Source organism: Hyaena hyaena, unplaced genomic scaffold (assembly GCF_003009895.1).
Source record: "Hyaena hyaena isolate Hyena2069 unplaced genomic scaffold, ASM300989v1 scaffold_119, whole genome shotgun sequence".
NCBI lineage: Eukaryota > Metazoa > Chordata > Mammalia > Carnivora > Hyaenidae > Hyaena > Hyaena hyaena.
In genome coordinates this window covers 1,919,446-2,061,214 of record NW_024080750.1, presented here as the reverse complement: position 1 = coordinate 2,061,214, position 141,769 = coordinate 1,919,446, and the positions used below count along the sequence as shown (strand labels likewise).

The 141,769-nt window shown below is 55.2% G+C and overlaps 1 protein-coding gene across 2 annotated transcripts; it reads right to left on the bottom strand.

Moving 5' to 3' along the window:
* Positions 1–37,384: 37,384 nt before the first annotated feature.
* Positions 37,385–129,453, bottom strand: BMP7 (bone morphogenetic protein 7). Of its 2 annotated transcripts, XM_039236906.1 has the most exons (7): positions 128,505–129,453; positions 94,974–95,166; positions 67,454–67,602; positions 52,832–53,029; positions 44,165–44,241; positions 42,655–42,765; positions 37,385–39,399 (listed from the first exon to the last, which is right to left on the bottom strand). In XM_039236906.1, the coding sequence occupies exons 1-7, from the start codon at positions 128,920–128,922 to the stop codon at positions 39,250–39,252; spliced, it is 1,296 nt and encodes a 431-aa protein (XP_039092837.1). In that variant the 5' UTR covers positions 128,923–129,453; the 3' UTR covers positions 37,385–39,249. The 2 variants fall into 2 exon arrangements, with proteins under 2 accessions (XP_039092837.1, XP_039092838.1); XM_039236907.1 differs by lacking the exon at positions 52,832–53,029.
* Positions 129,454–141,769: the final 12,316 nt, after the last annotated feature.

Genomic DNA, 141,769 nt, shown 5'->3' with positions numbered 1-141,769 from the left:
TACATTCTCCTGGTTTCTAGTCCTATCTTCCTTTTACCAATTACCATCTGAGGTTGGAGACTGGAAGGTTCTCCAGAGCAATTCCAAATGCGCATCCGCACTCCGCTCGAAGAGAAATCGCTGTCCTTCCAAGAAAAGCCGTTTCACGTTTCCTTGATCTGCAGTCAAGTCTGCGCATGGCAGTGAGAAGATAGGGGTTTTTGATTTTGGTGGTCAACCTGCGCTCCCCTGCGCAATGGTAGGAGTGACCCTGTGGGCTGCTGGAAAGATATTCCCCAGACCACGGTGGCTAAACCCGTATGACAGGCTAAAGGAAGACCCCCTGAAAGATGACCACTCCCTAACTTCCAGGACCTGTGAGTATGCTATTTTACATGGCAAAAAGGATTTTTGGCGATGTGATTAAAGTAAAAATCTTGGGATGGGGAGATTACCCTAGACTATCCAGGTGAGCCCAATGGCCCTCATAAGGGGGAGGCATGAGGGTCAGAGTCAAAGAAGATAAGACAATGAGAGGAGAGAGCTTTGAAGATGCTGTATTTTTGGCTTTCCTGGTGGAGGAAGGAGCCAAGGAATGAGAGCGAATCTAGAAACTGGAAAAGGCACAGAAGGAGGTTTCCTCCTAGAGCTTCCAGAAGGAATGCAGACCAACCAACACCTTGATTTTACCACTTTTTTAAAATGTTTATTTATTTTAGAGAGACTGAGACAGGGCGCGAATGAAGGAGAAGCAGAGAGAGAGGGAGACACGGAATCCAAAGCAGCTCCAGGCTCTGAGCTGTCAGCACAGAGCCCAATGAGGGGCTTGAACTCACGAACCGAAAGATCATGACCTGAGCTGAAGTCGGAAGCTTAACTGAACCTCCCAGGCGCCTCTAGAACTTTTGACCTCCAGAACTGTAAGATAATAAATTTGTGTTGTTTTAAGCCATTGCGTTTCTGGTAATTTGTTACAGCAGCCGTTGGGAATGAATCCACACAGTGGTTTCCTTCTTGTCCGTATCTGAATGTATAAAGGGCCATCTTTCGAGGTGGCTCACCCCCAAGTCGTGATCAGGTCTCCAGGACCCTCCGGTCGTGAGGCCCTGTGGCTCCCAGGCCAAAGTGCCGAGAGAGAGGGTGAGGACACATGTGCTCCATGAGCTCCTGGGTGCCTCCACCTGCTTCAGGCAAACCAGCACCTCAGGGCACCAAGCTGCCCGTGCCCCACGGGAGTCTGCGAGGAAGATCAAGCGGGTTTGATGACCATGTGGCACTGCCTCTGTGCCCACCCATCTCCCTCCCCCTCCTTGCAGATGCTCCTCCCCTAACTCTTTAGGTCTTGGAGAGTCTAGCAAATCTGGCTCTTGTCCCAGCTTGCCGCTCAGTGACTGTGAGCAAGTCATTGGGCCTCTCTGACCCACTGTACCCTCCTCCATAAAATGGCGGTTGTGGGGGGTGGAGCGGGGTGGGCACAATTATTATCGCCATGGTGAATATATAATTATTATCGGCATAGTAGTACACAGGTCTAAATGTTAAATTTGATGATGGGGTACAAAATAAAAATTTTTTCCAGAGGCCCTGAGTCTGAGGGCATTGCCAGACATACATGTGGATAAAAACCATGGGGTGGAATTTTAAAACCTCCACAGGGGAGGGTTCCACAGCTGGATTCTCAATGCTCAGTTCAGATCAGAAGATGTGTCAGGGGGCACCTGGGTGGCTCAGTCGGTTAAGCGTCCAACTTCAGTTCAGGTCATGATCTCACAGTTCGTGGGTTCGGGCCCCACATCGGGCTCTGTGCTGACAGCTCAGAGCCTGGAGCCTGCTTCAGATTCTGTGTCTCCCTCTCTCTCTGACCCTCCCCTGCTCACACTGTCTCTGTCTCTCTCTCAAAAATAAATAAAACATTTTAAAAATTAAAAAAAAAAAAGAAAACGTGTTGGGAACTTCATACCCGCTCTCAAGAAAGGACTCGGTATCAGTCAGTCGTGCAAGACGCTGCCTCGCCTTCCCAGGAGCAGCTATGTTGTAAATCTGAGCTCGAGCCTTGAAAACATCGTGCTCGGTGACAGAAGCCAGACACACGGGGCCACACGGCGGAGGATTCCGTTCGCATGAGCTGTGCAGGACAGGGAACCTACAGAGACAGAAAGACTTTGAGGGGCTCCGACCACCCCTTCTCCAGAGTAGAGGGAAGCCGGCTGCTCCGGGCCGTGCAGAGGGGTGGGGGGAGGCCAGGGGGCAGGGGAGAGGGCTTCGTGCCGGGGAAGGTTCAAGGCCGCGCACTCGCGGGGCGTGTTTTCACAGCGAGATGGCAGCGCCCCTGCCCGTGACCAGTCTCTTGATGCCGCTGCGGGAAGTCCAGCTTTGCGCTGACCTGTGACCTCGGGGGTGTTTCTGTTTCTCTCACACACTCTCTTTTGATCACCTCCCTACGTGATCCAAGGCCTGAAGGTAAACTGTTATTTTTATGGGGTCAGTTTTCTTCCCGCCAGAGGATAAAACAAACGCACGGTGACATTGTGTTTGGGGGAATCTGTGCTTCTCGGACGGTCACCCCCTTGTTCCTGCGGATGCCGCTTCTTGTCTGTGAGGGTTTACCCGCCCTTCCTGGCCCCACACGGGCTTCGGCCCCTGGCCTCGGGGGCACTGTTTGCACCCAGGAGTGACTCACGGGGACAGAGAGGAGCAAGCCGGGGGGGTGCGCTCCCCGAGACCCACACGTGGGGGAAGGAGAGAACGTTGCCGTTTGGACAGACGAGAAGCTTTCAGAAGCCTCTAAGATGTGGCTCTCGGAACAGCTATACCAAGAGGGCACCAAACATCGAATGTCAAGGCGCTGCCACCTTTACGAGGCCACACTCGGCGGCCATGGCCACGGATGTGGAGAAAGGGCCTTCGTCGACCCGGGAAGACGTTTGTTTTATGTCCAAAGAGGTGGCGGAGCGATTAATGAAGAAGATTCTAGCAAATGCTGCTGCCCGTCCCCCTCCCCCGCCATATCCCCTCAGCCTTCACGCTTCCTGGGCGTGTGATCCCACCAGCTTCAGGGGCTAACAGCTCCCGCAAAGCACTCGCACAATCACGCTCGGGCGATGACGGACGGGGGTCCTCACAGAGAACTCTCCGGCATGTCCGACATGGTCTCCCAGAGGCGCTACACTGCCCCCCACACAGACGCCCCCAGCTACCCAGCCGCTCCGTCCTGGGCTCAGCCCCCAGCTCAGTCACTTGCCAGCCAGGGCCCAGAGGCCAGGGCAGGGGGGCTGTAGCTGGAAGGTGTGTGGGCTCCCCCGGCACAGGGACGGCGAATGCAGAGGGGCTGTGGGTCGCCCGCACGTCTCCCTCCAGGGACAAGTTAGGAGGCGGTGCCCTGGGCCCAGGAATCTGGGTTTCAGACGGGCGCCCCTGCCCCTGGTGGTGTCAGGGCTCAGCCGGGGTGGTGTCCCTGCCAGCGAGCTACTGAGGGCACGGAGCGCGGCCGCGGTCTGCCTCCGAGTCCCGGGAGCGAGTGACCCAGATGACACGGGCCCCGCCCCTGTCAGGTGTGCGGCAGGCTCAGGAATCAGTTTGCCACACCAGCATCCCAAGCGCTTCTGAGTTAGGCGTGCAGGGGTTACATCCTGGAAAATGCTGGGCGGCAGGGGCGCCTGGGGGGCTCAGTCGGTTCAGCGTCCGACTTCGGCTCAGGTCATGATCTCACAGTTCGTGGGTTCGAGGCCCGCGTCGGGCTCTGTGCTGACAGCTCAGAGCCTGGATCCTGCTTCGGATTCTGTGTCTCCCTCTCTCTCTGCCCCTCCCCTGCTCACATACACTCTCTCTCTCTCTCTCTTTCTCTCTCTCTCAAAACTGAATAAACATTAAAAATATTTTTAATGATGGGCCGCAGAGACGCTCCCACTGAACAGAGGCCGCCCTCTAAGAGAACGTGCCCGCATGTCCCCACTCACAAGACCCAAGGACCAGCCTGTAGCCTCCCCTCGGCCAGCTGGGACACGGGAAGGAGAAACGCCCATCACACTGGTCTCTTATTGCTCCCGAAGCCCCTGCACCTCATCAGTGGTTAAAACAACACTAATTCATGGTGGACAAGCTGCTGGCCCTCCGGCAGGTTGGACGTCCTCTGCTCGGGGCCACAGGCTGCGATCCGGCTGCCGCAGGGCTGCGCTCTGCTCTAGGGGCTCCTTCCCGGGAGGAATCGGCCTCCAGCCTCCTTTGCGTTCATCGCGACCGCAGGGCTGAGGTCCCCGGTCCCCGCTGGCCGACAGCTAGGGACAGGTCCGCGCTCCTAGCCGCCACCCATGTTCCTTCTCGTGCCTTTCATGGGGTCCCCTTCTTGCCACAGTGGCTCGAGCCCCTCCTGCTTCAGATCTGTCTTCCCGTCCGCCACATCTGCGACTCCAGCCAGAGAAAACTCTCTGCTTTTAGGGGCTCACGGGATCCGAGTAAGCATCCCTGGAAAACCCGGGATAACCCCCCTCTCCTAGCATCTGTAACCTGAACCATCGGGTCTGCAAAGTCCAGTTGGCCAGGTTCCACACCACACTCACGGCTTCCAGGGGCTCAGATAAGGGCATCTCTGGGGAGGGGGCCCTTCTGCCCCCGAAGGTGCTGTGTCCTTTCTTGTTTCAAGTGATTCTTGCCTCAGACACTCTGTGCTTATAGACCCGAGACAAAAGACCTCAGGGAGCAGAGGAGTCCGGCTTGCAAGGACTTGACAGCGACGACCTTCCTCCCTGACAAGAGCGAGGGTGGGAGCTCCCGCCGGGAGTGCCACCGGGAGACAGCCACCGGGAGACAGGGCGGGGACGGAGGCCAGCAGGCGCTCAGGAGGCCATCGCTGGCGGTAAGTTAAGGCATTGAAGCAGCGCTGGGGCCATCTGTCCCCAGATGGCTGGCGGCTTTACCAAGTCTATGACTTAGGCACCTTCAGGTGAGCCTTCTGCTCTTTGCCGAGTGATCACTGGTGGACTCTTGTCCAGCAGACAGTCGGCCCCTCCCCGCTTCACACCACAGGCACTACATCCCTCCCCACCCTGTCGACTGTGGACTCGGCTGTGGCTGTGGCTTCCTTACCAGTGAACATTAGCGGACGTGGCCTTCAAAGCGCTTGCACGCTGTGGCTTGGCCCTTGTGCTCAGGGATCCAACGTAAGAAGAATCCGCCCAGGACCACCTGGAGGCCCTTCAGCCGGGGGCTCGGAGTAAACACGCCCGGGGGCCAAGTGGCGCAACCAACGCTTGTGCCGTAAGCCAGCGCCGCAGACCTCCGGCCTGAAGCACAGACGCCGGCAGGGTCCGACCTGCGTCAGCCAAACCCCAATCAGCCCCTCTGGCGCAAGCCACGGTGAGTGATGTGGCACTATCGTGTCGATTGCGACTGACATGGTGAAGCACGTGCCGGAGGTCTGCGCCCGTCCCTTCCCCCAGGACTCCCGAAGTTGGGTAGAGGTGGGTGACAGAACCTGCTTCGGGCATCCGGGCGTATAGAAAACCCACGCCGACCACTCGTCGAAGAGGATCCAGGGGACCAGCTCCGGGCACCTTCCCTAGACGCACGAAGGGGCAGCTGCAGAAGGACTGTGTGTCCCGTGTGTCTGAAAGGCTCCTCGGGTTTCTTCAGCGCAGAGCTCCACAGTATCCAGGGAGCCCCTGGGGGCCCTGCAGGCCGTGACCCCGGGACCCAGCACCCTTGGAGAGGCTTTGCTCCCAAGGGTGCAGGGGGCGCTGGTGGAGTAGGTGAGCCCTGAGGACAGTGCAGAGGGGGAGGAGGCAGGTTTGGGGGGGGGGCACTGGGGACAGCCTGGACCCGATACCACGTGCGCGTCCAGGGCCGTGTGGCCTCCCTAAGCGGCCCTCCAGGGGAAGGAGCCCAAATCCCTAAAATTAGGTCTCTGCCACCTGCCACAGGGGCTTGAAAGAGGAAGTGGCTTCAGTTGGAGTCAGTCCCTCCTTACCAGAGACCGAAGACAGACGTTCACACCTAGACAACCGATTTCGTCCCTGGGGGGGTGTCCACTCGCTTCAATCCCGTGACTCCGTTCCCAGGGCTACACCAGGGCTGGCAAACGAGGGCCCGAGGGCCGAATCCAACCTCCTGCCTGTGTTTGTAAATAAAGTTTTATTGAACAGCCATTTGTTTCCAAACTGTCCAGGTCTACGAAGGCAAGACGGGGTAGAGGCAGGAGAGACGGTCTGGCCCGCAAAGCTGGAAGTATTCATCATCCGCCCTTTGCGGAGAAGGGTAGTGAACCCCTGCCTGGAAATGCGCTGCCTCACATTCTAAATCCCCACGTCCCGAACCCCTCTTCCATTAACAGTAACCCAGCAGGGGCTTGGGAGCGAGGCACGGCATTAACGAGAATACAACTGGCTTTACAAAAGGAAACCAAACCCCTGAGTGGGCCAGGGAGCTGTTTCCCACATGCCGCAGAGTTCCTCAGACCTCCCGCTCCAATTAGCCACCGGGATGCGTCAGGGGCCTGCCTGGGTCCCGGGGAGAGCGTGCCCGTTCCTGTCCAAGAAAAACGACTTTTCCTCTTACCGTTCGTACCCCACCCTCTGGCCAGCACTCCTCACAGCCCTCCCTCACCCCAGTGCTCCCCGGGAGAGGCCGCAGCGAGCGGTCCCCGGGCTTGAACTACTCGGGCCGGGCTCCACCCAGCACCGTGGATGCCAGCAGAAATGCGATGTTCGTCTCTATTCATCACAGGCAGGATCTGCAATTTGAGCCCCGTGCACCAGAAATGAATGGAAAAAGTGCAACCTGACCACAAAAGTATTATTTTATAAATAAGGCCCTTCAGTAGTGGTTAATTGGATACACATTTTGTAAGATTTGGGGAACATTAAAACTATCATACTCAAATTGACTGGCTGGGTTCGTGTTACAGCAGTGGCTATTTTCTGTGCAATGTCAGGCCCCAGGTTGCAAATTCTAGCTCAGAGACTTTATTTTCCTCTGAAGGATGGTGCTTCTCCACCTCCACTCTTAAGAAAAAAAAAAAAAAAAAGATTGATTTAGTGTGTATTTAACAGCTCCATAAATCACTCAACATGCTTGAATCTCATCAAAATTCTGCCAGCAGTGATTTTCCCCGAAGCAGATGGCCTGTTTGGGGAACTAATTTGGCGTGCTTTATTTCCACCAAATTTCGATGAGCTCCTACTGGGTGTCAGCCTACATCTCAGCGCTGGACGGAGCCCGGGGGAGCCATGTCCTATGTGTGACGCCACAGCCCAGAGGAAGCAAACACATGTACTGGGGACAGAGGGTGTTCGGGGATACGGGCACCAAGCTACGAAGATCGTGAGATGCAAGTCATGCTTCTGTTTGTTCTGAGGTAGTTTAAGATGCACCCGTTTCTCAGGGCGCCGGGGTGCTCCGTCGGTCAGGTGCTCGACTCTGGATTTCGGCTCAGGTCATGATCTCAGGATTCATGAGATAGAGGCCCGCATCGGGCTCTGCTCTGACAACTCAGACCCTGACTTGGATTCTCTGTCTCCCTCTCTCCCTGCCCCTCCTCAGCTGGTGTTCTCCCCAGCTCTCTCTCAAAAATAAATAAACTTAAAAAAAAAAAAAAGATTTGCCCATTTCTCATGAGGACAGAAGATCAAATCCAAGACAGGCTCTGAGAGTCGACTGCCCTGGGCTAGTGCTCTGAGGGTAACAAGGGGACAGGGAAGGGACCCAGGCCCACTTACAGAGGGGAGGCCAGAAACGGCACCCGAGTTATCTTGTTGATGCCCCAAAATGATTCCACAAGGTAGGCACAGTTATGATACCCAGTTCACAGATGAGAAGACCAAGTCTCTCATGTTTCTCAGCATTTGTGTCAAAATGCTCCTGATTGTGAAGGAAGAGGAACATAGAGGCTGGGGAGCTGCAGGGGGTAATCCCCAAATCTACCTACTGCAAAAGCAGCGTTTCTCTGAAGTTCCGTGTGTGTGTGTGTGTGTGTGTGTGAATTTGACTTTTACACTCTGCTCCATAATACATTTTTTTTTTTCAGTATAAAAATGATGTTTTGGGGGACCTGGGGGGCTCAGCTGGTTGAGGTCCAACTCTTGGTTTTGGCTCAGGTCATGATCTTATGATTCCTGGGTTTGAGCCCCAAGTCAGGCTCTGTGCCAAAGGTGTGGAGCCTGCTTAGGATTCTCTCTCTCTCGGGCGCCTGGGTGGCTCAGTTGGTTAAGTGTCCGACTTAGCTCAGGTCATGATCTCACAGCTCGTGGGTTCGATCCCCGCGTCAGGCTCTGTGCTGACAGCTCAGAGCCTGGAGCCTGTTTCTGATTCTGAGTCTCCCTCTCCCTCTGAGCCTCCCCTGCTCATGCTGTCTCTCTCTCTCTCAGAAATAAGTAAAAACCATGAAAAAAAATTAAAAAATAAAAAAAGGATTCTCTTTCTCTCTCTCTCTCTCTCCATCCCTCTCTCTCACCCTCTCTCTCTCAAAGTAAATAAACTTTAAACAAAAAATAAATAAAAATAAAAATGATGTTTAGTGGTCTATCAGTGAAACCTCACGAATGTCTTCTCAAAAGAACTTTTTTTTTTATTTTTATTTATTTCTAGGAGAGAGAGAGAGAGAGACAGCGTGAGCAGGGGAGGGTCAGAGAGAGGGAGTCACAGACTCTGAAAAATAGTCTCCAGGCTCTGAGCTGGCAGTCAGCACAGAGCCCGACGTGGGGCTCGAACCCACGAACCGCGAGATCATGACCTAAGCGAAAGTCGGATGCTAAACCGACTACGCCACCCAGGCGCCCCCTCAAAAGAACTTCTAACGCAGTACCCTTTCCCAGAGGACATACTTCATTTCTTCTGAGCCTTTCTGACTCCTTTACCCCCTGACTGTGCCCGGAGGCTAAAATGCTCCAGTTTAAGATGCTCCGCTGGACCACAGGACCCGTAAACCAGTGGCCTTTGGGCCCTTTGGTTTTGTTTGGCTTCTGTAGTATTTTTTTTTTTAATGTAATTTTTTTATGGCTTCTGTAGTATTTTTAAGTTTTCACCAAAATAAGTAAACAATCCAGATTCCCCTCGTTCTCTTGAAAAATGGCTCCCCGAAGAGCCATCACATGGCCCTGAGTAGCAGCAGCCCCTTCTGGCTGGGCTTCTGCCGTGCGCTACAGTCCCCACCGCTCCCTAGAGTCTTACACCTAGGCTATGTGCTCAGTTGGACCCTGGAGGCCCTGAGTATGTGTTCTTGCCTTGGAATGACGAGTATGTGGGGTACAAAGTGCTGAAAGGCGGTGGGGTCCTCCCTGGGAAGGCCGCGTGGGCCACAAAAGGAAGAAAGTGAAGTCCGTTCACAAAAAGCCCAGCAGAGTCATATCAACATGGAGGGAAAAGCCCAAATGATGCTCCACGAAGCCTTTTTATTTTCCACTGTACCTCTGCTGCTGCTCTGAGTGATGGCTCACAGAAGCTCACTTCCTTTGGTTGAAAAGAAAAAAAAACAGAAAAGAAAAGAAGAAAACAGAAAAGGAAAGAAAAAGAAAACCAGAATGCAGAAGAAAAAAGGCAGTGTTTAATAAAGCACGGGGCAATGACGTAATGGTGCTCGGAACCCTCGGGTGGAGCTGTTAATTGCTTCCTTCCCCGGGATGCTGGTTAGCCCTTCTCTGGTGGACTTGGATGTGTTTGTCAAAGAAAGTATCAACCCCCCATAACTCTCCGAAATGATACAATACATCACTTGGAAGTAAGCTAGGATCAACACATTGTTAACTGTTTGATCTCCCAAGTCAGAATTAATGATAGGTATTTTGCACAAAGAGAAAAAACTGAAGCTAAAAGCCTATTTATGTTAACTAAAGACATCCCTGCAGCATCGGGGTTGAGCTGGGGGCGATTTCCTGCGGCACAGCTGTTCCACGTTTGTTAGTCTGCGGGTGGGTGGCAGCAACCCGTAATCAGAGCCAGACTGAGGGTGCGGGGCTGAGATGATGGGGGACAGGGATCTCCAAACAGAGAATCCCAGTGGCCGCCTGGAAGAGGGGGGTCCCACATTAGAATTCACGGCAAACTCCTTCAGACTTCGGGGAGAGTCGGGGATCAATTTCTTCACCTGACAAGCAGACCCCATTCATTCATTCATTCATTCTGAAAACAGTTAAAGAGCCAGGGCCGGACACTGGGATCCAGTGGGGCGCACACCAGGTCCCTATCCTTGCTGACCTTACAATTTGGACAAAACCACTTTCCTTAACTAATAAGGAAACAAACAGATGAACAAATAAACAAAGTCCAGGTCAGGATGAACAAACAGAGTAAGATGTGTCCAAAAGGGACCAAGATGAGTGGTCAGGGAAGGCCTCTCTGAAGAGGTGACAGTGGAGCAGAGCCCTGAATGACATGAAGATGGGCTGAGTGAGGCGAACAGTCTAGGACAGAATGTTCCAGGAGCACCCGGAGCCCGTGCAAAGACTGGGAGGCAGGAAGAGGCATCTGAGTGTCCAGGCTACTGCCAAGTGGCTCATGTGCTAGAGCTAAGGGACAGAGGTGGCAGATGGGAGAAGGGGCTGGAGAAGCAGGGACAGGAACGTGTGAGGCTCTGGGGGCAGAGTCTAGCTGCCGTTCTGAGTGTGAAGGCTCGGCTAGAAGAGTCTGACTAGGAGACGAATAAGGTCCGATTTTCATTTAATTGTTTTCTTTCCCTTTCTTTCTTTCTTTCTTTCTTTCCTTTTTTTTTTTTTTGAGAGAGAGAGAGAGAGAGAGTGCACAAGCCCAATCAGGGGAGAGGGGCAGAGGGAGAGGGAGGCAGAGAATCTTAAGCAGCCTGCATGGTCAGTACAGAGCTCAATGCAAGGCTCAAACGCACAAACCATGAGATCATGACCTGAGCTGAAATCAGGAGCTTGACGCTCAACCTACTGAGCCACACAGGTGCCCCCCGATTTTCATTTAAAGAAATCTCTGTGGCTCTGGTTAGAGAATGGGTGGCCAGGACCAGTGGGGGTGCAATCAGGGAGACCCCAAAGGTGGTGGAGTTGCCCAGCCAGGGGGAACTTCATGACCTTGAGGTGGCCAGCCCCCAGCCATCACACACCATGCGGGCTGGAACAAGGGGGAGACGTGTGAGGCAGTCACCTCAAGGGCCAAGTTTAAGATGGGGGAGAGGGACTGCCCCTCCCCCGTCTGAGGAATCAAAACGAATAAAGACAGCTTGGGCTTTATTGATTTTTGCTTCTGCCTTCATTCTGGTGTGGGTTGGCACAGCCCCTTGACTCATCCCGTCTTTAGAGTTTTGACAGTTTGTTCATCATGGATTATTTTATGTTGCTTTTGATTTTTTTAAACACCGCATGAAAATATTGCTTGCCTGGAGGACTGAAGTTCTGGTGCCCCCTCCACCCTAACTGCACCCCTGAGCTCAGCAGGGGACAAAGTGAGCCAAGGCCATCGCTGCTGTGGTCACTTGGCTCACCAGCGCGTATGCAAAATCGTACCCGGCTACCAGGGGGGGCAGGTGCACGGTGGCGTCTGGAAGCTTCCCATGCTCCCCAGCCCACCCAAGTTTAGCACTGAGCTAGAACCTCGTTAATCAGGAGCCACCTGGGGCTATGAGCGCGGAATCCGTGCTCCCAGAGCTCAGGCGGCGGGGCCTGTGCTGGCTGGGCCTGCGTCCTCACCTGGGGACCTTCTCAGTCCTTCCGATGCTCGGGCCGCACCCCAGGCCAATCACTGGAAAGCCCGGGATCTGGCCTCGGGAGCCCCTGCTAATTCCAACTTCCAACCAGCTGGAGAAGCGGAGACTGAGCAGTCGGACGTCTGCGAGGGGTCTGGAGACCTCCATTCTTCTACTTCCATTCAGCAAAGACTCAAGAGATGTCTTCGGGGTGCCAGGGCCTTGCCCAGGCTTGGGGGAGGGGGTGGACACAACCAGAAAAGTCAGGAGCCCCAGGCGGTTTTCAGCACTAGCCACCGCCCTTCCTCAATTTAAACTCCAGAGGGCGAGCCTCTGATTGGACCACTGTGGGTCACGTGCTGCCCCTGAGCCAATCAGCTGCGGCCTCCCAGGCAGGGCCTGCGGCGCAAACATGGCTGCGGAGGGGTCACGCAGGCGGGTGGGCGGTTCCCCGAGAAGAGCGCCGCGGGCTGCGATGGGGCCGGGGTGCTCCAAATGTCTGCTTTTACAGCAGCACTCCCTGCCCCCCAGGGAGCTGAGGTTAGGGGCTAGGAAAGGCCGGGGAAGTTTAGAAAAAGCCATGCCTGAGGGGTGAAGGGGGCGTCGAAGGCGCTCTGAGCAGTCGCAGCCCCAGAGAGACGCCTTCCGGGGTGAGCGAGTCCGCTTCTCCCGGGCGCCCGCCTCCCTCTGACCGGGAGGGCCCTTCCTGGGGCTCCGGGAACGTCTGGGACTCCTCAGGTGTGCCGTGCCTGCCAGACAGAGGAGGCCTTTCTGGAGAGCCCGGGAGACCAGCGGGCTTCCCAGCCGGCGCCCCCTGCCCCCGCCCCCGACAGCCCCCGGCGCTGAGGTTGGGGGCCGCCACCGTCGCCCCTCCGCGTCCCGGGGACACAGGAGGTGAGCGAGCAGCCAGTCTCGCCCACAGTGCTGCAGGTCTGGTCTGGTGTCGAAGATTGGTTCGAATTCAGTCTGCGCCGTGTGTTGCGTTCATAGTAATGTTTTTATACCGCAAAGGAGTGTCGCCTGCGTGTGTTTGTTTCAATGTTCGTAGAGGCTATTCTGGGCACCGCGGTTGCGCCCGCGATGTTTCGAGTAGCACCCAGACCACTCTTTTTCCCTTACCTGTTTACTTTGAGCTGTATTCGGAAAACCCAACCAGCACATCAGACGCATGACTTAGAGATGATGGCTCACGTGGAGGCTAAACTGGGTATTTAAATGAGAGAAAAGGGGAGCCTGATGGTTCCACTAGTTGAGGCTTGAGCATCAGACTGGTGACTTCGGCTCAGGTCATAATCTCAAGGTTGGTGAGGTCAATCCACTTGGGATTCTCTCTCTTTGTCTCTCTCTCTCTCTCTGCCCCACCCCCGCTCATGCTCTCTCTCAAAATAAATAAACTAAAAAAAGAAAAGATGTCAGGGTGGGTGTTGTTATATAAAACGTCGAATGACAGTATGGTTATTTTATGCGAACAGGTAAGAGTGAGGGCAGTTTGGGGCGCCTCTGTTCAATGGCTGGCCACAAAGTCTGGGGACTGCATTTGATGGGCACCACCTCGAGAGAGAGACAGAGCACAAGCTGGGGAAGTTGCAGAGAGAGAGAGAGAGTGGGAGACACAGAATCCGAAGCAGGCCCCAGGCTCCAAGCTGTCAGAGCAGAGCCTGATGCGGGGCTCGAACCCACAAACTGCAGATTGATGACCTGAGCTGAAGTCGGACGCTTCACCAATGGGTCTCCCAGGCACCCCATGCAGCTCTCACTTCGGGGCTTCTTTCCACTATCAGTAAATGCAGTGACAGAATAGTGTGCCAACACAACACTCAGGTTTGACCATTGTAACCTCTGGGAAGGAGGGATTGGTCCTCAGTGGCCCAGGGCTGTGCCGTTCCCATAGTCGTGAGCGATGGGGACCCTCAGGGCCCGAGCTGAGCCATCCGGAGAGGTTCTGGGCCCCCTGCAGCCACCGAGACCCGGCCAACAGTCCTGGCCACCTGGCGCCAAGAGCAGTAGCTCCCAGGTTAGGGCAACGCCGTCTGACTTACGTCTAATTCTCAGGAAAACGGCTCTTTCCCCATCGCAGTGAAACTGAACCTCACACAGGTGATCTGCCCTGCTGAGAAGCATGGAGGGGGCTGGCTAACCGGGGAGTCCAATCCAGCTCTTTCTGACCTTGAAGCCAGAGAGCTGTATTGTCTCTATACCTGCTGCCTTTATACCATTAGCACATTTGATTCGGAACAAATATAAGATACTAAATAGGGGGCGTCTGGGGGGCTCAGTCAGTTTAGTGTTCAACTTCGGCTCAGGTCATGATCTCAAGGTTCGTGAGTTCCAGCCCTGCTTTGGCCTCTGTGCTGACAGCTCGGAGCCTGGTTCAGATTCTGTCTTCCTCCTCTCTGCCCCTCTCCCGCTCGTGCTCTCTCTCTCTCTCAAGAATAAACATTAAAAAAAAATTTTTTTTAAAGATACTAAATACATAAAAGATACTCTTACTATGCCTATTTTGTAGACAGGGAATGATTTAACTGAGATTATTTGGTTCGAGATAGAGCTGGACTTGAATTCTGATGCCACACCTGAGTCTCTTTTTATGACAGGAAAGCATTTTCTCGCCATCCAGGTGCTAGTGAAATGCCTCTTTGGCTTCCATCTCAGGGATTACAGCTTCTAGGTTTCTGTGATTAGCTAGATGGGCTCTGGTGCCACACAGCTAGGGCTTGGTTTTGAATTTCAGCTGTGGGCAAGTTGCTTAATGAGAAGTCAGACTAAGGAAGTTGAGGCATACATATTCCATGGAGGAATAATAAATAACAACTTGTCCAAAGAGCTTATTTTGTGCCAGAAAATGGCCAAAAGCCCTTCCTTTGTTTTAATCAACTTAACTCACACAGTAATCCTTTGACCGAGGTTCTGATTTTGTTCCCATTTCCTAGATGTGGAAGCTGAGGCACAGAGAGGTCAAGTGACTCACCTGAGGTCACCCAGCTCCCAACTGCCAAGGCGGGAATTTGCGATCCAAGCAATTTGGCTCCAAAGCCTGGGCTGTCAGCCACCAGGGCTTAAAATCTTGCTGGGAAACTGCATCCACCAGTACGGAAAACTCCAGGAGTTCAGCTTAAAAAGTAGGTCACAAATCAGCACGGATGGTCGTGTTTATTTTGAATTCATGTGTAACACTGTGTTTTCTGAGTGCTGGCTCTGTGTTGGGGGCTGAGACAGGCTCTCAGCGTGTGTTGTTTAGCTTAATCTCCAGGCAGCCCTTCGAGAAGGGCACTACTCTGTACACATTCAGATGCAGAAGTGAAGACTCAGAGGGGTTTAGTCGCTCAGCTGTGGTCACACAGCCCTGTGCGTAGAAGCTGGGATTCAAACGCAGACACTCAGGCCCCCAGAAGGCACTGACAGGCCTGCGCTCACCGACTGCCAGTCGCCTCGGGCCTGTGGCCGGCAGCTGCGATCTGGGGGTGCTCGGTGTGGCCCTGTGTTATCCTACAGATGCTCACCCCCACTTTGCAAGGTGCATTGCCGAATACTTGACAACACAGGTTGGAGGATGTGCTGGCCTCCCCCTCCCCCACTGTGCAGATGGCAATTCTTTAGACAGTGAACTGGGTGGGGGGTGAGGGGGTCTAGGGTAAGGGGAGGGGCACACGGGGCTCAAACCAATGCTCTTTGCCAACGTGCAGCTTTTTGCTGCGGCCCCGTTCTTCTCCCCGAAGAGCAGGGTGGGTGCCCAGGGCTTCCCGTACCTTCCGGGAGCTGCCTGCAAACCCCGACCCCCGAGCCCCTCCCGAGGCAGAGCCCCGAGCCAGAATGCAGGATCTGGAAGACATTGGGATCATGAGCGGCTTTGGGGAAGTGGCAGAGAGGACACGGAACGGGGACAGGCTGGGCTGCCCGGCCCTCCATGTGCGGACCAGATGCAGGACGGGAAGCAGAAACCTCATCAAAGCGGCAGGCGCCCAGGCTGGAGTGGGAGGGACGAAGGAAGTGTACAGCATGGTGATAAAAACCCGAGCCCTCACGGCCGCCACCATCTGCAGGCCTGGAGCTGGGGCCAGCGGGGGAGGCCCAAGCCAGCCCTGGTCCAGGAGGACACTGAGAATTTGGGCGCCCTGCATCTTGGAGCTGAGAACATGGGTCTGTCCGCCAACCGGGCCGTGGCCAGCAGAGAGGTGGGGCCACGGCCAGCAGAGCTTTGGTGCACAGGCTGTGGACCCCGAGGGTGTGGGCAGGAATCCCAGCCTGACCCATCACTAAGATTATAACCTTGCAAAGCTATTTGGCCTCTCCAGGCCTCAGTTTTCCCATCTATAAAATGGGCAGAGGGGCGCCTGGGTGGCTTAGTCGGTTGAGCGTCCGACTTTCATTTAGGTCATGATCTCGCGGTCCGTGGGTTCGAGCCCCGCGTCGGGCTCTGTGCTGACTGCCAGCTCGGAGCCTGGAGCCTGTTTCAGTCTGTGACTCCCTCTCTCTCTGACCCTCCCCTGCTCACGCTGTGTCTCTCTCTCTCTCTCCTAGAAATAAATAAAAAACATTAAAAAAAAATTTAAAAAAAAAAATGGGCAGAATACCCTAGCTACCTTATGGGATTGTGGTGAGGATCAGGTGTGTTTAGCAAGGCACGTGGCGTGCAGGAAGCGCTTGGGGAGTCAGCGGCCCCCAGGGGAGCAGCCTTTAGCCACGATGGGTTGAGCTGGGAGATAAATGAGCCTCCCGGCTCTCAAGTCCATGCTCCACACTGTCCCCTGGAGGCCCGCAAGACAGAGGCTCGGCTGTGCCTTTGTTGGCTGCCCCCTCCCCACCTGACTTCCCTACTCCTGTGTGTCCCTCACGCACACTGCTCACCTCCTGTGGTCGCTGTGGTCACCGCCTCGGGGCGGGTTCTGGGAAGAACTGAGCCCACGGCTGACACCACCAGCTCTCGACACAGTGAGTCAGACCTCAGTGCACATCCTGCTCTGCCACTTGCCCGCTGAGACCTGGCACAAATGATGCAGGGTCTCTGAGCCTTCTTTTCTCATCTTTAAAATGCACGCAATAGGGGTGCCTGGGCGGCTCCGTCAGTTAGGCGGCCAGCTTCGGCTCAGGGCATGATCTCACGGCTCGTGAGTTCAAGCCCCTCGTCGGGCTCTGTGCTGACAGCTCAGAGCCTAGAGCCTGTATCGGATTCTGTGTCTCCCTCTCTCTCTTCCCCTCATGTTCTGTCTTTCTCTCTCTCAAAAATAAATAAACATTAAAATATATTTTTTTAATGCAGACAATAATGGCAGCCGCCCTCTGCATTAGTTTCAGGACTCAGTATGTTCTGTAGGTCCTGCGTCTCGCATAGATCCCAGCACATAGTAAACGCTCAACAAACATTAGCTGTGACTATTAACAGTCAGGTAGACACGGGGCAGCTTTCTGGGTGAGAGAGCCAAGCAGGTGTGAGGCCCCCCCGCCCGGCTCAGTGCTCTGCTGTCACTGCCTTCAAATTCACAATGAGTTTTGGACAAAGCGCCCCGCATTCCGCGTTGTTCACTGGACCCTGCAAACTGTGCAGTTGTCCCTGTGAGACCCCGCTGGGCATCAGCCTCCTGGTCTGTGAGATGCTTGACAACAGAGTAAACCCGACCCAGCAGCCGTGATGTGGGACACAGGTGTGGGTCTGTAGAGGTGCTCCGCCAATAACAGACAAATGACCTAATTTAAATGCTGGCCAAGGATCTGAATAGACACGTCTCCAAAGAAAAGGTATAAATGGTCGATAAGCACATGGAAAGATGCTCCACGCCATTAGACATCAGGGAAATGCAAATCAAACCACAGTGGGAGACCGCTTGGCCCCTCCACCGTGGCTAGAATCAAAAGTCAGACTGACACAAGCTTTGACAAGGATGTGGAAAAATCGGGACCCCGCTGTGCGCCCAGCCGGGGGGAAGGCACGATGGCGCGGCCGCCCTGCAGAACAGCCTGGCGGCTCCCCAAGAGTTAAAACAGAGACTTACTCTGCGACCCGGCGGTCCCGCTCAGGGTGCACCCAAGAGAAATGAAAAGATGTGTCCACCGAAAACCTTACACATGAATGTTGACAGCAGCATTTTTCACAAGAGCCAGAAGTGGAAACAACCCAGCGAGCCACTAACTGGTGAATAAATCGCGGTCTGTCCCACGACGGAATGTTATTCGGCCATAGAAATGAGGGAAGTGACGGTCCCCCTGCTACAGTGCGGCCGAATGGGGTGAAGGGAGCCAGACACAGACCATGCGCTGTCCCATTGCACTTAGAAGAAATGGCCAGGGGAGGGGACTCCAGACACTGAAATCAGTGATTGCTGGGGGTTGGGGGTGGAGTGTAAGGGGACAGAGCTGGGGGGGGCGCTGCTGGTGAGTCTGAGCTTCCTCTCAGGGGCAAGGATAACACTCTTAAGAGCCTGTGACGGGTGCGCAACCATGAATGCACTAGAAACCTGGGCCTCTGTGCACTTGAAGCGGCTGAGTGTCATGAATGGTGTGTTTCTGAAAGGTGCTTTGCAAGTGCCACAGCGTGGACAGCGGCTGTTCTGATGATCATGGCACGGTGGCCCTGCTTGTGCACATGTGCACGCCCACACGTGTACACACGCACACCCACACATGCACATGTGTGCACACAGCCACACGTGTACACACGCACACACGTGCACACATGCACACGCCCACACAACCACCTGTGTGCATGCGCATGCACAGCCACACGTGTACACATACATGTGCACACACGCACACACAGCCATATGTGTACACACACACAGCCACACACACACAACCACATGTGTACACATGCACGCACACACGCACGTGCAGACCCACATGCGCAGATCCACACTGGCATCTGCTCACACACCCCCGCACGCAAACATACATGCACACAGTTGCATATCCACACATGCATGTGTGCGCAGAAGCTCCCTGACTTCCTCCAGGATGGGGTCTGCAGGCCGCGTGTTCCTCAGACAAGTGAGGGGACGTAGGGACTGTGGTGCGGACAATACATCCAGGGACCCTGACGGGGAGGAGCCTGGCGGATCAGAAATCTCTGAGCCACGGGAGATGGAGAGAACAGGTATCTCTGGCCACCTCTGTGCTGTGACGCCCTGCTCGGCTCTCCTCCGTGGGGACCCACACGGCCGGAGCGGACTGCCCCTTTGGTGACTCTGCTCCTACAGAGCCCGGAGCCTCACCTCCAGGGACAGAGGCAGGTGGGGATGCTTCCAGGGGATCGGCTGGCCCCCGCCCCCTCCCAGGACCTGCTGAGCAGGTCCCCGCTTGTTCTTGTGGGGTGTAGACATGTCAGGGAGGCAAGATCTGGTTAAATGTGCAGCCGGCTTAGCTGAGTTCACATTAAATGGTGTCCCTTAGCTGCAGCTGGCCTACGGTCTGCTCCTGCCTGTGCCTTCCGTCTGGGGCGGAGGTCGTTTCCGCTGGCAGAGTCAGGTGGCTCCCTGGGACAATGGCCACGTAAGCCTGATAATTATGATGTGCACCTGTGATGGACCATATTATTGTCATATGCTGAGCACATGGGGTTGTTTTTCTTTTTAATCTTTACAACAGCTCTATGAAGTAGATGCTATAATTATACCCATTTTGCAGATAAGGAAACTGGGGCTCGAGGAAGCCAAATAACACAGCCAGTAAGCAGGTGGAACTGGGACTGAAAGGCAGGGGCGTCCACCATCAAGGCACACACCTTGGTCTTCCCTCCCCCCCAGCAGCCCCTCGGCTGCCACCCTCCTACTTGCCCTCTAGCAACTGCCTTGGATTGGGCTTCCTTCCGTCTTTGTGTAAATTAATTCAGTCTAAGGTGTGAGTGACTACTAAGCTCGACTCATCGTAGCAATACTTGCTTTTTTATTTTGAGTGCTAATTCTTCCAAATGCATGCTCGTTCAGAATTCAGAGAAGCATCAGCCAACTTCTAGGGCCCCTCCCACATGCCCGTTCCTGCGGACTAGGGGTGCTGAGGAAGACCTCTGCCTGCTTTCCATCTACACACCCTCTGGCAGCATAGGCGGTGAGCACATCACCTGCAGCCCTGCCCTTGGCCGTGAGTAAGTCTTTCCAGGCTCTTTCACAGCGGCTGTTAATCTCCAGCCCTAACGACCAGACTGTTCTCGGCACTTCCAGGTCTTGTTTGGACTGGAACAATTTAAAATGCTTTCTTATAATTACAGAGGTAGCGCGGGCGGGGGCCAGCCGGGCCGCCAGAAGGCCACTGGGCTTGCACGTCTCGGCTGCAGGCAGCAATTTCAGTAATGATAGTCATGCACGCCGGTTATCTTTGGGGTTTCCAGAAATACAGGGACTTTTCCAGACACTCTTGAGTGTCTGTGATATGACTGATTCGGTCTGCAGCCTTCTCTGAGGCTGCGAGGGCTCAGTCCCGGGATGAACAAGGGTGCCTGTGGTGGCTGTTGAGGGAGCACTGAACTCAGATGGGTCCAACAATCGGTGGGGCAGGGGGAGGCAGAAGACACGCAGAAGAGTAGTTTCCCAGGATGGAGGGACCTCCTGGGATGGGAGCTTTTGAGTTTTTTTTTTTTTTTTTTTTTAATATCTTTTACATCTCAGCTTTCTTATCAATAAAATGAAGTTATCACATGCTCTAGTATGAGTTTGGATGAAGGAGAAAAATACTGAAAGTATAAAAATCAACTGAAAGGAAAAGCAGAAAATAAACACAGGTATCATTGTAGATAATCCTTCAAAAGTGATACAGATATATTCCTGGAATTTTGACTACAGTAAGCAGATTCTGCATAGACAACTAGCTTTTCCTAACTTCTCATTTGAATACTGAAAATGCATTCTTCTGGAAAATGATTTCAGTATAGACTTTTGCAATAACTTCTTCATAGCCAACCTCTAAGTACCTCACCCACCATTCTAATCTGCTGTCCTAAGGTACACATAGCCATTCCTTTCCTCAAAACCTGATATTAGCCCTAATTCACTAAAAATGTGTACGATGGGGGCACTTGGGTGGCTCAGTTGGTTGAGCGTCAACTTTGGCTCAAGTCATGATCACGTGGTTCATGGGTTTGAGCACTGCGTCTGGCTCTGTGCTGAGAGAGCTCAGAGCCCGGAGCCTGCTGCGGATTCTGTGTCTCCCTCTCTCTTCCCCTCACCCCTCACACTGTCTCTCTCTCACTCTCTCTATGGTAAATAAACATTAAAACAAAAAAAGGGGGAGATAATAAAAATATATAAAATCTTGTAAAAATAACAAAAACAAAACACTTTTAATCCCCTTACCTTCCTTCCTACAAAAACTATTCTTCGATAGAGTTGCTAGGAAACAGTATACCTCCCTCTCCTTCTTACCCCCAGCTCTCTTGGTTTCTAACTTTTCGCTCAACACCCTGATTTCCAGAGCTCAAAGCCATATGTGGCTACCACTCATGGCTACCATTTTCAACAGCACACCTCTACAGACTCAAGCAGAGTCCTATTACTTATGTGCACTTGAGCCCAAGATCATAAATGACCGCCATGACCAGGAAATGTGGGATCTGGGTTAAGAGTTCACCTTTTGCTTCGCCTGAGACTTTTCTGGTATTGAAAACGGAGAGTCCCGCATCCTGGAAAACCGCCCGGTGCTGGACCAACCGTGAAGCCTGGTCACCCTAGGTGAGAAGGACGTTTGGGACTGCAAGGTCCAGGAAGCCAGAGCTTCCATTCCTAACCATGCAGAAGGGCAGAAGAGGCCCTCAGTAGATATTCTCAGAGGGACAGAACCCACGAACGTCCGCCGAACAAAGCCCGCCCTCCCTCTTGCCCCTTCCTCTGAACACTTGGGTGAAAGGCATGACCTAAATCCCAAGATACCAGTAGCCACCATGATGCTCGGGGCCTCTCTGGTCCACAAAGGAGTCTTTTTCCAACCGAAGTTACCTTTCCAGGACTCACAGGACACTTCCAGTTCTGGCCCGTCTTATAGCCAAAAGCAGAAGTCTCAGTACAGACACGGAGGCAAACCTGTCCCGCCTGCGGGTTCCCAGCCAGCTGCAGCGGAGGCTCATGGGAGCGGCACAACTTCCAAAATCCAACGTTAACAGGCTGTGAATTGCCACTTTCTCCGCTCATTGTCTGTGCTTCAGCAGCTGCTTTAACCCACTGTCATTCAACTTTGGGCCCTGTAATATCATTTGTTCCCTGCCAAACTGACTGCTTTTCCTGTCGCAAATATGATAAATCCTGCGTGGCGCTGCTCAATCATCTTTAAACCGATTCAAGTTGTTGCTGGGTTGGGATGAATGAATGAACGGGCTGAGTCATGAGGTGTCGTTCTCATGGACGGTTCTCTCCACTTGAAGATAATTTGGTCCTCAAGTAGTTTAGAATCTTCCTCCAGCTGGCGGCTGATGCTGTCTCCAAAGGGACAGAAACTGATGTTCACGATGATGGGTCCCGAGATACGAAGAAGCCTAGAAGCGATGAATTGTCAGAGACCAGAGTACAGTCTTAATTTTTTTGAAAATTCCTAAGTGGATTCATGACAGTGTCCATCTGTAACTCTTGATCAATGCCAATGTTAACATGCTCCAACAAGGCAACCGTCTGTCCATGCTGGGTAAGGAAAACATCCCTTTCTTTTGTAAATGCGTTTCGTTTCTCGGAAGGGATTCCATACCTGCCGCCCATTCCATTTTCACCAGTTCATGAGATAACGAGAAGAGATGGTGGGGGGTATATTTCTATTTCACAGGTTTAAAAGCACAGGTTGTACGGGCCTCCAGAGCCTCACAACTGGTTGGTGATACATGTGAGATGGGATCCGGGCGCCTGGCTGGTTCACGCCGTAGAGCATGCAACTCTTCATCTCAGGGTCTTGAGCTCGAGCCCTGTTTCTCTGCTTGGCTCCCAGAAGCGGAGGGCCCATGCCAATCAATCGTGCTTGTCTGATCCTGGCTCCTAGACTTCCCTTTGCTCTCTCTTCTCTCCAAGAGCAGCTCCAGTCACCTGGATGTCCTCTCTGCCTCGGGAGCTTTTGAGTTTTAAAGCCAAGAAAGTCCTGGGCAGATCAGGGAGAGTTGGTCACCCTATTCCCAGTGAACTCGGGGAATCAAACACGTGTGTTTTCCTCTGTCCCATCCAGAGCCCCTGCTAAAAAGGTAACAAAGAAATTTTTTTAAATAAAATTTTTTAATGTTTATTTTTGAGAGAGACGGAACATGAGCAGGGGAGGAGCAGACGGAGAGGGAGACAGAATCCGAAGCAGGCTGCAGGCTCTGAGCTGTCAGCACAGAGCCTGACGCGGGGCTTGAGCTCACGAACCGTGAGATCATGACCTGAGTGGAAGACAGACACTTAACAGACTGAGGTCCCCAGGCGCCCCACGGATCCACCATTCTGAACTTTATTGTGCTGGGCACCTGATGGGTCCTTTCAATGGGGAAGAAACCACTTTTTCCTTTTACTCTTTTAGCTCTTTCTTCTCATATACGTACACCTCTGTATTTCTAAAAAAATATGCCCATACTGTTCTTTCTTAACTTCCTATTTGATTATTTTTAAAATGCTTATTTATTTATTTTGAGAGAGAGAGTGTGTGTGCACACACATGTGGGAGAGGGGCAGAGAGAGAATCCCAAGCAGGCTCCACGCTCTCAGCGCAGAACCTGATACAGGGCTCAGTCTCACGAACCATGAGATCATGACCTGAGCCAAAATCAAGAGTCAACGCTTAAACAACTGAGCCACCCCAGGTGCCCCAGTTTCCTGTTTTAAACATTATTCATTGACCTCTCCTATGGAACATGAGGACTGAACACCTCACACTATCTGCATATACAGACTACTCTCTCACATTCTCTTGATCTGTTGATCCCAATTTTTGGTGGAATGCATGTTTAGCATTTATATAATTATGGCCATGGAAATACTGTTTAACCTCTATACTATGTAGTATATTATGGCATCGTTTCCTTTCCTGCACAGACTTTTGTTTTTCCTGAAGTTTATAATTGCCTTTAGAAAACAATCTCACTTTTGTTTGTGCCCTTAACTATGTCTTTCTCCAGCTTTCCAAAAGAATTCTAACATTTTTTCAACACAAACACATCAGGCAATCTATTGGGTGACTTTCTTTTTGTTTTGGTTTTTGAGTTATTCTTCCTGGTTCCCCGTCAGTGGCTTCCAGGCCTGTTGCACAGCTGGGATTTCCCCTCCTGCCACCCTGGGGTGAGTTTTCACCTCCCTCCTGCAGTGGATCCCCCCAGTTCCTGGATCCCTTGACTTCACGGTTTATGCTGTTGTATGATTGGAACAAAGTCCTCCAGGTGCTACTGTGATAAGATCTACGGGAGGCAACTTTTTGAAACTTCTAATATCTGAAAACGTCATTCTATCTCACACTTTGATTATTTAGCTCAGTAGAAAACTTCTCGTTTGGGAATAATTTTCCTCCAGACTTTTGAAGGCCTCATAAGGCTTGGCTCATGCTCCTCAGAGTTGCAACATTTCCAGGATTGCTGTTAAGAAGTTCAAGGCTGTTCGGATTCCTGTTCATTTGTATATGAACTTTCCCCTCTTTCTCTGGCAAAACTTAGAGTGGTGTTTTTGTCTCCAGTTTTCCAAGAACTGTTAATGCTACGATCCTGTCTCCCTCCATCCTATCTCCTCTTCTAGAACTCTTGCTGGTTGTGAGCCGGGTCCCAGCCTGGAGCTCCAACTTCTATTTTTCCATTGCCATGTTTTCATGCTAAGCTTTGGGATATTTCTTTGGATCTTTCTTTTTATATTTCTATAAATCCTTTGCTTTTATCTCTCAATTATCGTATTGACTCTCTCATTACAGTTTTACCAGAGGACATTCTTACTTCTCCAAAAGTTCTTTTTTTTTTAATCGGATTTCATTCTCGTATGAATTTTATCTCTGGAAGGATATCAACTGTGCATTTTGGTTTTCTTCTCGAGCCAACTTCTTCTCTCTACATCTCTTTGCTTCTTCCGTGTTTGGTCATTTTCTTTTTGTGCGTTTTGGTTTCCGGTTCCGATGTGGGGAGGCCTCCCCACCCCCCACGCTGACTTGCACTGAAGACCTGTTGTCACAACCAGGTTGCCTGTCTTCTCCCTGCTGGCATGCCCGCTGAGGGAGAGACCTGCGTCTCGTCTCTCTGCAGGGTCTATAGACCCCCCCCCCCCGCCATTTCCTTCCAGAAAGGGGCTAGAATGAGGAGCCTGGTTTTCCAGGTCTCTTACCGCCTCATCAGGCCCCCACCCCCACCCCAGCCCGAGCTTCTCAAACGGCAGCTTTTCCACTGGGCTGAGTGGGTTGTCTCTGTTCATTTGGTCTCCACTTCTGAGCACTTTGTGGGTGTCCTTCATCTGCTATTGTCTCCTCTTCTAGCCCTGCAGTTCTTTACGTTTATAGCTTTATTTAAAAATGTCTTTGTGTGGCTCAGTGGGTGAAGCATTAGACTTTGACTCAGGTCATCATCTCATGGTTCATGAGTTCAAGCCCCATGTCGAACTCATTAGATTCTGTGTCTCTCTGTCTCTCTCCTGCTTGCACTCTGTGTCTCTCCCCCTCTCAAAAATAAATAAACATTTTTAAAAAATTTTTAAAAAGAATGGTGGACCCTCACCTGTATCCCCACTGAAAGCAGGAGTCAGTGCTGGAGCAGGGGCTAGACCACAGCCACTCTTTCTTATAAACCTGTATTCAGTTTAAAATTTTATTAATCTCTGCATAAATAGAAATTAAATGTAAAAAGTAACAAAAGCACAGTTTTCTCTGGGAAGAAAAAGTAATTCAAGGAACTCATTGGTGTACACATCCACAGAGCGGGGGTGGGGGGTGGTTACTGGCTTTCAGGTACAGCTGGATCCAGCAGCTCACGTGATGTCACCAAGGGCAGGCAAAGAAGGACAGCTTGTGACCCCAGCAGGGGCCCGGGGTTTCTGTATTTCTGGTCTGCCTTCCACGGGGCCAATGTCACGCTCACATCCCACGGGGCAGCCCCTTGAACGTTTGTGTGGTCACCCCTCCCCCACGGCCAGGTGCCTGAGCCATTATCTCCACCGCTCCTTCTCACAAACTTTTACTCTGATTTTATTTTTCATCATCTTATTTTTCGTATGCTTAAGCTTTTTGTGAAGCCTCCCACAAAACCTCTTTCGGGAAGCAATCCATCTATAAATCCTAAATAAATAAACACATCACTCCCCTTTCCACAGCTGTCCTGGCCAGAGTGGCTTTTGCAGTGGACCCGCCAGGCTTCCCGTGGGTGGGGATGGTCAGAGCAAAGCGAATCCTCTAGCCCGAGTTATCAGGTTTGCTCATCCAGAAGTGGTCAGTGAGCAGGACTGCAGCCCCCTTCACGCTGTACTTGGTGGATGACCAGTGAGGTCACTTGTTTCTGTTATAATTCATCCGCACACAGCTTTGGGCAAGAAGCTGTTTCCCTGGATTTTGGTTCAAGCTCTCGGACGGTGGGCTCCTGCGTTAGCCAAGTTCAAGGCTGGGGCAGCGCTGGAGGTCAGAGCAGGGTTCGGAGAGGCTTGTTCTCTCTGGACCCAGACCCTTTCCTCCGAGGCCATCTCCAAGCCTGCTGAGTGCCTTTGTGTGAATAGGTGGCCTTCTTGGTAGAGGGGGCTCTCCACACAGTGTGGGGGCCAATCACAGCTTCTCCCTTACGGGCTGGGCGGGGGCAGCGGGTGGAAATTCCCAGACCGGCATCTGGCCACAGCATGCGTGTCGGCGACTGGTGGAGAGATCGTCCCCGTGCTGTCTCTGGTCCTGCCCCTAAAGGCTTTGGTGTGGTTGTGTGTCGCCCAGAAAAAAATAGACTCGAAAACAGAATATTCACAACTGAATGGCACAACTCACAGAGTGCAGAGTGCGAAAGGCAGACGTGTCAAGCGTTGGTGAGGGTGCTGAGCAAACAGAGCTCTCTTGGCTGCCTCTGAGGATTTAGTGTGCAGCCACCCTGGACAGCAGGTGGGCGGAATCGACTGGAGAGCACACGTCATAGGCCCTCCACCCAGCCGTGCTGACCCCTTCCCTGGAACAGGCTAACTGAGGTGTATGCACACGTCCACCAAAATGCAGATAGGCAAGGATGCTCGTAGCATCATCTCCTTCTTTTTTTTTTATTGTCTTTTTCTGTTTTATTTGAGAGAGAACACATGGGAGAGGGGCAGAGGGAGAGAGAGAATCAGCACAGAGTCCTATGCGGGGCTCCATCTCACGACCCTGATCGTGACCTAGGCTGAAATCCAGAGTTGCATGCTCAATTGACCGAGCCACTCAGGCGCCTGTATCTCCTCCTTAAACAGAAAAACGACCACAGGCCCATCGACAGAAGGATGGATGAACTGATCTGCTCCCTCCATAGAACGGAACACTGCAGAGCGGTGGGAATGGACAGACTACCAGTAAGCACAGCAAGATGGGCCAGTCTTACTAACACAATGTTCAGGAGAGGAGCCCAGAAGACACAAGAACGAGTTTCGATTTGGCTTCGTCTGCATCACTTTCTGTGACAGGCACACCAGTGTGGGCTGAGAATCTGGGCAGCAGTCGCCCAAGGAGTTGGGGCTATTCCCGGAAGAGACCTCGTGGGGGACGCGATGTAGTTCTCATTTCTTCCAGTGCAGAGCCCCTCGCTCTGGGTTCACTTTGTGAATATTCACGCTTCTGAGTTTGCACTCTTTCCTGCACGGGCGTCGCACTTCAGTAGGAAACCTCACATAAGCGCAATTACATAGCGCCGACTGGGTTTCCCTTTCCCCAGGGGTTGTGGGGGCCCCGGGCTGCTGGACACTCCCCTTGTCTTCCAGTCTCAGCTGAAATATCTCCGCACACCTGTCCTAATGTGGCCATGGGGCCGCCACGTCCCGGGTGGCTCTCCCTTTACCCCCAGCCCAGCCACTGTTTCTCCCGTGAGCCACTTTTCCGTGGCTGGTGGGCTGTCACTTGCTCCTTTGGGGAAGTAGTTGATTGTGTCTTATCTGCCCCTCCACCACCTGCAGAGGTCCTCCTCCCTGCTGCGAACGCCACGGCCACACAATCAGGCCTCCGGCCCACTGGGCTATTTCTCCCCCCGCGAGGTCCCCAGCAGGGAGGGGAAGCATTAAACCACAGCTGCCCGTCTCGGCCCCGGGGACCCGCCCCGCGTTATCGGCAGGCCCGCTCTGAAGATAAGCAGCCTGCGCTTGGCCCCACTAATGGAATTATTTTAGGGACCGCTCGAAGGACAGGGTGGGATGGGACCCAGCCATCGGTCATCCCTCTTTCATCAACAGGCTTCACAAGAGTCACAAAGACCAGCCCTTGTTTGGAGAAACCATCTGCCGCAAAGGCCTCCGGGCAAGAAATGTGCTCAGGGCGATTCTTTCCACCCCCACCCCCACACACCTCTGGGCAGCCACCCACCCGAGGCCAGGGCGCGGCACCTGGTGGGCTCAGCGCCTGCCCTGCAACCCAGGCTGGGCAGAATGCATACAATTACTTCTACTAAAACCTCCTAAAATAGAGAGATCCCGGATCTGGATTCGGTTAGAGAGGGTCAGAGCTCCACTATGTGATTTCTCTGCTGGCCTTGGCACTTGAAACCATTTTTATTCAGCATTTCGATAACGTAATTAAGTGGGGCGTGCGGCACTGAGGGTCAAGTGCAAAGGTACGGCCTCTGAGCAGATTGTGGGCCAGGTCTCCATCCCCCACACCCTTTCCAGCTCTGTCCCCGCTGGACACACGCACAAGCCGTTCTTGGGAATTATGTAATCTTACTCGGCGGCGTGCTGGCGGCATTAAATAGTGTCACAAGTTTGGGAGAACGACGTCAGAGGCATCGTTCCCAATGTCCCCGCCACTTCCTGTCACAGAGCAGGAAAAGCAAAGAAGACGGTCATGGGCTTCCGAGGAGCGTCAGTGAGAAGGGCCGCTGCTCCGTTGGCGTGCCTGGGCACACCTGGGAAGACTTCTCGCCGATGATTCCCAAAATGGTGCCAAAGGTGCCCATTGGCTGAGGCCGACCGAGAGAGCCCTGACCCTAGCCTTGATCTGAAAGAGAGGGATGCCAAAGGCCTCCTCAAGGTCATGCAGCTATGAGGGGCAGACCCCAAGTCTGATTCCAAGCCTGTTGATGACAACAATGACATTTATTCATCAAACGTGCAAGGGAAGCCATGGCCTGGGCACTGGGGACACCACAAGGACCGAAAGCAGACAAAAGTCCTCGCCATATGTAGGCCTCACACACAAGGTGACGTGGGGCAAAGATCTAATGAAGCTTAGGGAACAGCCCACAGCTATCTGGAGGAACAGCATTCCTGGCATAGGCTGGAGCCAGTGCAAAGGCCCTGTGGCAGGGCATGCCTGGGGTGTTGAGACCAGAAAGGAGGATGTGCAGCTATAGCAGAGCCTATAAAGGGAGAGGAGGTGGGGTGAGGTGGGGGAGGCTGAATGATGGCCCCTCAAAGATGTCCACATCCTAGTCCCTGGGCTCTGAATATGGTACCTTCCAGAGGTGACATGTCACTTAGTGTCAGCTATTTTCACCCACAACACTTCTGACACTGAATATGGTGGTGAAGTGAGGGGGGAGGGGGGAACCCTGGACCAGCCACTTCTTCAAATCTTCAGACACCAGCCAGATGTCCCACGATTCAATTGGATTCTGGCACTAAATTACCCAGAGTTTGTGGAGACCCACAGGTCGGGGGCCCCCGCGTCAGACACCCGTTGTGAGTCCCACATTATATCACCTGGACTTCTGACCCACTGGCTCTGAAGCGGGGGTCTCCACAAGCCCTCCTTGGTTTGAGGGTTCTGTTAAAACAGCTCACAGAACTCAAGAAGTTACTTTACTTACTACTACCGGTTTGTTGTAAAAGACACAAGTCAGGAACAGCCAAATGGAAGAGATGCCCAGGGCAAAGTATCGGGGGAGAGAGGGGCTCAGAGCTTCCACCTCTCCCCACACCCCCCATATATCACCAGGCAGGAAGCTCCCCAAACCCCGTTTATTCAGAGTTTTTTTTTTTTTTTTTAATGGATGTTCCATTAAGTAGGCAGGACTGAGTAAATCACTGGCCAGTGGTGATGAACTCTGTCTCCAGCCCCCGGAGGTCAGGGACTCAGGCTGGAAGCTCCAGCCCTCTAATAGGGGCCCGTCCCTCTGGTGGGAACGAGTCACCTCCTCAGCATAACCTCAGACGTGGCTGGAGGGAGCTCCTTATGGGAGCCGGCCGACACCTCGAGAACCCCTACTTCCCGTCCCCCAGGAAGTTCCCGGTGTGTTAGAAGCTCTGCGCCAGGAACCGGGGACAAAGACCAAATACTGTGTCTTTATTCAGTCCCACCTCTCACGAGGGACTCGGCAGGTGCGCTTAGGTTGAGGATCGTTGTGATGGGAGATTATCCTGGACCACGGGAACCTGGCTTCCCCACGAGGGTCCATGTGAGAGAGGAGGCGGGTCGCAGAAACATGTGGGGGGATTCGGAGACGCCCCGCTGCTGCCCTGGGGCTGGGGGCGGGGCCGCAGGCCCAGGGGCAACGGCGGAGGGGCCCAGGGACCTGGAAAAGGCGGGGGTCCCCCAGTCTCTGGAAGGAACCAGCCCTGAGTGGAGTTCTGACCCCCAGAGCTGTGAGGGGTAAGTCTGTGCTGCTGAGTGAGGGGTCATTTGTCACAGCAGCCCAGGAAACCACGGAAGGGACAGACGCAGTGGGGCCTTTGGGGCTATTTTACTGGAAGCAGGGCGGGGCTCAGGGACGGTTCCGGGCAGAGACGTCTTGTTCAACAGGATCGCTCTGGCTGCGGCCATCAGCCAGGTGCTTGAGCTAAGTGCTCTACTTACATCAGCTCATTTGATGCTCCCGAGGTCCCTGGGAGGTGGTGAGTACTGCGTCCGTTTTACAGAAGAGGAGGCTGGGGCCTCAGGGAGCCCTATGGTCACTGTGTGGTCTCGGGGTGCGATTCCTCCCCTGATAGGGAGTACGGGGCCCTTTGTCCAGCGACTACCCCCACTCTAGCAGATTTCCTTCAACTGTCCCCCAGAATAAAGGCCCAGCTGTCTACCCCCCCTTCCTGGCCTCTTGCAGGCGTCTGCGGCTCTCCCGAGGAGGCTGGCGCTGCCACACAGCGCATTCCATCTCCAATCCACCAGGTGGATGCCATGGGGGGAGCTCCAGAAGGCAGGAGTCCCCCCCCCCACATCTCCCCTGAGCTCCCAGGCTCCTGACTCAGTTTCTCCATTACTGGCTCTCAACCGAGAGCAACTGTATTCCCAGGGGACACGGGGCACTGTCTGGGGACATTAGTGGCTGTCACAACTTGAGGGACAGGACTGGCATCTAGAGGAAGGGGGGCCAGGGGTGTGCTAAACTTCCTACAGTGTCCAGGGTGCCCGGCAGCGGAGAATGACCTGCCCCCAAGTGGCAGCGGCTGAGGCCGAGAAGCTCCGTCCGCCCATCACCTCTGCTGTCTCACCTCGGCCTCGGGGTCCGCAGGCAGCGCCGGGGCCCTGGGGTCTCACGCGCGGGGTTTCTGCTCACTCTGCCTGCACAGCCTTGTCGCATCCCCTTTCTGACACCGTCCTCAACTGCTCCTGGCTCGAGTGCCTTCTGTCCCCACCCCCCACCCCCAGGGCCTGCACTGATCCTCACCCACCGCTCAGCCGTTGTCGGGACTTTTCCTTGGTGGTTTTCTTGTTCTGCTCTCTCTGCACCGCCGTCCACGAGCCTGGGGCCCTCATCTCCCTCTGGGTCCCCATGTGTCCTCAGTGCCCAGAACACTGTCACGGCTCGTCGGTGCTGAGTGGCGAATGTGGCAGATACAGAACTGGACTCTGGGCCTGACTCCTGAGTCTTTATTCACAAAGCACAGACAGCCCGGGCAGGACCCCGTGGGGCCCGCGCTTCACAGGCAGGAAGAATTTCAGGACGGTGACGACAGCACATTCAACCCAAACGGGGGCCGTTCCGAGCACAGAGTCCCGTGCGGCTGGCCCTGGCGTGGGGAGGGTTTTTACCATCTTGAAATGGTGGGATGAGACTTGTGGCCACACCTCAGTGTCACAGCACTCCGAGCAGGGCCAGCTCCGGGCCTTGTGCTGTGGGCCCCCCGAGCCACCTCCCGGGCCCGCCGACCGCCCAGTGTGAGAGACGGCAGGGGAAGGCGGGAGGACCGAGCGCCGGCGGAGAAGGGGCCACTCTCCCAGGCCACGTGGACTTTGCCTCTGGCCAAACAGCTGCTGCGAGAGGCTTTGGACGGTTCAGTGTTTTCCCTCTTCTATTTTTATTTTCTCAAATCTAAGACCAAGAGAGGCCCGTGCCAGAGCTCTGAAGTCGCCGGGGTGCGTTGATCCACAGGCGAAGGGAAGCGTGTCTGGAAGGGGTCACTGCGAGTATCCTTGGAAGGGACAGACCGACTTCAGGCTGAGCGCGGGGCCGGGCCCCAAGAAGGACTGGGTCCCCTGGGAGAGGGTCCATCCCGCCGTCAGATGCCCCCTGACTCAGAGCTGCCTCTGCCCTGCCCCACCCTGGAGGCACTGATTTCACCGACCCCTACTGGAAACAGCGCCCCCCGGAGGTGTGCAGGGCCCAGCTCGCCAACATCTGGCAAATGTGGGACGGTTTCCATGCCCCTGTGTGTTGGTCTGCATGGGGGGGGGGGTAGTCAGCATCCGCCACACTCAGGCTCATCCCCAGGACTTCATGAGCCCAAAGTGCTTCGTGTCCCCGGCCCAGAGGGAGCATCCAGAGCTCACGCTGTGGTTTGCAAAGGTCCAGACAGGCCACTGCGTCATCCTCCCCAGGCGCATATGAGAGAGTAGCCGAGCTGATGGGTGACTTTGCAGAGACTCTGGGACTACAGGTCATGATTCTGGACACTTGTCACAACCTAAATTGTTCAGCTCACTCGATGGGATCGGGGGGTGTTCTCAGGGGGAGGACCCTGTGTTCAGCTACAGCTGCTGCCATTCTCCCACGTGCCTGCCATTTGCCAGGGACTGTGTCCGTGGTACCTGTAACGTCCTCTGCAGCCCGAGGTGTGTAGTGAGCCCAGGTGTCTTGCGAGGGAAGAAGTCCGGAACAGCCCCCAGATTTCTGCCCAGCGTATAAAGTTGCAGGTGCAGTTAGGGCCCCTCACCCATGGACCTTGAGCTAATCAAAGGGAGGTGATCCTGGGTGGGTCTGACCTAATCAGATGAATCTTTAAAGAAGAGAGATCCTCCTGCTGGCTTTGAAAAATGAAGTGGCCGTGTTGTGAGAGGAGCACATGGACAGGAGCTGAGAGCGACCCCGGGCTGACCACCAGGGAGAAAACGGGGACCTCAGTCCTCCAGCTGCAAGGAACTGAATCTGGGCAGCTGGGATGACTTTGGAAGAGACCTCAGGCTCCAGGTAAGAAGGCAGCCACTGGGGGGCGCCTGGGGGGCTCGGTCAGCTAAGCGTCTGCCTCTTGATTCCGGCTCAGGTCAGGATCTCCAGGTTCATGAGATCGAGCTCCGCCTTGGGCTCTGGGCTGGCCGCGTGGTGCCTGCTTCGGATTCTCTCTCTCTGCCCCCCCCCCCCCCATGCTCACACTCTCCCACTCTCCCTCTCAAAATAAATTAACATTTAAAAAAAGAAGAATGCAACCATTGCTCACAGCCTCCTGAGGTCCTGAGCAGGGAACCTAGCTACACCGTGCCCACACTTCTGACCCCCAGAAGGTGTAAGATAATAAATGGGTGATGATTGAAGCCAACAGGTTTGGGTAATTGTTATGTAACAAGTGAAAACGAATACAAAGAGCTAGTTGCCAGTCTCCAGCATCCATAAAATTCTGATAGCAATGAAACACTGACTGCTGACTCTGAACGTTGCCACCTAGAATAAAAGACTATAGTTTCCAGTCTCCTCTACAGTGAGGTGTGGCCATCTGACTGTATTTTTGCTAATTGGCGGTGACCAGATGTTTTTGTCTACTCTTTAGGATGGCTACTTGAAGGGAGCAGATAGCCTAGAATACAGATGTAATGGCTGGTGCTCCAGCAACCATGTTGGACTATGAAGTGGATGGTGAGGATGGAAGCCATGAGTTAGGATGACAGAGCAGAGAGGCAGAAAGAGGCCAGGGTTCAAATGGTGCAGTGGAATTGCCAACCTGACCTTGGACAGCTGGCTTTCAGACTTCTTTTAAATGAGAAACTTTTATCTTATTTAAGCCTCTGTTATTTGGGGTTTGTTGTTGTTAAGTAAGCTTCTGCTCATCCTAAATTATCTAGGGGGGCACCATACCAGCTCACAGATGGGGAAGCTGCAGTCACAGAGAAGGTAGAGAGGTGCCCACAGTGTGGACCCCACAGCTAACAGTCCCGGGTCCCTCTGCCCAATACGCACTGCCTCTGACTCTGTGGCAGGAGAACTCTCCTCCATGTCAAACAGATGCTGGTAGGAAAGTGAGTGTCCTGTCCGTGGCCTCCACCGGTGAATTTGACTGGTGCCATTTCTCACCCCAAACACCTGGGGAAGGGCATCGGCGCTCCCCCCACCTCCAGCCTTGGCCGGTGAGGAGGCAGGAGAGGTTCCACTGGGGCCTCGGAGCCTTTGCACATGCTAATCCCAAGGCAGAAATGCTCTTCCCTACAGTCACTCCTCTGCTCTGTCCTTCCTTCAGGGAAGGGAGCTAAAAGGGAGCCCTTCCTTGACCACTCCGTCCAAGGAGCTGAGCCAAGACAACCCCTCACTTCCTCCCCCTGCTCACCGTTTCTTCCTGATACACATCATTACTCGCCCCTAAACTGCCAGCTTGTCCATCAGGCACCGTGTCCTCAAGTCTTTTGAAATCAGGAGGTAAATGAATGTGATTCAGCCTGACGTTTTGTGTTTATTCCAACCCAATCATAAAATAGGATCGGCCTCATTCTGCTTGAAGGAAAAGGTCTGTACGGCCGTGGGGTGGTGCCATTTTGCTTCTTGTGCTCCCGAATGTGAGGTTTGTGGTGGGGACGCTTCAACTCGTCCCCGAGTCTCTGGTGGCAGTGGCGCTGAAACACAGTGGACACTGAGCTGGTGACAAGTGACTGGATGCTTCTGGCCCAAGAGTAAGCTGTTTCCTCGGAGCGATCCCAGTTCCCATAAAGGGCATTGTGGTTCTGCTGCCGTTGGCCGTGGTCACCCATGTATGTGTGGTCTGCCCGCTCCACCAGGGTCGCCCTGGCCTGGATCCCTGTGCTGTGTTGGCCCCACGGGAGGACGGTGGCTCCCGTGGTGCACGGGCCGAGGGTGGGAAGAGGGGGAAGCCGGGGTTGGGCTCCCATGGCCCCTCCTCCAGCCGCGGGAGAGGGCTGAAAGCCACAGCGCTCAGCCACCAGCACATGTGGCACCAGGCAGGCTGTGAGGACCAACTGAGGCTGGCCGGAAGGTTCTGTTAGTTTCCGGAACTTTGTGGTGGGAGAAGAGGGCAAGGCCATGGGAAAAGGTCGAGAATGTCACCCTAATGGGTTGAATGGTGGCCTCAGAAATGGCTTGTGTACATCCTGATGCCTGGGACTTATGAATGTGACCTTATTTGGAGAAAAGATCTTTGCAGATGTGATTAAGGACCTTGAGATGAGATCCTCCTGGATTTCCCAGTGAATCCTAAACGCAGCGACAAATATCCTTGTAAGAGACAGGCAGGAAGATGCAGAGAACGGGGAGACGTGAAGATGGAGCCTCGGGCAGGTGGCCCAGCCACAGGCCCAGGAAGCCAGCAGCCCCAGAAGCTGGGAGACATGTGGAATGGCTGTCCCTGGAGCCCCTGCGGGGCCACAGCTCTGTAGACACCTCGGTCTTTGACTTCCAGCCTCGGAGCCGCGAGCACACATTTCTGCTGCTTTCAGCCCCCACTCTGGCATCATCCGGCGGCTCCGGGGGACGAATCCGAGATCCTTCTCCGAAGGATCTGAACAGAGGGAAGGACTCAAAACGTACCTGTGAGGGGTCTTCAGGCAGATGGCTTCAGTGACCCCCACCTCCAGCAGGACCCACACACTGTCTGTCACCGGCCGGCCAGCCGGGGAGGAAGCTTCATGCTCGTTACGTTCCGCGTCCTGTTCACGAAGGAAGGCCTTGGGCGGCTCGCAAACACCAGGCGGACCCAAGGCCTGCCCCTGTGGTCCAGGAAGTTGTCATGGATTCAGGGACTGACACACGGGGCCGGGGGACTCTGGGAGGTTGACAAGCACCCCGGGGGGGATTCCAGCTCCGGTGAGCGCGGTGGAGCCCAGGCTCTGGGGTTCAGGCTCCGATTCCGGCACTTGCCAGCTGCGGACCTGGGGTGATGCCTTCACCTCTCTGCGCCCACTCGGCAGGGCCAGTGGGGATGTGAGGCCTGGTGGCGGGAGCAGCAGTACCTGAGAGCAGGGGCGGGGGAGGCGGGTGAACAGCTGCTCCGAGGTGAGAATGAGCGAGAGGCAGAGGCCAGGAAGGCATGTGTGCCGCTTGCAGCCACACACACGTGCCCCCACGAGTCCAAACAGGGGCCGGGCGGGGGAGACGGGCCAGCGGGTGGCTCTGTGAGTGTCCTCTCTGCGTCTACCTGAGCGCGTGGCTTTTACTTTCCTGCTCTTAATAGACACGTGGGTACAAATGCAGGTGGGTAGCCACCTGCCATGATAGAAACAGCAACAGACACTCACCCCTGGTGACTATCACAATGCGAGGGACGACGGCGCAGTGAGGACTGAGGTTAACGAGCGCTGTCCGCCTCCGGCTGGGAGGCTCCGGGCAGCAACGGGGCCCACGGCAGCCAGATCTGCCCATTTCTCAAGAGGAGCCAGAACTGGGGAGTTTTTTTTTTTTTTTCACCCTTGACCTTCTGTTTCTCAAAACCATGTTGGCCATGAACTCCCTTTTTGAAGACGTATAAACACCGCGCTGGGGTGTGGGGGGACGGGGAGTCCGCGGGCCGCATCTGGGCCTCTGGGCTGTGGCTCCATCTCGGGCCTGGAAGGCTCTATGGCGCACGTGGACGGTGAAGAGGCTCTGGAAGCCCCGGGGCGGGAACGGGTTAGGAGCGGCTGCTTTGTTTGAGGCAACGGGGACGAGCGAGCCGTCTGGCCAAGTAACAGCCGGGCTCCTAACATCCGTCAGGTGACCTCGGGGCGCACTTGAAAGTGACAGAGGAGCTGGAGATGCTGTTCCACGCCGCGTGGCTGAGCGCTGCTGTGGGCGCCGCAAGGAGCTGGGCCCCTGGCTGCCTCCACCAGGCGCCCCTCTGGGCCCCCCAGGCTTGAGCCCGGAGCCAACGGACGCCCCCAAACCACTGAAACAATCTGCGCTGGTCAATGCTGTCTTGGGGGCCTGGGCTGGTTTGGTTTGGGGCGTCCGCTTCCCCTCCCCCTGCCCCCCAGCCCGCCTTTTTTGTCGTTGTTGTTTCTTTCTTGTGCCTCTATTTTATTGGGATGACTGCATCTCTAAAGTATGTTAGCAGTAAACACAGCTAATTTACCCCCTGCCTCGCTGAAACAGCTGTTGACAGCTGTACTGTAATTCAATCAAGGATCTTTGTAGTCGAGCCTCCCAAACTCACATTTGTGGTCCGGTTCCATCTCTCCTGCCGGGGGGCCCCACACAGCTGCACCAAATATTGACGAGCGCCCCGTTCTCCCCGAGGCCCACATGATAAACAGTGTGTTAGCGGTGGGGGCCCCGGCGGAGAGCTCTCAGCAAACCAAGAAAGCTCCGATGTCCAGGAGTCAGGAGGGGATAAAAAAAACCCCAACAAAACAACATACACAGCCCCAAGAATCAGAACCAAATGTCTCCTTTTATTGAAAAGTCAAAAAACCCTTTTTATTTTGTCTATTTATACAGAAAATTCGCTGAGGACCGCTCTATGCAACAGCTGAAGGTACAATGGTCCCACCGTTAATAAATAGTCTTAAATAAGAAAACAAACAGGCTGGAGGGAAGCGAGCTCTGGACAAGGGGCTGAAGAAGGGCATAAAGGGAGCTTCCGAGGGACATAAATAATCTCTTTGTTCTGAGACAAGTATTTACATGTTTCGATGTACAAGTGATGCGAGCCAGAAGCCAGCTGGGGTACAAGAGGCCAGAAACCTTGCCCCGAGAGGGAATCACACAAAAATCCCAGATCTGCCAACGGAACCAAATAAGGCAGAGCCAACAGCGACTCTTCTCTATTGACCAGGCCGAATGAAGGCTGCAGCCTAAGCTACTGAAGAAGAAAAAGAAAAGAAAACCGGGGGGCCCCGTGTTTCCAGGAGCCAACCTAATCAAGGTGGAGAAACAACTCCCTGCCTGTCGGGACTCCCTGGAGAGCCTTGCTCTGTGTCCATGGGCCGCCCAGGGCTCGCCATAGCCTGCGCTGCCGCTGGGCCCAGGCACACAGCATCTGGGGGACCCACCAGCCAAGGGAAGGGAGGCTCGCACCCACAGCCACATCAGAAAGGGCAACTTTGAGTTGAACACTCAATTAGGACATCACTCTCCAAGCGGCTTCTAGCTCCTTCCATTTAGATTGGTGTCCAGCACACGCTGCACCCAGCGGATCTCCACCATGTCATCTGCTCCAGACTTCAAGGAGCTGATGCTTTGCAGAGCCTTCAAACGGGACCCTGGTTGGAGCCCAGACTTCAGAAGGCTGATGTCCATAAATGAACAACGGGGGAGCCCGGCTGGGCAGGGGCCAGCACCCCCGCCCACCCCGCCCTAATCTAGAGCTAGGCTTCCTTTGGCACCTCTTTAAGTAGGGCCGTGTTGGCTCGAGTTCAGGGTCGAGCTGCAGGTTGTCTTGATCGCTATCCCTTCCGGTCTGGCATCCACATTGATTTTTCTATCACGAGGAGAGCTGGAAAACCAACTCCAAATGTTTCCCGGCCCTTCACATGCCGGCTTTAATTTCTGCCACACCCCCCCCTCCACACACACACACACACACACCCAGCTGAACGTGCTTTTCCCTCAAGGTCAACACACCCCCTCCTGCAAGCAGAAATGTGCCCTCTCTCCCTTCCCGGCTACATCATGGATTTGGGCAAGTCTCTGTAAACAGTGGGCCTGTGTAAGCCTCAGAATGAAACCGGAGCGTAATGGAGGAGTGGGGGGGGGGTCCCCCTTCCTCCCCCGGCCACAGCTTCCGTTTACGAAACCAGAGTAAACCCAGACATGGGGATAAACTGTTTAGGAAAATATATCTGTCACATCCTAACCATTTTCGTTCATTCGTTTTATTGTGACATTTATTACACGAACTTCCGCGTCAACTCTCCCTGCACGCAGACGTGACGTGCCCACCCCTCGCCGCACCCCTGCCTCCCGCTGCTGGTGGCCGCCGGGCTGAAGGGCACTCCTAGCTACCCCCGGGAACGAGTCAGTGCACGGCCCAGACGTCACAGCCTGTGATCGCGGCCTGGCAATTTTTCTTTATATGTATATTTTTTTCCTTCAGGCTTTGCCTGCAGCAGCTTGTAGGAACTTGTCCACAGGAGGCTGGTGAAAACCGGATCAAAAGGCATTCACCTCTCAAATTCCTTACCACTCCTCCGCCGTTAGGGTTGGGGACGGGGGTGGGACGGGCCTCTCGAAAGGCGGTGGGTCTGCTGGCACCTTGCCGAGGCGGAGGCGGCGAGGGCCCTGAGAACCGAGGCCCCAGAGGCTCTGTGCCCAGGAAGGGTTAGTGGCAGCCACAGGCGCGGACGACCATGTTTCGGTATTTCTTCAGGATGACGTTGGAGCTGTCGTCGAAGTAGAGGACGGAGATGGCGTTGAGCTGAGTGGGGGCACAGCAGGGCTTGGGCACCGTGTCCGGGTTGATGAAGTGAACCTAGAAGACACGACACGGAACGTGGCAGGTGAGGTGCGGCAGGTGGGACACACCAGGTCATTGCTGCTCCCGGCCTCCTCGTTTCTGCAAGGGACACGTACGTGCGGCTTGGGCAAAATGACCGCGCATGGGACACTCCCTCGGCGCTTCTGGGGCTGGCGCGGAGCTAACCGCGTCCTGCGTCTACACGGCACACGGCTGGGGAGTGAGTGGCCGGGGGTCCTCTGCTGCAGGGCTGGCCTGTGCGCTGCCCAGTGCTTACCGGGGTCTCTGGGAAGCCAGGGCCACTCAGCCCCCAACCGTGACCACCAAAACTGTCTGCAGACATTGTCCAATGTCCCCTGGGAGGCAAAACTGCCACAAGTGGAGACAGAGGGGCCTGCAGGCCGAATCCGGCCCCACCACCTGTGTGTGTGAATAAAGTTTTATTGGCACCCTGCCCCGCCCACTCCATCCCCGGCACCTAGGCCTGCACCTGCGCTACAACGGCAGACTTGAGTCACTGCAGCATAGGACGTAGGACTCAGGAGGCCAAAAATATTTACCATCTGGCCTTTTTCAGAAGAAGGTGGCTGGCCCCTGGGCTAGACTGGTCTTGTCCAAGAAAAACAGAGAGTGAGTCACACATGTAATTTCAAAGTTTCTAGTAGCCACATTTGAAAAGATGGAAAAGAAACTGGTACAATTAACTAATATATTTAATTTAACCCAGTATTTCAGAAATATTGTTTCAATACGTATTTACCGTAAAGAATCGTTAATGAGATATTTTACCTTTTTTTTTTTTTGGTACTAAGTCTTCAAAACCTAGTGTATGTTTTACTTTTTTAGGGATTTTAAATTTTTGAGATAGAGAGACAGGGAGAGAGAGAGAGGGAGAGAGAATGCGAGCAGGGGAGGGGTGGGGAGAGAGGGAGAGAGAATCCCAAGCAGGGTCCACACTCAGTGAGGAGCCAGACATGGGGCTGGATCCCAGAAACCGTGAGATCATGACCTGAGCCGAAACTAAGAGCTGGACGCTTAAACTGACCGGGTGCCCCCTGGTGTGGACTGTACTGTAATTTCTATTTATTTTTGAGGGGGGAGGGGCAGAGAAGGGGGATAGAGGACCCCAAAGGAGCCCCACGCTGATAGCAGAGAGCTCAATGTGGGGCTCGAACTCACAAGAGATCATGACCTGATCCGAAGTTGGGCACTTAATGGACGGAGCCGCCCAGGCACCCCTGTGTGTATCTTGGACTGACAGTGCCTCTTGGTCCAGACCAGCAGTGTGTCAAGGGCTCAAGAACCGCGTGTGAGGGGGTTAGCGGAGTGGACGGTGGGATCTAAATGCTACCGGACTGTTCTGCCTCTTGAGCAGTAACCGCAGGAGACAAAACGGGGCAAACACCGGGCTGGACGTCAACAGGAGAGAAGGGTCTAGAAGGGAGGGCTGTACACAGGAGCCGGCTGACTGCCCAGGTCCACGCTTCCTCCTGCTCACCAGAGTCTCCTCGCCTTACAGAGGCGAGGGCAGGAGGCCGCGCAGCGCCCGCAGCCGGAGCCAGAGCGGCTGGGCGGCCGAGTGCCCAGGACGGGCCAGGGGTCTGGTTCCTGCTTTGTTTCAGGTGAAACTTGCAGGTTTCCAAGGTGCCGCACGCACATGCCCAGGGAACGTGCCAGCCCGGGACCTCTGACATATGTTGTCACCGTTTGTGACGGACTGTTTCAAACCTTGCAAATCTAACCCTCCCCACCTCCTCCTCCCTGAGTCATTTGAAAGCAAATCCCAGACATCAGCTTGTCGCCTCTGTATTTCACTGGGACTCTCAGAAGGCAAGGATTCTTCCCTGGGCGGCCCCCCCCGCCCCCGCCTTTAAACATGAGCACACAGGACCATCTTTTCAGAGTAACTGGAAGGCTGGTTTGATCCCGGAGCTCCCTCAAGCCATGCGGACCGTGCGGGTGATCACAGGACAGCTTGGCTCCTACTGCATGAGCCATGAAGCAGGGGCTGGAGGGTAGAGGTTCACCCCCCGTGGCACCTCCCAGGGGCTTCGGGACAGGGTCTTAGGGGGCATGCGGGCACAGGGGAGCAGGCCCAGGCCAAGGAACAGGGTGGGGTCACTATTCATTTCCAGCCCGAGGACTTTCAGTCCTGAACACGGCTCCAGAGTTTACTGTTGGGGGAGGAAGAGCCTTGGAAAAGCACTGCTAAAAGAGAGGCCTTCTTTCCAAGAGCAGAGGCCATGGTCCAAAATAGAGGACCTTTTTCTCCAGGAAGTGATGCGTGGGGCAGGGACAAGGGAAGAGAGAGACCATTTACTACGGAACAAAAGAAGCGCAAGACTCCATAACAAAAAGAACTGTAGGACAGAGGGGACGGCTCTGGGTAGTGAGCTCTCTGGCACCAGGAGCATTTAAGCTGGGGAGGATGACCAGTTGACAGGAAAGGCTCTGAGGAGCTAGATAATCAAGGTCCCTGAACCTCAGAGTCTAAGCTGAAGAACCAAGTCCCTACTTTTTATCACTACTGCTGTTTTCAATAGAATAATAAAAATCACAGGTACTGGGGGGGGGGTGGTCCTCCAGTGCTGACACCCTGTTTGGAGCTTTTCTTATCACACTGAATCCTCCAACAACCGCAGGAAAGTTCAACCTAAACAGCCCCCCTCACCCATCCCCCCGCCCTAGCGCCCTGTCTGCCGCCTTCATGTCCCTCACTCCCCTCAGGTTTCCGCGTTTGCCTACTTGACCCTTTCCCTCCCTGGAAGCTGAGGTCCTGAAGGCAGGGACCACATCTGTGCCGTTGCCTGCAGTGTCCCCAGGTCCCAGGAGATGCTCAGGAAACGCCCTTGGATGGCCAAACCCCCAAAGTTCAAGGCTAGAAGGCAGAGAGGTGAGCTCAGGGAGGAGACAGGCTCTCAAGCTGGCCTGAAGCCGAGGAGGCTCGGATCTGGGGGGTCGGGGGACACCTGTGCATGTGGAGTAGACACGCGACAAGCAGGAACAGTGCCCCGGACAGAGGCAGGGCCAGGGCCGACGTCACCGCGCGGCACGGTGACCACTGTCCAAGATGCCTTAGGAGCCCATGAAACTGTTCTGACTTCTTTCAAAATCAGAAGAAATGCACGAACTTTAGGGTCGGATACGACACATTGCTTTGCTGATGCTGTTGTCAAAATCAAAAACATTTTTAATTTTTTCTTTTTACGGAGGAAGGGGCCCAGACAGGATGAGGGCCCCAGCTGGGGAGCGCGGGGTGGGCGCACTCACCAGCGTCTGCACGATGGCGTGGTTGGTGGCGTTCATGTAGGAGTTCAGCGGGAAGGCGCACTCGCCCTCGCAGTAGTAGGCGGCGTAGCCTTCAGGGGCGATGATCCAGTCCTGCGGGGAGAGGGCAAATCAGGGGGGTGAGCCCCGTCCGGCCCACTACCCTCCGCGCCCAAGGCCCCTCCGGCGGCCCACGCGCCGCGCTCCCAGACATCAGACACGGCTCCCGCCGTCCAGGGCAGCCGGGCGTCCAGGTGACTTGCTTTCACAGTCCCAGCTGAATGCAGAGAGAAGGAAAGGCCACCGGGGGCCGGGCTGAGCTGGGAACGGGTGCTTGCGCGGCTTTATTGGGAGGTGACACAGAGAAGCGCGACCAAGGTGACATGAACTTTGGTGCTACTAGCTGGTGACACGCTGGCGTTCTGCTTCCAACAAAATCTCCATTTCTCATCATCCATGTGGGGGAGGGACTGCGAACCCTCCACGGCGAGAATAGATAGATGACAGCGTGGCCGAGCCGGCCAGCCACCAGGCACACGCGAGCGGCTTGGTTAAGGTCGGGTTGGTGCAGCAGTGCTCACCCAGCGATACCCACCCACCCCCGACTCAGGTGCACGGACTCTGCCCACAGAGGAAGCTGGAGTCCAGGGTGCAGGGCCGGGTGCCCGTGGAGCACGGGGGCCGAGACTACGAGGACAGATGCGGGGGAGGGCTCCGCGCAGGCTGGGGGCCGGTGCCTTGCGGTGCGCTTGGGCGGGACCCCCAGGGAAGAATCTAGGCTCCCCCACGGAACCACAGTTCACTGCGGCGAGAACAAACATGGTGGCCTCGGTGATCTCAGCGCCCCGTCAGGGACAGCTGCGCTCCACGCGGGCGGGCTCGCTGCAGACACTCACGGCTGCACCTCCACTGCCCGGACGGGCACCCAGAATGCCGCAGATGCTCGTACACAATCATGAGAGTGCGTGACCCTCATGCCCGGGCCAGGACTCACCCCCTGCCCTTCACCCCAGTCCATCCGGGTGGTTCTAGAGGGAGCAGTCACCGTCCTGACGTGATCTTATCCCCCGAACAGCTGACTGGTTCAGGACCCTGACCCTGACCCTGACCCCAGCTGCCTCAGTCGACTCCCCGCCCCGGGGAACTGAGTCATGGAAGGGGAAGGAGGGGCAGACGGGGCAGGAGGCGGGAGCCAGCCCTCCCCGCAGCTGCATTCGCGCACACAGGCTCCGCCACCTCGGGGAGAAGCACCAGCCGCAGGATGGAAATGCAGTTTGCGGGGGGGACGGGGCTCAGAGTCCAAAGTGCTCAGGTTCCTGGTTCCAGCTTGACTCCATCTGTGCTCTTGGACTTCATGAGGGAGGCCTGCATCCTCGCCCCGAGTTCTCTACCCTGGTTAGGGCACTCGACACCAGAGTCGTAGGAGAAGTAGGTGAGGAACGTGACGTGACCCCCTGAACATGTGGGACACAGCCCTGACCGCCCTGGGGGGGGCGCACGGGGAAGCCCTTACCTGCCAGCCCAGGTCTCGGAAGCTGACGTACAGCTCGTGCTTCTTACAGGCCTGTCTCTGGTCACTGCTGCTGTTTTCTGCATTGACAGGAAGCGGAGGTGCAGGGCAGGGGGGTGGGGAGGAGAGGAAACACAGGCTCTTATTAAAGGTCCTTTGGTCTAAGGCAACAGCGTGAGCACAGGCAGACTCCGAAAGCTCGAAGGTGACCTTGGGACACAAACGTTGTTCGAGCACCTGCAGCCTCCAAACTCACTTCCGTCCCCGACAAACGGCCGACGTGAGAGGTGCCCACGTCCCCGCGCCTCTCGTGCCGTCTCAGCTCCTGCCACGCTCTGGACCCTTCTGTGGACACTGGGTTTTTTTTGTACGCATGTGTTGTTTAGGTGTAGACATGTGCCCAGATTCCCTACAGGAACCAAACTACAGCCTCCCTGAGCCCAACCCACCTTGTGGGGCTCAGCCCCCCAGGAAGGGTCCGAGGGGGCGCAGACAGGGCCTGGGACAAAGCCCCCACCCCCAGGAAGGAATGAGAGGGCAGCAAGTCAGACCCCACTGACCGCCCAGAAAAACACACTACAGAGGTTGCTCTGAGGAGTAAGAATTCTGCACTGGGGTTTTCCAGAAGTATGTGAGGTTTGCTGGCATTTGGGCTAGGGCTTGAGCATTTATAAACATGTAGAAAGCCCTGGCCTTCTCTCTCTCTCTCTCTCTGTCTCTGTCTCTGTCTCTCTCTCTCTCACACACACAAACACACACACACACACACACACACACACACACACACACACACACACACACTGTTGCTACTGCATAATCTTCTATCCTGCAGCCACAGGAATCCTTGCTTTCCCCTTACCATGCCTTGTCTCTCTCCACCTAAAACTTCCTAGCATGCTTAGAGCAACACCTCACCCCTGCCCTTGGCCCACAAGGCCCTAAGTGACCCTGATTCCAAAACCACCCGCCACTAAGCTCTAATCACACGAGCCTTCTCTCTGTGCTGTGAACATAACACCAAGCCTGTCTACCTCAGGGCCTTTGCACTTGCTGTTTTCCGTACCTGAAATGTCTCTTGTAATCTTTGTATGTCTGGATCTACGTGATAGTCAAGCCCGTTTGAATGTTGTCTCTTCAAAAGGGTCTTGTAAGGTCCCTGTCGGATTCCCAGAGCCCCGGGTTCACCAGGGTTTGTGTAATTAACGCACAGCTAAAGGAGAGTTTCGAGCCTCAGCTTCTGTCACTGCTGTGACCCCTCTGGGCCTAAGTGTCCCAGAAGGAAATGAACGCCGGGGGGCGAGGGACACAGGAGATCTCCCTGGAGGCTGGAGAAGAGACAAATCGGGGCTGTCTGCTCACCTGACCCACACTTGGGGGGCTACCAGATGCACCCAGTTCCCCCGGCCTGGTCAGGCCTCTCAGAGGCCAGGAGGGTGGCCCTCCTGGTGGCCTCGGGTGCTCATGGCTGCCCCGGGCCTGGTTCAGAACCCAGGACTGAGCTCACCAGCTCTGAGAGTGAGGACTGGTTCAGGTGAGAGCGAATGGCCCCATCCAAGCCGACAGGACACGGATGGAAGCATGCTGGGGCTTCTGGAAGAAGTTTCCTAAGAAAGACCCACGGGCTATGATGCTCTGCTCTTTCCCTGTCGCCTGGGAACAGAAGAGAAGTGAAGCCTGATGGCTACAGCAGCCACAGCCTTGAGGAGAGGTCAGCCCTGAACACAGAAGGGCAAGGACAAAGGCCAGGGCTTTCACTGTTGTTGGCTTCCCGGGACACCCAGCGCTCACGGCCACCCAAGCCCGGCACTGCAAGCCGACGGCTTCCCCGCGGCTGAGGCCGCGTGATCTGTGCTTCTGAGGCTTGCAGCCCAACCACCGGATGGGCCCTGCCTGGGAAGGTGCATCCCAGTGTGGGGGTGGTAGTCAGCGGGAGCCCGGGTATAGACCCGGGAGGTGTAGACCCCAGGGCACACCAGCTCCCAAGTGGAGTCTGACCAGTGGGTGTGGACCAGGTAAGGGGTTGGGGCCGCACCAGCTCTGGACTCAGATCCTTGTTCTCCCAGACCTGGGGCTCCTGGTCCGCAGACAAGACGGGGCCTACTGGGGAGGCCGGCACATTCCAGTCAGTTCTGCACAACACTGGGCTCTCAGCGACCAGCGGCGGATGACTATCCCTCTGGCCCGCCTGCGAGGGAAGACTCCCCTCCTGACACCAAGACTACGCTGTATGTTAACTAGCTTGGATTTAAATCATAATTTAAAAAAAACTACACACAGACTTCACTCACACACACACCCTTCAGCCGTCTGGAGTGAATGACTGTTTCCTCCAAACCCAATGACACACCGTGTTTGGCAAGAAGTGAAACGACCATCAGTTTTCTGCTCTCCTGATTCACGAGAATTCTCTCTGTGTGGCTTCCAGGCTTATGAGAAATAGTAAGATAAAAAGAGTATCACTGAATTCCCTTCCCTGGACCTCAACTTCCCCATCTGGGAAATGGGTGCAATAGCTGTGGAGGTAGCCACATGGGGCAACTGCACCCAGCACGTCGGGAAACCCCCTCAGACACCTGCTAGCCTGTATGCTGTCCTCAACACCCGAACTTACAGCCACCTGCGCTTCCCCGAGGCTGAGGGCAAATCTGAAATGAAATGGAGGGGGCGGGAGTGAGGGCGGGAAGGGGAAAGAGAAGGAAGAATGGGGTCGAGGAGGAGAGGGCAGGCGGGGGGGCAACAGAGGGCACAGCACTCAGAAGATGGTCTCCAACAGGCTTTCTGGAAATGCCTGGGTGATGAGCACAAGCTCACGGCTGGACGGCTTCAATCACATGCAACTCTCACGTCCATCAGCCTCTGTGAATAGTCCTGATTTTACACATGTCTTTATAGTTCAGGAAAGCAATTTGTATGTTTTAATTTTTTATAGTTTGTTGATTTATTCTGAGAGAATGAGAGAAAGAATGAGCATAGAGGAAGGTCAGAGAGAGGGGGAGGGAGGGAATCCCAATCCGGCAGCATGTGCAGCCTGACTCGGGGTTCGAACTCACACACGGTGAGATCATGAACTGAGCCAAAACCAAGAGTCGGAAGTTTGACTGACTGAGCTCCCCAGGTGTCCAAGAAAGCAATTTTTTTAATGGTTATTTATTTTTGAGAGAGAGAGACAGTGCAAGCAGGGGAGGGGCAGAGAGAGAGGGAGACACAGAATCTGAGGCAGGCTCCAGGCTCTGATCTGTCAGCAGAGCCCGACGCGGGGCTCGAACCCATGAACCGTGAGATCATGACCTGAGCTGAAGTCGGATGCTCAATCGACTGAGCCACCCAGGCGCCCCCCCACCGCCCCCAGGAAAGCAATTTTTAATGATTTACAAACCAACGAGAAAAACTGGATTGAATTGATTATGAAAGACACTCGGAAGTACAGAGACGACCTCAGTGAGGGGGTGGCGCACAGTCTCACTACCCAGTCACCTGCTGCCTCATTCATTCATTCACTCATTCATTCACTCGTGCAAACCGTTACTGTCTGTTTACTGGTCTGCAGATGCAGTTTCAGGCATTAGAGCTACAGGTGCAAACGAAGCAAAGCCCTGCCCCGGGGACATATGTCTTCCAGCGACCGAGACACCTAATATATCAACGGGTCAGCATAAATGATGCCCCGTCGAGAAGGAGAACAGCAAAGTAGGAGGCGAGTGTGCCGCGGGGGCCGGGTGGCGGGCGCCCTAACAGAAGGCCCTTGGGAGGAAGCCGTATTTGCGTAAGAACCAAAAGGGAGTGAGAGCAGCCCGAGCGGCTTCCACAGGAGGCGCATTCCAGGGCGAGGACGCAGAGGAATGGAGAGGAGGGTGCCCTCCGTGACGGCCAAGGTCAGCGAGAACCCTGACAGCAGTAGCGGCTGACAGGCACTAGAACCTGCCAGGAACGGGGAGGTATGACCGGGGCTCAGCAGCAGGCAGTGGGGAGGGGGCAGACTTGCTGACTGAGCCCCAACGGGTGCTGGGAGGGCAGAGTGGGAATGGGGGGCCAGGGGCTCCCCCCCACCTCTGGGCCCAGCAGCCGGAAAGGCTGAGGGAAGGAACCAGCTACAGGAGTCCTCTGGAGGGCAGGTGGCATTCAACATGTGAAAGTCAAGGTCAAGGCAACAGCCCAAGAAAATCGACCAGAGTATTCACAATACCGTCTGGAATGCACTGAGCGGAAATCCAAAGTGGCCTCCACCGCTGTAGCAATGCCCGTGGCCGTAGGCAGCGACTTCAGTGAACAGGCCTCCATGTCCGCCTTCCCTGTAGGGAGGTGGGAGGTAGAGGGGAGGGAGGAGGAGCCTCCCCTCAGCCCAGTGATGTGTGGAGCAGCCGGAACAAGACAGAAGACTGAGCACGTGAACCTGGGACACCCCATGGCAAAGAAACTTTGTGTTGAGCGCCAACATCGCTGGCTGCTTGAAGTCCTGAGTGAAAAAGGATCTGAAGCTATGTGAGGCTCAGTGAGAAGGTGCCAGCATTGATTAGTAATGTCTGCCATGAGCAGAGGCAGGGCGACGATGGGCCTGAGGGCCACTTTGCCCGATCCCTTCTGGAAGCAAAGCAATGGTATTTGGCTTCATGTTGAAACCCAAGGCCCAACAGACCAAGGCTGCGAGCCACGTGTGAGGCTGCCTGCAGGTGTGGGGAGGGGGGTGGGCACCGGCCCTGCCACCAGAGACCCAGACGCCTCCTGGGATCACCAGGCTGCTCTGGGAGAGAGCGGTCAGACGTCCTGCTTCAAGATGACCTCGTGTGAACAGAAAGGCTGGGACAGGAAGAAAGGACTCCTGACTCCCCTGTCCCCACCCTACCCACCCCCCCAGCCCACACAGCCACTTCACCCGCCTCCACCAGCCCCTGCCTGAGCAGCTGACAAGTTACAACCCCCACAGATCATCTGGTGAAGCTGCCTTGTTACCAAGGGGGTTTGGGAGAAGGCAGTGAAAGGAAGGCAAGGGACCCCTCTCCATCCCCAGCCACACCCTCTAAGAGCAGTAGGAGGCTCTGGGGGTGGGGGTGGGGGTGGGGGGTGGGAATAGCCTGCAGCAGAGAAAGCTCTGTAGGGGACAGCGGGCTGGAGCATGTGCTCTCTCCGCCCGCCCCCCCCCCCCCCAGCACATGAAGGGCTATATATGAGAGAGGATTCTATACGGCTCTAGAAGATTCCCAACCCAGCACGTGGGGTCAAGCACTTTGAAAGGGCACGTGTGTGTGTGTGCTCACACATTCAGACATTCTGGTTTACTCAGCCTGTTGGGGGGGGAGCAGCGGGGGTAAGACCTTGCTACTTTTTAAAAATAAAATGTCCAGGAAGGGTTTAGATGAATTTCCAAAAAGGCCAGGAAGTAGAAAGCCCCGGGAAGGAGGCAGACCCCAAGCAAGCTAGAGAAGCTGCCATGTGAGGTAGTGAGAGCCCCGTCCTGGGGGTTATGTAAGTGGGGACCCAATGAGTGTTTGGCGAGGATACAGTGGGGGAAATCGGGTGTGAAACTCTAAGACTTCGGGGCCTGATCCCTCTTCCTTCACTCGCGGGGTACACCTGATAGACCTCCAGGACACCGGGTTCCGAGCCTCCTGCCTGGCTGGTGTGGAAAGACATCTAACAAGGGTCCCCACTCTGGCCCCCCACCGGGCTCCCGCCCTCCTCAGAGCAGCCAGAACGATCATCCGATTGCCCCTCCCCCACACCACAGCTTAAAACTCTGCCCAGTCTTCCAAATTTGCTTCGGATGAAGTTCAGACTCCAGATGCGGCTCCCAAGGGGACTCCTGGTCTGGCTCACCTTGCCAGCCCCGCCCTCCCCTGCCCCAGCCCCCTCGGCCTCTCTCCCCGACAGACCCACCCTGTCACCTGCTGTGAGTCTGTGTGCCTGCTCCCTGGGTCACCCTGGTCCAGCCGACCCAGCCAGGCCTCACGGGCACCTGCTGGTCCCAAAGCAGTCGGGGGTCTGTCTTCTCTGACCCCCCCTCCCCCGAGGTGTCCATCCCCAGTCCCCGTCCCCTGCCTCTCAGGCCTGTCAGTTAAGTGTGCCTGGGGAGTGACAGCCACCTGTAGTCTCGCCCAAATCCCGAGGCTGGACTTTCCCCACCAAACCCCAGTCCCCAGGGCCAGCATGGAGGAGGTTTCCAATGCAAATTAGGGGATTCAGTTGTTGGATTTTTTTATTTTTATTTTTTAATGTTTATTTATTTTTGAGTGAGACAGAATGTGAGTGGGGGAGGGGCAGAGAGAGAGGGAGACACAGAATCCGAAGCAGCTCCAGGCTCCAAGCTGTCAGCACAGAGCCCGACGCAGGGCTCGAACCTCATAACCATGAGATCGTGACCTGAGCTGAAGTCGGATGCTTAACCGACTGAGCCCCCAGGCGCCCCGTTGTTGGATTTTCATTAGGGGGCATTACAGGCCCTTCTGAGAAGCCCGAAAAAGGATGGATCCAACTGCCAGAAAACATTCCCTGCGAATCCCTGCGCACAAACTCCGGGGACCCTGGGGGCAGGAGCCCCAACTCGAGAAGCTTTACCAGCCACAGCGACCGTTCCTTTCTTCTTCGAGGAGAATCAACAGGCATTTAAAAACTGGCTCTGTGAGGCCAAAGAAGCTGGTGACAACATGGAGTGAACCTGGGGCTCGAGGCCGCTCTGCCACCCAGCCACCCTATTTGTGACCACCGCCGTGTCCCCCACGCATGCGTCTCCCGGCCAGGAGCCCGCAGAGCCGACGAGCTGCGCCCCACGCAGCGGGCAGGCTGGTCCCTGCTGCAGGCCCTGCGCTGCCTCGCAGCCCACCCGGAGCCCTGCGGTGGCCTCGGGGGGACGCGTTCCGGCTCGCCCGGCTGCTGCGTCGGCCGCCCTGCAAACACGGCGGCTGAAAACAGCACTGCTGTGGAACTAGCGCCACAGCCCCGAGTGCGACACAGGCCAAATTCAGGGCGCCGGTGGGGCCGTCTTCCTCCCAGACGTTCAGGGGCCGCCCGTTTCCTCGTCTCTTCCAGCTTCACGAAGCCCGCACCCCCCACTTGTGCCCCGCACCCCGCCTCCAACTTCAAAGCCAGCGACATCACGCCTCGCCGCCCCTCTGACCCCACGCGAGGAGAGAGTCCCCTGCCTTAAGGACCCACGTGATCACAGCGCGACCCTGGGCCCACCCGACAGTCCACGCCTCTCTATCTTAGGTCCGCTGATCAGCAGCCTGGATTCCATCGGCAGCCTCAGCCCCCTTTGCCACGTAAGGTCCCATATTCACCAGTTCTCGTGAATAAAGGACAAGGACATCGGAGGCCTGGGGGTGAGGGGACATTATTCTGCCAGCAGCTCCCTGAGGAGTCCTCGGGCAGCAGTGCCCTGGCCGAGGTGAGGGGACGGGGCACGAGCTGGGCTCCTCGGGTCTGGTTGACCATTCCTACAGCCCACTGGGAACATGGTTGCTGGGGAACTTAATCTATTTGCAATTTTCTTTTGACTCCGGGGGGAATCCGGGTGCATCTTTCACTAACTCGCGACGCAGGAGAATGTGACACGGGCCAGGGTGTGAGCAGGCAGGCCGCAGGCGTCCACAGCGCTAAAGAGGCCGGTCCAGGGCAGCCCAGCCCCAAAACCCACCCCAGCAACCCCAGGCCACCAGATGCCACCCCCAGCCTGTTGCCTGATCGGCCCGTAGGGAAAGGGCCCGTATCCCAGCCAGGCCCTGGGCCGCACGAGCACCTGGTGAGCTGTCAGCACAGAACACGCCTGTCGGAGGAACCAAAGCTCCTTAAGTAGAGGCAGATGCCTCCCAGCAAAATCGACAGGTCAAATCCCAGGGCTGATGCTCACACTGTGCACTTCTGGACAAGTGACTTAACCTCTCTGGGCTCCACTTTTGCTCCTGCTATAAAATGGGAAGCCGACCTCCTCAGAGCCTCAGGAACCACAGGACGCCAGGCACCCTGGAAGTACACGAATGTTGCACCCCCTGGAAGTTTCCTTTGCAGGATGCACTACCTTCAGGATTTCTAGTACTCTCTGAATTGCTTGCTGTGAAAATGTTCCCTTTATTTTTAATTTGTGCTTACTTAGAATAATGCAACGTTTCAATGAACCTAAAAGTACCCCTCAAAATACATGGAAAGGGTTAATGCTCATTTTTTTTACTTATAACACTTCAAACAACATTAAAAGTATCCCAAATAACGTACCAAAAAACCCCATTACCGCCCCTGTTTAACAAGTAGTAAAATCAGCCACGAGTGTCAAATATTTTTCACTTGAAGAAATAAAATTAAAGGCACAGCAAACTCTCCCAGTTTCTCTTCCTTTCCTCTCCCAAGGAGCGGCCTTCCTGGGATGTTGGGGTGGTGTCTTCCCCTGCATGTTTTCAGGGTTCTCCTTCATTTATTTGTGGCCATTATTCTGTCTGCTTGGAAATTTACGTGACTGGCATCTTGTTACACTAACGTGTTGCTACGTGCATTTCTGCATGAACTTCTTACTTTATACAGTTAAGGCGGTGAGATCTGTGCAAGATGGGATTTTGTGGGTTTGCTTCCTGCTGCATTGGCTCCAGGCTCATTTGCTGAGCACTGTAATGAAGGGGGGGGGGGGGTCGTGCCGCAGCCTGTGGGTGCCTCAGGGTCTGCACATGAACCCTCCCGCCCCGGGCGTACCTGCGACGTTGGCCACCCGCAGGGCTTCCTGGCTCTTGGGCGTCTTGGAGCGGTTCTGGCTGCGCTGCTTGCCCCCCGTGGAGCGGGCGCTGCGAAGGTGGACCTCCGTGGCCTTGAAGAAGGCCACCATGAAGGGCTGCTTGTTCTGGGGCCCATGCCGCCCGATCAGGCCTGCCAACTTGGGGTTGATGCTCTGCCCTAGACCGGAAGCAGCCAAATGCACAGAAGGTCAATTAGGGGAGAAGTGGTGATGGGGAGGCGCTGCACAGACGCGGTTTCATTCGCGCCTCCCAGCTTCTTCACGCATCAGTTATCTGTCCACCCGGCAAGTATCCATTCAGCGGCTACTCTCTGCCAGGTTGTTCAGGAGCCTGGATCATAGCAGGGAACCTCCTGTCCTCTGGGTGTGCCGGCAGGTGGGGCAGGCGGGGAGCCTGTGCGCAGGAAACCAGAGACGGGCTGAGGTTTGCAGGTCTTGGGCTCCTGGAAGTGGCACTTACATTTTTGGCCAAAGCAAGTCATGTGATCCACCTGATTTTTTTTTTTAAATCTTTATTTATTTTTCAGAGAGAGAAAGAGACAGATCCTAAGCAAGGGAGGGGCAGAGAGAGAGGAAGAAACAGAATCCGAAACAGGCTTCAGGCTCCGAGCTGTCAGCACAGAGCCCGACACGGGCCTTGAACTCACAGACCAAGCGAGATCATGACCTGAGCCGAAGTGGGACGCTCTACCGACTGAGCCACCCAGGTGCCCCATGATCTGCCTAATTTCAAGAGGTGGGAGGAGCCTGCTTGCCCACGGACGGTGGGGCCTGCGGCACGCAGCCCTGGTGACTGCCGCCCTACACACGGAGGGGCCGTCTGAGCAGGGGACGGCGTCACAGTGAGGGAGGGAGGCAGGTGGCTGTCTGGGGACGGGCATCTGGGCAGAGGGCACTGCCATGGCAAATGCTTGGAGTGGGAGCGAGGTGCGTGCGCTCAAGGAGCAGTGAGGACACTGGCCGCTGGCTGGAGCACAGCCTGGGGGGAAGCAGGGGATAAATCATGGGGGGCTCTCAGGAGCCCAGGTAAGGCAGGGTCCTGCCACTGTGTCTACGGAGTCAGTGTCCCCTCTCCCCCTGCCAAATTCAAGTCCACCCAGAACCTCAGGATGTGACTACTAAAAACAGCATCTTTGCGGATGTAATCAGTTAAGATAACGTCACAGGGGATTCAAGGGTGTCCTTAGACAAAGGCCACATGAAGACACAGAGACACTGACACACATGTTCCCAGAGGGGGGCACGAAAGGACAGCAGGAGCCACCAGATGCTGGGACAGGCACGCAGGGACATGTGTCTCGGGGCCTCCGGCCTGCAGACTTTAGGAAGGTGAGGCCTGTGGTTTCAAGCCCCCCAGTTTGGGGCCTCCCAGCAGCCCCAGGAGATGAGGCGGTTGCCATGGGGTGCTGGAGCTGAGCAGCGTGTAACAGAGCAGCCCAGGTGTCCTGGGGGGGGGGGCTGGGGAGGGGGGAGGAGGAGGTACCGAGCGGAGCAGGGAGGGGGGATGCGGCTGGTTAGACAGGATCAGACCCTCAATGGTTCCATTTTCAAATCCATCTTCGGAATTCATTTTTAGTGTTTCGGTTTGAAATAATTATACAGATTCACAGGAAGTTGCAGAAGAAAACGTACAGGGACGTGCCCCTCCCCCTTCCTGGTCTTGCCCAACGGTCCCATAACTGGAGTCCCTGCAGAGCTGGCAAACAGCAGATCCCGATATACTGTGAAAGACTCAACCGACAGAATTTGCTGAGGGACTGGACAGAGCGGGGGTGAGACGGCGGGGACTCGCACCTGACGTGGGAAGGACCGATGTCTGCGATGCCCACCTGGCGTGGGAGGGAAGCTGGCCGGTGGGCAGCAGGATGTCCCGGCCTGGGTGCGGCTCCCCATCTGGGAGAGAGACGGACCTGGGGCCAAACGTGCTCTGGCCGGCGCCAGGCATCCTGGGTTCAAGTCCCGCCTCTGCCACATAGATGCTTCTCAGGGCAGAGCTCTGCAGTACCGGCAGCGCCCAAGAAACGTTGGCTCAGGGCGGGGTGGCAGAGAGGAGCTCACCCGGGATGGTGTGTGGCTGGACAAGCATTACGACAGCCGAGCCTGGCACCCTGTCTCTGGCACGGAGAGGACAGTAAGAGCTGATAAGGGGGGCCCAGTTAGAAGGATCTGGAAGAAGCGTGGGCAGGGGGAGGGAGGGCACCCTGAGGATATGGGGTCCTGGAGGCAGACAGGGGAAGGCGGACGGAACAGTCGCTGCCGGGTGTGCAGTCACAGGCAAGCCGAGACCAGGCGAGGCCACCGGCCAGTGTGCACTGATGTCCATTCATTGGCAGTGGTCGGTGTGCATTCCAAAGAAAGATAAAGCGAGAGACGGGGCAGAGAAAGCCCATCTCCCTCACGAGGGAAGAGCTCAGAGAGGCAGAACAACCTGGCCAAGGCCACCCAGCTCGGGGGAGAGAGCAGAATCTGAGCCCAGGCTGCGTACCCTGGACAAAAACGCGCAGGGTTAGGCGAGGGGAGCCGGAGGCGAGGGAAAGCGGGGCTCCCGGAGGGCCCGGGCCCGTCCACATCTGGAACTAACTTCACCGGGAGCCCCCCAGACGGGCCGCAGCCAGGAAACCAGGCCTCTCAGGGACCAGATCGGCACCGGGGGGTTCGCTTTGGTTTTTTAACAGCTAGTGTTTAAAAGAGCAAACTTCCCCCGCCCACCACTGTTTTACCTCAACCCCTTTAAACGGCCCAGCTTTCCTGCATTCTTCAGCAGGGTTTCCTCGAGTTCATGCATTTATAATTCGAACGATTCTATAAAAGGAACCATTAAAGCCGAGCCCCCAGGAATTGTATTTTGCCCCCACCCCCACCTGCAAGGCTTTTAGGGCAAAGTAAAAATGCCTCGCCTGAGAACCTGAAGCCGATCCAGAGCCAGTAAACCCACGCACCGGGAGACGTCTGTGCGGTGCTGAGGGAGGGGGTCTGGCTCGCTCTCGTGGCGGTCAGCACGGCCAGGGACCCACAGCCTCAGCTGAGAAATGGGCAGACAGAGGGGAAAGAAGAGGGTCTTGGCGGGGGGTGTTTAAACCCACAGCTGCCCCTGACCACCCTGTGCAAGCCGAGAGAGGTAAAGTTGCATGCTGGGGCCTCCGTTTCCTCATGTGTAAAATGGGGGTGATGCCATTTATCACACCCATGTCTCCTTTCCCTGGCACCCCCACCCCAATTTTCATTTCTGCAGCTGTACCTCAGAGGGGGTCCTCAGAGACCACAACTAATCCTCCAGCTGCAATGATTGGCTCAGGGACAGGCACATGACCCAACTTGGCCAATGAATGGAAGAGAGGTGCCCTGGAGGTTTCTTTCCCAGAAAAGTCCCCGGACAAGATTGTGGGAGGAAGAATGGATGGAGCCCCGGAAGTGGCCACCAGTTAGAAACCACAAGTGGATTACACCTGCTAATGGGGCTGACCTGCTGGAGGGAAGAGCAGACGGACACGGAATGTCTGGTGATATCACTGAGCCACTGGATCAAACCAGTCCTGAAGCTTCCCTCTGGCCCCAACCACTGAGATGAATAAACACCCGTGACTGTTTAGTCTGAGCCACACACACGTGCGTCTACAGAAATGAGTGTGCACAATTCCTCGTAATGGGGACTGTCCTGTTACTGCTGTCTCATCTAAACCTGGTTTTTGCGCAATATACTGTAGACGTCTTTCCACATCGATGAGATGTGCTGACCTCACCCCTCCTGGCCACAGAGGAGCCTCACATCTGAAAATGCCTTCACCTCATCGCGTCCTGCCCGTGGACATTTATGTTACGGGTTCCCGGCTGCGACAGCCACTTCGGTGCTGACTCACTAGTTCATTCGTCAACTGCTGATGGACGCCTACTGTATGCCGGGCCCGGCGCTGGGTGCAGGCGGAGAGTGAGCCAGATCAGCCCCCCGGGGTCCCACCAGGGAGGGAGACAAGCTCGGGGGTGGTGAGGACAGGGACAATGGGGACAGGTCAGGGAAGGCTTCGTAGCCACAGGGGTGCTGGGGAGGGATGTTCCCAGCAGAGGGAACAGGAAATGCCAAGTCCAGGTCTAAAGGACAGGGAGGAGGGGCACCGGGGGCTCAGTCCGTTGAGCATCCGACTCTTGATTTCAGCTCAGGTCATGAGTTCACGGTTCGTGAGTTCAAGCCCCACATTGGGCTATGCGCTAACAGCTTGGAGCCTGCTTGGGATTCTCAGCCTCCCTCTCTCTCTGCCCTTCCCCACTCTCTCTCTCAAAATAAGTAAAAATAAAAACAACAACAAAACATTTAAAAAAAAAAAAACAGGGATGAGGGCAGGGGGGCTGGAGAGGGAGGGAGGCGGCCCGGGGACGAGGCTGGGTCGCCGGGGGCCTCGCGGGGGCTCTGGATCACATTCTAGGCACGATGGCAGCCACGCAGGGTCTGGAGAGGGGGACCCAGCCAGGCCTCTGGGGTGAGAGGCCCACTCAGGTGGGAGTGCAGGGCGAGTGGTGATCTGGAACAGAGCCCGGGGCCTCTCTGGGCCCCACACACATCTCGCTGCCCTCCAAGCTCAGAGATTCAGGGCAGGGTGGTCCCCTCCACTCACTGTCCCGGCTCAGGACAGGGCTCGAGACCGGCCAAAGCACGTTCACACGGACCACGGCAGCAGGCGCTCAGGCCAGCGGGGGGACACCACAGGATGGCAGAGGTGCCCCGGGGGCCCCCTCCCGGGTCCCGACAATGCCCAACCTGTGTGGGTATGTGCATGCATAAAGTTTATTTTTATTTTAATGTCCCCGCAAAAGGGCCGAGAAAGGTTTTCACGAAGGACAGGACACGCCAGTGGTCTAGGGAAAGAATTCGATCTCATTTTATGGCACTATATTTTATGGTATACTGGCTTCACTTAGCACGCGCACGCGCAAGTACTCGTTTGGATCGTTTGTTTCTAAATGTCCAGGGCGAGTTGCACTGGATCTGCAGTGAGGCCACGTGCACCCGGCGGGGGTGGGAGGGTGGGGGGGAGGGGACATAACTGGTCCCAGGCAGGGAGGAAAGAGACACCTGATACTTTAACCATAAGGTCTGTATCTTCAGGGAAGTTGGAAAAGATGCAGAGTGTAGCTAAGCGTTAATAGGTTAAAACATACAAACACCTGCAGATGTGCCCCAGCCCAGGGCTGCAGATGCTGCAAATAAAAACACAGGATGCCTGGGGCACCTGGGTGGCTGAGTTGCTTAGGTGTCCGACTTCAGCTCAGGTCGTGATCTCGCGGTTCATGAGTTCAAGCCCCACATCAGGCTGTGTGCTGATAGCACAGAGCCTGCAGCCTGCTTTGGTTTCTTTGTCTTCCTCTCTCTCTGCACCTTCCCTGCTCATGCTCTGTCTCTTTCTCTTTCTCAAAAATAAACATTAAAAAAATAAAATTAAAAAAAAAAAAAAACACAGGATGCCTGGCTTAATCTGAATTTCAGATAAATGAGAATGTTTGCGGCGTGCGGGACATACTTACGCGGAGTAATTATTGTTTTTCTATCTGAAGTTCAAATTTAACGGAGTGTCCTGTATTTTAATCTGCCAAGAGGTGCTCCTCAAGTTAGGGGAGAAGGTTTTCCCGACGTGCAATGGTAACTGATCCTCTACAGCAAATGGGGTGGCGGAGGGTCCGGTCCACCCGACGGGCAGCTGTCGGTTCCAGGTGACATCTTTGCCGGCTTCTTCTTTCGCAGAGCGCCTGGCTGGCCTCTTTGTGGGGTGTTTTACTTCTGTTCTTGTTTTTTGGGTTTTTTAAATTCTAGGTGTTAAACTAGCATATGGTAAAACAGACATTCCTCGTACACGGAGCGGACACAGTCATGGCTTCTGTCGGGTGCAGGGCATCCCCGGGGGCCCCGTGCTGCCTTTTATCTCCGTGTCGGCACCGGCGACACCCCGCTTCCCAGGGACACGTGTCAGTGTCTGCAGACGTGTTTTGGTTTTTGCACCTTGAGGAGGTACTTCTGGGGAGGCGCCAAGGACAGTAAACATTGTACAGTCATCAGGATGACCCAACAGAGGACGATCTAGCGCAAATGTCACCAGTGCCAAGCGGGAGGGGCGCCTGGGGTCTCAGTCATTTAAGTGTCCGACTTCGGCTCAGGTCATGATCTCACGGTTCGTGGGTTCGAGCCCTGCGTCGGGCTCTGTGCTGACAGCTCAGAGCCTGGAGCTGCTTCAGATTCTGTGTCTCCCTGTCTCTCTGCCCCTCCCCCACTCGCACTGACTCTCAAAAATAAACATTTAAAAAAATGCTTTAAGAAATAAAATTTTAAAATTAAAAACAAAATAGTGCCAAGGTAGAGAAACTCTACTTTCTAGGCCTGCTCTTCTTCCGTCCACCTCCTATTCGGCACCTGTTTCGATGCTCTAATGGCAGGGGAGGAGCTGTGACAGAGATCTCTGGTCCCGAAGCCTAGAACAGTTAGATCTGGTTCTTCACCGGCACTTCACTGGCCAAGTTGCTCTCACCGGCCCCCTCACATCCCAGACGCGTAAAGGAGGCCATCCCCCCACCCCCAAGACAAGACACTTTCACTGTCTATTACCTGCCACTGACTGCATTCCCGACGCAGCGGGTTCTCCGCGTCGCTGGCTCACGACAAAGACGAGAACCAATCCTTCCTGCGCGTTTGCTGTGCGCCAGGCACCCAGCGAGCCCGAGCTGCGCGCTGCCCCTCCGGGAGGCCCCCGGGCCCCACACTTACGGACGGGGACGCCGCCTCACAGCCAGGAACTTAATCACCAGACCGCTGAGTCCGGGTGGGCGGAAACGCAGGAAGGAGAGATTGCCCGGGCATGGATGTGGGCGACATGCGGGGCCTCAAACAGCAGGGGAGGGTTCGCCGAGGCATGGGGGGCGGGGGACGGTCTTCCAGGAGGTGAGCCGGCTGGGCCCCGGGGAGGGGAGTGGAGCTCGGCCGAGCCGGGGTCAGGCCACCGCCGGCAGGTGCTGGGGCGGCAGAGCAGGGGCGGCCCGCCCGGCCCAGAGCGGCCCCCCGAAGGGGCGTGGCGCACAAAGGGGGCCTCGCAGGAGAGGAGAGCGCGGCCGGGTCGCAGGAGGCGGCGTCCTGGTTTTCCCAGGCCTGCGGAGGCCACGGCGCAAGGATGCCATTTGTGGACCGTGCAGAACACATTCATTCCAGCCACTTGCCTCGATGGCCCAGGGCCCACGTGGCAGGTGAGAACGCGGCGCACCCGGTGACACCCGCCTGCTGCCCACCCAGCCCTGGAAGGGCCCGTCCCAGCCTCCGGGTCATCAAGGCCTCCTCTCTCCTCCCGCTCGGCTTCGGGACAAACGGGATGTGAAGCAACCGCGGTGCTGGAGGCGGGGTCACTCGCCAGCTCGGCTTTTTCGGGGCTTGGTCTCCCCAGCGGCGGGGGCGGGGGCGGCCTCCTGGTCCCGGGGTGCGACGACACGCGCCCTCAGTCCTTTAAGGGCCCTGCCACACCATTCAGTCCCATCTGGGAGGGTCGGGGAGACGGCTACGCGCGCTCACGCCGAGGAGAGGCAGCCTCGGAAGCAGACACCCGGGGTGGGCGAGGGGGTCCCGCTCCTGGCCTGGGAGCAGCAGCTGGAGGGAAGGAAGTGTGACAGCGTACTGTCTCCTCGGGGTGGGGGGGGGGGTCCTGAGCCCCCAGTTCTCCTCCTACAAGGGAGAGGAGATGCTTCAATCTTTGTCTTGGGAACAAACGACCAGGTGTTTTCTGGTCTGAATGCGTCTCCGGCCCAGAGTGGGGTGTCATCGTCTCCCGGCAGCTTTGGGATAGAAGGTGGTGCCGGGGAACCCGTGGGCATTGATCCGGCGAGCAGCTGGAAGCCCTCCTGGGAACCTCCGAGCCCATGAACTTGTCTTCACAGCCTCATCCCTGACCTGCAGCATAGGGTCTCTTTGCGGCCCACCTTGCTACGAGAACGTGGGCGACGTGACAGCAAAACCCTTCAGGCCGTAGCCCCAGCGCTCACAGCAAGCCCCCGGCGTATCAAATGTTTGTTGAGTGAAGAAATGTGTTTCCAGTTCAGGCGGGGAGGCTCTCAGCTGCGGGAAGCTCGTTCTAACAAGCAGGTGCCGGTCAGGGAGGGTCCGGCACGCTCTCCGGCCTGGGAGGCAGGGCCCGGGCCAAGCTGTCCGCAGGCACCGCGCTCAGGCCCCCGGTACTTTTAGGGGCCTGTGAAAATGTTTTAATGTCTCTTAAAATCAGAAGACAAAACATAAGCTTTTGGGGGTCACAGAAAATATTTTCAGTTTTAATCCAGCCAGGATTATATTCATCTTTATACTAACATGGTCACAAAACATAACTTTTAGTATTTTTTTTTTTTTTAAGAGAAGGAAGGAGTCCACGAAAGTCCAGCGCAGCCCTGGCCCTTCCGTCGGTCCTTGTGGGAGCCCGTGGCCTTCTGGGTTCTTTCTCAAAGCCCTTCGTTCCCAGGCAGGGAGTGGGAGGCTGCAGGGTCCGGGGCTGCGTCTGGATGGCCCCGCCACGGGCCCGGCAGGGGCTCCCTGAGCCACAGCACACTCCCCCCGCCTGGTCCCTGCGGGCTGTGTTCCTCAGACGCAGTCCAGCAAAGAGCGGGGCGCGGGGCTGGGCTGGGAGCCCGCGGTGGAGCCCCGTCCACACAGGGAACGGGACGACTTCAGCCAAGTTCCTCCACGTTCTCGGCCCTGGTTTCCGCAGCTGCTCATATGCAGAGGCTAAGAAACACCTGGGCACCCGGCACACGGACGGCAAGGGTGACGTGAGCCCTAGCAGGCAGCAGTGTGGACCGGGCGCCACGCCCAGGTGCCAGCGTTTCACTGCAATTCATTCATTTCTTCCTCCCACCCGTTACTGGGCCCGTGGAACGAAGACATGACAGGGCATCGAGGGGCGAACAAGCTGCCCAAGGAGCAGAGACTGTGGCCATGGGCTCCAGAGTCCGTGTGGCAGCCGCCTGCCTGGCCGGTCCCTCCTCGGGCTCTGCACAGGCGCCCCGAGCCGCCAGCCTGGGCCACGGCGAGGGTTCAGCCGCACCAGCCCCGCGGGGACGGCGCCCTTGCCAGCGGGCTCGCCCTCCACTCGGGCGGAGCCCGTACCTGGTACCTGTCAGAACCCCTCGGCTGGGGGCTCCTCGGCTCCTCCCCCAGCCGCCCCAGGAGCGGGGAGCACAGCCCGGGTGGCTTGGGGGCGGCTGCCGCTCCTCCTCTCTTGGAACAAAGGGAAAGAGCAGGAGACGCCAGCCCTTCCCCCACCGCGTCCTGTCCTCAGAGGAGACAATGCTCCCCAGCTGCCTCGTGATGAGCCGCAGGCGCAGGTGCTGGGGCGCATGGGCCTCCCTCCCCTGCCGGGGCCCCAGCTGCGCCTCCCCCGGGGGCGCGCACAAGAAGGCGCAGCTGCAGGGAGCTGGGACAGACGCACGCCTCCTGGGTGGTCTCGGGATACCTCCCGAGACCCAGTGAGCAGCAGCCTCACCCCACACCAAGCATCCCAAGCTTCTCCAAGGAGATCTGTGCCGTCTCCGCCTCACCAGGATGGAGGCAAGTTCACCAGGGTTACTAGCATCGATATGCCCATTGTATGGGTGTGGAAACTGAGGCCCACGATGGGGGACATCCTCCATATTCTGGGAGCCGCCTGGTGGCTGTGCTGCTGCTAGGGTCTGGACAAGGATTAGACCTTGAGTCGCGACACTACTCCTCCCCTCTCAGAGGGGACCGGACAAAGGCACCACCCACCGCCCCGGGACTCGGCTCGCCCAGGTGCCGCAGGAAGCCGCAGGCTCACGGGTTCATGCTGATGGTAGCAGGAGCCGCTGGGGCAGGGACCCGGCCACTGCTGCGGGCGACACAGCCGTGCTGTGCCAGCAAACAGAGCCCAGAATGCTGCCTCCCCAGGGGCTCTGCTGGTGCCTCACCTGCGCGGGCCTTTAACGAAACACAGGTTAGACCCGGAATCTAAGTGGGGTGCTCCGTCTCACCATCTTATCGGCAGGTACCCCAAAACAAAACACAGGGCACGACTCTGCTGGCGTGTCAGCGCTGGGCCAGGGCCCGGTGCTCTGGGGTGGGGCCCGGGAACCAGAACCCTCTACATACCCTGGGGGGTTCTGATGGACAAATGCATAGCCAGGACCACCTGCTTCTCATCTCCTCCCCGAAACGATCTCAATATTCAGACTCCTAATTTAGACTTTGCTCCCGTCGGACGGTCTGAGGGGGTCTCCTGCCCTGACCCAGGCCACCAGGGCAAACTTGCCTCCTTGGCAGACACAGCGCCTGGACAGACCAGCCAAGTCCTCGGGGGGGCGGCAGCCATACCCAGCAACTGGTGCCCCGTCTGGGAGGGGACAGGCAGGGAGGAGGTGGGCCCGACCCGGGGCACGGCATCTGATCCTCACCCTGACTCTGGGCAGCATCTTACAACCACTAGGCTATACCCCCCCAGAGATGAAGAGAGAGGAATTCCCAGGCGGCCGCCAGAATGTGGAGCCGCAGCCGCACGCCACTTGGGGCCTCGGTTTCCTCCCCTGTGCTCTGAGGATCTCACTGGCGGCATCTGCCTTGCGGCCACGAGGTGGACCTTCCGAGGAAGTACGGCCCCCAGCACTCTGTGCTCAGCTGCCGACTCAAGCTGAGCAATGACGCCCTTAGCTTGCATGAGCTCATCTGATCTTTCACCGCCACCCTGGAAGGTGGAAACTATTATTAACCCCACTTTCCAGATGAGGGACATTAAGTGACTCACCCCGGGTCACACAGCTACAAACAGGAGAGGTGGGATTTGAACCTGGGGAGTCTGGCCTCCTGAGCCCAGGCCGTAACCATCAGGCTGTGCCATCTCAGGGAACCCTAAGCCTCCCTCTCATGCGAGGGGGAAGCAGAAGCTGGAAGAAACAAGGGCACGTAGCCCCAGACTTTGGGGGAGAAAGATGATGCCAAAGACTAAAGGGTTGGTTGTCACTTAAGACAAAAACCAAACTTGGGCCACCTTGAACCCAACAGGCAGGGCAGAGAAGCACAGGACCCCTGAAGGTCAAGTTGGAAGGTCTAGCCAGTATCTATGAGGCCAGGGAAAGGAATCAAGTCTACCTTAGCCTCATTTTTTAACCTCACCTCCAATATGCTCCTCAAAAGCTTGTAAGGAAAGAGAAGAATTGAATGACTCTATTGCCAAATACGTTTGGAATTCCTCTATGTTATATTCCCCATCAGGAAATTCCCAATGGACATTTGCAACATAAGGGTTCTGATAAGTCCTGCAGAGAAATCTGCTGAGTTTCTCCAACCTGGCATTGCTCATGCCTCGCTGATCATAAAGGCTTTCCTTTACCCCGGGACAGCCATCAACGCTTCACAGGACACAGTTTGGGAAGTTCTGGCATACAACAGGGATTGCACATCTCGTCTATGAATAATCATCTGAAAATAATAAATATTTTCAGCTCCGTGGACCAGAGTCTTTGTCACAACTACTCAACCCTGCTGTGAGAGCACAAAAGCAGGCCTAGACAACATGTAAATCAGTGACTGCAGCTGTGTACTAATAAAACTTTATGAACACCAAAATGTGAATTTCATACAATTTTACATGTCATGAAATAGTCTTTCCCTTTTGATATTTCTCGCCCATTTAAAGATGTGAGGATTATTCTTGGCTCACAGGCCACAGAAAAGCAGGCTGCAGGCTGAATTTGGTCCATCAGGCATATAGTTGGCCAACTCGATTTAGAGAATGGAAAACTTCATTACTTCTAGGGCGCCCCCCCCTCCCCATTTAAGTGTCATGGAAGGGAAAGGAGAGGGGGAGGGAGAGGGAGGGCTCCATCAGTAAAAAAGACCAGCCCGGACACAAGACAAAGTGCTCCTATACTCTGCGGCCCCTCCCACATGGGGCACCGTCTGAGGCAGATCTCAGGTAGGGAAGACGGCCCCAGACTAAGGCAGTGGCCTCTGATGGGAAAGAAAAGAGGCAAAGTCCAGGGTCCCTGAAGGAAAGGGTTATACAATTCAGGCACATCATCTAGAAATCCGTTTGGTAAAACCCGGCATTAACCACAGTAAACAGAAAAACTAAAAACAGGCAAGATATCTGCGGCTCCAAGCAGAAAGGGCCAGCTGTCCGTAGACTATAGAGAAGAAAAAGACGAACGTTCTATCAGAGCAGCGGGCAGAGGGTATGAACGGACGGCACACAGGGAGGAAACGGCCGACGGGGCACAGGAGGAAGGGCTCAGCCCCAAACGTGAGGGAGAAAAGCAAAGCAAACCTACAATGTCCCACTATGGCTGCCTGACGAGCGAAGATGGACACGTTTGGAAACGTGTGACTGTCAAAGAAGGGAGAACGGGTGCCCCACTGTGGCGGGGTGTGAACGGGATGAGCCCCGAGGAGGGCAAACTGGCAGTATCGATCCAAACTACAGACAGCGTCCCTTTCCGGAGCTGATCCCAGGGCTACGCGCGCTCAGGCAGACGACGAGGCATCCGCTGAGGTTTCTCCACAGCAGCAAGGACCAGAAAACCCCTGCGTGTCCTTCCCAGAGGGACGGGATAAGTCAATGCGAGTAGCAGCAGCAATGACAGTAACAGCAACACCAGTAATAACAAAAGCATCAGGCCCACGCTCAGCCTGCGCTGCTGAAAGCACCGCACGGGACCTGCGGTAGCCTCTGACCCCCGCCCCCCGGGGGCCGGCTGGAAATGCAGACCCCCCCCCCCCCCCCCCCCCCCCGGCTGTCTTGAATCAGAATCTGCATTTTAACAAGATGCCCAGGGATTTATGTGCACAAGAGCCCCTTTTTTTTTTTTTTTTTTAATTTTTAAACCTTTGTTTTAAACATTTATTTATTTTTGAGAGAGAGAACGAGAGACAGAGCGCAGGAAGGAGAGAGGCAGAGAGAGGGAGACACAGGATCCGAAGCAGGCTCCAGGCTCCGAGCTGTCAGCACAGAGCCCAACGCGGGGTTCGAACCCATGAACCATGAGATCATGACCTGAGCTGAAGTCGGACGCTCAACCGACTGAGCCACCCAGGCGCCCCATTTAAAAAATTTTTTAGATGTTTTTTAAAATTTAATTTTGAGAGAGAGAGAGAGAGACGAGGTGAAGGACAAGAGAAAGAGAAGGAAGGAGAGACTCCTCAAGCAGGGACGTCACCGTCAGCACAGAGCCTGACGCAAGCTCGATCTCACGAACAATGAGATCGTGACCTGCGCCGAGACCCAGGGTCGGACTCTCTGAGCCCCCCCGGCGCCCCATTAGGGCACTATGTTAAAACCCCTTCTGTACTGACTCACCGAATCTCGGAACAACCCCAGAGCCCCTGAATGTCGGAGATGAGGAGGCTTGGAAAAGTTAGGGAGGTTGTCCAAGGTCACATAGCGGGCGAGCGGAAGAGCTACACACACGCCACACGTACACAAACACAGATCAGCCTTTACACCAACAGGGAAGCTCTCGAATGAGGCCCAACCTTCAAGGTAAGTTGCCAGTGAAAAACGGCAAGGCAGACAACACTGTGTACGCCATGTCACTATCTGCAGGAAGGGAGAAAAAAAAAAGGAACGAAGAATCTAGACGCAATTTTAAATCCCCAGAGGGCGTCTGAGAAGACAGCCAGTACCATGGAAATAGCTGCCCCTGGAGGTGAGATCAGCTGCGGAAGGAGGTCGCGGGGAGCCGCCACACCGCTGCGCGCACCTGCAGCTTGAAAGTTGAGCCGCTCGCAAGTATTATCTATTCTAAGATAAATGTGTTTTGCATTTGGGTTTCTTTTTTTTTTTTCCCCTTAAAGCTGGTGTCAGGAAGAAGCTACCTACCCCGGAGCCGCGCCCCCCCTCCCCCTACTTAATAAGAAACACATTTTGGGGGAAGAAATGGGCACAGCTAACCCCACCCAGGTTCCCACCCGCCTTCTGTCCGCCCTTCAAAGAGGGTGGATCTGAGGTGGGGAGCGGAAGGCACCAGGGGAAGCAGCCAACAGCGGAGGGTCCAAGAGGGGGCTCAGAACCATGTGCGGGGGCTTCTAGAAGGGGCTCCATGCCTCACACCAGCGCTGCGGTCCTTAACCGCGGGTGACCTGGTTCCGCAGGGAACCTTCAGTAACTGCTGGAGACATTCTGGGGAGATGCGACTGGCATCTCGTGGGTAGAAGCCGGGGATACAGTTAAATGTCCCGCCATATGTGCAGGACACTCAGGATGTCCCCAGGGAGGGGTGTCCCACACGGTTAAGTGTTCAGGCACCACCCGCGGCTCCGGTTAAAGTGCCGGATCTAACAGAGCAGGCCTGGGACGGGACCAGAGTCTGTGTTTCTGAGAGCACGTCAACCCTGCTGGGGCGGGGACCTCGCTCCGCACGAGGCCTCAGCCAACCTGGCCGTGGCCAACTGGGTCATCATCTCCTGCAAAGGGGCAGGTGCTACTTTTGCCCAGGATCAAAAGACTGGACGGTGGGCGCTGCCCGGCGGGCATCGGGGGAGCAACAGGCAGCAGGCGCGAGCTTGAGGAGCCCCTGCGCGGTGCAGGAGCACAGGCTGCCGGAAGCAGAGGTGACGGGGCACCTACCGTCCAAGGTCTCCACGCAGAGCTGCAGGCCCAGATTGTGCCGCGGGTTGACCACCCAGTGGTTGCTGGTGGCTGTGATGTCGAAGACCAGCCAGCCCTCCTCCGAGGCCCAGAGCGTGCGGCTGTCCAGCAGAAACAAGTCAGACTCCCTGCAAGAGAGGAGGAGACACAGGTCACGGCAGTTGCGTGGCTCGGTCACCCCTGTCGCCGGCCGGCCACTGTTGGAGAGAAGGACCGCGTGGAGTAGGGGAGGCGGGAGGAGGTCTCCCGGGCCCCCAGAAGTGGGTGCATCAGAGCAAGATCCGGCCCCGAAGATCCCGTAGTAGCTGTGATGGAAGAAGGGAGTGCAGAAGGGACAGAGAGAATACATCCAGGGGGCAGGGAGCCGCTCCAAGGCAAGCTCACCTTTCACCCTTGTTACGAGGGATCCCGATGGGACAGGACACAGGAAGTCATGCATTTATAGCCTCTGTGTTGCCTGGAATCTCGGGGAATAGAAGCTCACATTTGTTGGATTACTCACCATTTGCCAGGCATGGCCCGGAATAGTCTACACATATTATCTCATTCCATTCTCACAACCCTAAGGTGTAGTGATATTATCGTCTCCACGACTACCGTAAAACCATGACTTGCCCCAGGTCATTTAGGCAGGAGCTGGGGTGTGAGCTCAGGTAACTGAGCACTGGTGCACACACTCTTCATGTGCATGCCACGCAACTGCCTCAGAAGCCCACCAAGTTTTAGGAGGTGGACCCCAGACTGACATTATTAATAGAGATAACCCTTTAATCCTCTCTTCCTCACATTTTGCAGTAGCAAAATGGGTAAAACTACAACTGATGTTGTAGTGGATGGAGGATGGATGGATGGAAGTGGAAGGGTGGATGGGCAGAAGGATGAGTGAGTGGATGGATGGGTGAATGGATGGATGGATGAATGGGTGGGTGGGTGGATGGATGGGTGAATGGATGGATGGGTGAGTGGATGGATGGATGAATGGGTGGGTGGGTGGATGGGTGGATGGATGCGTGAATGGATGGATGGATGGGTGAATGGATGGATGGATGGGTGAATGGATGCGTGGATGGATGGGTGGGTGGATGGGTGGATGGATGGGTGGATGGATGGGTGGGTGGGTGGATGGATGGGTGAATGGATGGATGGATGGATGGATGGATGGATGGATGGATGGATGGATGGATGGATGGATGAGTGAATGCTTGGATGGGTGAATGGATGGAAGGACGGGTGGGTGGGTGAATTTTTACATTCATGGTTAATAGAACTGTAGTATACAAGGTCTCAAAACATTTTGTGGACTTTTACTTAAAAGAATTCAAAGTTTCAACATTTGAAATCCTTCAACAATCAGTTAAAATTTTTGAACCCCCACACTGTGCCAGACACCAGGGTACAATGGTGAACAACATCCTAACCAGCCCCTGCCCTAGGGCATCGACAGTCTCCATCGTACCTGGAATGATCTAATGTTCCTGGAAATTAAGGTGAATTTTCTCCACTCACTATGAAGGCCTGAGATGTAGTGACTGTTAATTGAGCACTTACCCGGTGCCAGGCTCTGGGCTGAGATGCCTGACCAGCATCCTATCAGCATTGAATCCTTACAACTCTATGAGTTGGATAATATTATGTGTGCCATTGTGCGGATGTCAAAACTGAGGCTCAGAAAGGCAAAGCTGTTTGCCTGGGGTTACTAGGGGTCACTTTGTGCTGAAACATAGTCAAGGCAGGATTGAAATCCACCCAAACTACCTGCAAGTCCAAGCCTGCAACCCCACGTGAACGCCGTTCATCTGGACACGACCTTTGCTCAGGGGTGAGTCTTATCATTTCAGAACCTTTGGCAAATCAGACTCAGTGTAATAATACAAGCCATTAAGCCATCGGCTGGTGCTGAGGCGCAGACGCCCCCTTAGATGAGGGACAAGCCTCCTATTATCTACTGTCCTCACTCCTCTTTTCTGGGTGGCCTGGAGACTCCACGTTTGTGAGGTCGGCCGGATTCTCATTCTGCCGCGTGTCATAACGCATTAGACATTTACCCATCGCCTTAATGTGTACAAGACTCACGAGGAGGCAGGCAGAAACTGGATCAGTAACTTTAGCCAGTGTTCCAAATTGACTGTATCACAGAACTCTCTGGAAACGTACGGGGAGATTAACAGGTCGCCTGGAGAAGCCTCCACAGGGATGGAGAACCAGGAGGAGCCAAAGCAGGTGTGAGGATGAGGGACACAGCAAACAGCTGCCGGAGGCGGGGACCTGAGTTCTAGTTCTCTCCACGCATCATCCCAAAGCCTGAGCGCAGAGAACCCAGCGCTGGACCACGGGGGGGCAGGGCGCCCCATGGCGACAAACCAGCAAGACCAGAAGACAGAAACAGGTCACCCGCATCCCGTCCATGTCCCCTGAAATCCCAGTTTTTAAGCGATGCTCAACCATGGCCGGAACCCGATTCAGAAAATACCGAGTTATGTTACACAACGTGTATGAATGAAACACGACTGCCGGTGTCCTGGGCACCAGAGCGTAGCCACAGGACAGGACAGCGCACCGTGCCAGCCACTCTGGGGTCCCTGGGGATCTCCGTCCCTGCGCTGATACAGGGAGATTATGGAAGCAAGGATGGCCTTTTACTTTTTTTTAACAACTAAAATTTTGTTTAATCTTTATTTATTTTTGAGAGAGACAGAGAGAGACAGAGCATGAGCAGGGGAGGGGCAGAGAGAGAGAGAGAGGGAGACACAGGATCCGAAGCAGGCTCCCGGCTCTGAGCTGCCAGCACAGAGCCTGAGCCTGACACGGGGCTCGAACTCACAGACTGCGAGATCATGACCTGAGCCGAAGTCGGACTCTTACCCGACTGAGCCCCGCCGGGCGCCCCAGGGTTGGCTTTCTGAGCCACAAAGGGTTTTGAAGACCCTAACTTTGTCACGTCTGAACTGAATAAGAACGAGACGGTCTTTCCTGACCACGTGACTTCCACTCTTCCCTGCGCCCCTTTACAGGCAGATTCAGAGCGGGTCTGGGGGCTGTTCCACGCAGACCACCAGCTTACAAACGAGCGTTTCCTGCTGTCCTTGCCTCCACTTTGCCTCGATGGCTCCCCGGCCGTGGAGCGCAGCCGTCAGCGTCAGCGAACCAGCCGCTCGCGGCCAGCCGCAGTCAGAGGAGAAACACGGCTCCGAATCAAAACAGTTCCCTGCCCAGACCGGCTCCCGGGGCCCTCGGGGGAGGCGCCCACGCCGCAGCACAGAAGTCACAAAGCTGGGTGGGGACTCTGCCGGACGTCGTTATTTGCAGGAAAATGTGACCAGGTATCTGGAAAGGCCCTTGTGGACGGTAAAACAACACGTAGTCACTGAAGGAACCAGAATTAGGCCTTGGAATGGTGAACGCCTTGCCAAACGATACTGAACATTCTCCTTACAGGCCGCGACCCGCGCCCCAGATGTGGCCGAGCCTTGACTCATCCATGAATCAGCGGGAACGCGCCGACTCCCCGCCCCCAAGCCACGCTCTGCAGTAGGTTCTAGGTCTGCTTGCAAGCGGCGGAGTCCTATTCAAAGGCACTGGGGCAGGGGAGCCTTGGCGATGCTAACAGGGGCTCTGCCTCTGCCCCGAAGGTCCAGGCACGCGGGGGGCCCACGCGAGGAGGCCCAGGGAAAAATCGCTTTGCAACCAAGTCTGGAGGGAAGGGTGGGAGAGCGGCCATTTCTAGCTGCCCCCTCGAGCGTCTCATTGGAGCACTGTGGTTCTCGCACCGAGGAGGAACCGGACAGGTCCTTGGTGACGTGCGATTTACCCTGATCGTGTTGGCCTCCGGAGCCCAGGTGCGAGCAGGGGCGGAAAAGGCTCAGGGTGAAGCACCCACCCCTAGTACTTTCCTCACGTCAGTTCTCTGGGGGCCCCAGCGGTAAGATAAGTGTTCCATTTTACAGATGAGGACAGTGAGCTCCAGAGAGGTGAAGCCGACTGTCCACGTGAGCGACCCTCTAAGGGACAGAACCGGGCACAGCGTCAGAAGTCTGACCCCACAACTCGAGCACATGAGCCCTGTGATGTCCTTAAGTCACCTCCTCGCCCGAGGACAGGTAACCAGGAGGCGGCTGGGTCCTGCATGAGGCACCTTACTATCACAGCACTGTGTGGAGCGGAGAAAATACTAGACGGGTATGAGGTCTGGGTGGTGGGGAAGGGAGGAGAGCAGGTCAAGGCGGCTGATTCCCGGGCCTCAGTTTCCTCCTCTGTAAAATGGGGATAAGGCCACCTTCTTCAGCAACTGGGAGACCCAAGTGAAGACCAGCTTGGCAACAAACTCTCAAGGCTCCACAGGGCTCCAAACTCTCAAGGTGCTGGTGCGCAGTCCCTGCTCAGCCTGTCTTGGCCTCAGATGTTCCGTGACTTGATCCAGAAATTAACACACCACGTATCCACTCAAAGAATGTTCAGTTCGACCCCAAAGTTCATCAGGCAACTATATTAGGATGTGTACAGTTGTAGGATTTTCTGCAAATAGGCTACCGGCAAGCCCTCCCACCTCTGTTCGCACACGCAGCTCTCCCGCGGGGTCTGTTCCCCGCCTCTGATGTCTGGGCTGATTCGCCACTGGCTGGGACCGGTGGGACCCATGGAAGTGAGGCCACAGTCACACCGTGTGTCCTAGAAAACCTGCAAGCCATCCACGAAGAGACGCGGGTAAAACCTTACGGCACGTACGTCCCAGGAAGCTGCCTCCAAGGACCACGCGGATCAGCACCTCCTGACAAGGGGGAAACGGGACACCGAGCAAAGAGGTCCTAGAAGACTGAATGTGTAGCACATATGTTTCTGGAGAAATACAAAATGCTAAAAACGGCCAAAAAAAAAAAAAAAGAAATAGAGAATTTGAGCAAAACTAAATACGGTGAGAATTGAAATGGGTGTGGCATCTGGGGGACTCGGTCGGTCGAATGTCCCTCCGACCCTTGGTTTCTGCTCAGGTCGTGATCCCAGGGTTGTGGGATCGAGCCGCTAATGGGGCTCTGTGCTGGGCATGGAGCCTGCCTGAGACTCTCTCTCTCCCTCTGCCCCTCTCCCAGATTTGTGCAAGTGCACCCTCTGTCTCTCTCAAAAAAAAAAAAAAGAATTGAAACAGGAATAAAAAGCCTTTCTCACCCCCAATCCCCAAATGGCTTTGCACTACTTTTACCAAAACGGCCAAATTATCAACGGACAATTCCTGCTAATACAAATCAGTCAGGAGAATCGGGGAGGACCAGGTGGGAGAAGCCAGTCCTCCGACAACGGACGGGGCCAGTGTGAACAGCGTCTCTGTAAAGAGATACCAGCGGCCGGTGAGCACAGGTGACAGAAGAGTCAACATCGTCAGCCACTAGAGACACGCGACTCAGAGCCACCACAAGACAGCCCTTCGCACCCACTAGGACGGCCAACACCACAACCACACAGCAGCAAGTGCTGGCAAGGATACGGCTCGTACGCTGCTCATGGGAACGTGAAACGGTGCACATGGACCCACATCCAGTCGTACACGCTGGGTTCACAGCAGGATTATTTGTAAGAGCACACAAAAGTGGAAACAGCTCAAATACCCGTCACCCGCTCCATGGACGCACAAAGTGTGGTAAATCCACGCCACGGGAAACTCTTCGGTGATAAGATGGAATGAAGGACTGGCCGCCACAGGGATGAACCCTGAGCTCATCATGCCGAGGAAAGGGAGGCAGACACGGGGCCATACGCGGTGGGGTTCCTTTATGGGAAGTGTCCAGAGAAGCAAATTTACAGAGATTAGAAGGATGAGTGGTTGCCGCTGGCTGGGGGGGGAAGGGGGGGGCTGTGGAGAGGAGGGTGGGCGCTCACAGTACGGAGTTTCCTACCAGGCTAATGAAAATGTGCAACAGCGGTAATGGCCACACAGCTCTGAACAGACTAAAACCCACCGAACTGTACAGCTCACCCTGTGAGCTATCTCTCAATAGCTGTATTGTATTCACAATAATGTGAATTATCTCTCAATAAGGCTGTAGCTTTTTAAACGGACGGAGCACGGAGCCACCATGCTAATAATGTGCTTAGACAGACGGACGGGCGGGAAGCCTACACGCACACCCTCCGTGTCTCAGCAACAGCTGTCCCCAAATCGTCCCCTCTTCCCGTGCTCATCAACACTGTCCCAATTCAGCCGGTCTGTTTCTCTTACACACCTTTTTAGGTTTACTTTTTTATTGGGGTGGAGGGGCGGAGAACGAGGGAAAGAATCCCAAGCAGGCTCCACACTGCCGGTGCAGAGGCCGCCGCGGGGCTCGAACCCACGACCCAAGAGATCACGACCTGAGCCAAAACCAAGACTCAGACGCTTACCAACCGAGCCACCCAGGCGCCCCTGGCACGTTCCGTTTCTGAAGGAAGCCAGATCCGTGTGGGGCAACGTATTTCCACGCTCGGCCTGATCCGCATGAGGAACCGGGGCGAGGCGGCTGGCCTGGCTCTCGGGGCCCCTCTCGTGGGTGTGGACAAGGTGCCCACGCCTCCAAGCTCACGGAGGCGCAGCCGAGCTGGGATGCAAAGGAGGCCGGTCTTCACTGTCTCCCGCCGCTTCCCATGAAAGCGGCAGCAGGAAGACGGAGAAGGTCAACCTCTCCCTCCTGAACCCCAGGAGTCCCCGCAGCCCTGCTCCCCGCGAGGCCTGAACCGCCAGTGACCCCGGCTTCGTGGCACGGACGGGTGTTAATATTTAACCACCAGCCTGGGAACAGCGTGTGTGGCCTCCGGCTCCTCCTCTCCCGGGACGCCCCGAGAGCCAGCCCGAATCCAACCCGCAGGAGAGCCGCACGCCTCGGCGACAGCCGGTTTCCAGCGCCTCACGGCCCACCTGCCCTGGAAAGTTCCACCACGCTGGAAAAGTGGGTATTTTTAATCCAACGTGGGAAGGCGGAAAGTCCTTTTTTTCTGCCCTCTGGCTCCTTAGGAACTATTCAGAGACTGTGCTCTGCAGGGCCTCCCACCGCCCACCTCCCAGAGCAGCGCGGATCCCCTGTGGGACGTGGGGGGGCCACGCCGGGACCAGGGGCTCAGACAGGTCGGCGCTCCACGTAAATGCAGCGCCGCAGAATAGGGCCCGTGGCCCTGGCAGAACGGCCGGCTTGAGCCCCCTGCCCCCCCCACCCCCCCGCAGGAGACAGATCCCCGCAGGGCCTGTGGCCTTGGCATTGGCGAGTCCGTCTCCGTCTCAGAACCCAGCTTCCCTCCCCCTGCCCTTGGTCTCTGTCCTGCAACACTGTGGGGACCGTGCCTCCTTCCACCTCCGGCCAGTGGGTCCCGGCGGCCTGGGGACTTGGAAATCTCCCGCCCAACGCCACCCCCCCCCCCCCGCTTTCATGTTCGGCGCCGAAGCCCAGACGCTGCGTGGCCACGTGGGGGTAGCTCCGGGCCTCAGTGTGGGCTGTGGTGTGGAAACCACTCTTCTATTGCAGCCAGAGACCCGGCTTGGCTGTCCCCGTGCGGTCCCTCAGGAACACACCCCACCGCCTTCGGGGAGCACACGCGGTTGGGGTTCAGAAGGGCCACATCTGGAGGCATCCGGGGTCTCCCCTGCCTGGCGGCTGGGGGCCTCTGCACCCCCACACTGAGGTCCGGGCAGCTGCTGTGCCACCAAGGTTGAGTGACATTCACCTAATCCTTCTTCCCACAACGGGGTTCACAGTCGTGACCCCAATTTATAGGTGAAGGGTTTCCGGGGCACCTGGGTGGCTCAGTCGGTTAAGCGTCCGACTGCGGCTCATGGGTTCAAGCCCCGCGTCGGGCTCTGTGCTGACAGCTCAGAGCCTGGAGCTGCTTCAGATTCTCTCTCTCTCCCCCTCTCTCTCTCTCAAAAATAAATAAACATTTAAAAACAACAACAACAAAAGCGTCTTCAGCCCAGCGAGCAGCACACCCCAGACAGAAAGTGACAGGAAGCCCTCCCCTCCCGTCGGGACCCCCAGCCAGGAATCCTCCCAAGGGTCACTGGGCGTGGAGACAGTCCAGGCGAGTGTGGCTGGCGCGGTGCCAAGCGACCCCATCAAAGAGGAATGAACTTGAGGCTGCGGGGTGGGCAGTCACCCCCGCCCCCGCCCCTGGAAGTCCACATCCTCGTCCCCAGAACCTGGGACCCGTCCAGGCAGGGGCTCTGCAGATGCGGCAAAGTTAAGGAGCGGAGCTGGGAGAGGGGTCTGGGCGGCGCAGGGGGTCCCGGGCCATCACGGGAGGCGCCCAAGCGGGCGACGCGCCAACCCGGGCCGGAGGCGTGAGGGCAGACGCAGGGTGGCAGGGACGCAGCTGATGGCCGGAGCCCACGAGCCAAGGAACGGGGTGGGGGGTGGGCGGCACCTGACGCCGGAAAGGCCGAGGGTTTTCCCTCGGAGCCTCTGGAAGGAGCACGGCCCTGGGGCCCCTTCACGCCAGCTCCGGGAGACCCATGCTGGGTGCTGCTTCCAGCCGCTAAGTTCGTGTCCAGCAGCCGCAGGAACGAAGCAGTTTCCCTCCAACCCCCACTCTGTCCGCGGCCGGAGACAGAGCTGGGGCCGCGGAGGCGGAGCGCAGCCCACGGCGACGGCAGCTGAGCCCCGACCAGTTGGCCTGAAGGAGAGGAAGGAGTCCCCTGGGGCCACAGAGGGGGAAGCACTCAGGTGTCTCCCGAGGCAGGTCAGAGGGACGCGCAGGGAAGGGCATTCCAGCTGAGGGAACAGAGCCTGCAAGGCAACAGCAGAGAGGCGAGGGGAGCCTCCGGCCTCAGGCAGGTTCTGGTCCGAAGAGAACTGGGAAGCTGGGATGTTTCCAGCAGGGGGTGGCGTCCCTGAGAGGGGTCACTGGCAGACTCCTCTCCCTCACCCCTGCTCTGACCCTCACCCCCACCCACCCTGCAGCTCTTTGGAACAAGGTAGGGCTTAGTGGCTTTCAAACTCAGCACTAAGTGCTGCCGAGCCTTGAGGACACGCCCCAGAAGACAGAGCAGGAACGCGCGACCCGGCCCAGACCCGGCCCAAACCCCCCCCGCCCCCCCGCCCCTCCCCCCGCCCCAGCCCTCCCGGGCTGACAGTCACGGAGGGAGAGCAGGCGTGTTGTTGCAAAGGATGAGTCAGGCTGGGAAGCCTGCAGCGCACCTGGACGGCACAGTGCCCTGCAGGGGAGGAGATCAAAGGGCCCAGGGAGGAAGCCGGGCGCGGTGCCGCCGGGAGTGCCCCCTCCAGCGCCCCAGGCGGGCCCCGGCACCACACCTGGGCTTCAGGGAATGCCCTGCCTTTCCACCAAGTCCCCCGAACGCTCCCTGGCATCCCTGGGACGGGAAGATGAAGTCAGAGAGGCTTTTTTAAAGCATACCTTCTTGAAGACGACACGCACGTCCAGGAAGGCTAAAATTAAGTCACTTGGGAGGAAGGTGGAAAAATACACACAGAAGCACGATAGCCTCCTCCCACGAGCTGCCAGCCCACGGTTTCCCCACCGCGGGAACATCTGTCCGTCTGTCTGTCGGTCTCTCTCCCGTCTCCCCTCCCCCGCCCCTCGCCGGGGCATTCTCAGAAGGGTCAACAACACTCCTGCCAGCAGTCCAGGGAGCCCATGTGGTTAACAGTCAGGAAGCCAGTCAGCGGGCATCAAGGGCTGGGCCTCGGTTTCCCCATATGTAAAAGGAAGGATTTGGAGTTTACCAAGGTCTCAGAAACTGCCTCCATTAATAGAATACCCAAGCGAGAAAAATGAGAGGGTCAAAAAATCAAAAGGCTCTCAAATGAGGGTGGAATGCACCACAAGACCATTGCTTCTTAAGAAGTTCATGTGTATTAGCTCTTTAAAGGCTCTGAGAAGTCCTGCTGCAAAGAAACGTCTACTCTGGCCTTGGTGTGTGATAGAGTCTCTCAAATGTGTGTGTGCACACGGGTCACGGGGGCAGGAGGTAGATGAGGACAGCTAAAAATAGAAGGTTCTCCCTCTCAGGGATGCAGCAACCAGGAGAAAACAATCAGGAGGTCTCAGTGGAGCCCAGGATCCACTTTGTGAAGAAGCAGGCCCCAGGCTATTCCCTGGGCCACACTTTGGGCTGGGAGGGATGCAGGCGTCACAACACAAGGCTTTGGGTCCAAGGAAAGTTAGAGTAAAATCCCAGGGGAGGCCCCTGGGCAGGCCGACTTCTGTCTTTCATGTTATTTTATTTATAAAGTGGGGCTAACTCTGATACTTGTTCCAAAAATGGATTAAATAGAATGACAGTCATGATGCTAAGCCAGCATCCAAGGCTCATGGCTCCAGGTTGGAGCAGACCTCATCCCCATCCCCATCCTCGACCCGGATTTAAGCTGCCCCAGCCCAAAGCACGGAGCTCACACCAAGTTCTGACCCTCACTCAAGGGGCAACGATCTTAGAACGGGCCTGGCTCTGCCACACCCAAGGGGTCTGCTGGTTCCCACCGACAGGTGGGCGCTGCTCTCTCCTTCCCACAGGCGGAGGCTGAGGCTCAGGGAAGCCAGAGACGTGTTTCTGACGCCCTCGGAGCCTCTCCTTTCCCAGCACTCGGGCTGCTGTTTAAGTCCGTCTGCACGGCTCCTTGGGTTTTCCACGTTTCCCCAACCAGACCTCAAGCCCCTAAGTCCACAAGAAATAGTCCTGCTTTGCCGAGGGCTGGTTTAGCCCCAGCACCTAGCACACAGCGCAGCACGCAGTAGGTCTCCAATTTATGTTGAGCAAATGTGCTAGTATCCTTAGGGTCCTCTTACCAGCCCAGGGGCGTTTCTGGGATCGCTTTCTGTTATCTGTGTTACTAAAACGGGGAAAGTGAGGGAGCCTTGGGGGCTCAGTCGGTTAAGCGTTGGACTCTTGGTTTCGGCTTAGGTCATGATCTCATGTTTCATGGGTTTGAGCCCCACATTGGGCTCTGTGTTGACTGTGCAGAGCCTGCTTGGGATTCTCTCTCTCTCTCTCTCTCTCTCTCTCTTTTCCTCTCCTTTTTTTTCTCTCTCTCTCTCTCAAAATGAATAAACTTAAAAAAATTTTTTTAAAGAGGAAAAGTCGTGGTTTTCTCAAATGACCCAAGTGCTTCCAGCAATGGATTCACCCCCAATTCTGGGACCTCAGCCCACTGGCCCCCACCCCGACCCCGGTGCCCGCTGGGAACCCAGGCTGCCTGATCAAGCCCATTGATCAGCCCCACGCACTGCCCAGCCCACCCTCCAAGCCTGCCTGTGTAACTGGAAGTGAGGGGGGTTCCAGATCAGCCGAGCAGACCCCCGGCGGGACACTGCCCAGTGGTCTGGGCTTTCCCGCCTCCGTGTCTCCATCCTTTTCCCCGTCCACACCGGCTCCTTTATCTGTAAGTGTCCGGGGAGCGCCAGGGGGACCCAGACGGACAGGAAGCCGCGGCTGGGAAGAAAGCCAACTGCAAATTTACTTTTGGACTTGACTCTTGTCCCGCTTTGCTCAAGCCTCCAGGGTTTGGGCCCCCGAGTTTCCGGAAACTGGGAGCCCTGTCATTCCGTTCACCCAGGAACGAGCCATCCAATCACCAAACGATGAGAGGGGAGCCGTGCTGGGGACTTCGGGGCCCGGGGGCACCTCTGTGGGGAGCCAGGAGGCCCCCCAGAGAAACCAGGCCTTTCGGGGAGCACCGCGGGGCGTGGGGGCGGCTCTGGAAACCCTCCTGGAGCCGGCCGCATGCACCTGGCCTCGTGGAGGCGGCCGGGCGAGACACCACGGCCGGGAGGCTCATCTTCTGGGACTTTCCAGGGCTGCCCCACTTCCTCCAGCCCCCGGCTCCAGACCAAAATAGCACGAGGTCAGTTCTGCCTCTTTCACGCACACGCAGGGAGTAAACAAACCGACGCAAACACCGTTTTCATGCTGGGTCATCTTTCCTGCCTTTTTTTTTTTTTTTTTTTTTTTTTAAAGAACCACAGGCTGTTTTGAGATTCCAAACCCAGAGGGGGAAAAGTGAAGAGACTGAAGGGCCAGACAACAGAGAGGTGAACTCGAGAGCCGGGCTTGCAGGCAGAGAGAGGCGACGCGGGGACCCCAGGCAAGGTTTTCGAAAACAACGTCCAGATCAGAGCAGAGCGGAGGGGGTCTTGGACTCCACCCTGACCGTGGAGCCTTAGCTGCAGGAGTGGAGGCCGGAGGGAAGGCTGCGGAAACAGCTCGCTCTTAGTAACAGGGACATGGTGCCGCATGGACACCGTCACATCTTCCGCCGTATTTCAGGGACCGTCCCCCCCGCCCCCAAAGGCAGATCCTGAGTCAAGGACTTCACTGCAAGTAGCGTGAGAGGTGATCCCAGGAACCACCCGGAGCTGAGGCAGAAAGTGAGGTGGGGATGGAAAAAAGCCCCAACAGGATGCTATGTGCATCTGGGGCTCGCACGCACCGGGCCCCCGGGGACACGGCGCGAACGCAGCTCCGTGTGGCGCTCCCCATGGTGACAGGAGGCGGGGGAATTCATCTACCGTTTATCCCCGACCACCAGCAACAGGGCTGCTCCCAGGGCCTTGGCTCCTCCGTGGGCTGCAAACATTCCCGGGGTCAGAGAAGACGCTGGGGCGGGAGAGGCCAGCGCGGAGTAGACGCACCCGGGTCTGCGGCCACCTCACCAAGGAGGGACGGAGGCTCCGTCCGCAGCCACAGCTGGCAGACCAACATGGCGGGTGTCGTCCCCCGACGCGGCCACCATGGGCTGGAAGAGAGAGTGCATCCAAGACTCAGGGCAGCGACGCCCCCCCAAGCCTCCCATGACCGTGACAGATGACAGTGACGAAGGTGAAGGCGGCAGCCCCCTCACCTCACAGCTTCTCCTAGGAATTCAGGGTCCAGAGATGCCCCCTGATGTTTGTAAAGGATCCACAGCGGGGCTCTGCCGGCTAAAGCTTCCCCAGGAGACTCCCCACATCCTTTCCCTTGACAACGGGTTTCTTCGGAGGCTCCCGATTCCAACTCTTAGTCTCGCCTGACTCACAAACGACCCTCCTTTCCTCCTCCTCCTCCCCCACCTGTGGGCCCAATCCCGGAGCCAAAGGTTGAATACAAATCCCTAAACCCACAACATCAAGGGGCAAAAAGAAGTCTGCTTTTGGGCCTAAGTATCATTTTTAAAGATTCCTTCATTAGGCCCGGAAGAAGAGTCAGAAGGGAAAAGATCCTATTCTTTAAAAGACTTGCAAATCTAGTCTTCACTCAAGAAGCAAAACCATTTGCTCTATGCCAGGCTCTGGAGGGATGGTCACTGAAAGCCCCTCCAGGCTGAGGACCTAGTGATCTTGACCCCCACATGTCCAGGTTCAAAAGGCAGGGGTGGATTTGAGCTGGCTGTTAAAGCAGGTAGGGCTGGGGTGCCTGGGTGGCTCAGTCGGTTAAGCATCTGACTTCAGCTCCAGTCACAATCTCATGGTTCATGGGTTCAAGCCCCACGTCAGGCTCTGTGCTGACAGCTCGGAGCCCGGACCCTGCTTCGGATTCTGTGTCTCCCACTCTCTCGGCCCCTCTCCCGCTCATGCTTACTTTCTCTCTCTCAAAAATAAATCAACATTAAAAAAAAAATAACTTAAACAAATAAACATTTAAAAAATAAATAAAGTAGGTAGGGTTGGGGCATCTGGGTGGCTCAGTCAACTGAGCACCTAACTTGGGCTCAGGTCATGATCTCACGATTTGTGAGTTTGAGCCCCGTGTCAGGTCACCGCTCTCAGCACAGAGCCTACTTCAGATCCTCTGTCCCTCTTGCTCTCTCTGCCCCTCCCCCAACTTGTGAGCACTCTCTCTCTCTCTCAAAAATAAACAAACATTAAAAACAATAAGGTAAGTAGGGTTGTGGGGCCACCTGTCCGGCTCAGGGAGAGTGTGCAGCTCTCCCTCTCGGGGTCATGAGCTGAACCCTACACTGGGTATAGACATTACTTAAGTAAGTAAACTTACAAAAAATAATAAAATACAGAAAAAAAAACAATACACAAAGAGTCAGATTAAAAACTAATAATAAAGTAGTGGGTATGAGACATGAGCAGCGGGGTGAGAGGGGTTCACACCAACACTGTCGAAAACTGGTTGCTGAGCAAGGTCACCAGAAACAAGCAAAGTCTAAGGCATAGGAAGAGAGGCCTAAGGGGACATGACCACGAAGAGTCATGGGGGAGGGGGAGGGGGAGGGGGGGTGTCCTGGATGGGAGCCCGCAATGGAAGAAAGACACTAGGGGAAGACAGAGCATCTGGACAAATTATTGACCTCAGTTCCTAACAATGACATAGCAACGTGGGTTCACTTTTACAACAAATGCACCAGATGTTAGTGGAGAAGCTGGGAACAGGGAGCATGGGGATTCTCTGTCCTGTCTGCTCAATTTTCCTGTACGTCTCAACCTTCTAGGGCACCTGGGGGGCTCAGTAGATTAAGCACCTGACTCTTGAGTCCGGCTCAGGTCATGATCTCACGGTTCACAGGATCGAGCCCCCGTCGGGCTCTGCACTGACAGCTCGGAGCCTGCTTGGGATTCTTTCTCTCTCCTTCTCTCTCTGCCCCTCCCCAGCCCCCTCCTCAAAATACTTAAATAAACTTTAAAAGAAAATAAATAAAACTTCTTTTAAAAATCTAGTAATAAAAATTAACTGTATTTTTTAAAGAGCTGGTGGGGGTGTAGGGGTGAGAATTAAACTAGAGTAGAAGACGGTTGTGTGTCTGTGTATAGAACACACGTGGAAACGAGGTTGGAGCTGGACCTCGGAAGGCGTGTCCCCGGACTAAGTGTCGGAATTTCAAGGTATGGGTGCGTGGCGCCCAAATGCATACAGATAAAGAACAGACATCCATACCCAGAGCTCGCCGGGCCAGCTGCGGGCATGGGACCTGTGCCGTCCCTCAGGGTCCCACACATAGAAGGACTCTGTGTCTGGTTTAATGCCCTGCCTCACGGTCTTGAAATCCTTAGAACCTTTTCGTTTTGCGTTAGGTCTCACAAATTATGTGGCCAGTCCTAAAAGCTTGTTCTCAATAACAATCCCTACATCCTTTACGGTTCCAAATACGGGACGCTGTGGAAAAGGCAAAATTATAAACACAATAAAAATAAGGATTGGGGGAGGGGAGGGATGAGTAGGCGGGGCACAGAGCAGTTTTAGGGCAGTGAAAATATGCAGTATGCCACTCTGATGGTGGACACGTGTCATACATTTATCCAAGCCCAGGGAATGTGCACCACTATGAGTGGCCCCTACTGTAAGCTGCAGACTTGGGGTGATTAGGACGTGTCCAAATAGCTTCATCCTCTGTAACAAATGTCCCTCTCTGCCTGGGGATGTTGGTAATGGGAGAGGCTGGACACATGTGGGGCCAGGGGGCAGAGAGGAAACTTCTGTCCCTTCCCCTCAGTTTTCCGGTAAACCTAAAACAGCTCTAAAACAAAATTTAAAAAAAAGAGAGAATACAAATGAAGACATGGTCCCTAGTCGGCTCAGGCCATGATCTCAGTCGTGGGACTGAGCCCTGGGCCGCATCGTTGGAATTTTCTGTCCCTCTGTCTCTACCTCTCTCTCTCTCTCTCTCTCTCTCCCTAAAAATAAATAAATAAACTTTAAAAAAATGGTAATCTGTTTTCCTCTTTTTAAACTTCTTTTTAAGTGTTTATTTGTTTTTTTTTTAAGGAGAAACCGAGTGCAAGCGGGGGAGAAGCAGAGAGAGACAGGGAGACACTGACGCCCCGAAGCAGCTCCAAGCTCCGAGCTGTCAGCACAGAGCCCGACGCGGGGCTTGAACCCACAAGCAGTGAGATCATGACCTGAGCCAAAATCAAGAGCTGGACGCTTAACTGACTGAGCCCCCCAGGCGCCCCTGTTTTCCCAGTTGGTTCTGATGACATCTGGGTTTGGGCCCCACCATCCCACACGTGGGCGAGATAGAAGCCGTGAGCAGGTGCACAGCAGGGGCTAAGCAGTGTTTTAAAAGGCAGCAGCGGTAAGCAAGATGAACAGGGAAGTAGGCAGAAGGCAGGGAGGGTAAGGAATTCCTTTTCGGAGTGTGGGTCAGAGCCAGCGGCACCCCCTGGGGCTTGTCCAGCACCCCAGCATCTCAGATCCTCCCTCGTCTCCACCGCCGGCCGGCCACTGTGAGCTTCCCCTCCCCCACGCCAGCACTCCCTTCCCCCACCAGCATCCAGAGTGGAGGTGCAGGGGGGCGGAGCGCTGACCTCCTCCCGCTCCACTCCAGCGCTTCTCCGTCAGGGGCCAGGTGACAACGTGTGGACATATTCTGGGTTGTTGAAACACGGTGGTGGCCTCTCCTGGGTAGAGGCAGGGAGGCTGCTCCACACCCTGGGGGCCCAGGACACCCAGCTTGCTCGGTGATCCGTGGGGTCCGCGGCAGGTCAGGCGTGCCACACTCAGCCTTCACCCCTGCTGACGGACGTGGAGGCCGCACCACCGCAGAGCTCCGTGCCCGTCTCCAGAAGTCCCTGCAGGCGGAGGGGCCACGGTCCCCACTGAGACGCTGGGGGCCAGGCTGCGGCCTCTGCCCGCCCACTTCCCCGTGCTGGAAGCATTTTCTAAGTACCCACTTCCACCCATAATCCTCGTCTCAGGGTGAGCTTCCAGAAACCAGACCTGAGGCCAGGGGCCCACAGGCCTCACTCTGCGGCCACTCACTCGGCCACTCGGTGCAGCCGTGCTGGCGATCGGGCAGGAGGGCGTGGGGCGGTGCATTAGTAATGCCTGCCTCGGATGGCGGCAGGGGAGGAGGGTTGGCGCTGGCGGGTGCTTCCCCCTACCCCCCGCTCCCTGCCCCGTTCTCGGAGTGGCAGGATGGAAAACCAAGGGCATCGTGAGCGGAAAAGAAGGAAATGGTGTGGACAGGCTGGTGAGAAGGCAAAGGAAGGAAGAACCAGGGTCTGGAAGACCCTTGAGCCTTTGCCTGATGCCTACTTCCGCCATGAACTTGAAATCACCGAGGACTTCCACCAGCGCGGTTGACTTCTTTAAAACATGATCTTCCTGGTAAGCCTGTCTCCCCGCCGCCCCCCGCCCCCCCAGCTCCTCTTCCTCACTGGGTTAGTATTTGAGCAGGCTCTTTCCTTCCCAGCTACAGATGACCGCTCACGACCAAATTGAAAAATATTAATTCTCTTTGTCTTCTGCCAAAAAGGCTAAAGCAATTACAGGCCCTGATATGAAACACAGATGTTAATACATTTGGAAAAACAGGCTCCTATAGGCGAGCAGAGGTCCAAGTATGAAGTGCTTTTGGAATTAAAGCGCCAGATCGTGTTATACAGCCAGGCCCCCGATGCGAAGGCCATTCTCTCCACATTCATTCCAGTGCAGGAAACCCAGGGCCGTGGCACCCACTGACATTTCCCCTAGCTGCAGATGAGAGCCAATCCACCCCTGGGTACCCACTGGCACACAGCTCTAAATAATATAATTATAATCATCACAGGGAAACTTCCCTAAGATCGAAAAGTATTATAATTACGGGCAATTTTCACTTTTTGGAAATTGGGCTCAGATGCCAAAGAAAGATTGCAAACAAGACGTTCTCAGGTTTCAGTTCTGGAAGAGAGAACGCTCTGGGATGGACCCGTCCGAGGCAGGGAGGCGGCTGGGAGAGTGTGAGGCCGGCCTCGGGCTCCTCGACGGGCGCTCGCTCAGCCCACCGGTAACTGTTGGCATGCGTCTTCTTGCTGGGCACTGCGTAGGTGCGGGGTACCTCGAGGTGGGAGGCAGCCAGGGTCGGGGATGCGAAAAGCCCACGGCCGAGAAGGCCGGATGCTCTCTCATGCATTCGTACGCACGGGTTTTACTGAGTGCCTGCTCTGTGCCAGGCTCCGGGTGCAAAGAACACGACGGCGGGCAAAGTAAAGCAAACCCCCGCCGTCTGAGGCACTTGTCCCCGCCCCTGCTGTTCGGCGACCATCAGGGTCTCTGCAGCAGTCACTCAGATCCCATGAGGCTCAGCCAAGGTCCATGACCCGCCCAAGTTCACACAGCTTCCCAGCGGTGGGACGGGCGGTGAACCCAGGTGTCCCCAAAGCCCCCCCGTCTTTCCCTCTTCACTACGGAGGATGCGGAATAAGCTGTTTTTTTGTCTTCTCTGCCTCAGTTTCCTCATGCAGAAAATCCGATTTCCCCACCAGTACCCAGCTCCTGGGATTGCCGTGTCGGAAAAGGGAAGCGTGCATCTGCCAGCCAAGGAAGAAGCCCGTAAGGGAGTAAAGAAAGAGGCAAAGCTCCCTTTCCTACTCCGTCACCTGGTAGCGTGCCTCAGTCTCCCTGTCTGTGCGATGAGGTGGTGGTACCTCCCTCGGGCCATGACGGGGAGGAATACTTGTGGCACGGCACGTGCTCCCGGCGGTCAGCCTCCTCGACATCCCCGTTCAAGAAGGGGGCCGTCTCTTCTCTCAGTTCAGAGTGGTGTTCACAAGAAGGGGAGGGCTCAGCTCATGGTCCCAAGGTTTGGGAGTTCAAGCCCCGCGTCAGGCTCTGCAATGTCGGTGCAGAACCTGCTTGGGATTTTCTCTCTCTCTCTCTCTCTCCCCCTCCCCTCTTTCTGCCCCTCCCCCCACCCTCTCTCTCTCAAAATAAATAAACTTAAAAAAAAAAAAAGAAGGGGTGGATGAAATGGAAGGCATCAACCAAACTGATGCCAGTGTACAGGCAGCAGCCCTTTCCCGAAGGCAGCACTTCATGGGGACACGTGCTCACCTTGACCTTAGCAATCGAGTGTTAAGCCCATGTGGAGCGATCAGAGTGCGGCAGATGGTTAGGAGGCGCCTCTCAAGTGCCCCTTGCTGGGATCACCTGTGCCCTGTCGCAGAAAGACAGCTGGAGCCTTCCACTTGCCTGGGAGCCCTACTTGTCACTCCGCTGCACTTTCCGCGGCCCTCGCGCCCCTGGGAGGGGAGGGGGATGGGAGTCTGCACCCCCATTAGATGGATGAAGGGACTCATCCAGGGTCCCTCAGATCCTCAAAGGAACAGGAAGGGAGCCAGTCAGTGTCAGTATCAGTCCCGATTCCATCAGAAGTCTCGAGGTGCGGCTCCAGCCCCCAAATTGTACTCCTTACATGGTTTTGAATTCCACCTCTAGCAAGCAGCCTTGGGAGGATCACGTGACCACTCGGGGCCCCGGTGACCTCATCCACAAAATGGGAGAGCACGGACTTCGAGGCCATCGTGCGGAATAAGAGAGGATGCAGGCACTTTGCGAAGCACTGACCTGACCTGTCGCAAGCATGTGACCAACGCAAACTCACCGTGGATTCCCCACCAACCACGTTCGCCCCACAAAGCCAGGCTTGGGATGAATTGCAGAAGGAAACAAAGGCTCAAAGATCAGAAAAACCGCCACAGCCCACCAGCGTCAGCCCGCAGGACAGGAAGCCCAAGGCGCTAACTGCGCTGACGCGGTGCCGGCCGTCTCCGCCCAGTGGCTTTTTCCCGAGTGGTCCCTCTGGACACTGAAGAGGACCCCAACGGAGACCAAGAGGCATCAGAGGACTGGGATCAGAGATAGGCAGCGAGGAGACCTGCCAAGGTGTCCTTGACCAGTCTGCCCCAGGCACGCTCTCCCCTGAACCTTCCAGTACATCCGGTGGTACCCACAGGCGGCCAGCTGCTCCTTCCCTGCGCTCAGAAAATTCTGCTGGGGAGCTGAATCGGCAGCTTCCGTGAAAGCAGCTCAAAACCAGAGCTCACGCCCTGGGGCTGAGGAGTAGTGGCAGGAGGTGCAAGCCAGGAGACGGGGAACCAGGCACGTAGGCCTCGAGGAGCAGCAGAAAGGCTCCGGAAGCTTCCAGAAACCTCTGGAGCCAGAGTCTGAAGGGCTCCCCACCCTCAGCCACAGCCCCTTGTCTGTGCCGCTGAGACTGTCAGTCAGGATCTGGACGGCACTTGGGTTCAGTCCTATGGAGAAAACCGGTCATTTCTGAAAGACCAGGCAAAAGGGACCAGGGAGGCCTGTCCTAGAGGGAATCGGTCCCGTTCCCCGTCTGAGGCGGACAGACGGCTCACAGACGAGGGAGATGGGAGCTCTTTGCCACCTGCCCACGGCCCGGAAGCCTGGAAACTGTAAAAACACGCTCAGCCTTGGGGCGCCTGGGTGGCTTAGTCGGTTAAGCGTCCGACTTTCGCTTAGGTCATGATCTCGCGGTTCGTGGGTTCGGGCCCTGCATCGGGCTCTGTGCTGACTGCCAGCTCGGAGCCTGGAGCCTGTTTCAGTCTNAGGTCTCTGGCGCCAGGCTAGTGCTCGGTGTACAGGGACACATCCAAAATCACAGCATAGTCCTGCTACAGTAGAGGTGACCGGAGCACTGAGGGCGCGGCTCATGGAGCGGCTAACCTGACCTTGACGTGAAAGAGGGGGGAGGATGGGGCGCCTGGGTGGCTTAGTCGGTTGAGCGTCCGACTTTCGCTTAGGTCATGATCTCGCGGTTTGTGGGTTCGGGCCCCGCGTCGGGCTCTGCGCTGACTGCCAGCTCAGAGCCTGGAGCCTGTTTCAGTCTGTGACTCCCTCTCTCTCTGACCCTCCCCTGCTCACGCTGTCTCCCTCTCTCTCTCCTAGAAATAAATAAAACATTAAAAAAAAAAAAAAACATGCCTGGCCTCAGCCCTCGAGACTCTGATGTATCAGGAGCCGTTAACCTCCCTTCCCACCAGGGTGACTCGCGCACAGCCCGGGGTGAGATCTAGAGCCCGGGACTCACAGCCACGTGAGGAAATGAGTACACACGAGAAGCACCACGGTGCTGCCGTGGCCGAGAATGTGAGCCCTGTGATCTCAGAGGCCCAAGTTCAAGTCCCAATTCTGCCACTTTCTAGCTGTGTGACTCCAGGTGAGTTACCTCCTCTCTCTGAGGAAGTCTTTACACCTGAAAAATGGGGATTAAGGAGTTTTCCCAGGATCATCTCTGAGGCACACGAGGAAGCTAAAACGCCCAGCACATAGTCCCATCCAGAAAGCACCAGACGATGACAAGCCCAGAGCGCAGGTGGGGATGTGCTCTGTGTGACCGTGTCCCTCCGCCCAGGCATGCTCCGATCACAGTCAGAGTCTCGCCATCAAGTCCTTAACCTCTGACACGAGGGAGACTGGGGAAGCGTCCAGCGCCCTGGGCCCCGGGGCCGCCAGCGCTCTCCCAGGAGCTGCACCCAGCACACGGGCCGCTTGTCCGCGCTTCCCCCGTGGAGGGAGATCACCAGGGCATCCCCTGGGGGCCTGGCCGAGATGCAGGGGCTCAGGCGCCCCCTCCCCCTGCCCCCGCACAAGGCAGACTCGACCGCATTTTCACCTGATCCCCGGAGCTTTGTCGCTGGACTGTTCAGGGCAAAAATGCTACCGGGCTTGCTTCTCGAGACGGAAGGGTAAGAGCTGTGGCACGTCTGAGAGTTCTGGGAGGGATGAGGGCACACCGAGGGGACAGGACGCCCATCCTCAATAGGAGCTGGGAGCCCTGGGGGGCCCCGGCGAGGCCTGGGGGGAGGGTGTAAAGATCCCCACCTGTCTGCACAGGGGCGCACGCCCACCCGCCCGCCGCCTCGGCGAACAGCCCCTCGGCCCCCACTCCAGCCCATCACGGGGACAGCTCCTTCTTCCCTGGTGACTCGGGCTGCGGCCGATCCAGCCTTGGCCCCGGAGACCACTGTGAGGTCACTCTCCTGGCACCCCAAGTCCCTGCGACGGACCGAGGGACACTTTTCATCTGGCTGCCAACATCCTCTAGACCTTGGCAGTGACTGACACCCTTTGAGCAGGTACCGCCGCCCCGCCAGGCCTGTGGCCCCCCAAGGGTGTGTCTCACAGAGTACCTGTGCCCTGCACAGGTGAGGCCGCACCGGGAGGGGGGGAAGGGCTCTGCGGGAAGGGGAGGGGAGGGGTGAGCATGGAAAATGCCCAGTCCGGTTTTCAGGAATGAAACTGGTTAACTGGTGCGACCTTCACACAAACACCAACGGGGACGGAAGCGAGTCCAGCCCGAGGGAGAGCTGGGTCCCAGCAGGTCCAGCCCGAGGCTTGGGGTTCAGAGGAGGAGGGAAGGCTCTGATCCCTTGGCCCCCCAACTCCCCAGGCAAGGCCACTGGAGCCAAGGCCCATCCTTAGACCTGCCCCTCAGCCCTGTCTCGTTCCCGAAGGCCACCAAGGGCGGCTGGGAGGCCTCTCCAGCTGTCCGGGGACCAGGCTGCAAGCAGGGCCCGGGGCCTGTGGAAAGCCTCCAGCTCGGCTCGTTATCGGAATTTTATCTGGATTCCGAGAGATCAAGAGGACTTGGTGGAAGGTGGCTGCCACAGGGTGAGAGAGAGGCTGAGGTGACCTGAAGCCGGCTAATCCCCGGCACCCTGGAGCTTTCCTGGAGCTCGGGCAGAGGCTCGCCAGAAGGCCAAACGTCACAGCCCCGCGCAGCTGGGCGGCTGGCGGCGGCAAGGCCCCGGGTCCCTCAGCGCAGGGAGCAGGTGGCCACACAGCGGGGTGGCAGGGGCGGCCCCTGGGCTCCTCTGGGGATCAGATCTTGAAGAAGGCACGTGTCCCTGGCCCCATTCCCCAGAGCTGGGGACACGCAAACAGGGGCCCCACCTCCACCCAAGCTCAGGCCCTCATCGCCATCAGAGACAGCAAAGTTAAGAGAGTCAGCAGAGATCGGGGGAAGCAGTGGGGCAGCCAAAACCTGGAGCTGAGAGATCTCTGAGGGTCTCTGCAGTCCCGGTGATGATGGTGATGGTGGTGAGGAGGGTGGGGATGGGGGTGGGGATGACGCTGGGGATCCTGATGAGGGTGATGATGGTGGTGGTGGTGGTGTTTGCTGATGGAGGCAGTAGTGACGATACTCAAAACAGTGAACCTTTATTGAGCACTTACTATGTTCTTTTTTTTTATTTTTTATTTTTATTTATTTCTAGGAGAGAGAGAGAGAGACAGCGTGAGCAGGGTAGGGTCAGAGAGAGAGGGAGTCACAGACCGAAACAGGCTCCAGGCTCTGAGCTGGCAGTCAGCACAGAGCCCAACGCGGGGCTTGAACCCACAAACCACGAGATCATAACCTAAGCGAAAGTCAGACGCTTAACCGACAGCCACCCAGGCGCCCCAAGCACTTACTATGTTCTAAATAAGTATGTTAGCCTACTTTATCCTCACCACAACCCTGGGAGGTAGATGCAATTAGTATCCCCATTGTATAGAGGAGAAAACTGAGGCTCCAAGGGTTACTGGTATATAGTATTGGTAACTGGACCCACACTCTTAATAACCAGGCTATCCTACCTGGGAAATTATACAACAGAATCGTTTTGCTTCTGTATTAAAAAATAAAACAACCCACCCAGAAAAAGATATAAATTTAAAAAAAAAATTTTTTTTTTAACCTTTTAACTTCTGGAGAATGAAGACCTTGCCTCCTCTCAGGGACAGAAAGGAAATTTAGAAATCTAAGGACAGCAGTGCCCCCCCCCCCCCCCCCCCCCGCCTCCCCATGCCTGCCCCTCTACACTCCCCTCCTATATTGTAACTCGCACCTGCCATTCATCTCCTCTGCTCGAAAGTGAGCTCCCAGAGGGCAGGGACGTGGGTCTGGTTACTTCCACTGGTGCACGGCACACAGCAGGTACTCAAACATCTGACAAGGGATTTGGTCTCCCAGCAAGCCAAGCGCCCCCAGAGTCAGGGACCCAAAGCCAGGCTCACAGCCTCAGAAATCGCCTGTGGCCAAGCTGCTCATCGGGGATGACCAATGACGTCATGAGGGTGTCATGCCCCCCCCCCCGCCACCTGCAGGGACCCGCAGGCCGTCCTGCCCCTCCCTCATCCGACCACAGCGACTCTGGGCCTTCTCCCCTCCCCTGCGGCCCTGAAGCCACTCCACGGAGCCAAGACGGGGTCGAGGAGGCAGCAGCCTCAATCCAGGATGGGACAGGTGCCCACGGTGCCAGCAGGTTGAGGCAGGCAGAAAGGGGAGCCAGCTGCTTGGGGAGGCCGGGGCTCGTGTCATTAAGCAAGGACTAGGGGCTCACGCTGGGGCATCACCACGTCCCTCTGTCTCCCTATGACCCGCGCTTGTCCCCCGCCCAGGACCATGGCCTTTGCAGTTCCCCCGAGACACCCTCTCTGCTCTGTCCCACTCCCCGTGGCCAGATCCTCCTGTCATTCAAGCATCCCCAGCTCAGCAAGGCCATCAGCGACCACTCAGTCACTTTATCAGGCCAGTCGGCCTGTTCATTTGCTTCCTGGTTTCCTGCCCATCTTCTCCACCCCGTCATGGGGTGGACTGTAGCTCCTCGAAAGATATGCTCAAGTCCTCCCCCTGGTGCCTATGAGTGTGACCTTATACGGAAAGAGAGCCTTTGCAGACCCTCAGTGAAGTAAGATGGGGTCACACCGGAGCAAGGCGGGCCCCTAATTTGAGATGACTGGTCTCCTTACAAGAGAGAGACACACACTGTGTCATGTAAAGACGCAGAGCCATGTGGCAACAGAGCAGAGTGAACAGAAGCAGCTGGAGGCCAAGGGCACCGACAGTGAACAGCTGCCCCCGGAAGCTGCAGAGGCAGGAGGGACACCCCCCCACCGGAAAGGTTTCAGAGGGAGCACAGCCCTGCCTTGACTTCAGACGTCTAGCCTCTGGCACTGGGAGAGAGCACATTTCTGTCTTCACAGGGCTTTGTTAGGCCGGCCGGGAAAGCTAGCTCACGCCTCAGCCACCCTTTCACCCCTGCCCTCATGACCTCAGCTCGCTCATCCCACGGCCGGTTCTGAGGCCGGCACCTGGGGTGTGGGTGCTCGAGGTTGCGGGAGAGACAAATCGCTGAGCTCACACGTCTCTGTCCAGATGCAGTGGCCCCGGACGTCCACAAAGGAGGTCCCGGGCCTGTCAGGCTGGGCTTGCTGGTCTCAGGCTCCAGCATCTCCCCCGACCCCCGCCAGTGCAGGGACCAGCGGGTGACGACACCCCTCACGCCCAGAGGGTGCGGGCTGGCGGTCCTGGAGCAAGTTCCTGCTCACGAGAAGCAGCAGCATCCCAGCCAGAATCCCGGGGACCAGCGGCCAGGGAGGGCCACCGCGTTCCTGCACGGGGACTCGGAGAAAGAGACGCACAGGTGACAGCAGCCAACCCTTGCAGATGTGCTCAGCCAGACCCGCTCAGAGCAGCCACATTCCAGAGGTTAAGCCTGTTGCTGGAGATTCCTGAGGCAGGTGTGGGGAGCCGGCCAGGAGAGCTGGGGAGGGGGCGGGGCTGGGAAGGGAGCAGAGCGGGGCGGGGCCGGGGAAGGGCGGGGCTGGGGCGGGGGCGGGGCTGGGGCGGGGGCGGGGCTGGGGCTGGGGCGGGGCTGGGGCGGGGGCGGGGCTGGGAAGGGAGCATAGCGGGGCGGGGCCGGGGAAGGGCGGGGCTGGGGGCGGGGGCGGGGCTGGAAAGGGAGCAGAGCGGGGCGGGGCAGGGCCGGGGAAGGGCGGGGCTGGAGAGGGAGCAGAGCGGGGCGGGGCCGGGGAGCGAGCCCGGCTGGGGAGGGGCGGGGCTCACTCGGGGTTTCTGCACCAGCCGGGCAGATGGAGCTCTATCGACCTATAGCCTCTGGGTACCTGCCTCGCCTCCAGCTAATCAGCCACTAATCAGCCACTGCGAGAAAAGTCAAACATCTGTTTTTGTTCAAGAGTCCCGGGGGGAATCAGTGAGAGTTCAGAGCAAACACATGTCACACCGCCGGGAATGAACTGCATGCTCCTTCCTGGGAGTCTGGGGGCCGGGGCACCTGGGTGTCTACAGTAAGATTCGGAGCGACTGCCAGGACCGGTGCCACCTCTCCCACAGCACACACCACGTCCCTTCCGGTACCGTCCCCTCCAGACGGTGTGTAGGGCACTGCGTCCAGGTGGGGGCTCTAAAGTGAAAATTAAGTCCACACTGAGATACCACTTATCGCCCATCAGACCGACGAGGCCCGAACAGCTGGCTAAGAGACGGCGCCCCGAGCGCGTGGGAAACAGCCCTTGTCTCCTGCGTTGCTGGTCTAAACGGACATGACCTCCGAGGACGGCCGCCAGCGAAATCTCTCAGTTGCCAATGCGTGTGCCCTCGGACCGCACAAGTCTGTTTCTAAGACATGCACGAGCGTGAAATAACGTGTCCCTGAAAATAATGTGCCGTCCGCCTGTAACACAGGAACGGAGAGAACCCACTACGCGTGTGCAGGGGATTGGCTAAATCGCTCCCTGCACAGCCCACGCGATGGGAAGTACGCGGTGGCGACGAGAAAAAGGACTTCTGTGTCCACGCCCCCGGGACCGCCCAGGCTCGCTGTGACGCGGCGAAAGCAGGTGCAGGAGGGAGAACATGGTAACATCTGCAAAGACACGCGCGCACGCGCACGCGCGCACCTATCTGCGGGCTCGAGGAAGCTCAGGGCACTGAGCCGGGGGCGCCTGAGGGAAGGGCCCCTGGGGCTCAGAGCTGGGAGGCAGCTTCAACGTTCACGATCGATTGATCGTGGCTCTTGCTTCTTTTGAATTTTATGACGTCAGCGTGTCTTACCTATTGAAACATGTATCTTGAAAAGAAACTTTTTTTATGCCCCAGGCTCAAGTCCTAATTTGGCCACTTTCTCTCTGGGCGAGGGAGGCAAATGGCACACCCTGTGCTCCCAGCTCTTAATTCTCCCCAAGTCACAGATGAGTCACCGCCTCAGGGGGTTACTGTGCGCTCGGAATGAGGCTACACATGCAAACCAGTGGAAACGCCCAAGAAAGAAAAGTTTGGTTTTCTTAGTATTTAAGACGACCCCTGACATGGAGGTGCCTGAGAAGGTGGTGACGGTGCCTAGATCCCTAGTGTGGTGACAGGCCCCTTTTCCCCATGAAGCTATTAATCCCTCCATTAGTTACTGAGGACCAGCATCGGGCGATGATAAAAGATGACAGAAGTCCTCTGGCCGGAGACATCCCGAGAGCCAGGCCTCTGGCTGTCACCACCTGGGTCCCGTCCACCTCCGGAACGTACTATTGTCCTTGTTGGACGCTCCAGCCTGTCTCTCAGCCTTCTAACCTCTTGGGAGACTCACAACTATCAACGCAAGATTCTGGTTCCTGACTTCGTGATTCTCCGGGTTATTTTTGGGTCGGAGGCTCCGCTCCCCTAACACTTTATTACAAACGGCCACCTTCATCGCTTGCCTGACATCACAGGCTGGGGCTCAGGAGACAGGGACTCCCCAGAACGGTTCTTCATCTTCCCTACCCCCATTCCCTCGGTGCCCCTAAACGCAGGCCAGACCCAGACCACCCACAAATACCCCCGTGGCTCACGTGGCTATCTCCGATTCCTAACTCGATTTGCTAACCAGCTAGTTTTAAGAAATAGCGACCTACACCATAGCCTTGGCTGAAGAAATAAATTCCGAGTAGGGGGCCCGGCACGTGGTTGGTGACCCCTGACGGCAGCAGCCACGACTGGCCCCATCCTCTGGCCCCGCCCCCTTGGTCCTCCGCCGCCTCCCAGGGACCAGTGGGGGCACCCACCTGCCCAAGTGCTCCTGCAGCACCTGGTAAACGCTGATCCGGAACGTCTCATTATCGAAGCGTTCCCGAACGTAGTCCTTGTAGATGCGGAATTCGGCTGCGGTCACAGCTTCCCCTTCCGGGATCTTGGAAAGATCGAAGCGGAATTCCCGATGGTGGTAGCGCGGGTGGAAGAACTCTCTGTCGTGCTCCACTAGGAAGAGAGAAGGCTCGTTAGTCACTGGCTCTCGCGCCCGTCAGTCCAGGCCTGCCCCCCGCCAGACATCCCAGTGCCGCTGCGGTTCCGCGCTGACCTGGTGCAGTCGCGGGGGGGGGGGGGGGCAGCCGCAGACCCTGTGGTCACCGTGAACACCAGCTACAGCTCTGCGTCAACCCACTGGGAAGAGAGGGGCACAGACCCAGCCTCCCAGAGACCCTGGACAGACTCGGGTTCACAGGAGCTCAGACCTGGGTTCAAATCCAGGCTCCACCACTAACGAGCTGGCCTGCACAGGGAACCAAGGAATCTACCTGGACCTCAATTTTCTCATCTAAAAATGGGATGATATTCCTCCTTCGTAGGTTATTGTGAGAGTTAAGTAACCAAATTCTCATAAGCAGTTTTTTTTTTTGGGGAGGGTTGATAACGTTTATTTATATTTGAGAGAGAGAGAGAGAGAGCATGTGATTCTGTGAGTGGGGGCGGGGAGGCAGAGAGAGACTGAGACAGAATCAGAAGCAGGCTCCAGGCTCCGAGCTGTCAGCATAGAGCCCAACTTGGGGCTCGAACTCACGACCTGTGAGATCGTGACCTGAGCCGAAGTCAGACGCTCAATCGACAGAGCCCACCAGGTGCTCCCGAATTCTCATAAGCAGCTTAACCTCCCATAAGGCTCGACAACTATGAGCTACTATGAGTGAAGACAGACCTCATGCTATCTACTGCGGGATCCCTTGGGGCCCAGTGGTGCTCAGCCCTGGCTACACGTGACAATCACCATGGGCACTTTGAAAAAGTGTCCCAGTGGTGAGCGGGATGTGTGTAATAACTGGCCTTCTGGGGCCCGACCTGCAGTGTTTGCCAGTTTCCACCCTGGTAGATTTCCAGCTACCATGAAATCACTGAAGATGGGGGTTGGAAACTGGCACACGGGGCCCCAGACCCCACTGTCCTCACCCCCCTCCAAACCAACTGACTCTGCATCTTTGGGGAGCGACCCAGAAACCTGTACTTCTTAAAACACCCCAGATGTTTCTATTTTTTAATGGTCACTTATTTTTGAGAGACAGAGAGAGTGCAAGCAAGGGAGGGGCAGAGAGAGAAGGGGACAGAGAATCCGAAGCAGGTTCTCGGCCATCTCGAACTCACTCCCGAACCGCGAGATCATGACCTGAGCCAAAGTCACATGCCTCACTGACGGAGCCACCCGGGCGCCCCACCCCAGAGGTTTCTAACGGACACCAGGATTTACAATCACAGCCTGAGACTAAAAGCAGAAAGAGAGGTGAATGGCAAGGTTAGGGGATGGGGCTTTTAAAAATGACTTCTGGATGACGTAAGGCAAAGCCCTCAGTGCTTCTGCTTTCTCCTGGCGGTGATTCTAGACTAAGGTAGAATACCCATGTCATCAATAATAAATGCTAAAATGGATATAAGCCCAAAAGGAGTGTTTCTGGAAGCCGATCTGTGATTCCCATGGTTCACGCATCCTCTGGTCCAAAAGGGAACAGGGGTGAAGCCGGGAGTCCTCAAGGGCTGGAATGATGCAGGAAGGCCAAGTTCAGGCAAGTGAGAAGCATCTGCAGATACCTTTCTTCTAGGAGGCACAGCCCATACCTGCTTCCCGCCTGGGCATGGGCCTGCGGGTGGGGAGAGACCAGACAGGCAGGGAAAAGAGTGGACCCGGCTTGGCCAGAAGAGAGGAGAAACATGCCCAGCTCCGTCTCCAGCTTCGGCTTAATGACCTCCAGAAGCTCTTAGGCCGGGCCAGGGCTACCACGGCTGCGAGCAGGGCGTGAACGCCTTTGGGGAAGAAGGTTCCCAAGGCTGGCAGCCTAACAGGTCTCCGTTAAAAAAAAAAAAAAAAATTCTGTTTTAAACCTCAAGAATCGTTCTAAAAGATACTGGGATGGGGGCAGGGGTGTTGAGGAATTATCCAATCATGAGGCTGTCCCCCACCGGGCAGAGGGAGCGGGTGAAGCCCTCGGGGCCAGGGGACTCTGGCGGGGCACAGGAGTGACCCTGTCTCTGGAGAGATCTGGGAAGGTGACCTCAGGAACGGCAGTTCCTGGAATCTTCGGCCACATGTGGAGAGCTGGCCACAGGAATGACCTCTCCAAAACTACGGGGTCTGTCTGCCCTTGACTTCCCTTCTGACCCCGTCTACCTACAGGAAAGGCCGAGCTGGGTGGCAAAGAATGGTGGTGGGGGCGTCGCCGGTCCCCCACTCTGATTTATGCAGAAGGCAGGGAGGGAGGGGTCTTCGCAGCAGCCTCTAGGAAGTACAGCCCACTGGGGATCAAGTGAGCTTGGCCGGGGGCACGGGGAGGGGGCATAGCGAAGGGCCTCGACTCTGCCACCGGGGCCAGTCCTCTGTCATTCTTCTAGCTCATCCAACCTTCAGGTCACCCGAGGGGGCGAGCGCAGTGCCACTTCGGTAGGGAAGGCACCTGAGACCCAAGAGGTGTGGAGTGGTCTGCCCGGGGCCGAAGAGCTGAGACTCGAACCCGAGCCCCACCAAATCCTAGCCACGCATCTCAGTGGCTGAGCCAACAGCCCCGTGAGAGTAGTTCGTGGGCCTGTTGCCAGAACATTCGCGGTGCAGGACAGCATGCGCCCCATACGCGCTGGTTCTGTGCGTGGTCCCAGTGAGCCTCCCCGAGGAGCCTCCTCCCAGATGGACGGAGCATCACCACCCAGCACCCCTGTGCTCTCCCAGCTTCTCAGGCCACAGGTTGGTTTTCCTTGTTTTTGAACAGTATAAACAGGGAATGATACGGTACGTATTATTTTGTACTCAGCTTCTTTTCCTTTTTCTTTTTGTTTTTGAGAGACAGAGGCAGAGCATGAGCGGGGGAGGGGCAGAGAGAGAGGGAGACACAGAATCGGAAGCAGGCTCCAGGCTCTGAGTTGTGAGCACAGAGCCCGACGCGGGGCTCGAACTCAAGAACCGTGAGATCATGACCTGAGCCAAAGTCAGACGCTGAGCCCCTGGGTGCCCTGTACGTGGCGTGGTTCATCCCACATCACGGTGGACGTTCACCCAGCCTTATCGCTGGATAACTCTCCACACCTTGGTGCACCATGGTTCACTCATCCATGCACCGTTCATGGGCACTTGGGGGAGCTTCCAATCTGGGGCTCTCTGAGCGGCACTTCCCTGAACCCTCCGGTGCCTTATCACCTGTACTTTGGTGGATGTGGGCAGGCGTAGCCAGAAGTCGAATTGTGTATGCTCCCCTTCAGTGGGAGTGCCACACTGTTCTCCCGAAGCATCGCCCTGGCTGTGCCAGGAGGAGCCGCGGAAGCAAATGAGTTCACCCTACAAAGGAGATGGGCACAGTGTGGGGCGCCTCTAGTGCTTTCCTGCAGAGGACTGGAGAGTGGCCCTGCACCCTGCGAGCAGTGTGTGCGCCCACGGGACCTCTGCTCTGGCTTCCCGGTGAATGAGCTTCTGGTGACCGTGCATGCGCTGCCCCCCCAGCCCCGCCACCCCACCCCATCTGAGGTCACCAAAGGACCATCTCGTAACTAAGTGGAAAGGATGTTCGATGGCCTTCACCTTGCCAGACCTCCAGGCTGCGGCACGCAACACTCAGTTCTTCCTGCTTCCAAAGACCTCGCCTTCCTGTGGCTCCTTTCCCCCATCTCTCTGGCCACTCCTTGAAACATTCCCTGACACGGTCCTCTTTGAGTCCCACGGGGCTGTGGAATACGAGAGGAGCATCCCACAGGCCACTCCTCCCTGCTCCCCCCACACTGATAGACCACACAGATGAAGCCTCCATTTCCAACCACCAGCTCCTGTCCTCCCCCGGAGAATGGGGGTGCAGCACCCCCAGCTTGCAACAAAGATGCCTGAAAGACCCAGAAGAAAGAAAAAAAAAAAAAAGCAATGTTCATGAAGCAGCAGCTCTGGGCACTTTCCGGCATCATCTGATCAAACCCGGTGAGGCAGGATTGATCCCCATTTTACAGATGAGGAACCGGAGGCTCAGGGAGACAGGTACCTTGCCCAAGATTACAAGTTAAGTGAACGGCTGGATTCCAGAAGCCCAAACCCTTGACCTTCACACTTTCTGGAGTCAGGTGAGTTCAGCTCAAATCTCGGTTGTGTCTCTATCCGATATGTGGTCTTGGCCGAGTTACTTAACCCTCTGCATGCCTCCCCTTGCCCCAAGGGTACAATAAGAATGGCCCTTTCTCACGGGGCTGTACAGAGTCAGCACCTAACAACACTGCTAGGCAAACGGAACCAATTAATGTCAAGGGCCATTCAAACGATGAGTCGGGAGAAGGAAACTCCGTGCAGAAGAAGCCTTATGGGCGAGTGGGTATTTGACATCTGTACTTGAAAAAGAGCTCAGTCAGACCAAACACAAAAGAAATGTGTGATTAAGCATGACGTTAACGCAGGTGCAATCACTAAAGTCACACCCTGTGAAGACAGAAAACACCGATAATAATCACAAAAATACAGCAGGTATACATATAACCTTTTAAATGTATAAGATAAAAATGTATCTTAACTGTTAAGACAATAAAGCTATCAGGGTTATATTATACAGTTTTTTTGGTTCAAAAGATACAGGCACAGAGAGTCCAGCTAAATTTCTTGCAAACGTTTGCCGACTCTTGGGGGCGGCTTTCTGAACAAATTGCCTTCACTAATGATTTTAAGACAATGAGCAGCATAAACCACACGGACCTCTCGCTCTTCCTGAAGCCACATCACTATGGGCTCTAAAAATAATTTTGTGATTTATCAAAGAAAGAACAGTCATTAAAAAAAAAAAAGGCAGTTAATAATTCCAAGTCCAAACCAAACTCCCAATCTCGTATTTCCGAGGCTTCCATTTTACACAGAAGTCACTCCATGGCACAGAATCTACACCCTTTCAATCTGAGGGGTCAAGATGGTTCAGCTCTCACCATGAAAGCAGAGAGACGCATGTACTTTGAGGGAGAAAATACATCTTTACATTTCCTTCTTACGTTACCATTCTTGATTACCCAAGCCCTGGGTTTTTAAAGAACTGTCTAGTGTTGATATCTCCCCCTTTGTCCATACAGAGAAGCTTTCTAAAGGGAACCCAGAGCCTAGGAATCCAGCTTTTTCTGCACTGACCTCTACATTCCAGCACCCCACCGGCTAAGAGAGCTCCCGGGCATTAACAAAGACTTTCATCTTCAAAAGATTAAAAGGGCCCAAATCTCCGAGACCAAGAGATAAGTCCAAAGAAAATGGATTCCGGAAAACACCGCCCTGACAGCAAGCAGCCCCGTCACCGTCCCCAAAGCCGATTTCAGTGTCCTTTTACAAAAGGCTGGAATTAATAACCCCAAAGCTGGCCCTGGGAGGGGCAATTCTGGGTTGGGGAGTGTCAATAAAGGGCAGAGGCAGGTGGGAACAGGAAGCCACCCACCTGGGCGTCCCTTCTCATGACCCTCTGACACGTCGGGGGACACCTCTGCCCCACACCCAGGTCAAGCCTGCTCCCCAGCATCACCCAGGAGAGTGCTGCCTCCTCTGGGCATCTAGGCTCCTCCTCCCGCTGATATTACACGAAATGTACGGGCATGCGCCTCACCAAGTGTCCTCTGAACAAACGGGTCATGATAACCAGACGTAACTTGCTGTGTAGACGTGCAAAGGGGATACATATTTAAGTAGTACCTAGGAGTGGTATTGAGAATCAAGCTCTGTAGAACTGTATTTAACACAATAAAATTAGGGGTATGGACGCCCCCATTATTCATACTTATGTCCACACATCACAATACACCTCAGCACAATAAATTCTTACAAGCATGAGAAAATAGATATAGAAGATACCCTATTTCTCTTGCCCCCTCGTGGATTAATCTGATCTGAGTCACAGCTCACCGGGCCGGGCAAGGTGGCCGCGGCACCCCTCCCTGTGATTATCCAAGTAGGCGCCATGATGGTAGCACCTCTTTCTCTGGGAGAGCCTCACCGTGGCTCTGGGGCCAGGCCGTGTGGTCCCAAGGGAGCGGCCATCTTGTCCCATGACCCCCTTCTCCAGAGAAGGGGGGTGGGAGGGAACAAGCCCTAAGCTGGGCCAAACACCGGATTTCTTTCATTTTACCGGGACCTGGTGGGAAAGAGCCCCTGTTTGTTTTCTCTGCCCTGAGCTGGAAGGGGGTAAGTCATCGCTGTGGGCAGCCATGGGCCACTGCAGTGCAGAGAAAGCTGGTCTGTGAGATGCCAGGCCCAAGGTTGGGGGGCGGAGAGACATCAGCCTCGAGGAGGGAAGGCTTGCAGGTTTGATCCCTCGATCTGAGGATCTCCATCCTTCCTGAAATTCGGGGGTTCAATTCTCCCAATCTGTGAGTCACGCGGAGACCCCTCACACAGGACCCCTTGAAGCTAACGGGGGTCATGTTTGGCAACCTGACAGAGTGCAGCCTACCATCTGCAACCAAAGCGGTTCTGAACAAAATAATCACGAGCCCCGCGATATTCCAGAATGGAAACGGATGGGCAGGAAACACACCCAGGCAACGGCGGTTACCTCCAAGGCACCATGAAAGCTGCATTCTTTAGACTTGGGTCATTTGCAAACACACGAGGACCCCTTGCTCTAGCTCGCTGTGTAGATGCAGGGACAACGAGCCGATCGTGAACCCCAATGCCCAGCACAGCCCGACGCGGCAGAGGGCTCCGTGGGTTTATTAGCTTGAATACACTGCTCCCCACGTAATTCCCCTCTTAGGCTTTAAATAACACGCATACAGTAACACGTACAGATCACAAGTGTTCACAAAGTTCGATCAACTTCCTCAGCGCAAACAGGCCCAGGGCAGGATGAGCACATGCATTACGAGGACCGAAGATCTCCCCACAGGGTCCCTCCCGAACACCAGCCACTCGCGTCCAAAGGGGACCGCGGTCACCACACTTACCGCTCCGCGCCTGCACCCTTCACTTGGCCTCCCCCCGTGTGGCTGCATGTAGTCATGGATAATCCATCTCCACTGCTGTATGGAACCCGCTGCGTGGAGAGGCCATAGTCTATTCTTTGATGGGCACCTGGGTAGTTTCCAATCTGGGACTGTTATAAACTGTGCTTTGAGGAACATCCTGGCACGTGCCTTTTGGGGAACACATTTCTTCTCTTTTTTAATGTTTATTTTGAGAGAGAGAGACAGAGACAGAGCATGGGGGAGGGAGGGGCAGAGAGAGAGGGAGACACAGAATCTGAAACAGACTCCAGGCTCCAAGCCACCAGCACAGAGCCCAATGTGGGGCTTGAACCCACAAACCGTGAGATCATGACCTGAGCCAAAGTCAGATGTTTAACTGACTGAGCCACTCAGGGAGCCCCATTGTTGAACACATTTCTATTGGGTAAACATTCTGAGGCAGGACAGCTGACCAGTGGGCAGGTATGTGCCTGTCTACAGTATATGCACCTGCACCTGACTGTTTCCATGTCAAGAATTTGGGGGTGGGGCGCCCGGGTGGCTCAGTCGGTTAAGCGTCTGACTTCGGCCTAGGTCATGATCTCATGGTTCGTAGGTTCGAGCCCTGTGTTGGGCTCTGTGCTGACAGCTCAGAGCCTGGAGCCTGCTTCAGATTCTGTGTGTCCCTCTCTCTCTCTGCCCCTCCCCTGTTCATGATCTGTTTCTGTCTCTCAAAAATAAGTAAATGTTAAAAAAAAAACTTAAAAAAGAATTTGGGGGTAACGGAGAATGGGGCCCAATGAGACCAAGCCCCTAAAGGAATAGTTCATGTTAATCAATGTTAGTACACCCCAGTGTGTGTGTTTAGGTATGAAGGAGTTCTCAACAGGGAAGATGGTGAATCCAGTCGTGAGGAAGGATGGAGGTTGCCCAGCCCCAGAGGAAAGGGAAGGGCACCACAGGCAGAGGAAGCAGACTGGTCCAGAGATCTCCAGTTAGGAGCCTCTTTGATGAAGATGGGGCTCTGGGAAGCAAGAGAACCAGAAGCTAGAACTGAGTTCTCAGGGACCCTTGACTCCTCCAGATCCCAGGTCCCAGAAACCCCCCCATCCGGATTCGACTCCAAAACTTCCAACCCAGGCCCCTTTCCTTCCTAGGGCGACACACTTCATCCGGAAGGTTCTGTCACACGTCAGAATTCCCTGGAGCTGACTGTTACTAAGGCAGCTGTCGGAAGGCAACACAGCCCCGGAGCCTTGGGGATGTGCACCTTGAGGATGGCTCTACATTCGTCCAAAGATTTACCGGCGAGAGGAAGGAGCCTGAAGAGCCGCCTGAGGGACGCAGAGGGTGGGCGCTCTGGAAAGTGGAACAGATGTACCGACTATGCCCAGAGGAAGACGCTCTCTTGGTAACACATGGGTGGACACTCAAGGCTGTACATCGGTTACAGGAGAAGACAGGACCCTGTCCGGAACCCAGAGTGAAGGACTAGCGCACGCGACTGTAAAACGGTACACGCCACCAGGAAAAGACCCAGTGTCTGCTCGCACCCCAATGTACTCATTCAACACACGCCCGTGACCACCCGCGCGGTGAGGGAGGGCCCTCCATCATCCTGAGATGGGAGAAACGTGACAAAAGCCCAGTTAGATCACAGCTCAGTCACATGCCTAATCCCTGAGCTAGGCCATGGCTAGGATTTTTAAATGTTATTTTTAATATTTAAATTTTAAAATATTAAATATTTTCTTAATTATTAATGTATTATATTAATATAATAAATGATGTAATTTTTATGTGTTATATTGTTTCATTATAATTAAACATAAAATTAATTGATTATTTAATATCTTAAAACATACAGCAGATTTACCATCTTTTCAAAAAATGTTTATTTATCTATTTTGAGAGAGCGCACATGCACTCAAGTGGAGGTGTGGGGCAGGGAGAGAGGGAGAGAGAGAATCCCGAGCAGGCTCCGAGCCCTCAGCACAGAGCTGACACGGGGCTTGAACTCACAAACCATGAGATCATGACCTGAGCAGAAATCAAGAGTCCGACGCTTCACTGACTGAGCCCCCAGGGACCCCGGTCATTATATTTTTCATTTTTCAAGGAACCGTCGTTCTGTTTTCCACAGAGGCTGCACTGTTTCACCGTCCCACCAACTGTACTTGAGCTCCAGTGAGTGTTTCCACGTCCTCACCAGTAAGCGTCGACTTGTTATTTTCTGACGGTTTGTTTGGACAGCACATGGGTGTGAGGTGGACAGCCACGATTATCGAGGCCCTGGCCCGGACACCACGTCACAGCTGTCACACACAGCATCTCACAGAGTCCTTATAAACACCGTCCTCAGAGCCTGGCACGTGAATCAGCTCCATTTTACAGATGAAGACAATAAGGCCCAGAGAGGTAAAGTCGCCTCCCCAGAGCCACACAGCTGGTTTTAACACCCCCGTGGTCTTCCCACCCGGCCATACAGACCCTCTCCCTGACGCCGGACACCACCACCGCCGTCAGAGCTGTAGAGACCATCAAACAAGGACACAGCTCTGAAGTACGCAAGCTCCTGGAATGGTCACCACGCTCGTCTCCTTAAACGCTAAGCTCAGAGAGTGAAGACCGCATCTGACTCAGGTCCCTCTCTGCTCTGCAAGTTCGGCTCCTGCCCAAGGCCGGGGTCACCCCCCGAGAGAGGCGGACAGCTCCGAGACGGCTCAGCCCTGGCCCGTCTCCCCATCACCCCTCCCTGGACCCCCACCTTGGGGTCGGGGAGGGCGGGGCAGGGCCCTGCCTGGCGGAGGGCACACAAGCCACATTGTCTCCCCCACCTCCAACCGCTGCTTCAACCCTCGAACTTTCCACCAAATACCTGGGCTGCCAGTGAGACCACCTGGGGTCCCACACCGGCGCCCCGAGACGGTCTTTGGAGACACTGCCTCCTTGTTCGATGCCCGGAGACGCCGGCGCGGAGGCGGGGCCGCTGGCCGGCCAGGCATTTGTCATCGGTGCGGCGGCACAGATGTGGGGTGGGGGTGGGGCGGGGGAATTACTGTACCGCAAGATTAAACACTCCAGCGTCAACATGTGCGCGGTATTGTGAACAATGTTATCATTGTGAATTGAATGGACCAAAGGCTTTAGGGGATGGGGTGGAGAGAGGGAGAAAAGATGGGTTTAATTATCTCTAGGGCTGAAGCCACTTGTTTGCCTAAAAAGACCCAGACGCTGGTAGAACTGAAAAGACAAATGAGCTGTAAGCACAATGTCGAGCACAGCCCTCGGTCATGGGCACCCCAGCTCCGTGGAGGGACGAAGCCAGCCCCCAGGGGTCTCTGGGTCCCAAGCCCATCCTTGGCCAACTGCAAGTGGAGGCAAAGCATGGAAACTAGTTGCTATTTTCAGCTCAACTGGGAATTCTCAACCGGGGTGATTCTGTCCTCCCCTCAACCCCACAAGGGATATTGGGCAATGCCTGGATTCAGTTTTGTTTGCCACAACTTATGGGGTGTGTGCTGCCCGCGTCTAGTGGGTGGAGGCCGGGGACATTGCTAAACATCTGATGCGCAGAACAGCCCGCCCCCCTGCCCCCCTCCCCACACCGCAGGGAACGGTCCAGCCCCAACCGTCAATCATGCCAAGTTGAGACTCCCTGAGCAAACAGACACACGAATCCTAACGGAGTCAGGAACCCCGGGTGTGGCTCCCTGGGCTCTCAGCCAGGCGAGTGGGACCCCAGGCTCCCTGGGCCTCAGTTCTTCCCTCCATAACAAAGGGACGAATTTCATTGGTCTTCTACTAGGCTGCACCATAGAAAGTTGCCAACATTCCACCAATTTTGACGTATATAGGGTTCAACCTAATACCCCTGAACTTGAACTCTGTATCTGTGCTTCCAGGCGGCCACCACTGACCCACAGGTGTCAGCTGAGCTCTGGAAACATGGCTGGTATGGCTGGCAACTAACGGTGACACTGACGCTGGGGTGACTGCTCGGAATCCAAATGGCCCCACGAAGCTGGCGCTCCTGTGCTGGACGGAGAAGGCGCAGAACGCTTCCGTCCGGGAAGAAGATCTACCGGTCAGAGTGCTTTCTAGTATCAACGTGCTGGCTGCTGGGAGCACCAAGATGATATTTAGCGCTCACTGCAAACCAGGATCTGAATACATCTTCTCAGAGACACATCCCCATTGGGACAAGTGCCATGGAAATGGGAAGAATTTAATCCCAGAGTGTGTGTGAGGCCCGGGCCTTCCCTCTCACTGCGCTGGGCTCGTCTCGACGGTCGCAGCCCTACGGGCCTAACATCCCTTAACATGTGCTCCCCCCACCGGGAGCGCATCTCCCTCCTGGAACTTAGCTGCTCTGATTATTGTGACTGGCCTGCTGACCTGTTTGTTAAGTGTCTATTCCTCTAAAGTTTAACTCCAGGGGTTCACACACTGAAAGCAAGGACACAGAACGTAACAGGTTTCAGCCACGGAGCTGGGCTGGGGTGTGAGTCCTGGCTCCCTCGTCCACCAGGGGCTTAGCAAGTAACCTGTCATCTGTAAAATGGGACACCAATCAAAATACTTCATTCGGGGGGCCTGGGTGGTCCAGCCGGTTAAGCATCTGACTCCTGATTTGGGCTCAGGTCATGATCTCACAGTACACGGGATCGAGCCCCATGTTGGGCTCCGCGATGACAGTGTGGAGTCTGCCTGGGCTCCTCTTGCTTCCTCTGTCTCTATTCCTCCCCAACTTACGCTCCCTTTCTTTCTCTCTCTCAAAAACCAGTCAATCAATCCTTTAGCAGGTTGTCATCAGATTAAAACAGACCAGAGATTCGCAAACTCCAGAGCGCTCCAGAATTCTCAGGGAGCCCATTAACGCAGAGATCACTGGCATCTTTAACTCAGGGGGTCTGGGGCAGAGCCTAAGAATCAACATTTCTAACATATCCTCAGGCCATCTGGCGGTCTGGGGACCCCACTTTGAGAACCGCTAGGACAGAGGCTTCTCTGTCCGGCACCCTTGCCTCACTCAGCTCAAGAAGCAGTAGAGAACTGGGGCTCAATGGGCCATGGGTTAGAACACAGGCTCTGCCAATCGCCAACAGGGACTCAGGACAAGTCAACCCATCTCTGGGAGGCTCAGTGCCCCACCCCCTCCCAGCTCTGTAAAATGGAGACATTAAGGGGCCTCTAGTTACAGGGCCTGTTGAGGATTCAAGGTCACAGAAGCAGGGGGTGGAGGCAGGCACATGTGCCCTGACCACAGCAGGCCCCCCAGCGTGGCCAGTAGTGGGGAGAGGAGCTGCTTGGGACAGGAGGGTGCCCTCCAGACCTTCCCCCAAAGCAGCCAGAGACTCCGGGTCAGCTGGCCAGGCACAGCTGGCTTAAGGTATTTTAGAAGCAAATCAAATCAAATGAGAATTTATAATCCTTCCTGAGGTCTGGGCTCCATCAACCCAAACTCATTAGGCCCTGGCCGTCCGTGCAGGTGCAGCTAAGGAAGAGAGTGTTCTGCGTTTCCTTCACTCTGGGCTCCCATCTCGCTTTCAAACTAAGAGCCTCTCTAAAGCCCTGTGCTTGGACCAAACCACAGAGCCACCCATAGTCGCCGCTGCACACGGAACCGTGCGGAGTGTGCGAGGGCTGGACCACACCGGGGGGGGGGGGGGGTGGATGTTGCCGGAAACCAGCGGGTCTTCAGGAGGCTCCTCCGTTTGACATTCTCATTTTCCGGTTCTTTCCGACCCCCCCCCCCCCAAGTTTATTTACTTATTATATTTAAGTAATCTCCACACCCAACAAGGAGCTGGAATTCACGACCCCGAGATCAAGAGTCACATGTTCTAACTGAGCCAGCCAGGTGTCTGGATATTCTCATTTTCACCAAGCTGAACTTGAACCCCGCCCCCCCAAGCTGAACTATACCAAAATGCCCTCAAATTCTCACTGTTGTCCTTTGAACCTATTTCTGGGAAGGGACGCAGACTCCACGATCAAACCAAAAGACAGCTTTGAAATCTGTCGCACGTCTTCCAGAGGGACACTCCAGCTTACGAGAGGCAGTTCTAAGTTGGGTCAGCGTACAAATCACCGGAAATGATCAGTGGTGACTGAAGAGAATTCCTGTACAATTAAATTTACACCGAGTTTAAAAACCGGCGAGGCTCATCTATGCCGGAAGACAGGACAGTGGTCACCCTTGGGGAAAAGCGCGAGGGGGTTCTGGGAACCCACCGTGCTCTGTTTCTCGATTTGTGCACCGCTCTGTGCACAGTTGCACCTCTGTAAGCAGTGTTCATGGTAACTGTTGGCTGGCTTTCTCCATCCCCAGCTCAACACATGAACTTTTATTATCACATCTCCTCTACTGTAAAAGGTGAGATCAATTTCACGACAGCTCACGGGGGAGAAGATATCAACACGTTTATCAATTTGAAGACATTTTGGTTTCAGAAACACTGATAATCAAAGAAGTGGACTATTATGTCTAAAGCACCCAATTGTAAAACACTTATGTGGCTTCTTACTGCCTTCACGCATGACCCGTCCAGCAGCAAGGCTCTTTACTAACCTGCTCCAAACTCATCTTTCGAGCCGAGGAGCACTTCAGGATCAAGTTTAAGAGGGAGGACACAAGAACTGGACCTCCAAATGTATATTCACTTCCTGGCCAGGTATTCTGGGCCAGCTACTTACTTCTCTGTGCTCAGTTTTCTGGTCTATAAAATAGGGAAGGTAATAATAGCCCCCACCTGAAATGGTTGTTATAAAAAGTCATTCAGTTAATTTAGGTGGAGAGGACCTAAATGGCCTAGGTGTTAGGATACTTGGGCACATATAAGCTCCTGACAAATGTTACCTACTGAGATTATTATTAGCATGGCTAACACAGATATAACTGAATAGTGGCCACACCCCCAGCCCCCCAACCCAGCCACGAGGGACCAGAACCTGAGCCCCAGCAAACGTATTCATGTAGCGCGATCTACTGTCTAGACCCAACTGAGGCAGGAGCACACATGTGAGTCAAGCAGCCTCTGAGTCTCTCCCCAGAACGTTTAGTTGGGTGCAGTAGGCCAACCATGTCATCCAGGACCCAAGTTTCTTCCATCTTTTTTGCTCTGCCGTTGTCTGCACGTTGATTGTTAATCCTTAGGCCTGTTGCCTCATGGTCACAAGATGGCTGCCACGACTCCAAACGTCATGTCTTCACAGAGCCACATTTAAGGCAGGACCAAAAAAAAAAAAAAAGAAGAAGAAGTAGAGTACAGAGCATTCTGTTTGCTCAGCTGTCACTCATCTGGAAGCAAACTATTTTTCAGAACCGCCTCCTACCCCATCCCTCCCCTAGCAAATTTCCTCCTGAGCCTCTCTGGTTCGGACAGCATCCTGTGGCTCTCCCAACCCACTGGGGAAGCTGGCTAGCCAGATAGCTGTAATTACAAGCTGTTGTGGGTAGCCTTCTTTCTCCCAATCAGCAGGGTGGCAGAGGACACCAGCGAGGCCGAAAGGCGAGAGGGAAGCTGTTCAGTGACAAGAGGGACCTGGAGAGAGTAACCCTGGGATTCTCCAAGGACTTGCAACTTGCTGCGTGTCCTTCCCGAAGGCTTCGGGATGCATGGATTTCCTTTGTTGGTTTGTTTGGTTGGTTCTTAAGCTAGTTTGAATAGATTTATTTTGCCTGCAACCAGAGAATTCTGTTACACGCACTTTTGTTCATGCCAGACACATACTGCCCAAACACGATCCCTGAAAATACCTCTGATCATCGATCCTAACCGGGGAACCCAAGGATACGTTCGGAGCCTCGCGCATTACTCTCTTGCGGACCAGCAGAAGCAACCCAGGTACCCAGAGCCCACTTTCTGGAAGGTTCTCTTAGGCTCTCCGCATCTGCACACGGTTAAGCAGGCCGTCTCCAAGCAGCGCTGCACCCCAGGCTAGCAAACCAGGCGACACGACTCCTACAATGCCTCGAGTATCTCCAAGTACACATCGTCCGTCCAGAGTGAAATAGGAGACACGTGTCCCACAAGCAGCACTGAGATCAAGCCCCAGCCCGGCCGCCACTTCCTCCCAGGGGACAATGACTCCTGACCTCCTCGGGACTTTCAAACACTGGTTCTCCCGTCTAAGGAGATCAGGGGGATTGAGCTGATAAAGTTTGTTTTCAGCAAACAGTTGGCTGTTGGCTAGAGTTCTGAGGATGAACGCTGTGTCTGCTTAGTGGTCTGAATTCGTGCCAGCACGCCGCCAGCCTTCTGCATATATTCACAGTGGCACACTTCTTTGGAGACCGGAAACTAGCTTAGGGGCTGCGTCATAGAGAGAAGCAAAATCACATGTGCAAATAACTTCTGTAAACACAACTGTATGGGACACAGAAAACAACAACAAAGAGAAACGGTTTAAATAATTTGAATGCGGGCTACCCAACAACCACTTCCAATGTACTTTTCCCCCCACCTGCTTCCCATTGTGTTGGCTAGAGGCCAGTTTCTTTTTTTTTTTTTTTTTAATATTTTATTTATTTCTAGGAGAGAGAGAGAGACAGTGCGAGCAGGGGAGGGTCAGAGAGAGAGGGAGTCACAGACTGAAACAGGCTCCAGGCTCTGAGCTGGCAGTCAGCACAGAGCCCGACGCGGGGCTCGAACCCACGAACCGTGAGATCATGACCTAAGCGAAAGTCGGATGCTTAACCGACTAAGCCACCCAGGCGCCCCTAGAGGCCAGTTTCAAACCTTCCAGTCTTCCCTGGTGGCGGCAGCCGGCCTTATGAACCAGTTTGGCTCATGGGACTTAAGGAGAAATTTTCTAGAGGCTTCTAGAAAAGGAAGAGCTAGGCAAGCAAGGAGAGTTCTTTGAACTCATCCCCTTTCTCTTGCCTTGAACATGAGATGGTGTGAGGATGTGATGTCTGGGGCTGTAGTAGCCATTTTGTAACCATGAGATAACAGGCATGAGGAATTTGAAGATGGTGAAGATAAGGCATACATTTCATGAATACCTGAATGAGATCACTGAGCTACTAACCCCCAAGACTCCCTGAAGTCTTGCTATTATGGGAGATAATGACATGTTTTTAATGCTGAAGCCACGATTAGGCAGGTGCTCTGTGACGTAGGACATGTCCTAACTGAGACATCGTTCCTGTCCACGGAAGCAGGAAGCAGACTTCGGGAGGCACAGCCCTCGCACCATCTGCAGACCTGGAGGGTGGTGCTAGCAGTTTAAGAGAAGTATTGGGGATGCACTCGGGGCCCTGAGCCTCGGCCAAGCACTTTCTGTCACGGGCTCCAGAAGTGGCAGCAGCGGCTCCAGGACTCAGTGCATCTACCTCCAGCGTGGCTGCTTCCTAAGGGATTTCAAGGGTACTTTTCACTCTGCCCAACTTCGATATGACCCATCACTTTCAGCCTGGCCCCCATGCAAGTGGTGACAGCAGCCTCACGCTTTGGCCCAAGGGCCTAGGCCTCTTGTTGAAATCGACAATGAGAGTTGAATAAAAAAACAGAAGTATAATTTTTTTTTGACGTTTACTTATTTGTGAAAGAGAGAGAGAGACAGAGAATACGAGTGGGGTCAGGGGAGAGAGATGGAGACACAGAACCCGAAGCAGACTTGAGGCTCTGAGCCGTCAGCACAGAGCCCAAGACGGGGCTCGAACCCACATACCATGAGATCACGACCTGAGCCAAGGTCAGATGCCAAACTGACTGAGCTCCCCAAGTGCCCCCAGAAGTATAATTTTTAGAATGTGAAGCCACTTACACAACTGCAGTCTTGGATATAAGGGCCCAGGCCGGGTGTGGGGAGGGACTCAGAGGCACCCCCAGCCCACCCGTCAGGGGCTAGCTCATCAGCATGTTCACAGAAGGGCCTAGAAGAGGCTCTGCAGCAGTCAGGGCTCCCCAGGCAGCTCCAGGAGCAGCCCCCATTTGCCAAGAGCTCCGTTACTATCTCACCAGGCCTCAGTGGCCCTGAGCCCTGAGCCACCCCACCTCACGGGGAAATTGCTGTGGACAGAATTGTGCTCCCCAAATTCACGTGTTGAAGCTCTACTCCCAAAAGAACAGTATTAGGAGATGGGTCTTTGAGAGGGATTAGGTGTAGATGAGGCCATGAGGGTGGGGCTCCATGCAGGAGTCAGTCAGCATCCGTGGAAGAGGAGGAGATGGGGTCCCCGGGCCTGGCCTGGTGGGGATGCATGCAGCCGGGGCCTAAGCCAGACCCAGCCACGCTGGCAGGCGCATCCCAGACCTGCGGCCTCCACACGTGTGGGAAAGTAAGTGTCCGCATCTCAGGCCCCAGCCTGGGGTGCGCTGTGATGGCTCCCACGGACTGAGGCAGAAAACTGCAGCCCTGAGCACCCAGGTGCTTTCAGTCACCTGCCTGAGGCCACACACCAGTGACCTGGGACTCAAAGCCACACGCACCTGCTGTCCCCCAAGCCATGCAAGTGACTGGCCATCCCTGGCTTCCACTCTGCTCACACGTGGTAACAAATGTGGGAAAGTATGCTAATAGCTGCTGGGAGGGGAGGGGGGCCTCGCTTAAGAAGGAGAAATTTCAGGGATTCGTATCAAAACACAAGGGGACATAGGGGTGGCTGGGGGTGGGGGCTCAGTCAGTGAAGCATCCAACTTCAGCTCAGATCATGATCTCACAGTCTGTGGGTTCGAGCCCCCCATCGGGCTCTGTGCTGACAGCTCAGAGCCTGAAGCCTGCTTTGGATTCTGTGTCTTCCTCTCTCTCTCTCTGCCCCTTCCCTGCTCACACTGTCTCTCTGTCTCTCAAAAAATGAATTCATGTTAAAAATTAAAGGGCACCTGGTGGCTTAGTCGGTAAAGCATCCGACTTCGGCTCAGGTCTTGATCTCATGGTTCATGGTTTTGTTTGAGCCCCACGTCAGGTTCTGTGGTGAGAACTCAGAGCCTGGAGCCTGCTTTGGATTCTGTGTCTCCCTCTCTCTCTACCCCTCACCCACTCATTCTCTGTCTCTGTCTCTCTCAAATATAAAATTAAGAAAAAAAACATTTAAAAAATTTTTTAATTAAAAAAAAATGAGGGGACACACAAATGCCAATCTATTTACCCATTTATTCATTACAAGTAGGCCAGCCCACAGTCAAGTGTATAAATCTGAAGGGCTGTCTGTGCCTTACGCTGGTGGGCACATGCAGGCTGGGCCTTGATGGTTCGATGTTTCCTTAAAACTCTACGTCAATAAATACAGACTGTAATTGGCAAGGGACAACTATCTAGTATAACGGGATTTGTGGTAAGAAAACCAGCTTCTGGGTCTATCTTGTGTGCAGCTAACACAGATGTGATCTCCGCTTCACCGGGGTTATCACGGCCCAGGGTGGGCCACTTGCGGCCCCAAACCCGCAGAGTTCAGTGCGCGGGACACACACACGGCACGCCATGACCCGAGGAATGAGCCGGCGGCGTGTCCCACTGCCCCCAGCCCAGAGGAGCCGCACTCCGGGCCTGCGCACGCAGGCCACTCCGGGCGGCCCGAGTGCTGGCCTGGCCCGGGACCCCATCACTGCCGGCAGCCAGCGCTCCCGGAAAGGCACCATGCGTGGCTCTCCTGTTGCCTCCGCACCAGGGGCCCCACCAGCTGCCCAGGAGGCAGGTGCCGATATTACCCCAGAGGAGGAAACGGGGACCCAGAGCATAATCACCCGCCCAAGGTCACAAAGTTAACGGTGGCAGAAGTGGGATTTAGACTCCTATGACCCAACCCCAGAGCCAGTCTTAAAACTACCACCTGAGATGTTTTAGATTTTTAAAAAAATTTTTAATGCTTATTTATCTTTGAGAGACAGATTGTGAGCAGGGGAGGGGCAGAGAGAGAGGGAGACACAGAATCTGAAGCAGGCTCCAGGCTCCAGGCTGTCAGCACAGAGCCCGACGCGGGGCTCGAACCCACGAACTGCGAGATCATGACCTGAGCCGAAGTCAGACTTCAACCGAGCCACCCAGGCGCCCCTGGGGGATTTTTCACAAACAGCGCAGGGGCGGAGGCTACTAGGAGGCGGCGAATCCAGGAAGCACGGGCACTGGGCCTGGCACCTCTGTAGGGATGCACGACGCACGGCTCACACGACAGCTGCCGAGAAGCCATCAGAGGAGAAATCTGTTTAAATCACAGGGGCCTCTCTGAACGGCCAGGAGGAAGGAGGGTGCACCGTGCCATCGCACACAACAGTCGTCAGAGGGACAAAGGGGGACGGGTCAAACCCAGGCTTTGTTTCTATCCCTTCCCAGGTAGAGGGTGTGGCCAGTGCGAAGCCAGAGAGTAAGTGTTGAAAGGCTCTGGACAACATTGTCTCCATTGCAATCGGCGGAGAAGCAGAGGCAGACACTATAGACCCAGAGAAACACATTCCAATCAAGTCTTCTAGACCCTGGAATCCGGATTTCCTCTCATTTTCAAAGGTCATGAAATACTCTTCTTCTTTTGATTATTTATCAAGCTTTTTAAAAAATGTGAAAACCAGGGCGCCTGGGTGGCTCAGTCGGTCGGGCGGTAGACTTTGGCTCAGGTCATGATCTCGCAGTTCGTGGGTTCGAGCCCCGCGTTGGGCTCTGTGCTGACAGCTCGGGGCCTGGAGCCTGTTTCAGATTCCGTGTCTCCCTCTCTCTCTGCTCCTCCCCTGCTGGAGCTCTGTCTCTCTCTCAAGAAATCAATAAACATTTAAAACAAATGTAAACGCCGGGCACCTGGCTGGCTCAGCAGGAAAAGCATGAGACTCTTGATCTCAGGATTGTGAGTTCGAGCCCCATGTTAGATGTAAAGATTACTTTTAAAACTTTTTAAGAAACTTTATAAAGTGTAAAAACCACTCTTGCTCACAGGCTGTGCAAAAACAGACAGAGGTTCCAATCTGGCCCGTGGGCCGTGGCCTAAAGCCAGCAGCTCTCCCTGCTTGAACCAGCTCTGAGCTATGGTGGATGTGGGAGCACACAGCCCCCCGCTACACCCCCATAAGTCACCTGCCCAGAGAGGAGAACAGGGAAAACGTTTTTGCCCTAATTCCTCTGAGAGAAGTCGGGTGACAAAAAACGAGGGGCCATTTTTTTTTAATGTTTTATTTATTTCTAGGAGAGAGAGAGACAGCGTGAGCAGGGGAGGGTCAGAGAGAGAGGGAGTCACAGAGTGAAACAGGCTCCAGGCTCTGAGCTGGCAGTCAGCACAGAGCCCGACGCGGGGCTCGAACCCACGAACCGCGAGATCATGACCTAAGCGAAAGTCAGACGCTTAACCGACTAACCCACCCAGGCGCCCCACGAGGGGCCATTTCTAAGTGTGCATTTAACAACCGTTCAGACTCATGGGGCACAAGCCACTGTAAAACTACTTTGGTGGGGAGCCCGGGGCGCCTTGGGGGCTCAGTCGGTCAAGCGTCTGCCTTCAGCTCAGGTCATGATCTCCCAGTTTGTGAGTTCGGGCCCCGCGTAGGGCTCGCTGCCGTCAGCCTGTCAGCACAGAGCCTGCTTCCCAACATCTGTCCCCTTCTCCTTGCCCCTCCCCGACTTGTGCCCTCCCCAAAATAAATACTAAAAAACAAAAAAACAAAACCACTTTGGTTCCCGGGGTTGGGGGGGTGCATAGAGACGTGACCTTCATCTTTGTGTCTAGGGTGTTTCAAACCCAGGCAGCGTCTGTTCCCAGGAGAGGGCTCACATTTTGATTGCGATCTGGGTTCCTTTCAACTGGAAAAGAGCCCGTCAGAACCGCCGCTGCCCCCATTCGCCGCCACAGGCCAGTGGGTTTTGAAGCAAAGGCTCTCGAAGCAGTTTCTAACTTCGAGGAAAGGCGCCCTAAGCCAGTGGTTCTCAACTGGGGGCAACTCTGTCCCCTCCTCCCCCCTCGGGGACATTGGCAATGTCTGGAAACAAAATGCCTCGGGGGTGGGGTGCCCCTGGTACCCTGGCTGAGCCCGGGCACTGCCAGCATCCTACGACCCACAAGACAGCTCTCACAACAGATGCTGTGTGGCTCAAAAGATAACAGCACCACGGGAATCCCGGCCCTACATCTACCTAAAACAGGCACCACCCAGGTCCTAGGACGTCTGAGCCACGAGAAACCCCGAGGTTTCTGGACCCCCTTTCCCACCCTCCCTCCTCCAAGTACATTAAGACAATGAGGAGCTCAGGGTTCATAGGTAGGAGGCAAGTAGCTTCATTTATTGTTTCCTCCTGAAGGAAATGACCAACCAATGCCTCCCCCCTATAAACATTTACTAGCCCTGGAAGGTTCTGAGGCCCCACTGCCATGCTTAAGGGCTTCTCTCTCGACAAATGTTAGGTCGAGTCAATCAGAAAAGCGAACCTGAGAAAGGGGAGGTGGGGGGTGCATTTTACAAAGTTCAGGGCCAGGAGGAGCACTGAAAGACCTAACGCGACCCCCCGCCCACCCCTCCTCCCCCCTGTGTCTCATGCTCACAAACAAATGTCTGCTTCATACCAGGCATCTTGTGAACAGGGGCAGCCAGAGGTTTAAAGGTCTCAGGACACAGTGACCCAGGGTGTTCATAAGCTAGTTGGGTCCCTGTCGTGCCAGCGGGTCTGTGGACTGATTAGTTACTGGCCCTTGGGGCACCATACCCTGAACACTGTCGGAGACTGGCTCCCGCGCACCGTTTCCCGAGCCGGTGGGGCTTGGAAAGAACCGTAACCGACAAAGATGGCAGAGAAAAGTGTCACAAATACCCAGGCATCCACAACTGAGAATTAACAAGAGTTAGTATCGTGGTTGCTTCCTTTGTTAATACAGTTTCTCTTTTGGATAAAAATAGAATTTTAAATCGATTTTAACATAAAATAGATTTACAGAAAAGCCCCCAAAACGGTACAGCGTTCCTGAGCGCCCTCGCCCCGCTTCCCCTGGGGAGGATGGATGTCCCCAGACCCACGGGACACTTGTCAAAGCGAAGAAATGAATGCCGGTACCCATCTCCGCGGACGATTAACGACACTCCAGACTGCTTTTCAAATTGCACCAGGTTTTTCTGTCGACGTCCGATGTCCGTGTTCCACTCTAAGAGCTAATGCAAGAGACAATGCGCGTCCTAATGGTTTCTTATTAACAGAAAGAAAACCTGACGGGAACAGTTGGAGTTGATTTGAAATTTCTCCCCGGTCACATTCCTTCCCTGCTTCCCTGGAGGCAGCCGGTGTGAGTCCTACTGTCCGTGTTATGTGCCCCTGGGGTGACCTCATATGTGTGGACCCACAGACAACACATAACATTATCTGGTGGCCCCCTGAGTGTGTGTGGCTCGACACAGTGCCAAATGGTTGCACCCTAAGCATCTTCCTGCAACTTGCTTTCTCCCTCTTGACACTGTTCTGAATCTGTATTGCTACATAAGAAAGAAGTCCTTCTGTTTCCTTCTGGTTTATTATAAATTTATAAATAACTTTATTACAAATTTATTTCTCCAATCCCCTGCTCATGGACACTTAGACTGTTGGTGATTCTATGCTATTACAAACTAGGCAAGATCTATTCTGATGCACTCAGTCTTTTCTACAGTGTCCTGAGGTATGGCTATGAAGATACCATCTCTAGGGGTGCCTGGGTGGCTCGATCGGTTGGGCGTCGGACTCCTGGTTTCAGCTCAGTCGTGGTCTCACGGTTCATGGGTTCGAGCCCCGTGTGGGTCTCTATGCTGGCAGCTCAGAGCCTGCTTTGGATTCTCTCTCTCTGCCCCTCCCCTACTCATGCTGTGTCTGTCTCTCTCAAACAAAGAACTTAAAAAAGGTTTGTTTTTTTTTAAATTTTTAATGTTTATTTTTGAGAGAGAATGCACACGCACGAGTGGGGGAGGGACAGAGAGCAAGGGAGACACAGAATCTGAAACAGGCTCCAGGCTCCGAGCTGTCAGCACAGAGCCTGATGCGGGGCTCCAGCCCATGAACCGTGAGATCATGACCTGAGCCGAAGTCAGACACTTAACCGACTGAGCCACCCAGGCCCCCTCCCCAAAAATTTGTTTAAATACCAACCTCTAGCTGCCTGTGGAATTTCCCCATCCAAGGGGAGTGAGGCTCAGGCAGGAGCCCCGGTACATGGCACTCGGGCCCCTCCGCCCTGGCAATTTGTCTGAAGCCACAGAGACGGAGTCGCGGTTATCACAAGCAGGACTGATGATGAAAGAAAAAGCTACGTGCTGCTCATCTCTATCTTGCTCTGTGCACCAAACCACAAAGTTAAGGCCAAGGGTTCAGCGTGTGTTTTGGTGGCCCCAACACCACTCTCCTTGAGTGTCCCCCGCCCCCATCCACGTATCTCCATGGGGTGAGGAGCAAAGAGTATACTGCTTTTCATTCAACAAGAGCTGGAGTCAAGCCCACAACTTTCTAGCGACGCGAGTCGGGGCCCCTTTACCTTCCTCGTCCCTAACATGAGAACGACTTGTTTTGCAGAATGTTGAGAGAATTAGATGAGAAGCCCAAGAAAATAGGGTGTAATAACTCCATGCTGCTACAGAAAGATCGCCGCTCTCCCACTTTATCAATAGGATTTATTTCAGTGATGTATTGAGCTAACGAAGGACTCTCTGAATTCGGTTCCTAGATTCAGCCATGCAAGATCCCGCCGGGCTCCAGGAATGTCCCTGAGGCCCAGGCAGGAGAGGCAGCACCCCCATTAAGGGCAAGGCTTCATGACAGGATAATAATCTGTACCAGCCAGACAAGCGCCCGCCGGGCCCAGCCCCTCTCCAGCAGGGACCGGCCCCTCGCCAGCCAGGCCCAGAATTCTCTGGGTAGGGAACCAGACCAAGGCTGAAGCGTGCTTTTGCTGAAAGACAGGTCCTAAAGAGGCAAGTCGTTTTACAAGTGGGAAGAGAGAGAAGTGGTTCTTCTTGTTGAACCATGTGAATACCACAGGGATGCGGAAACTTCTAGAAACACTGGTCTCCACCACGGGGTGCAAGCACTTGGGGGAGGCTAGAGGGATCCACTGGGATGCGGGGAAAATATTACAATCCTAACGAAGTGCATTTCAAGGACCCAGGGACATCAGGGAAGGTGGAAATTTACTAGCCAAGCTTCGATAAAAATGTCTGCGTAACTGGTGGATGAGATTAAAACGTGAGGATCTTGTTTCAGCAAAGCATCCAACAATTCCTTCTTCCACTTCCACATTCTTCCCGGGAGAGAGCCACCCCATCCGGGGGCAGCAGGCACTGGGGCCATGCCCCTCCCACAAGTTCCTTCTTCCGGAGCTCCCCCCTTTTCAAGCTTGAGTCTGTGGTTTCCCCGCCCACCTTGGGTCAGGTGTGACCACCTGACTGGCTCTGACCAATGAAATGTGAGCAGAAGTGGGGCATTGACTTTGCAAAGCCCAGGCACAATTCACAGAGCCCTTCCTCCGAGGTGGTAAGGGAGACATTCCAGAGGGTGTCCGCCCGTCAGCCAGGGGACCTGAGCCCCCTCTCAACCCGCCCAAAGGGCAGAGCCCGTAACTACCAAGTCACAATGGAGCCAAACTTCTAGAAGAGAACAACAAACCCCTGTGGGTTTAGCCTACCAAGACTGTGGCCTTTGTTATCATGTGATCACTGCATTTATACTGATTAGGCAAATGAGGGGTCAAAAAAATAATAAAAATGTAGGACCAGGCCTTTAGCTCGCTGATCCTGAACTGCTGACCCACAATCCTGAAAGACATCAATTCTGTCACACAACATGAACTAATCTGTGAGAGCAAAATTAGGTGAAGGTGTCTCGTTAATTAAAAGTGCAATTTTGTGTTAATGAATGATGATCAACTCGTTAAAACGTGTATCGATTAACATCAGAATTTGACATTGTTTTTGTCTTTAGTGCCTTCCTCCTTAAATTTATATCTTAGTTATGTTTTATAAGGTAAAAAAAAAAAACTAAACCAAAACAGTAGGATTTCTTTCTTTTTTTAAAAAAATATTTATTTTTTGGGAGAGCACAAGCAGGGGAGGGGCAGACGGAGGGGGGCAGCAGATCCAGAGTGGGCTCGGCGCTGACAGGCTCACAGCAGCTCACCAGATGTGGGGTTCTAACTCACGAACGCTGAGATCATGACCTAAGCCAAGGTCGGACGCTCACACGACGGAGCCACCCAGGTGCCCCAGGAGGACTTAGTTCTAATTAGGACCCGGACCCAGAAATTTACTAGCGGGGATGCAAAATCGAAAAAAGCATTCAGAAGATGCTGCCTTAGAATGGCTTCAACCCATTCACACACAGAAGCAGCCAGAATCTGATCACCTCCTATGCCAGGAGAATTTGGCCGGGCAGCCAAAGACCAGAACAGTAAGAATGTCTGAAAACACAGGCAAGAAAAGAATCCTTTATCAAAAGCCAAACACGAGTCATCGAAACCACAGGCGAACTCGCTCGCCTCTGCTGACCACGTTACATCGCCGGGCAGGTAAGCACCGGGACCATTTAGGAACCAGTCTAAGCTGAGTGTCACAAGTGCTTCGATTTGTTTGTTGCTTTTTGGTTTTTTCAAACGACATAAAAGAAAGAGAGAGGCTGGCGTTACAAGACAACACAGGCCTAACTCTGATGCTTAAAAACATGCAAGACCTCTATTTTGGAAACAGTGTGAGGTTTTATTCACAGCCAAATTTAATTAAGCCAGACAACAAAAGATGGGAACTTGAAAGCTACTCCGGGAAAATAAAGATGCGAAAGAATAACACGTGACCTCAGAGATGGAGGGAAACCTAATGCGCGCTAAGTCAGATTTTTCAAGCAGTGTAGAAAGAGCTGAAGGGAATTTACTGGAAGCCTTGAGTGATTAAGCCCACCCCTTGTCTCGGGCCCTGGAGACGTTCTCTTTCGTCCCCTGGTCTCCAGAGGCTTCTAAACTCACTGAATCCACACAGGGCTTTGTTTTAGCCTAACCCCGGCCAGGGGAGTGGGGAGAGCCTTGCACCTGCTCCAAGGAAGAGTGGGGAGGCTGTGCTGTTCTGTTAATGAATGCTTTGGGCTTGTCTCTCCCTTGTAGGAAAAGATAATTTGTACTTTGACCATCTTCCAGAAGGGGTGGGAAGAAATATTTCTGTGTTGTGCTCTTTTTTTAAAATTATAACTTTTTATTTGGGAATAACGTTTGACTTAGAGAAAAGTTGCAAAGATAGTACAGAGAGCTCCCATACACCTTCACTCAAGTTTTAGTTTCCCTGCTAATAAATTTTTTAAATAGCCAGAGATGCTAAAAGCAAGAGAAAGAGTCAGCGTTATACTCCATTTATCCTCAAATTCGTTTGGCGTGCTCATTCAAATTTCATTGATCTCTGAAAGAAGGAAACCTGTGTGTGGAAACACACACACATTTCCAGAGGCTGTTTTCTTGATATCTTTGAAATAACATGGGTGGCTTAATCTTGACGTTTTAAGTACTAAAAACTGATGTTGGGGGCGCATGGGTGGCTCAGTCAGCTAAGCGTCCAACTTCGGCTCGCAGCCTGTGAGTTGGAGTCCCGCGCCGGGCTCTGTGCTGACAACTCAGAGCCCGGAGCCTGCTTCCGATTCTGTGTCTCCCTCTCTCTCTGTGTTCCTCCCCAGCTCATGCTCTATCTCTGTCTCTCAAAAATAAATAAACGTTAAAAAATAAATTTAAAAAACTTATATTGGGACTAATACAGAAAAGCGAGTAATGATGTGGCCACCACAATAAAAACACAAGCCACCAGTTAGTATGCACCTACTGTGTGCGAGACTCTACACATGTGTGATAGGACTGTGTCTTCCTGAGGATCTGTGAAGGAGGGGTAATTCTCCCGCTTTATAAAACAAGGAAACGAACTCAGAGATGTCAAGTAACTTGTTCAAGGTCACACAGCTAGGATGCAACCATAGTGGAAACAGACACATGGGTTTAAGCTGTGTCTAAAGAGAATCACCGTGGAAGCCGTTCCATTCTCCCTTGCCAAGTCACACCCTCGGCTGTCACCGAGAACTTCCGTTACATGGCAGTGAAGCCCCCCACCCCCCCACTCCATATATCACCCAGAATTAGCTGCAAAGTGTCAGGAAACTTGGCCAGGCAGCCCCAAGCATCAGCAAGGGCTGGAAGCCTTCACTGTGAAGCCCTTTATAGAAAGCCGCGGTTGGCAGCCCCTCTCTCGCAAGGGAACAAATTAACATTGGCATTCCAAACACAGGAAAGGAAGGAAATTGGAAACACAGTTTATACTTGGCCAGCCCTTTGAAATACTGTACCATGCTACCGACATCAATTAATGGAAAGCAGGGTTGGGCTGAGAGGGTCTGGTTTGGAAATGCATTAACACACGTTAAACATGTTTGTACAGGAACCGGATTATAAGCACCCTGGCTCCAAAACAATAAAGCAATTACCCTAAAACTGGTGCTCCGAGTTGTCATTAATTCAATCCACTCCACGCGGATCAGCAAAGGCTTTGCGCAAAGGCTTTGCGCGGCTCCCATGAATGCCTTCTGCTACAAATGTTGCAAGGCCGCATCTCACATGCTTCTCTGAGTTTCACATAAGTAAGTGTCAAACTTCCTTGCGCTCCTGATATCCCCCCAAATCATAAACACTCCGCTCTGGAGAGGGGAAGAATACACAGCAGTGCACCCCCCCTCCCCGAGGTTCACCCGCCTCGCCATCCCACCTTGGGTCGGAGCAATCTTTCGTTGGAGGGGGTGGGGGGGGGGAGGGAGGAAGGTCAGCTATGAAATATATGAAAAATATCTGTTCCATATTAAGAAATACCAAGTCACATTTTTGTCAAATATTATTTGTCAAATGCCAGTTGCTGCAAAACCCAGAACTCGACTGCAGCTGAACACACAGCTAATACCAAATGGTTCACATAATAGCCGTGGTTGTACATGGGATCGTTTGCAGTGCAGAACCACCCCCCCCCCACCCCCACCGCCTCTATAAACTGTTTCAGGCATTGGAAAGAAAAGCATCTGAAGCTCTGGAATAAATAAAGTGTTGTGCCTTGAGCTGCCCCGTACAAAAGACCCAGCGTGCAGGGAACAGGGACTCAAAACAACCAGAAAGGCAAGTGCCGTTTAACAGTCATGTTAAGACGCTCAGGAGGAAAGATTGTAGACGATGTGCAGCTGAATGTCAACATTGCTGGCTCGCAGAGTAAGAACCCACCAGATTCTTCCAAGACCAGCCTCCCCGGGCACCCGCGCCCACGGCAGCACCCACCTGCGCCCGGCATCCGGGGTCCCCACGACCCCGCATTCCTGGGGCCGCCCCAGCCCTGCCCCCGCGCCCGGTGACGTCACCCTGCAACTCCACGTTGCTCTGGGATCCATCAAGTCTGAGCAATCTGGGTGTGTAAAGCTAAATGTGCCATCATTTTCACCACAAATTAACAGTTTCTATGTAAATATTGGTATTTCCTCACCCCATGAAGGCGAGAGGAGGCAAAATGGCACTGGCGCATTTGATTTAAACTAATTAAAAGCAGAAGGTCGTGCAATTCAATATATTGATTTTACCGGTGGGACTTGAGTCTTTTATAATAAGTGTACACAGCTGCCTCGCTCTCCCACCACCACGATGTAAAGGCATTTTTTTGCATTCCTTCTGACAATCATATGACAGGTCCCACACATCCCTGCCTCTGCCCTAACCCCGGTGACGCTGCCAGCCTGCATTAAGGCAAAGCGGAGCAGCAGCCTGCCAGACACCGGGTGTCGACAGCCCCCGGCCAGGTCTGAAGAGTGATTGCGAAGAAATGAACCTGGCCGGCCCTGCATGCTCTCCATTCAAAATGGATGGGCAGGCAGGGGAGGGTGGGGACTGGGGGAGCCTTAGGACACTCTGACACTTGCAACGGGCCAAATATGACCTTACCCAACAGGGAAAAAAGATATTAAAGCGATAGGGGTGATCAATCAACTTAGATGGGACTCTCCCCGGAATGAAGTCATCACTTGTCTCCGAGTTCAGCGCACATGTGATATTGGCTCACGTCGCAGGCATCCTGGCGGTCAGGGGATCGGACGCCAGCTGGGTTTATCTCCAGGGGGTTTGAGCGCCCTACTACGCGATGAAAGGCCCCTGAACCACAGCTCACAAGAGCTCTGTTTTATTTTCAAGTTTAGTTATTTACGGGGGAAGAAGCAGAGGGAGAGAAGGAGAGACGGAAAATTTCAAGCAGGCTCCTCACTGTCAGCATAGAGCCTGAGGCGGGGCTCGAACCCACGAACCGTGAGATCACGCCCTGAGCCGAAACCAAGAGTCTGCCGCTTACTCGGCTGAGCCACCCAGGCGCCCCAAAAGCCGTGTTCTAGAAGCGGTCTCTCCTCTCTGGGCGTTCACAGAATCATCCCTTCGCAGTCCCAAAATCGATCTTTATCTGGGCCACCTCCCTCACCCCACTCCACAAGCAAATGAGAGTCCTGGAATCAAAACCCTAAGCGAGCCACAGGAGGCTGGCATCCAGGGCTCGACCTCAACCTGCTTCGATTCCTGAAGGGAATACAAAAAAAGATCCAAAAGGTTCAAGTCCAGGTCACATATATCCTTGGGAAAAGGGGTGGGTGGGGGGAGATCTTTGATTTAAGAAGCAGGAAAATGAGGTTTAGGAGAAGCAATTTTGCAAGGGTTGCTAAGAACCCAGCTGTCGGCGCACTCCTAGAGCGAGGGCACTCTGCAGCCAACGAGCAAAGAAAGAAAGCACGAAAGCAGGGCGACAGCCTGTGTGACATCTATATCAACCTCTGGCTGCTCACCCATGAGGGCCTGCGCTCCAAGTGCTGGAATGTGGAGCGGCCCCTTCCAAATTTTAACACAGGCCAGGTTACAGCTGCAAATGCCTGCAGCCCATGCTCCCTTCTCGAAGCACTCCCTGAAGGAAATTTTTAAACTGTAACAGAATCTTTTTCTAATACTCTACAGTGGTAGGGCCTGTTCTTAAGGGGCAAGAGGAGCGATCTTAATGCCAAACACTTGTCAACAAGAAGGACAGCCAGATGGTATACGGCAAAAAACCCCACACGGCCTTCTTTCTCCGTCCTGTGGCTGCATTAACAAAAGCCACTTTTATACGTGCAGTGCCATACTGACCGGTGTCCAACCTTTTAGTTTTTTCATTCTGCTCCGAAGAGTCAACGGATTTGCTTCCTTCACAAGCTGGGCCAGAGAGGAACACACGCATCACACACCCCTGAAGCCAGCCGGCTTCTTTTGAAGATTCCAAAAAAGAGCCGCTGGATTTCTCCAAAGGCAAAAAAAAAAAAAAAAAAGGTAGGGGGCTCTGGCTGGATTCGGTCAGCAGAACTCACATTGCCTGGGGACAATTTCAGAGAGGGGTAGCCTGTTTTGAATTCAAAAACTTAAGTTCCACACAGAGGAATCGGGGGCTTGTTAATCCAAACCAGTTTACAAAATCAAGCCATTGAACCGAAGGGGCCCAGGCTGAGATGTGAGTCTCCCTCCGCAGCTCAGCTGGCGTTACACAGGGGCTTCATCACACAGGCCGGCCTTTGTCATCAGGTGGGGCCTGAGGTCCTCATTCTCAGCACCTGGTTTTGTCATACATTCTCTTCTAGCTCCTTCTCTCGGTCAGACCCCCACTCAGCCTGGCAAAAAGCTTGAATTCCAAGGAGAACAACTTAGAGGAGCAAAACCCAGTTTGGCTGCAGACAGAAGGAAGAATGGAGGCAATGAATGCAAAAGCCTTCAGAATGCAGTCTGAGGTGTCCCCAGCCCTGCGGGACAGGAGCAGGGTGCAGTGGAGGGAGGAGGGGGTGGCGGAGAACGTCGGCCTCTCCAACAGCAGCCCCCCAACATCCCCCCGTGACCCCCCGCGTGACACCAGCTAATGGTCTAATTGGAACAAATGGCACTTCCTTAATGCTTTCGGGTAAAGTGAGAGGAAAGGCACCTTAAGAAAACTTTGTATGTTACAGATCAATTACAGTTTGCAATCCAGGAAAGGCAGCCTGCGCTCTCTGCAAACTTAGCCTCCAGATTGGTCTCCCACACAGTCCCCTGCACCCCCACGGCCACCTCCAGCCCCCTTCTGTGGAGAAATTCTGGAGCCTGGACAGAATGGAAGGGACGGGCGCTTTATTCCTGTGTTGCTCAGCAGAAATTAAAGGCCAGCCTTAAAGCATCTACAGGAGGAGTTTTGCCAAACAGCAGTCCACATCTTGCACCCAACTAATTACCTCGAGTTTTAGGGACAGCGAGGGAAAGAAAACAAGGTCAGCGCACTCTGTTAAAAGGCACTCCGCCATCTAATTTGGAGTGATGTTCCAGAAAGCAAGACCTGAGAAAGTCAGGACTGTCCCACAAAGCCCAGAGCCGGCCCGACTGATTAAGAGGCTCAGACAAGCCGGTCTTTGTCCTTTCAAGATGAAAAGAAATGGGGCTAACGGGTTGAAAGGTGTGTGTACAGCTTCCCAAACAAGTCCCAGCTTGCTCCCACCACCAAGGGGGAGCTAACAGCCCTGCCCCAAGGTTCCCAGAGACTCCCAGTCAGCAGCCTAGTCCTTGTCTGGGGTGGGGGGAGCCCTGACCACCCGGACTCCTCCATATAAGCAGGGTGCTTTTCTGCACTCGGTTTCCAGAGCCTTCCACAGAAGCCAGGGCTTACATATATACCTTTCTAAAGACCGCAGCCTAGCTCTGAGGGCCACCACTGGGACCTGATGCATTCACGGAAAGTCAGGGGGACCCAACAGAGCATTAGATAACATAAATCCCTCACCAGAGAAAGGGCCTTGGCAAGCCCTCCCCCTCCCCCCACTTCAGGATGGCTACAGAGCCCTGCTTTTATAAATATATTTGGAATTTTTCTTTGGTTTCTGGCATAGGTCATAAATACACATTGTAAAAAAAAAAAAAAAAAAGCACGCAGACAATGAAAACTAAGACCCCAGCTCCCACTCCCTAAAAAAGTCCAGCTCCAGTCCTGCGCTCCACTGCTCCCACCGACCCGCCGAAAATCTATTTCAGGTTCACGGTATCTCTTCTTCCAGTGGGAACGGATGATATACAAGCACATACATAACCTCACTGATCTGCACCTTGCTTTTTTCCACCTCATACATCTTGGAGATTGTTCTAAATCGGGACGTGCGGAGCAGCCTCCTTCTCACAGGCTGCTTAGTATAATTTAAACTTTCTCGAAGTTACTTTGGCATCTAAACGTCCCACCCCTTGCTAGCTGGGAGTCCTTGCACTGTTTGATTTTTCGCTAGTATCAGGACAGACAATGGCGACCCGGGAACTCAGGGCCCTTATCTGGTGCTGGAAGCACTTAGGGTTGATCCCCGCTTCCCCGCGCGCCTATCCCTGCCCCACGCCCCCAGCGGGGGGCTTCGCTATCCTTTCCCTGTTGACACGGCGCCCGTGGGCGTGAGTTTGCAGTCTTGACTCCGTTCGCATTTTCGCAGCAAGTTACACACGTAGAATGAAATCGGCTCAGGAAACAGCGCTATCGGGCTTGTTATCTCGGGAAACCAAATATTTGATCATCAGTCCTACAGCGCGCTGCCGGGGGTTAGTTTGAGCAAGTCCGGTGGACGTGCGCGCACAGGAGGAGGAGGAGCCCCGCGACCCCGCCGCAGCGCCGGCCTCGCGTCCCCGCCGGGCCCCCGCGGCTCCGGGGGGCAGCCGGGTCCCCCAGCCGCCCCCGGCGGCGTCTGCTGCCAGACCCCGCGCCACTCAATCGCCAAGACCCGCGGTTTGCGCGCCACACGTGATAAACGCTGAAAATGGATTCTGCCCGCTCGGGACCTATCATTAAACATTTAAAATAGAAAGCTCGCAATGGCACCGTTTCTTCCCCAGCTCCCGCCCGGAGAGCGGAGAGGCGAGGGGGCGCTCGGCCGCCGGGAGGGCGCGGAGACACTCGCGGCGCGCGGCACGCCAGGGCGGGCGCACGGCGAGGGGACAGGTAGGGCTCCACAGGGCGGGGAAGGGGGCGCGACGCCTGCGACGCCAGGTCCCGGCGGGGCCGAGAGGGGCCCCGAAAGGGCGGGAAGGCTGCTTCGCCCAGCAGGGCCCTTTAAATCCAGGTAGCAGGGGCCGCGCGGCCCCGGCACAGCTCACATGACCCAGCCCCGCGCTTTGAACTGAGCCGCGGCGGGCCCGGCGCCTCCAGCCCCAGAGGTGCGGCCGCCGACTCCACCCGGAGGGGGCTTCGAACCGACCCTTTCCTCCACCGAACTCGAACTGGCTGAAGGCGCCCAGTTCGCCCTACCTGGGGCGCGCACTGCTTGGGGTCCACGGGGCTCGGAGTGGGAGACCCTGCGCCAGGCACCGCGGTTTTTCAAACCGCCCCGAGTGTAAAGAGGGGCGGGATGGATGTAAACAGCGACCCCCTCCCCGTCCCAACGTGCCTCGGGACCTAGAGGCTCACCCCCGCCCTTCCACCCGCACTCACCGAGGTTGACGAAGCTCATGACCATGTCGGCGTCGGTGAGGAAGTGGCTATCTTGCAGGCTGGCCAGAGGGGGGCCCTGGGTACTGAAGACGGCCTTGTAGGGGTAGGAGAAGCCCTGGCCGTCGGGCCCGCCGCCCTCCTCCACCGCCATGGCATTGTACAAGTCCAGCATGAACATGGGCGCCGAGTTGTGCTTGCCCTGGAGGTGGGGGCGCGGGCGATGCGGCAAGCCCAAGATAGACAGGATCTCGCGCTGCATCTCCCGCCGCTCCTGGCTGCGGAGGCGCCGGTGGATGAAGCTCGAGTGCACCTCGTTGTCCAGGCTGAAGTCGGCCAGGGCGGAGCGCAGCAGCAGCAGGGGCGCCCAGAGCGCCACGAAGCTGTGCGGCGCCGCGGCGCGCAGCGAGCGCACGTGCATCGCGCCGGCTCTACGCGCGACCCGGGCTCCGCGCACCCGGCACCGGGGCCCGCGCCGCCCCAGGTGGCGGAGCGGGGCAGGCGGCCGTCCACGCCGCTCGGTCACTTGCTGCAGACGGGTCCCGCTGCGCCCGCGCCAGACATGGCCCCTCCCCGGCCGACTGCGCTCTGCGCGGACCTCCGCCTCCTGCTGGGCGCTAGCCCCGGGGCCCCTCGCCCCGCACTCGCCCGGGCTCACCGCGGGGCTCGGAAACCGGCTGGAGCGCGCGAGTGAGCGAGCGAGCGAGGAGGCGGGTGCGGGTGGGAGGAGCAGCCAGCAAACCTAGGAGCCGGGAGAGCGAGCGCCGGGGAGGCGGCGAGGCGGCGGGCAAGCGAGCGCTCCCTCCTCCGGCTCCGCTCGCGCTCTCGCCCTCGGGCGGCGGCGCCCCACTCTCTTCCGAACTCCCGCGCGGGGAGCGGGGGCCCCGAGTCGCGCTCCCAGCGGTGCGCGCCCTTGATCGCACGAGAGGCCGCCTCGGGAGCTCCAGACTGGTACGCGCTGGGGCCTGGGAGGAGGAGGAGGGGGAGGAGGACGGGCTTCCAAGGGCCCCTCCCGCGCCCGCGGCCTCCCACCTGCCCTCGGCCCCGCCCTCCCCCCAGCGGCGCCCAATGGGTTCATTCATTCCGTCTAGTGCGCTCTACAAATATTTACCGAGTGCCCACGGGGTGCCCAGCGCCGGGCCGGACGCCGCGGGGATGCGGAGGGAGGAACCCGAGCCGGCCCCGGCCTCGGACGGGGAGTCGGGACTGGGAAGAGGCCTGAGCGGGACCGGTGGGATTCTCGTCGGGCCGACGGGGAAGACGCTGGGGCAGTGCGGAGGCCGCGCAGCAATCGGAGAAGGCTTCCCGGAGGAGGTGACCCCGAGTCCCTCTCGCCCCTCTGCTCCACCACCCACCTCCCCACGGACTCTAGCCGCGCTGACCCCTCTGCCCCTCCAACTCCCCCCCCCCCCAGCACTTACCGCTTACCTTTGCACTTGCCATTCCCTCTGCCCGGAATTCTCTCCCTTCCCTTTCATCCCTCCCTCTGTGACTAGCTCCGATGGCCATCGGCCGACCCTCCACCTCCGGGTCCCACTCACGTGCCACCTCCTCCCAGACCTGGAGGGATTAGGTCCCTTCCCCTCCTCACCCCGCGTACTTCTCGTGTTTTCTTTTAACTCCCCTCACCGCCTGGAATTACTGTTTGAGTTATTCGCCCTGTCTTTATTGTCTTGGGCTCCCCTCCCCCCTCCCCCCCCTCACACACACCGGAAACGGAGCCCCTGGGGACCGAGTTTTTCGGAGTCTCCTTTATCCCCGCTGCGCCTCGAACCCAGGTCCTGGTAGCCGCTGAGGCTGCACAATCATTACCTGCTGAGCGCTTGAAATTGTGTGAGCTGCAGGATCCTCCCCGCCTCCTCCCCTCTGGGGTCCCTTTATCTCCAAGCACTCTTGCGCCCGGGACTGAAGCCCCTGGTCCCCTACCCCACCCATGTGCACCCTTCCCCATCAGCCGCTGGCTTGGCCTTGTCTGAGGCCCCACCTTGCAGGCAGGTCCCCTCTGAGGCTCCTCACCAGACAGCTTCCTTTCTTCCCTGCCTGCATCCCCTCATCCCGCAAGCATACTGAGCTGCTCAGGCCCCAGCACATCCGGGCATGGACGCAGCCGATGTGGAAGATACCTCGAGAACTTAAGTGAATTACTGCTTTTCAGAACCTCCATCTCTTCCTCGGTAAACAAGGCAGCAAAATACTCACCCAGAGTGCGAGTGAGGCCAGGGGTACAAGTTCAACCTTGCCTCCCTCCCCTTCTGGGGCCGTCCCAAGGAGGCAAATCCAGAAGCTGGGAGTTCCCGGATGATGGGTTAGATGGAGGGTCACCATGGGGGTTTGGGATGGAAGGTAAAGGGCTGAGTTGGGGAGACAAGGGTTTTGGGTGGCGGGGGGGGGGGGCAGTCTGGCTAAGCCTCACCTGGGGACAGGAGAAAGCTCCAGGATTGGTAAAGATTAACCTGGTCTTCTAGAGGTTTCTGGAGAGGAGATGGTTCTGCCATGCAGCCTTTTGGGGGCTTTTAGGCAAGACGGCAGCCTGAGGGGCCCCATGGGTGGGGAAGAAAGGCCAGAGGCCACAAGAGAGAGGCCAGAGGCAGAAGAAGTACAAGCCTTCGGGTCAGAACCATTCATGCTTCTCAGGCCCCTCTGCCCACCTGTCAATCAAGGCACCTCGAAAGGCCCCTCCACCTGCCCTTTGTCCATTAACTCCTTCCTTCAACGAAGGCTTGTGGAGTGCTTCCTCGGCGCCAGGCAGGGTGGGCTTCACGGGCGGGCGGCCTGTGTGGACCCCCAGGCCCCCACACTCCAAAGGGCCTCACGCTCGGCTTTAATGTTCTGCTGCTTCTGTGTTGCAGTTCTTCCTCATCTATGAACAAAGGGCCCCCCGTTTCATCTTGCACTGGACCCCACGAATTACGTGGTCCACCCCAGTGCCAAGCACAGTGCTGGGCAGGAGGGTACAACAGCGAGCGAGCCCGCACGGCAGCCTCCATCACAAAGGTGGCTTTCAGCCCAGAGGAGATGAAGGGGGAACCTTCACCAGGATTAGAGGGGGGAGGGGTGGCAGTGCTGTCCCCTGATTCTCCCGGGAGGGACAGGGCGCTCTCAGCCTCAGGCAGGCAGCACAGGGAATGCAGGAGGGTTGGGGAGCGAAGAGCTGAACAGGAATCGCGGTGGGTAGGAAGCTAATACAGGGGCCTGCGGAGGCCATCAGAGGGGTGCTGCCTGGCCCCCCGCGTCCACTGGTGGGGGGCCTACCTTCCATCATCTTGTGATAAGCCACGGAGCTGAGCCAACAGGATGAGCTAGTGGGAAAGGGATCTCCTGGATCCCGGAAGGAGGAGGAAGGGCCAGCTTTGCGGGGCAAAGCATCCCAGGCGGAGTGACGAGCAGGTGTGCAGGCTGCACAGAGCAAGGAACAGACAGACGCCGGGCTTTGTTGCCCCTGAGCTCGCTTCCAACGCCATCTGGGATGAAGGAGGTTCCTTTCTTCCGAAGTCCTCTGCTGCAGCCCTGTCTGCCTTTTAATCCACTCTCAAGTGTTTTAGGGGGGATTTTGACCAGCAAGGGAGGCAGGGGATAGGGGCAGCAGGTATTGGTGCTACCGATTTACATATGAAAACAATTGATTGGTCAACTACCCTGCCCCCCTCCCCCAACCACAGAAAGGCCCTGAAGCAACAATTATGGGTCACCTGTCTGTGCATCCCATCTGAGCCCACTGGAGCCTGGCACACAGCAGGCGCTCAGTAAGTACCCAGTGAATGAATAGTAATAAACACAGCCAATACCTAGAAAGCTCACTAGACTGAGGACTGACCGTGCAGGCGCCAGGGTGAGGGGTCTCCCAGACCCCTCACCCCGAGACCCTTCCATCTTTTCTCATGCAAGATGAAGAGAAAACATGCTCTTCATATCCAAGACCTGGGCAAAGATAAGGTTCTCTCTGAATTCCCGCAACCTGATTGGGCTTCGTCTTTCCTGTGCTCCGTGCTGGCGGGGGGGGGGGGGGGGGGGGGGGTTCCCGGGTGGGGGGGGGGGGGGGGGGGGGGGGGGGGGGGGGGGGGGGGGGGGGGGGGGGGGGGGGGGGGGGGGGGGGGGGGGGTCTTTATTTTCCCTGCTTCCTCTCCCACAGGAGTCCCCAGCACTGCACCAGGCCCTTAGTGAAAATGCTTGCGTGACAAATGAATGAACGAACGAATGAATGAATGAATGAATGAATGAATGAATGCAAACACACAGGCGAGAAATATCTGGCTGGGAATACATGGGATGCTGGTCTGAGAGCTGAGGACACCAGAAAAGTCTTGGAGATTGTTTAGAGGAAGTCGGGGAGAGGGGAGCCAGCCGCCTGGCCCTGGGAGCCTATCTGTCTGGTTCCACACCCCAGCTCTGCCACTTGGCCTTGTGTCTCAGAGATTTAAGCTCCCTGTGCCTCAATTGCCCCATCTGTATAATGGAAAGCTATTCACGCCCACTTCCTTTTTTTTTATTTTATTTATTTATTTAAAAAAAAAATTTTTTTAATGTTTTTTTTTTTTTTTCTAGGAGGGAGAGAGAGAGAGACAGACAGCGTGAGCAGGGGAGGGTCAGAGAGAGAGGGAGTCACAAACTGAAATGGGCTCCAGGCTCTGAGCTGGCAGTCAGCACAGAGCCCGACGCGGGGCTCGAACCCACGAACCGCGAGATCATGACCTAAGCGAAAGTCGGACGCTTAACCGACTAAGCCACCCAGGCGCCCCTATTCATGCCCACTTCCTAAGGTCACTTGCCTTCTACGGTTCCCAGGAGGATTTGAAAATTAATTCAATTCATGTAAAGTGCTGTGCAAGGTGCCTGGAGCAGAGAGAAAGCATTTCATGTCTGTTACCATCTGGTTGAAAAGGAAAATATGTTAACAGGAAAGCCTACTAAGTTAAAAATAACGCATTTCCAGGGCACCTGGGTGGCTCAGTAGGTTAGGTGGCCGACTTTGGCTCAGGTCATGATCTCGTGGTTCCTGAGTTCGAGCCCCACGTCGGGCTCTGTGCTGACAGCTCAGAGCCTGGAGCTGCTTTGGATTCTGTGTCTCCCTCTCTCTCTGCCCCTCCCCTGCTTGCACTCTGTCTTTCTCAAATATAAACGAACATTAGAAAAAAATTAAACAACAACAACACAATTCTTCATGCTGGCCTGGTTTGGGGCCAAGCAGAGAAAAGTCCATGTCTCCTGATTATAAGAGGGCGAGAGCAGGGGTGAGGGGTGAGAGCAGAGCAGGATAACGGTAGTAGTGCTTGCATTCTGACCCCCTCGTTGTCCCCCAGCAGCCCTCCGGTGCCATCAGGGCCCAGGAGCTTCCCCGGGGCCTATCTCATTTCCCAGCAGCCGGTGCCCCGGCCCCCACCCCCCACCACCAGGTGTGGCTCCCTGAGCTGGACTCCGGGCCGTAACCCGATCTGCCCTGGTCTGCTCCGCACCTGGGGCCCCCTGCGCCTGGCGGAGAGACAGCCCGGAAACACGAGGGCTATCACCGCGACTGGCCACCCGGCCCCAGCGTCCACACCCCGCTCTCGCCCGGCTCTCAGCACTGAGCAAGTTTTCATCTTGCCGGTGCGATTTTGACCAAGTCAGCATGTGTCTCGGAGGCAATTAAAAAGAAAAGAATCCTGCTGCCGCTCACACTCAGCAGAAGGCAGGGACCCCATCCTCCTGGCAGAGCTCTGTTCCACCTGCCCAGGAGGAAGGTCAGCGGGTCTGGGGGCGCCTCGGGGGCACCCTCCCCCCCACCAGGCGGTCTAGGAGCTGTCCCCTCGGCCTGCCCACCTGGCCAAGGCCTCATGACCCGGACCTGGGACACCCGCAGAGAAGAGGGGGGCCGAGAGCCTCCCCACGCACAGGCTTTAACATCCTCGTGTGCAGACCCTTGCGTGCGTGTGGACTTACCCTGGAGGTGAAAGGACTTCAGCGCACCTGTAGTGACGTGGTTTTCCATGCAGAGCTTTCATTGCGCTGGAGAAACAAGCTCGCTTACTCTGGGCCTTTGTTTACACAAATTTTTATTTTTATTTTTTAAGAGTTTTTAATGTTTATATTTATTTTTGAGACAGAGAGGGAGACAGAGCATGAGTGGGGGAGGGGCAGAGAGAGAGGGAGACACAGGATCTGAAGCAGCTCCAGGCTCTGAGCTGTCAGCACAGAGCCTAACGCGGGGCTCGAACTCATGAACCATGAGATCATGACCTGAGCTGAAGTCGGACACTCAACCGACCGAGCCCCGCAGGCGCCCCTGCACAAATGTTTAAACAGAGGAGTAAAATACGAAACAGCTTCTATCAGTCGTGAATACATGGGGCAGTAGCCATAGTTGCAAATGGAAAACACACACACACACACACATACACACACACACACACTCCAGAGAACGCTGATGCTCAAGGTAGATTTATTTATCAGGGTCTCTTCCAAACAGCCAGAAGAAAGTTCTGGTTTTTTTCTTTTTATTACTAGCGTGACTGTTATTTCTTCCTCGATTGAAGGAACTGGTTATGAGCATCTATTATTCTTCGTTGATCTTCAGAAGGAGCCCTCCCCTCCTTCCCAGATGGGAACGGGAGCCGCTGACCAGACAGGAGCAAGGCACCTGCTACCCCCTTCACTGCCTAAGCCCACGTCACCCTCCAACACTCAGACCACAGAGAAGTAGACCGAGATTCTGAGAGTGACATGCCCAGGGTCACGCTGCGCATCGGTGATGAAACCATTATCCAAAGCTGCATTCTATCTATACCGCCCAGGCTTCTAAGCACCTGGTGGTTTAGTGATCTGGGAGCAGATCATTTCCCCCCCTTGCTTGATCCAAAAGCAACCCTTCTCCATCCTATCTGTGCTCACGAATTCCCGGGGGGCTGTCAAAGTACGGATGCCCACACCGCTGGTCCGAGTGGGCCCTGAGATTCTGCATTTGACTCAGTACCTTAGGGGCTGCCCAGGTTCCTGGTCCGCAGACTACATGCTGAGGAGCAAAGCTCTACATTTCTGAAGTTAGAACTAGCGTTCCTCCTCTCGCACCGAAGCAGATCACACACGAGACAAACACAACAGAATCAAAGGACACGGGGCCCAGACGGAGCAGGGAGGGCTGGGGAGAGGGTGAACTGAAAACCACATCTCTGTGGGGGATGCGGCGGGGGGGTGCCATCCAGGAATTGTGTTCTAACGTTCCCACATAAAGCTAACTTTCCGAGAATTCTAACGTTCCCACGTAAAGCTAACTTTCAAGAGAAGCTGAAAATCTGTTTTGTGGTGACACCTCTCAGTGCTTATGGGCAACTAACTCAATTTGTGTTTCAACTGTCAGACCAAAGAAGACCCATCTACCAGCCAGATGCTGGGCTCCAGTTTGCCTCCGGCCTTATACAGGGCTCTGCTGGGTTTGGAGGGTATAGGCAGCCTCCCCACCCCCCAGACCAAAGGACCCCAAGGCCTGTGCATTTCAAAGCAGCCCCTTTTAACTCACTCTTCAAGGAACATTCTGTGAGAAGACCCTAACCCTCTCCAGATTCCCCTTCCCATGGACAAACCCCTGCTATTTGGCCTGAGCAACGGATCTGTCCCTATACTCACCCTCCCCTCGCAACCTCCTCTCCACCAGCTCGGAAAATTCCCCCACAAACATCAAAATCCAGAATTCTTTCTTCAGGACCCAAAGCCTTCACTGCCATTGCCTCCAAGCATCTCTCTCCTCCACTCCGTGTCTGAGTCCTCCCCTGGGTTCAGGGAATCTCCTATCTTGGGAAGCAGATCTCCCCCCAGATCACAGATGCCCTGTCCCAGCCTGCTTTGCGACCAGAACATGTGACCAAATCCCAGCCAGTCAGACGCTGCTAGCCTGTGCCTGGACCATTCTGCAGAATCACTTGGGGCCATGTTTCCCCTTGCAGACCCAGCCCCAACCTGGTTCCCTGGCTTTCCTGGAACTTCTGTGAGCTCCCCAAGACCCTCTGGTGACCTCCTCTCCTGCACCAGCCAGCTGTCGATGGTCTCTTGCCTGCAGCTACGCAGCCTGCAGGATACAGCGCCAGGGAGCTGGGAGGGGCCAGAGAAATCATGACAATCTCAAGTTTACAGACCTCCTTTTTTTCAGCAGCTGAAACTTTGATCAAGGAAGATTTTCACATATGCTCAACACAGAAAACAGAAACAGAGCGACTCTGGTTAAACAGTGCAAGAAAGGGGGCGCCTGGGTGGCTTAGTCGGTTAAGCGTCCGACTTTCGCTTAGATCATGATCTCGCTGTTCGTGGGTTCGAGCCCCGCGTCGGGCTCTGTGCTGACTGCCAGCTCAGAGCCTGGAGCCTGTTTCAGAGTCTGTCACTCCCTCTCTCTCTGACCGTCCCCTGCTCACGCTGTCTCTCTCTCCTAGAAATAAATAAAACATTAAAAAAATTTAAAAAAAAAGAGCAAGAAAGGTGACTATAATTGCTATAATTCACAAATAAAAATGTAGGGTGCCTAGTTAAATTTGAATTTCAGATAAATAATGAATTATTTTTTTAATGTTTTATTTATTTTTGAGAGACAGAGCGTGAGCAGGGGAGGGCAGAGAGAGAGGGAGACACAGAATCTGAAGCAGCTCCAGGCTCTGAGCTGTCAGCACGGAGCCCGTCGCGGGGCCCGAAAAAACGAACCGTGAGATCATGACCTGAGCTGAAGCCGGACGCTTTACCGACTGAGCCACCCAGGAGCTCCAATAATGAATGATTTTTAGTCTAAGCATGTCCCATGCTTTATTTGAGACAGACTAGAAATTTATTTCTTTGTTTATTGAAAAAGAACGTTTGAGCGTTGAAGCCACTGTGTACTGAGTTTCAGTCGGTTACAACCCAAATCCTACAAATGTGTGGCTCATGTCCTTCATCTTGAAGATAGAGAAACTGAGACCCAGAGAAAAACGTGGGGCCCAAAGTCTCCCAGTGAGTCAGGATGGAGCTGTCATTCAAATCTGGGGTCCTGGCTCCCAGGGTCCTGGGGAGTCTTCACTATCCCATGTTATACAGCAATCCATGTCTGTTTCTTCTTCCTTCTCTGGCCTCCCTCACTGTGTTCCTGCCCATTATTTTATTTTTTTTAATTATTTTAATGTTTATTTATTTTTGAGACAGACCAAGACACAGCATGAGTGGGAGAGGAGCAGAGAGAGAGGGAGACACAGAATCTGAAGACAGGCTCCAGGCTCCGAGCTGTCAGCACAGGGCCCGACGTGGGGCTTGAACCCACACACCACGAGATCATGACCTGAGCCAAAGTCTGATGCTTCATTGACTGAGCCACCCAGGCATTCTCCATTATTTTTTTTATATAAAAAGTATTCTTTCTTCCACTTTAGGTTTTATTTTATCTTTATTGCCTCCCTCTTAGTCAACCCTCACTCTAAATAGGTTAGTCCTGATTCATGTGAAAACATAGTTGGGGAAGACGAACAGATTTGAGCTTAGGTTACATATGATGCAAAGAATAGTGAGGGTCCACACTGATGACACAGGCTATCTGGTGTTCGGTGCATCGCAGAATATCTTGAATCTTCCAACAACCTGAAATTAGATGCCCTGTCTCCCATTTAGCAGATGAAGATATCAAAGGCACAGAAGTCAAAGAGCTTGGTCAGGACAAAGGGCAATGCCAGCATTCACACCCTGGGCCAACAGAGTCTGACTCCCTTCTGTCTTCCAGCCACACCTTTCCATAAAGCCAGCCACAACTTTTATTTCCACAGCTCACATGATGACTGACCTCTGAGTAAGGCTGCCAGGTTTAGCACATAAAAATACAGGACACCCAGTTAAATTTCAATTTCCGATAAACAATGACTAATCTTTAAATATAAGTCTGTCCCAAAGTGTGTGGGACATACTTATACATCCTTACCACCACCTGAAATATCACAGAGCCATGTGTTTATCAGTTGCTCGTCTCTTCTCTACTGGGAACGAAGGCATGGATTTTGGTCTGATCCGTTCAGTACCATAAGCAGAGCCCAGAAAGTGTCCTGCATACGGTGCGTGACTGACAAATACCTGCTCAGTGAGTGAGCGAACTCCCTGACATCTTGTTGCTGTCTGGAACACCACCTGACTCTGAATCAGGAGCTGGGATTGTCCCTGAAAGCTGTGCCTGAGGCACTGAGTGACAGTAGGCATGTCCCTGAGAGGCTCCTCACAGAACCCAGTGTTCCTGGGGCAATCGGGTGACAAAATGGCCTTGACAGTTGGATATAGACTAGAGTGACCATGCGCTCTGGTGTTCAAGTGTGACCAGGGCGAGGCTCTCTGCAGGGGTGAGGCTCTCTGCAGAGGCGAGGTCTGAGACGCCAGGCACGTGCCGAACAAGGACAGGGTGTCCCCGGTAGAGTCAATGCCAAGTACAGAGCCCCTGGGGTGGATCCCAAGACTCCTTCTACTCCATTTTTCCTGGGGCCTGATGGGTCCCTGTGCCCAGAGCCCGCCAGACACGGGTGTCCGTGTGACCCTGTCACGTTCTTAGGGTGGCCGGAGTGGGTGCTTAACTCTTACAGCCAGAAGAAGTCAGCCCAGACCCCGCAGCCTGGGGCCCTGTACCAGAGTGGAGTCCAGACACGGGTCCACTCCTAGTCCGAAGCCCAGCATCCTGACGGCCAGACCCATCCCCGGCCGCCTTTGAAGAGTGCGCTCCCAGGAAGCTATCTGCGGTTGCAAAACCAGTAGGCGTGATGTTCCCAGACATCAAAGAGGCTGCAAAGATTGCAGTCACCTCAGACCCAGCTCCCTTCCTGCAGCTGCTGGGTAGATACCCAGTCCGAGGAGGGTTTTCCTTCAGGGCTCCCGGGAACCGCAGGAAGCATCGGCACGTCAAGCCCCCGCCCCCGCCCCCGCCCCCGCCCCCGCTGTCATCTGTCCCATGCCCCTCCGTGTCTCTGGCACTGTGGCCCTGATTTTGTTTTTTATGGGGTAATATTCTTTGATTCCCAAATGCCTTGTGGGAACTCGCTGGAGGTTGGGGGTGGGAGCCAGAGGAATAAAAGGATGATTTACAGGGGTTCAAAAGCTTCATTATAACCAGAACATTTAATTACAGACATTTGGTGGTTTCATTTCCATTTTCAAAGGGAGGGGGGACTCAATTGACTGTGGCCACACTGAGTCCCTCTTAGAGATTAGTTTGAGGCATCTGTGACTTCTGAAATCCTTGCTGGCACTCAGCGATAAACAGGCTGAGAAGATAAAGCCATCCTGTGTTTGGGGGGGGTGTCTGTCTCTGAGGCAGAATTTTTACAGATAAAACAAGGGAATGTGACTCACAGAGGTCACCTTGCAAAAATGGCCTCTGTGGACACAGACCTCCTCGCTCCGGAGCGGAACCCCAAAACGCACAGGTTGCTGGGAGGCGGGGAGCGAGGTCATTCTCTACGTCTGGGCTTCTGAGTAGCCACCTCGAAGCTCCACTTCCCAGAGGAGTTTGATGTTGCAAATACTACCTCCCGGCCTCTGCTGCCTCCCTGCCCCGGATGCCCTCTCTCTTTCTCTCCGTCCATCAAATGTAGGCACGTGGTGCCTGGAAAAGGTACTTCCTGGTCAGGTCAGTTTCAGAAATGATGAGCCGGAGAAAGACAAACAGGTTTCTTCATTTCAGGGCTCCTCTCGGTCTTTAATTAAAGTCCAGTGTTTCCCTGAGCTGTTATGTTAAGTCAGGAGAGCATCGAGTGCTGACCAAATAAGCCCAAATCACAGCGGTGCCTCTCAGCACTGTCTGGACAGCGCCGGCCCCCAGGGCACACAGGACAGTCTCTTTCTGGTAGTTCTGTTCTCTCTGGCCCTCTAGCTCGGTCTTCTGATTTGGCATCTGTCTGAATGTTGGCTTCCTCATTTCCTACCACAGATGGGCATCCTCTGCATAGGGGGCAGGGACGGGAGGGGATTCAGCCACTGATTGTTCTAGATGGACAGTGCTGGTGGTAGCCATGGTGGAGAGAGAGAGAGAGAGAGAGAGAGACTTGCTTCCCAGAAAAGGACATCCAGGTCTTGGGCCAAGGAATGGAGCAGCTGAGTTTCCTGGCCTGGGTCACCTGTCCGCCCCGGAGTCAGGATGGAGGTCACCCCAACCAGAGACCTATGCCTTGGAGACAGGAACACCGGTGTAGAGTTCAGTCTGAGGCTGAGCATCATTGGAGGCAATGGTGTCAGCTCTGGTCCAAGTCAGAAGAACCAGAAAGCTGGTGGTGCAGACGCCCAAGGGCAGGGGATGACCGATGTCCCAGCTCAGGCAGACAGCCCTCCATCCACATTTTCCCTGTACTCAGACCCGCAGTGGATGGGATGCCCACCCACATTGCTGAGGGCGGTCTTCTTTACTCCGTCTACCAATTCAAATGCTAATGTCTTCCAGAAACTCTCTTACAGACACACCCAGAAATAATGGTCCACGGGCCATCTGGGCGTCCCTTAGCCCAGTCAAGGTGACACCTAACATTAACCATCCTGGGGTTCAGAAGGCTCCGCCCCAAACCTCTACAGGCACAGGGTGGGTGAGTTTCCGTATCTCTGCTCAGGGGTGTGAGGATGGCTCAGAGGTCATTTCTGTCTTCCGGGGAAGGAGAGCCGTGATCCTGACCTTGGGAACACCACCGTGGCAGAAACACACACAGACTCTGCTCCTCCGACTCCCCGACAGCTTCCCGACCCTTCCCCGAACCCAGGGGGACAAAGAGGCACTAACATTGCTTTCCCACCAGACAGAACATGTCCCCTTCCACCCTACCCATCACTCAGGCTGTCCCAGAGGGTCAGAGATTTCACTTCTGACTCTACCAAGAAGTGACTTCACTTCGCTTCTTAAGAATTCACTCTGTGCCCGGCACTGGACTCAGTATTTGAATTGGTAGGATTGCGTCTGGCTGTGTGTATCAGAAACGTGTCCATAATGGCTTGACCAAAAAGGGGATGTGTGTTCTGCACACGGGAAGTGGGGGGGGGGTCCTCCTCCTGAGCGCCGCACACTGCTGCCCCGAGCCTGCGGTTTACAGCCTCATGGTTGCATGGGCTGCCCAGCTCCGGGCATCTCATCAGCCTTCCAGCATGATGAACGGGAGGAAGAGCACGGAGCCTCTCATCAGCCAGCACCAGGTCACAGAGGCAGGCTCAGCTGCCCCAGAGGCTAACCGCTGAGGTTTCTGGAAGAGAGTGAGGGAGAACAGATGCCGGGTCAGCGACCAGCAACATCTGTCTCCATGCGGCACAAGTCCAATCGGTTTCATCCCTCCGACGTC

Bases quoted from the DNA above. Each gene is read 5' to 3' on its own strand.
- BMP7 (XM_039236906.1), bottom strand. From the start codon at position 128,922: ATGCACGTGCGCTCGCTGCGCGCCGCGGCGCCGCACAGCTTCGTGGCG. The intron at 95,167-128,504 runs GTGAGTGCGGGT...CTCTCTTCCTAG, and splicing joins CATGAGCTTCGTCAACCTCG to TGGAGCACGACAGAGAGTTC. The intron at 39,400-42,654 runs GTGAGTGCGCCC...CGTGTCTTCTAG, and splicing joins ACGCCATCGTGCAGACGCTG to GTTCACTTCATCAACCCGGA.